The sequence below is a fragment of the Antechinus flavipes genome, chromosome 5 (genome assembly GCF_016432865.1).
Source record: "Antechinus flavipes isolate AdamAnt ecotype Samford, QLD, Australia chromosome 5, AdamAnt_v2, whole genome shotgun sequence".
Lineage (NCBI taxonomy): Eukaryota > Metazoa > Chordata > Mammalia > Dasyuromorphia > Dasyuridae > Antechinus > Antechinus flavipes.
Genome location: NC_067402.1, coordinates 205,670,939 through 205,815,117, shown reverse-complemented (window position 1 = coordinate 205,815,117; position 144,179 = coordinate 205,670,939). Strand labels below are relative to the sequence as shown.

Here is a 144,179-nt window from a genome sequence, read left to right as displayed (position 1 = left end):
CATTTATTTTCTATATATCTTTTATAATTTTTTTCCTGTATGACATTGAATCTCAAATTCCTTGGGAACAGAAATTATTGTTTTTAATTTTTATATCCCTAAGACCTAGCACAGTGCTTACCATGTGATGTTATTACTGTTTAGTTATTTTTTCAGTTGTGTCATGATCCCATTTTGGATTTTCTTGACAGAGATATTAGAGTAGTTTGCCATTTCCTTTTCCAGCTCATTTTATAATTGAGGAAACTGAGGCAAACAGGGTTAAGTAACTTGCCCAAGGTTCATAACTAGAAAGATTATGAAGATCAGAGTTGAATTCAGGAACATGAGTCTTCCTGACTCCAAGCCCCGCACTCAGTGCTATCTCCCTGCCTCTATAATGAATATGAAGAATTCAGACAAGCATAGAAAAACTTTTATGAAATGATTCAGAGAAAAATAAGCAGAACTAGGAAACAACATACAGAGTGACTACAACATGTAAATGGAAACAAACAAAAGAAATGCTATGTAATTATAATTTAAAAAAAACTTGACCTGCCCCCTTTTCTCAAAAAAAAAAAAATTAAAATGTATTTTACTTCTCTATTTGCAAAAGTAGAAGGTTATGTGTGTGCAATATTGCAAATACTGCCAGATTTCACTAGTATATTGGTTGGTTTGGGTGAGCAGTTTAGTTTTTCTCTTCCTTTGTTCTTTGTTGCAAAGAATGGTTCACTGGATAGGGAAAAGGGGAGGGAAATGAAGGTGAGATTAAAAACTAAATATATCAATAAAAATCAAAAACAATGTTACCATTACTTTAGTTTTTCACCATTAACTTCAATTTCCCTTTCATTCATAGTTCTGATGAGGCTATCGATTCTTCTCATTTGTAGATTATGGAAGCAAGATCCAACATTAGGCTACTGATGTTAATACTTCAAAAGACATTAGCCAAGTATGGCCCTAAAGGTCCTCTTCTCAACAAGACTCTGAATTTTATTAGGTCAGCTATCAAACGAATAGACCCTTTAGGGGCATAATAATGTCTATGTAAATAATCCTTTACAGCTAAAGAATGCTCCCTGGACATCATCTCTTTTGATTCTCACAGTAACTCGGGGAAATAAATGATGGTCCAGACTCGTGTCTTTTTGCGTTAGGAAGCAACCAATATAGATGAGCAATTATTAATGTTATAGTGAAGTAATACAAGTATTCTCTCATTTTATAGGTGAGAAAAGTGACAAAGAAAGAAAAGAACTTGCTGGAGTTCACCTAGAGAGGCAACATCAGAGCTGTAACTCCAGACTAAGCCTCCAAGCCCAGTACTGTTTCCACTACATCACCAAACCTAGCCAACTGGTACCATTTAATTCATTAAATTATCTTACTTAGCCCAGCTTCTCCCTAAATTTCCTTCCTGCAAAGATAAAACAAAAAGAAACTTAACATATGTAAAACACTTTCCTTTCCTGTTTCCTCACTTGAGTTGATAATGTGCAGTAAGGTTCCCTTGGTGGTTTTGTTCACTAGTTCTGTCATTTTCATCTGGGGGCCACTAGAAGCCCTCAGCTGCTATGAGTCTACAAGAGAGTATTTTGAAGGAAGAATAAAATGGTCTTTACTTCTTCTGGCAGAGAAGTGGATTTCAAATTCATCCTTCCTATAAACTTATGTATTTCTGTAGAGAGCAGTGTCGGAGAAAGCATCACCCAGCCCAGTCTATAACTTTCCTCCTATCCAGGACATATTCCTACCTGTTTGCTATCATACAGCAATTGGAAAAAAGGTAAAATACAATGGCCTCTTCCCTTTTGCTGACATGGACCTAGTCAAATTGTCTTTATCTCATTATGAAAACTATCAATAAAAGCTGATTCCATCTTGAATCTCAAACTGATCTTCAGTGATCAGCCATCAATGTGATTAATAAATTCTTTTAATTCTTTTTTTCCAGAGTTCTGTCTTGTTAATTAGGGTAAAACCTGACTAAAGAATTTTCCTTTTAACACTATGATATGAGGTAATTTCTTAGCTAATTGAGGTTCAAAGAGGGAAGCATCTGGCATCTGGAAAGTCTGACACAAGGGACCAAAATGCATTCATGAGGACATTAGAATGTAGAGGGAAAAAATCCAGCCCTAGCAATGGTAATCAAGTAGAGAGTTGGTTATACAATAAGGTAGGAACCCACTTAATACTAATAATAATAGACTGCATTTTTATAGCACTTACCATATACTAAGCACTGTGCTTAATGTTTTTAAATTATCTCATTTGGTTCTAAAAATAACCCCTAGAAGATAGATATTATTATCCTAATTTTTCAGATGATTTTACTTGCTTTAAAACTGAGTTATCAGATCCCTATGTTGATAGCTACCAGCCTAAACCTCCCTATGTTTCCCTTGTTCTGAAGAAGGATTGTTGCCATCTAGAACAGGGTAAAATGTTTAACAGTAACAGGGAAGATTCCATAACCCTTGCTACTAAGGTTAGATCACAGATTCTATTGTTGTTGTTATTATGATGATTTTCTTTTTAATAGCTTTCTATTTTTCCAAATACATGCAAAGATAGTTTTCAACATTCACCTTTGCAAAATTTTGTGTTCCAAATTTTTCTTTCTCCCTCTCTAGTCTCCACCAATCCCTAAACAGCAAGCAATACAATATAGGTTAAACATGTGCAGTACTTCTAAACATAGTTCTGTCATGCTATGCAAGAAAAATCAGATCAAAAGGGGGAAAAACACAAAGAAAAAACCAAGCAAATAAACAACAATAGCAAAAAAAGGTGAAAATCCACATTCAGTCTCCATAGATCTCTTTCTGGATGGGGATGGCTCTTTCCACTCCAAGTCTATTAGAATTGCCTCGAATCATCTCATTGTTTAAAAGAGCCAACCATACAAATTGACAATCACATAATCTTGTTGTTGCCATGTACAATGTCTTCTTGGTTCTGCTCACTTCACTCAGCACAAGTTCATATAAGTCTTTCTAGGTTTGTATGAAATCATTCTGTTCATAATTTCTTATAGAACAATAATATTTATATGTTATAGAATAAGTTATATCCCTAACTTATTCAGCCATTCTTCAACTGATGAGCATCCACTGAGTCTCCAATTTCTTGCCACTACAAAAAGGGCTGCACAAACATTTTTGCATATGAATCCTTTTTCCTTTTTTTATGATCTCTTTGGAATACAGGCCCAGTAGAAACACTGCTGCATCAAAGGGTAAGCACCATTTGATAGCCCTTTGGGTATTCCAAATTGTTCTCCAAAATATTGAGATTGCATATTGTTAACTTTTCTGTGCTATGGACCCTTTTGACTATTTGTTGAAACTTTTCAGGATAATAATATGATAAATATATTATATATATAATAATGTGGCACTACAAAAGAAACTAATTACATCATCAAATCATTAAGAATTTTTTCCTTTGTCAAGACAATAAAGGTTAAGTGATTTTCCCAGGATCACATAGCTAGTAAGTATCTGAGACTGAATTTGAATTCAAGTCCTCCTGACTCCAGGAAGTGCTGTATCCACTGCACCACCTAGCTGCCCCTTTTTAATTTTTTTAATCTAAATGTATTATTTATTATATTATATATGTATATATATATGCTTTATATATATATGTTATATGTTATTTATTTATTATAAATAAAATTATTCTAAATATAAATTGACAGACTCCAGGTCAAAAATTTTTAGATCAAAAAGGAGGCAGAATCAAGTAGGCAAGCGATGGTGGTTGAGCCTTCCAACTGGACAGTGTCCCCAGTTGGTCAATAAGCATTTAAATTTATCAAATGTTTACTACATGGCAGGAACTTTGCTAACTACTATGGTTAAAAGACAAGCCAGAAGAAAACCAGTCCCCAGTCTCATGGAGCTTATAGTCCCACTGAAGAAGACAACACATGAAAGTTGCGGGGGGGTGGGAGGGAAGAATAGGGCAATATGGTGTCAAAGTCAGAAACAGATCCAGGAGAAGAATGAAAGATGACTGGCCTAGGTCTCTCTCCTTAAAGGAATTCACCAACAGGAGAAGGAAGCCAGAGGGGTGGAAGGACATTCTGAGGTATAGTCTCCATAGGTATTAAAATTTTTAAAGAAAAACTCAGACTAGTTTATACTTCCCATTCAACAAATATTTGATGTTTAAGAAACAAAACTTTATTAAGCGTTAATTGTATAAAGACACTGTAATAGATCCTAGCAATACAAAATCTAAAATGGCATGGTCCCTGCTCTGACACATACTAGCTGTGTGTTCATGGGTAAATCACTTATATTCTCAGCATCCTTGACAATCTAAGCCTATAAAGTGCTCAGTTGCCCATCTGCATTGGTTGATGAGATTCTCCATATATATATGAAATTGCTAGTCTAGACCAAATAAATAAACACAGACACATATATGTACACTTCATTCAGATCAATGTTTACTCTATAACCCCTCAGCATACGTCTTTAATTTATGGAAAATTCCTTTGTACCTATTGATAATCTGTCTTATAGCAATAAATTCTTTGAGAGCAGAGATTATTTCTTTGTATTCACAGACTCTAGCTAGCACAGTGACTCCTAGAATATAGAAGTAGCTTAATAAATACTCAATTAATGATCATAACTCTTCTTGAGTTGGTTTATTATGTATAATTTCTCTCTCAGTAATAAGGAAAACTATATCTTTTTTAAATGACCCTGAGGTGCTTGGTAAATTGAGATGTGCATAATGGTGGTTAAATATATACTTTATCCTTAACTGCAATGAATCCATTCAGATTCTCTCATTAAGTATGGATTCTCTTGAAAAATTCAAGGAAAGAAGTTTTTTTGGGGGGGAGGGAATTTCTTCTTTTGATTTGATATGCAGGCTAGTTCTGTCTTTCTCAAATTATTTTCTCTGAAATGCCAGAAAAATGAAGACTTTTTTTTTATTACCTCCAATGTGCCAAAGACCAGTGTTTGAACTCTAGGCAAGAGTGCTCTGAAATTGGTTTCAGGACAGTTAGATGGTGCATTGGATAGAATATTTGGCCCTAAAGTCAGAAGGACCTGAGTCCAAATGTATCCTTAAATACTTAATAATTACAAGTTGTGTGATCCTAGAAAGGCATTGAACCCCAATTGCTTTGCAAGAAAATAAAATAAAAATAATGAGTGCTCTTAATTTTTTTTTTGTATTATGGATCTCTGTGACAGTCTAAGAAAGCCTATAGATCCCTTCTCAGAATAATTGTTTCAAATGCAATAAATAAAATGGACAGGATTAGAAAGAAAACCAATTGTACTGAAATTTTTGTTGTTCAATCTTTTCAGTCATGTCCTGACTTCATGTCCTGATCATTTGGAGTTTTCTTGACAAGGATACTAGAATGGTTTGCCATTTCCTTCTTTAACTCATTTTACAGATGAGCAAACAGTGTGAAGTGACTTGCCCAGGGTTATAGAGCTAGTGTTGTCTAAGGCTACATATGAAGTCAGGAAAAAAAGTCTTCCTGATTACAGACTCGGCAGGTACTCTATCCACTGAGCCACCTATTGCTGCATTGAAATGCAATTATCACCAAAAAAAAATATTTCACACACCCCAGATTCTGGACCCCTATCTTGGTTCACTTAATAGCCTGCAGTCAACATCAGATCAAATTCTAATTCATCTATTTTAATTTTAATGTCCATTCCCTCTAAGCACCAAATCTCTGCAGATAATATCCATTTTAAAGTCTCCTTCTCCCTTTATAGAGCATCTCACTTCTCCCATAGGAGTATTCATCAGTGTCATATCCATTCATGAAGAAATTTCAACTACTCAAGAGCATCAAAAAATGCATTGCTTTGGCCATGCAATTTCTAGTGTCATGCATCAAAATCTTTTCCTAACACACATTATGAGCACCATAGGTAAAAAATAAAAATTAAGTGGCAACAAATTAAAATATTTCTTTGAATATTTCCTCCCTTGTTCATATCTAATATAGATCTTTTCATCAGTGCCCTGTGAAGCCTCTTTGTTTTAATAGATGCCATTTTTAATCCCCTTGCCTCTTCTAGGTTTTATTGAACGATAATTACTATATTTTGCATACTCTATAGGAAAGAGATCATTTCAATCATCAGTATCCCAGTCTTGCTTCTTTTTTTTTTTTTTTTCCTGAGAGCAGACTGTCACCTTAGGTATCGTGAAAGACCTGTGCTCAATTACAATTACTTCTCAATTGGAGCTGTACAAATAATTAAAGCAATTATGCATTTGAGCTGTTTCAAAGAAACTCTGTTCATTATACATGTTGTCATTAATTTGTACCAGACTGTCATTCCATCAAAACTTTGCTTCCTATAATTGCCTGGTACAGAAGTCACAAGGATGAATTCTTCCTAACATATCAGTGTCGGATAACAAGGCCCCAAAATACCACTAAATGATTAAAATAGCAAGTAAGTTATGAGGCAGGAGGGAAAGAAGAAAGGATTAAAAGCATCCTTTCAAAAAAATCGTCCAATTTAATCCAACATGCAATACTCTCCCAATTTTGTAGTGCTTAATGTCTCATAAGTTAGGACAAAATGCTTTTCTTGTAATACAGGGTTTATATGAAGATTCTTCATAGAAATCATGCTAATCAATTCTGCTGGAAGGGATATAGTTTCCCCTATGTTCTGAAAGCCTCTTTATTTTCATTAATTCTATCCTCTCTCTCTTTCCATTTCTGTGCATTTACTTTAGGTTTAGGTCCATTTCTTCCATGTTCTTATTTACACATTGATTGCCAGAACTCTCCTCTCGTTGACTTATTTAACCTACTTACTTATGTTATATTTTCTCTGCTTTTATTTTTCCCTTCCTGCCTTTCCTGTTTTTCACATATTATCAGTATTGGTGCACCCTGAACTTAGCCCCCGGAAACTCTTGGATATATTTTCTTTTCAATGTCCCTGCTTTCCATCATCCACCCCACAGATGCCAGAGAACACCTCCATCCTTATCCTGATACATGGTGGAAGCGCCACCCCATCCCTGTCCCCCATACTACTCATTCATATAACAAGCAGAGTGCTGAATATAGCTTGGTACAAAAGAAAGAGTTTCTGTGACTGAGAGGGTAACAAAACCACACACACATGTATCTATGAATATGTTATTAGATCTTTTCCACAAGAATTTGTGAGTCCAACAGTGAAGATTCTTTTTCTGTCTACAAATATTATAAGTTAATTGTCAAAGAATTGGTAGGGTTGATAAATTCAAAATGCTATATAGCATAAGTGATTATGGACCTCTCTAAATTGAGTTAGTTCGGTTCTCATGTAACAATCATGCATTGAATAATATTATTTAACATGTATGTAGGGCCAACTTTGTACCAAGTTCTTAACAATTGTCATTTTATTATCAATTCAATTCATTAGATATTTATTAAATACCTATTATATTCCAGGTGCTGTGCTACACTCTAGAGATTGTATGTATGCATCTATGTGTATATATATGATTATATAAAATGCACTGTATATAATCCTACATCCATATATGTGTATGTATATAGATATAGATAAATTGACAGATGGACAGCTAGATAGATACTTTAAACCATTTTGTCTGCCTGATTCTTTCTTTGAATTATGTCGAACCCTGCTTGTGCCCACCATGTGTCTTCCCATTGCCTTCCATTTCAATTCTTCAGGGACTAAAACATTCTAAAACTCACAAATCATAAAGTACCACTGGAAGAATACTGGTATTAACAAAACAGTCCTTTGTTTCAGAAAGTTTGCAGTACTTAACAAGTATTATCTCATTTGATCCTCACAACAACCCTGGAAGACGGTGCTTTTATTGAATCCATTTTACAGGTGAGGAAACTGAGACAAACAATGATCCTCACAACAACCTTGGAAGATGGTGCTTTTATTGTCTCCTTTTTACAGATGAGGAAACTGAGACAAACAATGGTTAAGTGACTTTCCCAGAGTCATACAAATAGTGTATGAGGTCTTCCTAATTCTGCATCCAGCACTCTGTCCATTGTACCACCCAGCAGTATGTGTGTTAGTATTGAGTTAGTTTGATTCTCAGGTAACAACCATGCGTTAACAATACTAACATGTATGTAGAGTCTGCTTTGTGCCAAGTACTGTGATAAGCCCTTGATAATTTTCTTATTATCAATTCAATTCATTAAATATTTATTAGGTGCTCACTATGTTTGAGGCACTGTGCTAAGTATATACATATATGTATACACATATGGCTTATATAATATATTGTATACATATGTACTATATATCATTTGTGTACATACATGGTCTTGTACATGCATGCATGTATGAATGTACATATATTATACCTATATACATATTTCTGTACATATATATAATTATATGCATGTGTATGTGTATATATTTGTGGGAAGTTTTAGCTGAGTGGAAGGATGATTCATAAGGATTCCTTAGGGGGAAAAAGGAATCTTATCATCTACTTCTTTAGAAAGGAAGAAACATTTTTTTCATGTTATATTTAATCATCACAAATTATACTACCAATGATACATATCTTGGCAGAAGCCCCTCATGAAGATATATGCCATGATGGTCATTGTGCAAGATGAGGTCATGGTAAAGAAATTCAGAAGAAATAGGGAAAAGCCTCCAAATCCAATCAGTCTCCATGCTGATATTTAATAACTTCAAGGCAAAAGTAAGAAAAGGTGAGAATGGAGATAAATTATAGGAAAGTATGGTTCAGGAAGAAGGGAGGAAAGGCCATGGATGTATAAAGCATACAGAAGTCTTTCTCCTCTGACTTATTTGTAAAAAGAATTGTCGTGTTGGACACATTTTTTGTTTTTATTCTTGAGTTCAGTTATTTTTCAGTTGTGTCTGACTCTTCATGACCGGTTTTCTTGGCAAAGATACTAGAACAGTTTGGAGCACTAAATAACATCATATAGAATAAAATGTATTTTACAGGGTATTCCAAAAGGATTAGTGCTGTTTAAGATGATCCTATTAATCCCTTCCTTATAACAAAAAATGAAACAAAATTGACCAACCCAACAACCAAATCTGATAGCATACACAGTATTTTGTATCCAGAGTACCTCATTCTTTCACCTAGAAAACCATGTTTCATACCCTGTGTTGTCCAGAAATAAGATTTTTCATTAAAACATGCTTTTCAACCATTTTCCCACACTCCCATTCTCAATCAGAAATGTAGAATTTTTACCGGTTGTGTAACATGTATTGGTATGTCTACCAAAATATGTAAACAAAATAATGCTCAAGAAAGAAATTGCTATTTATGGTCTTAGTGGGAAAAGAAGTTAGCAGACTACTTCCCAGAACTCTAATGAATAAAATCCCATTTGATGCCATCAGACTTAACCTTATAGGGAATATTTGAGATATGTGTAGAATTTAAGAATACAATAATGTTGAAAGAGTAAACTCGCACATATACACATATGTATGTATATGTGTGTGTAGATACGTATATATTACACATATAAACATACATATACATATATAGATATAGATATAGAACTCCAGGTTTTTCTAAGACTGAACCAGAAGAGCACAGATGATATTCCTTGTTCTCAGGAGGATATCTTTTATTTTTAATTTAATATTCACACATTCAATAGCAATTTAGTCATAGATAACAAAAATGAAATGTTGAATTGTTTGGGGAACACACTTCTTGTCTAAACAGTTTGGATTTTTGTTTTATTTTGTTTGGATGTTTATATTGTTAAGAGGGAAATAACCTGAGTAGAAAACAAATCTTGAAACTTAGTACTTAATGTTTAATAGTGTGCCTGGAATGTTAGCCAAACACCTATGTCAAGGAATTCAGGCATATGCTGTTTTATTGTTTCATTTAATAATGCTTCACAGATACTGCATTTTTTTTTTTTTTTTTTTTTTACAAATTGAAGATTTGTGGTAACTCCACGATGAGCAAGTCGGGTGGTTCCATTTTTCTAATAACATTTGCTTTCATGGTGACTCTGTTACATTTGGGTAATTCTCACAATATTTCAAACTTTTTAGTTAGTATTGCATCTGTTATGGTGATCTGTGATCATTTGTGATCATCAATCACAGATCACTGATGATCTTTGATGTTACTATTGTAATTGTTTGAGGGTACCATGAACTAACTCTGCCCATATAAGACAGTGAACTTAGTGAATAAGTATTCTGTGTCTTTTGACTGCTCTACTACATGATATTCCCTAATTCTCTTCTGTCCTCTGGTCTCCCTATTCTCTGAGACACAACAATATTGAAATTAGATCAGTTAATAAATTGACCTCTAAGTTTTCAAGTAAAAGGAAAATTTGATCCATATGGCAAATTTCATTATTGCCTTATTTTAAGAAATTGTCATAGCCATCTTAATTTTAGCAACCTGATGATGAATCAGTAGCCCTCAACATTGAGGTAAGACCTCCACCAAAAAGATTATTACTATGAAGACTCAGATGATGGCTAGCATCTTTTGACAAAAAAAAAGTATTTTTAAGTAAGGCATGTATATATATATATTTTTTAAACATAATACTATTGCATAGTTAATGGACTACAGTATAATATAAACATGATTTTTACATTCACTGGGAAACCAAAAATTTTATGTGATATGCTTTATTGTGTTGGTCCAGAACCAAACCCTAAATATCTTAGAAGTAGCCTCCTAACTACAAATTTAGGAAGGCATCTCAATAGGTACCACCCTGAAATATCAAAGCAATTAGGTGAAAAGTTTTAAAAAAATTAGTCTTACAAAATCTAGTACATTGATATTCACTTAGAAGTAGTTTCATTAAATTGGCCTTAAAATGAAACTGAAATAGATTCCTTATAATTTGTTGTGATTAAGTTCTTTGTTCCCTTGTTCTTACCTAATCTTTCCTTAAGGGATATTTAAAAATCTATTATTACATTGCTATTACTTTTGTTTATAATCTTGGAAATAGCTATTAGTCCATGTCTGTCAGTGATGTGGTTATAGGGGAAGGAGGGGAGTTTCTTTACATAAACAAATACTCACTGAACTTTTTAATACTGGAAACTCAACCTATATGTTTCAAAATGTTTTGTTGATATCTTTTGCTTTTATATCAATCCTTTCCAAATATACTATCCCACAAAAAGAGCCTTCCCTTCTAATAAGAATAGTTAAACAAAGCTAGTAGACTGAGTAACCAAATCTAACAGTGTATGCGAAATTCCACATGTCTAATTCCCACCCCTCTTTCAAGTGAAAGTTATTTGTTCTTTTTTATTCCAGGGCTACGATTAATTTATTTTAGGATTATTTTCATTTACTTTGTAGTCATTGTATTATATTGTTCTATTGTCATTGTTCTCCTGTGAACTATTTTCTAAAGTTCTTCTCTAGACTGTACTTTAGCCTAAGGGTGAATCCTTATCCCTACCCTCACTACCTCCCTGATCCCATTACAGCTTCCTTTTTACATGTTGCCTTCCTTCAAAGATGAAGATGGTCTTTCTTTCTGCTTATATTTTTATTTTCAATCCTTGCCACAGTGTCTTGCACAAAGTAAATGCTACTTGATTGACTACAGTTCAAAATATTCTATTAACCAAACACGAAACAAAATTTTGTTTTGTTGAGTCTTAAATTCAGTTAGAGACTGGAGGATCTCCTGTATGTTCTGCTCTCAAAGGAGGGGAATGACTTAAAACCAACAATAAAACCAATAATACTATTACTATAGCACTTGGAGGTTTACTTAAATGCTATACTTAAAAAAAAAATTGTGAGATGGGTACTATTATTATTCCCATTTTTCAGGTGGAAAAATTGAGGCTGAGAGAGTAAGCCAGAATCACAGAGTTTGTAATCATCTGAGGCAAAATTAAATTCAGGTTTTCCCAACTCCAAACTACTGTACCTCCTATCTGTGTGGAAACAACTACTATTTTCTCTGATAATGAAATTGGCTCAGTAATTAAGAAGCCCGACAACGAATGGCATTCCTCTAATTCCCTCCTGATGTCAGGGAGACATCTTTGAAGATGAAGTTTGAATAACAAATAATCCTCTAGCACCTACTAAGGTTCATCTGGCTTTTCTTTCTCTTCCTCCTTCTCTTCTCTAGCATTATCAAGGATTTTATCATGTACTCTGAAGATGGCTTCATATTTAGAACTTTTAATGATAGTTAAATCATTTAAATGAAAATTATTTCATTTGATGTGACCGATTACTCCTTCCAATAATGACCACAAGTATCCATACTTTCTCATCTTATTTGATTCTTGCCATAAATTCTCCACAGGGATCCTTCCAATGCATCTCCCTTTAGACCACCATAATTATCATTATGATGCTAATAATGATGGTGATGATAATAACAACATATATTTCAATCGGTCCACAAGCATTTATTAAGCACCTATTATGTGAGTAATACTCAATTAAGACACTGTATTAAATATTGAGGCTACAAAGAAATGTCCTTGCTCTCCAGGAGCTTGCATTCCTATGGAAATATTTATATATTTCTGTAGCACTTTAAGGGGGTATTTTCTTTACAACAACCCTGTGGGATAAATAATGCAAAGTATTATCCCAATTTTATGGAGAAAAAAAAAAAACAGATTCTAAAAAGCTAAGGATTGTGCTATCACGCTGAGGTAAAGCTCTCCCCGTTCTCTCTTAAATCAGAGGTTGTTTAGCTAAATACTCATGTTCTGTGCAATGGTAATTGGCTAGTTTTAAATCATGAGCAGCTTCTGGGACCCTGATTAATTATATTTTAATCCCTGGGATAGAATGTCTGTAGGTGTCCTAAACAGGTGGCAGTACCCATATGCAATTTCTTCCTACTTTTATGAGGTATCCAAGCGCACTTAGCTCCTATTTTTGCTGCTGGCAGATTTAACTTGGGGATTCTCATACTGTCATTGTGAATTTTCCTTTCCTTACAAAACGCTAGTGGTGCTGTATGGATGAATACTTCCGGGTACATAGTAGGTACTTAATAAATGTTTATACTGGTGTAGATGGCTGTAAGTCTATAGTCCCTGAAGAATTAAATGGTTCATCATCCAAAAGCATCTGGAGAAGACTTGAGAAGGCAAGAGGGAGCTTGTGTCAGGCTCTTTACCACCTCTTGGACCAGTATCTACTCTCAGACCTTGATGGAAGCAGTCCCTGAACCCAAGAGCCTTAGGAGCAGCAGTTCCCCGTAAGCCAACTGAATCTGACCCTATAGCCATTTTTGAGGAAACTAGTCATTGTGGGGAAGGAGCCTATCTTCCTCATCAGCACCAGCAACAACTGCTGACCAGCCACTACCAGATAAGCACTAGGACTGCTAGCATCCTTGAACCCAAACCCCCTGTTCTGCTTTCAACCCAGCCCTGACAGACATAAACTGGGCAAACAACTCTTGGCGAGAAGGGCCTGGCCATCTCTATCACCTGCCAACTAACTATTATTTGTAGGGCAGACAGGCCAGCCTACTTTCAGCAACAGGGCACCCGAGGAGAGACCCAAAACAAGGTGAACCAGACAGGTCAAACCAGCACCAAGACCATGCTGACCCACATCCTTACAAAACTCAGACTCAGATAGTGACAGCCCAGGTATCTGAACCCAAGAGCCTCTGGTGTCCAATGTTTCCAAGTAGCCCCAATCATCATCTCTGGAAGCATATATATGTGGGGACATAGCTTGGCAATTATTCCCCATCCCTCTTCTAAAAGGAAGAAAGTATTTGCTCTTTTTCACTCCAGAACCAAGATTAATTTGTTTTAGTATTATTTTCATTTACATTATTATTGTCTTTGTATATATTGTTCTTCCATGAATTGTCTTATTTTCTAAAGTTCCTGGTAAATCATAGCTAATGAACACCCAAAAAAGACAATTCTAACTATCAAAGTCCTTACACTATCAAGTGGCCCAACATCAAAAATCCATGACTTTAACAGCAGAAAGAACATTAAAGAGGCATAAACATCTGCTTTGTCATTGCGTCCTAAGGATGCTGAGATTTTTCCTTGATTTGCAGCTGAAAACTCCCACATGTGTTGCTCCCCCATTAGAATATGATATCCTTGAAATTTATCTTTTTCTCCACTGTTTGGCACAGTGATTTATACTTAGTAGATGGTTAATAAATGCTTTATTCATTCTTTTTTATAACATATAACCAACTAAAAATTCTGCAGAAGTGGCCAGAAAGGATGCCATCAGAAAGCTCTGTGAACAGAGTAAGAGATGGGACAGTCACTTTGCAAAAGTGAAATATAACCTATGATCAGCCCACATGAGGTTATCCACTGCATCTGGGGCCATCACCTCTTTACCCTGTCTTGTCACTGGACCTCAATGACTCTGAAAGGGAGGAAAGCTGCCTCTTCCTATAAATCCCAATTCACAAGAAAGTGGAAACATTAATCTCTTCAAGAATGAACAACAACAATTGTTAAACACTCAATGTCAAGAAATCTAAAGGGAGCCTCATTGGATGGATCCTTGTGGAGAATTTATGGCAAGAGTCAAATAGGATGAGAAGGCATGGATAATTATGGTCATTACTGGACGGAGTAATCAGTCACATCAAATGAAATCACAAAACCATTAAAATATCTAAATATGAAGCCATCATGTTCAGAGTACATGATAAAATCCGTGATAATGCTAGGGAAGAGAAGGAGCAGGAAGAAGAGAAGAAGCCAGATGAACTTTAGTAGGTGCTAAAGGATTATTTATTGTTCGACCTTCATTCTCAAAAATGTCTCCCGACATCAGGAGGGAATTAAATTAAGTAAGGTAGAACCCTGCAAAGTCATCATCAGACTCCCCTTCTCCTAAGTCATTCGGAGTCTAGAGCAGGTCAGGATCACTCTTGCTGCAGTGGGAGACCTTAACCTTTAAAACTAAAGTCTTTCCCAAGTCTCAGTTTGACAGAGGAAATACTCCATTCAATGATTAAAAGTTAGGTGAGAACTGAAGATGGCCTACTTTGCTCTCAAAAGAATCAATCTAAAAGGAAAAAATCCTCAGGGTTTCTGGCCAGAACAGAAAAATATAAAGGAGGCATTAAGTAACTCCTAAGACTCATTAGTATTAAGTCCCCATTCTCCTGCAGGACACACCTCCCAAAGATAAAGGAGTGAGCTCAGCTAACAGAAATAGATATAATAGTTCATATTTTTATAATGCCTCCTATGTGCAAGGCACTGTGCTAAGTGATTTACAAATATCTCATTTAACTCTCACTGGGAAAAAAATATATTTTTTATTTATTTTATTTATAGGAAAATATAAATTGCTACCATTATTCCCATTTTACATTTGAAAAAACTGAGGCTGACTGAAGTTAAGTGACTCGCTCAAAATCACTCAGCCACTAAGTGTGTAAAGTCAAATTTGTTCTCAAGTTTTCCTGACTCCAAACCCAGTATTCTATCCATTGCACCAGCTAGAGCTATGCCGTTCTAGACTGGATCTGGGACACAGTTGCTTAACCCCCTGAGTGGTGTAATCTGTGCCCAGACTTTGGAAAAGCAAAACAAGGCAATCACCAACCCACACAATCATCCTAAGGGACACAGATACCACTCCCAGTCCCAGCCACCTCCCCAGAGCCTCAATGGCTGGTGGATCACACCCAAGTGAAAACAAAGTGGAATTGCCACGAAGCCCTGCTCCATCTTAACCATAGGCCCTCTCCCATGCTCCTGACACAGCTGCTGCCTCAGAACTCCCTCTGCACAATTCTGCTCATAAGCAAACACAGCAGCGTTTATAACCATTTATGAAACATTTTATAAAACTATTATTTCATGCCAGACACAGTGCTAAGCATTTTACAATTATTATCTAATTTGCTCCTTAACAAAACCCTGGAAGGTAAGTATCATTATATCCCTATTGTACAAATGAGTAAACTGAGGAAAACAGAGGTTAATTGATTTGTCCAGGGTCACCCAACTAGTAAGTGTCTGAATCCAAATTTGAATTCGAGTTTGCCTGATTCCAGGTCTGGGGCTCTGTCTATTGCTCCACCTTGCAGGGTCCCAGAATGAATAGAAACATCAGAAATCATGAAGAAGGCACAGTTTTCTCACTTCCACATCCCCATACCTTCCCTTCTTCATTACAGTTTCTATCTGTGGAACCTCATTACCTCTTAACATCTGGACATAAGAAGAAAATAACAAGTACATATTGCAATGAATAGATTTGACAAGTGCTACATGGCTATTTTAACGTTCCTAAGCTGGAAAAGGAAAAGGCAAATCGCTCCAGTATTTTTGTCAAGAAAACCTTAAATGGGGTCATGAAAAGTTGGACCCAACTGAAATAACTTAACAAAAAATATATCTTACCTTTCTAAGTCCCTATTTCACATGATACCTTTTTCTGATAAATCATCACATTCTAGATTATGTGCTATCAAACAATCAATCACTGTATACCACATACTGTGCTTGGTGCTGGTATTTCCTGAAAACAATTTCTGCCTTCAAGGAATTCATAATTAAGTCAGGGATAAACTATAAATATATAGATATACACAGAATAACTACAAGATAATTTTAGAAGGAAGGTTTTAATAGCAGAAGGTGGGGAGTAAGGTGACAGTTTCAGAAAAGATTTCATATAGAAGATGGCATTTAAGCTGAGTCTTAAAGGAAACAAGGAAATCTAAAAGATGGTGATAAACAGAATGTGTATTCCAGGCCAGGGAGATAGGCAATGCAAAAATACAGGGAAAGAAGATGGCGTACCTCAGATAAGGAATAATAAGAAGGCCAGTTTGACTAAACCATAGAAGAAGAGTAGTGTCTAATAAAGCTGGAAAGGTTAGGAGCTTTAAGAGCTGAGGTTTTGGGGGGTTTTGTTTTTAAAGCAAACTCTTTTACTTTCAAAAGGATTATTGCACTGTGCTTTGACCTGTGATTCCATTTCATGGATTTTTCTATTTTCCTTTTGGCCTTTACAATGGAATCAAAAGGTTTTCTTTTTTCTTTCCTTCCATTCTAGGATTGCCAAACATAAGGTGACATCACAGATTCCTCAGCTGCTTTGGGGAAAACCTTTGCTTTCTCATCTGGGATCAAAGAGAAGTGCTTCTCTGGGGGAAAGGCATCTGTCAAAAAGCCACAGAAATATCCTAAATACAGCATAGCTGCAGCAATCAGAGACTTATTTTATTTTATTCATAGGAAAATATATAAAAATTTTATTTTATTTTTTATTTATTTTATTTATAGGAAAATATATAAAAATCCCCCATCAATTGGCATCTAAATATAAATAAAAGAAAAAGTTGATTATCATTTTCATGGAGCTTTTAGGTTTCACATCATTGCATATCCCTTAGCTCAGTTTCCAATGGATATGTAAAGTATTTTATGCAATTGTAAGAGGTATAATTTCACATAATTTGGGGGTGTAATTATTATTCAAGCATATCTGCATGATAACAAAAAACAAACACCCTTAGAATTGATTCATTTGGTAGTACATTTCCATGATGAAATGCTTAGTTTGCCCTTTCTTAACCCCCTACTTGGTGATTTCTTTTAAGTCATTTTAATCATGTTTCATCATCCTAGTGGGTATACATGAAGATAGTCACTTCTTCCCTTCTCCCTGCATGAGCTGCTAGCTAAAATGATTTCTACAATCAGAACTACCCAGCAGTTTGTCCTGGAGGGATAGTGAAAGATGACACCACTTTAAAAACATTTCTATTTAGCAAATACCCTACATGGTGTAAGGCATTATTAAATTGATAATTCAGGTGACTCTTTTAAAGAATTTCATCTTTCAATTGCCTTATCTCAAGGAAAGGAAAGTGAAAAGAATGTACTGTTATTAACGAAACATCAGAAGAATAAATCTTTTTCGACAAAGCAATTCTCAACATAAATGGCCTAATTCACACACCCAAAAATTTCCTTATGAACTCAGAACTCCACCAATCAAATAATGAGGATCCATCTTAGCTGATATATTTTCCAAATAAAGAGTAATATTTACATGTAAGGTATATTTTTTAAAAGATCCACATTAAATAAAGTTTTGGGGGAATTGAGGGATTTGGGTTTTTTGGTTTGGTTTGGTTTGGTTTTTAGCAGAACTATATATACAAAGAAATTAAATGATTTGGACAGATTCTAGGTTTTATTTATAAGCAGGACATGCTATTTCAGATAAGGTGCTTTCAGGAAGATACTAATGCCTATAATAATGATAATAACAATAGTATTTTTATGGTGCCTTCTATATGCCAGGTTTTATATTAAGCACTTTAAAAATAGTTCCTCATTTGATCTTCCAAGCAACTTTGGAGGGGGGTGCTATTATATTTACATTTTGCATTCAAAGAAACTGAGGTAGACAGAGGTAAATTGATTTCCCCAGGGTTACATAGCTAGTCTGAAGCATTTGAAATGAGGTCTTTTTGACACCAGACCCAGTGCCTTATCCTCTGTGCTGCCTACTTGGCTAGGGTGAATAGCTCTCCAGTGTGGTAGAAGCTTGAAGAATTCAATGCTGAGCAATGGGACCTTTCTAGAATTTGTTTCACACCTTTGTGCCCTAATCTAATCTTTCTTCTCTTCTCCACAAAATTCTTATTTCTTTCAAACGCTAACAAAAACATCACTTCCTCTGTGAAGACTTTCCATTCCATTCCCAGACTCAGGACAAAGTCCAGAGATAAGAGAGAAAACAATCCTTTCATGCTTTCAAATCAGAAAAAAATTCTAGAGTAAGCATAAGAGAAATGCAGTAGTTTTCATTCACATTTCTTTCTATCAGGAATTGAAATCAAAGTATATGTAGCCCTCCCCTACATATACAAATTTCTTCCCCTTTCTAACTCCCTATTGTACCATCTGCCAGTCTAGAAAGTCTTCAGCATCCTCACTATCCCTTCCAGTGGTCCTCAAACATTTTAAACAGGGGGCCAGTTCACTGTCCCTCAGACTATTGGAGGGCCGGACTATAGTAAAAACAAAAACTTTGTTTTGTGGGCCTTTAAATAAAGAGACTTCATAGCCCTGGGTGAGGGGGATAAATATCCTCAGCTGCCGCATCTGGCCCGTAGGCCATAGTTTGAGGACTCCTGCCAGACACAGGATATTCATTCTCATCTCTTATCTCATGTTGTTCTCTATGTTTTGTACGATTTCTCTCCTCTCTATCCACACAAGAATCTCAAAGAAAATGCATTAACTATGGTAGTCTGGTTTAAAAAAAAAAAAAAAAAAAGCAGTAGGTATGAGACACTCTCCCTATAAAGCTGAGGGTCCCTCTCCCACAAACACACAGAGAAAGGAGGAGCACGGATTGAAACATATCAAGTACTCAGTACTTGAGAGTTTTGAGGATTATTCTAATGGAGTTTTCTTACAGATGAGATTTCCAGCCTGTAGTTATCAGAGCCAGCTCTCCCTTGAAAACATGACCAGACACATATAATGGATATTATCTCAGGGACAAGGAGAGGAAAGAGAGAGAGGATTTGGAATTAATTATTTTGTTTTTCCAAATATATGTAAAAAGAGTTTTCAACATTCATTTTTGTAAGACTCTGTATTATAAATTTTTTTCTCTCTCCCTATTTTACCTCCCCCTCCCTCAAACAGCAACTATCTAATATAGGTTAAACATGTGCAATCCTTTTAAAATAGTTTCATATTTGTTATGTTATGCAAGAAAAATAAGAACAAAAAAGGAAAAATCACAAGAAAGTAAAAGCAAAGAAACAAAAAGAGTGAAAATACTATGCTTCAATCCGTATTCAATCTCCATAGTTCTCTCTCTCTGGCATTTTCCATCCCATTTCTATTGGAATTGTCTTGGATCACCGCATTCACATTCTGAGAAAAGCTAAGTCTATCATAGTTGATCATCACACAATCTTCCTATTACTATATACAATATTCTCCTAGTTCCACTTACTTCACTCAGTAATGTAAAATGTGATAGACTAACCTTTAGTTATTTGACTGACCTAACTCTAACTCTATAAAATAATTTCATAATTGTTTTTCATTTTTATTATATTGGCATAGTTTAGCTACAAACATTGAATATTAATATTCCTCAAGCTATTTAAGTTGTCATTATTTAAGGAGTAAATTTTTCACAGTAATGTGAAAAATCATTTTTATATGGAAGTAAGAAAAAATAAAATATTATTAAAACATGGCTAGCTCTTGTCTCTACAGACAGACATCACATTCTTTGAAGCTGTTTTGGCTTCTGTTGACTGATTTTTGTGTGTGTGTTTCCATGTTTGTCTGGATACTATGCATCTCTACTCCTTCACAATTTGAACTTTTCTCAAACTACCTCTCAAACTAATGGGTGGAGTGTCTCTCCAATAATTCCACTGTTCATAAGAGGAAAAAATCTTTCCACACTACACTGATATAAACTCTTTCCTGAAAGAAACTGTTTTCCCTTTTCCCCCATTCATAATGTAGAGGTCCATTCAAATGAGAGCTCTATGAAGACAAGGAGTGTTTTTACCTTTCTTCACATGCCCCAGTGTTTAGTATGACACATAAGGGTCATATATCAAGTCATCAAAAGAAAATTTAATATCTGAATAGATATAATTATAAGATACTCCTTAAATAAAGAACAACTTAAATAGCTTGAGGAATATTCAGGGTTCGTGGCTGAACTATGGCAATATAATAAAAATGAAAACAATTATGAAATTATTTTATAGATTCAGAACTAGGTCAGTCAAATCACCAAAGGGTAATCTACCACACAAGATAATAATAAAAGTCATTTGGTGGCAAAAGATCTAAATTATCAAGGAAAATTATGTAAAAAAGATAGGAATAAAAAGCATATAACATTTCAAGGCCTCAAAATTTTATATTCCTAGTTTTTATTCCTATTTTATAAAGCAATAATCATTTTTAAAGCATTTGGTATTAGTTAAAAAATAGAAAAGTAAATCAATAGACCCTACAAAATAAAGAAGGGACAGAAATAATTGAACTCAATAACTCTAAAGTTCAATAAATCTGAAAGCAAATTATTAAGGAAAGAACTCTCCTTTTGACAAGAATTGCTAGAAAACCTGAAACATACTCTGACAAAAATCAGACTTAAACTAACATTTAATGCTATATTCCATAATAAATTCAAAATTAACATAACTAGAGGTGGTTGTTATTGTTTGGCCTTCATTCTCTAAGAGGACCATGACATCAGGGAGGTGATGCCATGACATAAAAGTGAATTGGATTTAAGTGAGGGAGGCTGTGCAGGGTCACCTGTCTCACTTTCCCCTCCAGAGCCTTCTAGGTTTAAGGGTTAGGTGTAGATCAAGACAAGTTGAGATGGCTTTGGATGCAATGGGAGACTTTGGCCTTTATAAGCTAGCTTTTCAACTGGTCTTATAACCTGAATATAAAAGGTCATAACAATAAAAAAAATTAGAAAAGAAACAAATCATATAATTTTCATAGTTATGCAGAAGGGAGGGAAGAAAGAAGGTAAATTTCTAACCAGACTAGAGATAGAATTGATTTCAAGAAATAAAATAGTTATTTCCACTTACATAAAATTGTAAAGTTTTTACATTAACAAAATTAATGTAAATAAGATAAGAAAGGGACACTGCTAACTGTATATTGAAATATATACAACTACAAGATATTTCTTGATAGACAAATCATCAAAGGATATAAACAGTTCTCTAGAAAATAAAATTAAATTGCAAACTATTAAGAACCATATAAAAGAATTCTCTATATCACTAAAAATAAAAAAAATGCAAATCTAAATAACCCTGAGGCTTCATCTCATACTCAGAAAATTGGTGAAAATATGACAAATGATGGAAATAGTCAAAGTTGAAGGGGTGGTGGAAATATAACTTCCTGAGGGCTTACAACTAGGAAGTGGGTTTTATTCTGAAATTAAGAAATTGTGCCTCTAGCCATCAATATATATGGGGATAGATAGGTATAATTTTAATTCTATACCTCTCTCAGCAACTAAAGAACACAACAGTCAACTTCCTGCTTCTTTTGTTCCCCTCAAGACAGTAAATCACAATTCTTTTAAAGAAGGATAGGCAAGAGTCCAAATGCCTCTCACAAGCTGCATTCAGACTACCTTGGGAACATATATAACCTTTGAGAACACACATACCTTACAGAAATAACAACCCTTGTCTTTGAGGAGTTTATTTTCCTACTAAGGGGATATAACATGTAAACACTTAGAGATATTCTCTATGATTTAAGGAAGGGAGAGAGCATTATCTGGGGGAATTAGGAAAGGTTTCCCATAGGAATGAACACATGAGCTGAATTATGAATAAAGAAAGAGATTCTAAATGGCTAAAATAAAGAGTCGGGCATGAAGACTGTCTGTGCAAAGGAAAAAAGGAAAGCTAGAATACTAATGGAATTGTTACTGATAAACGATTTTTTAAAAATTCCATTCACATCCTACCCCAAACCCACACTTTTTCCTCTAGGTTCTGCCTTATAGAAAGTATATAGGTTTCTCCTCATCTCTCATTCTTTATATTAACAGACTGCCTGCTCAATAGTAGTTGAAAGCATGGGAAAATGGACATTTTGATTTACAAACTGCCCAGAATCTGCTAAGTCCATAAATAAATACACAGCTGACCACTAGATTACATGACCAGATTTGGCCCTTGTGCTTGCCATCTTCTTAGAAGAATACTTGACCCTTCTTAATAGTATAGGTAGGGAATCTAGCAGTTTCCCCAACATCATGAAGTTCTATTTGTTTTTCACCAGTCATTGACTGATTCAGGAGATTCGGGAGAATACTCATCTCTCTACCCAAATACCTTGTAATCAAGAAGATACTGAATTACAATCTCTCTTGAACTGGGAAGTCTGTGAAAAAGGAGAGCAGAGATGGACATTGTGCTCCTGATTTCAACCTCCTCCCCACACCCAAACCAGTAAGCTTGAAGGATAATACAAGCATTGATAGTGTGAAAGGCTGCTTTTTCAATAAAGAAAGCCTTTAAATAACAAAACTTTGGGCATACAAATTAAACTACCACAATTATCAGAACATGAGAAATGAAACATTATGGATGACTTACCTGTGTTTTAATTTATTGACTTCTGTGCATGTTTCTCATTTTTTCAATCTGTCTCATGAGACATCCTTATCTGTTTTCCTATTCCCCTATTTCTAGATTCTTTACTTCCTGTAGCCAGACATATTTTTGCTATCTTCCCCATAGGACCAAACTGTTTGGGCCATTACCTCAACTTTCTCCAGTTCCTCTCTGGACAGACAACCTATTATGAATGGGCCCCATCTAAATCATCTGGCAATGAAGCAATCAGCTCAACCTACACTGATTTTTCATAAAGAAAGATTACAGCAAAAGGAATTAGATGGAACTACAAATAATCTCAGCTTCAATAGGTATAAGCAAATAAATATTTATTAAGTACCTATTATATGCTAAGAGCTTTATAAATACTATCTCATTTGATCCTCAACAACTTAATGATCCAACAAACTAATGAGGTAGTTACTAATATGATTCCCATTTTACAATTGAAGTAAATAGGTTAAATGATTTTCTGAGGCTGGATCTCTTAGACAGATCTCCTGACTTCAGGCCCAGCACTCTATGCATGGTGTCTCCTAGTTTCCTAGATGAGGAACCATTCCAATGACCTAGAAAGATTGTGCCATGCTTGTGTTTCCACCACTAATGATCAACAATCATATACATATATATATATATATATATATATATATATATATATATATAAAAGTCCTATATCCCTACTAGAGGATTATGTTGAAAGCCCTACTTTTGTACTCATCAGTTGCTGTTTTGTTTTTTCTTTCAGGAAAGATGACATGTTCCCCCATAAGGTGAGGGTAAACAGTGGGAAAAGAAAACAAAGATTAAGAAATTGGAAGGTAAATGTAAAAAGTTTGTATAAAGAAAAGTGTAAATAATATATTTTTAATCTTTAAAACTTAAAAAAGAAATTAGAGAAAATGGCACAGAGGAGGAATTTTCTGGGTATTTTGGGATTTTCATTCAAAGGAATGAATAATCACTCAGAGTCCTGAGAGCAATTTGAACCTTTGAGATCTTTGAACTGATAAAAGTATTTGAGTCATATACTAGAGACGTACTATAAGAGAAGATAAAGAAGGCAGTGGGGAGACAGCATCCCTGCACTTACCACCAGGACTTAATGAGAAGAACAGAAAAATAGTATCTTATAGGCAACAGTTGTCAGAAGAAAACAAAAATAGAAACCATATGGAGACAATGAAAGAAAGGTGCAGTTGGAACAGAGAAGGAAGAGATGAAGGTGGTTTATGGGGCCTTCGAACATCTCAGAATAGTGGACTTGGGCCAAGATCTCACCTCCAGCTAAATGTTGGGAATTTTTTTGAACTATTGTTATGTAATACTAATTTTTCATCTGATGTGAATTTCATAAAATAGCAAAAGAAGGGACCAGATGAATTCAAGTCATCATAATGTCCTTAATTATTGTAATAGGGTATGGCTTTTTAAATCACCAAAAGAAAAGAGGCTAAGCAAGAGAGATTAGTGGCAAAAATGAAAACCATACCTAAATATGTGACTTCTCTTTCCCCCCAGGAAGAATATAAATAAGATTTAGAAAAGATTCACTTCCAATCTTATACATCAAGGAAGAGAGAGCAAAAAGGATTGAGTACCGGCCAGCTAAGTCTACATTAGGGATGTGTATGTTACAATAACAATATTGCCAAAGAGGCATGGACATTTAGGAATTGTTCTTCTGCTAGCAAAGAATCGGAAACAAAGTAGATGCCTATCAATAGATAAATGGCTTAACAAATTATTGTACATGAAAGTAACAGAATATTTCTGTGCTACAAGAAATAATAAATATGATGACTAGAGAAAAGCATGGAAATGTTTATGCCAACTGATGGAAAATGAAGCAAAATCAGGAAAACAATATATACCATAAATATAACAACACACGTAGAAAGAAAAAAAGGACAAAACAATCCAAAATGAATACTTTTGATATTTTAATGACCAAGCTTGTTCTCCAAAATAGGATGTGACAAAACTGGCATTATACCTTTCAAATTATCTTAAGTATTTTGTGTTTATTTGAATTTATCATTTTGTTTTCTTTACACTTTATCATGTGTACTTATTGTCTTGTCTGTTAAAATATAAATTCCTGATAAACAAAAGAATTGTTTCATGCTTGGCACATATACCTGTTAATTGACTGACTGATTCATATCCCCACTTCTTTGAAAAAGCTGGAATCATAGTTGTGAAACATTGAATATAACATCAGATTTTTTTTTTTGATGTATGGATTTGTTTTGTGGAACTTTTTTCCCTTCCTCTTTAGAAAAATTATTTAATACAAAGGATAATTCTTTGTGAGGATTTGGAAAGGATATATTTGAAAATGTAGGTGATGTAAGGGAAAAGATATCAACTAAAAAAAAAAACTTAAAAGTAAACTGAAGAACAGAGGGACATAAGGATTATTTCCATCACTGCTATTGATTGAGGACTTTTAGGAAAGAATATAGGAGATCCAAGAACCTGAAGGATGCACCATAATAGAAAGTACTTGAATGAAGAGCAAAGGTGAAACAGATTATATCATGGTGGGAAAATACTATACACTACCAGGTCCTTCAAGATTATGAGAACTCAATGCTGACCCACATAGATGGCACAGAGGCAGAATATAGTTGTGTAGAGATTCCAGGAACATGGGTATCTCAAAGCTGAAGAGTCATTTGTTTTCAGATAGTGAAGCAATCCCCTTATTGAACACTATACTGATAGCATCGCAGTTATTTGCATGTGGCAACAGTTAAAGTAAGCATGTGGTTAGGAGAGCCAATCCTGGGCTTTGAAGACCCTCACTTCTTTTCTTCCTTTGTTTCATTCCATGATCACAGGTAATCAACAACCCTGAGATTCACATATCCAATTTTGAAGTCAACTTTAGGCTATAAGAAGTCCACAGGTCTAGCGTCTCTCATTTTAAGCTGACAGGTAACAAGAGGAAGTTTCTGCTTTGGAAAAGATGACCACAAACAGGGAGAGTAGTTCAATTCCACCTACATAATTAGAAGACATAAACATAGAGGCAATTGTTCAGACTGTATGAGCAGATTGGATCAATTCTTAGTGTTGTAAATATTAACATTCCAGAAGTATATGACAATATTTATATTACTAAATCCTGTTTAAGTCTTGATAATGCATTTGTGTGTGTGTGTGTGTGTGTGTGTGTGTGTGTGTGTGTGTGTAAAACTTAGCTTTCCCATACCTGATTCACATTGTACTTCTCAGTTCCATACTTTGGGGAGACCCTAGACTTGAGCCAAATTTAAACTTAAATTTTTAGTTTTAAGTTTTAGTTTTTAGTTTTTAATTTTAAATTAAACTTTAAATTAAATTTTTTTTTTTGCCCTGGGGCTCTAGGATAGGCATATATAGAAACAAAAATAGCCTCCTTAGAGGCTAGTCTTATCTAGAACTTAAACCAATCATTGTACTGGGGTCTATAACTAAAAGGAGTGGAGACAGAAAGAATACAATACCCCAACCCTTGGAACCAGCAGCAGTTCTGCGTGTTAGAAATGAACTAATGATATATAATTGTGTAATAGGGACAGCTAAGTAGCATGGTAGATAGAACACTGAGCATGGAATAAGGAGGACTCATTTTCATGAGTTCAAATCCAGGCTAAGACACTTACTAGCTGTGTGATTCTGGGAAACTCACTTACCCTGTTTACTTCAATTTACTCATCTGTAAAATGAGTTAGAAATTACAAACCTCTCCAATATATTTGTCACAAAAATCTCAAAATGGAATTCCAAAGAATCACTCATGATTGAAATAACTCAATAATAGCAACAAAAACTGTGCAATAAGAAATGATAAATATAATATATTCAGAGAAACATGGAGATATTTGTATGAACTGATACAAAGTGAATTAGGTAGAGCTAGAAATAAAATATGCACAATGACTCTAGTAATGTAAATGAATACAAAACTAAAAAAAAAAAAACTTCTTTTATAGTGAATGTAAACTTCTTAAAAAAAAAGAATTATTTCATTTTTTTTTAATATTCCCAGGACCTAGCATAGTATCTGGAATAAGTAGATGCTTAATAAATGTTTCATTGAATTAAACCTGAACTTTGAGTAATTGTAATAATCATACTTTGTCCCAAAGGAAAAATAATGAAAAATATCATTTTACTTGTCCAAGAATAGGAGACAAAAGGAGGCAGAAGTTTGCATCCACTGTCAGTTGTTTCGATTTAATCAATTTTTTTCTTTCACAATGCAAGGTTCAGTTTAGAGGAAGAAAAGAGGAAATAAATAAAAAGGGACTGGACTATATAATTTCTTAGGTCCCTTCCTCCTCTGACTCTATAATTTCATGCTCTTAGTGGAATTCCATGAGGCCCTTGTTGGAGGTGCAGTTTTAACACTAGTACCCTATGATTCCAGGTTTGATGGTAGCACTGAAGTTGCCATTCACATGAGGTACTACTTATAAGTTACTGAGCATTTAAGAAAAGAGGTTTACTTTGCCCTAACACAGCAAGAACTACAATAAGGAAAATTAATTAATTATGTTTATTAAAAAATAACTATAATAAGAATTCAGTAGGATATAATTTCTTTGGATGAGAATTCCTTCATCTCTCCCTCTGGAAATGAGTATCTAGTCAATCAATCATCAGGGTATGATGACTAGTGATCTTAGGTACTAACCAAGTTTAATAGGCACAGGCTAAAAAGATGGCTGGGACTTTTTATGATCCTCAAAGAGTAGGAAACTGGATCAGGAAAATTGAGGCCATCAGGCCCCCCAACAACAACTTTTTTGCTCAAGAATGGGAGGAAAGCATTTCCTCAGGGAAATGTTTGTCTTATCATAGCTCTGTTCAGTTCACCATTTCCACTGAGGACATAAAGGCACAGATGACATATTTGCCAATTTTATACAAGACATGAAATTGGAAAGACTAGCTAATATATTGGATGCCTGGCTTAAAATTCAAAAGTAATAGGCTAGAATGGGATGTTAAAACTAAAAAGATGAAATTTAATAGGTATAAATGTAAAATCCTGTAGTTCAATTCAACAAAATAACTGTACAAATATAGAATGGAAAGATAGAGGTAGAAAAGAGCTCATGTGAAAAAGACCTAGGGGTTTTATTGGACTGAAAGATCAATAAAAGTCAACAAAATGATGTGGCAACCAAAGGAAACTAATGAGATCTTAGACAGCGGTGAGAGAAATACAGTGTTCACATCAAGAGACGTGACAGCACTACTGTATGTACTTTGCCCAAGCTAGAAAACACTGGAATAATGTTCCTACTTGTAGGAGCAGTGTCTTAGAGGAGAAATAAATAAAACTGAAATTTGTATAGAAAAGAACAAAAAAGTGAAGAAATGGCAAATGTCCTCTATGAAGATCATTTGAAGGAACTAGAAAACCCTCAGAAAAGGGAAAGAGTTGGAAGAGACCTAAGATCTCTCTCTAAGTATTTGAAGAATCATCATATGGAAGAGAGATTACGTGCAGAGTTCTGCTTGGGCTTACAAAGTAGGCCCACTGATTGGAAATAAAAACAAAGAAAATTTTGGCTCAATATAAAGTAAAGCTTCCTAAAAATTAAAAAAAAAATTCTCCCAAAATGAAACAGGTTACTTCTGGAGAAAGTGAAATTCCTGTGGCCAGAGGTCTTTGAAGTAAGGCTGGGTTAAAAATGTGTATAAATGAGATTAATAGTTTGGGTTGAGAATGTAATAGATGTCTTCTAAAATCCCTTCCAACTATACTAGTCTATTAAAGAATTCAGTTATGATGTTTAACCTATATCAGATAGTTTGCTGTCTTGGGGAGGGAGGAAGGAAGGAAAGAGGGAGAAAAACTTGGAACATAACGTTTTTCAAGGATGAAGTTGAAAAGTATCCTTGTATGTGTTTGGGAAAAATAAAATACTGTTTTAAAAAAAGAATTAAATTATGTCATAAAATACTACTAAGGAATACTAAATTGAGGGCAAGAAAAGAATTCAATATGTCAGTTATATTTAATCCAGTATTTTCATTATAGAGGCAGTTCATCTAATGTTGTTGTTGTTATTGTTGCTATTGCTATTGTTATTGTTCCTCCTTCATTTTCAGAGGTATCAATGACATGTAATTGCCTTGACTTGCATACTAGATTTAAGTGAGACAGAGTTTCATAGCCTTATTCTCTTTTCCTGAGTCCCTAAAGTTCACTGACAGAATGCAAGTCTCTAAGTGTTTCAGCCACCTTCATAGCCATTAAAAGAAATTGTTCTTATCTGCCCATTCTACCAGGAGAAGTATTCACATGCTTGGGGTGGACATCCCCCTAATCCAAGGACAAGTTTGAGACCTTTTGGTTACCCTCACCCTGGTTTAGCCCAACTCCTAACATAGTTTTACTGGGATGTGGCTGCTGAACATGCTATATAGCCTCTTGGAGTCACAGAAAATGAACATCCAAAACTCATTAAGCCATCACGCCAGATTCCCCTAAACACCCCATTCACCCCTTCTAAGAAGGAGTATCAACATGAAAAAATGAATTGAAAAGCTTATATGTGCTTATTCAGACGCCAAAAAAATTATCTTATCACTTTAATTATTAGATTATTTCAGGTGAGAGAGGTTTGGTTGGTTATTTGGGGTTTTTTTGTTTTGTTTTTTGACCTATTATTTAGACATTTGCTTAAGTTTTCTACTTTGCAGGTATAGCCCTCATAAATTCGAGGAACCCTTATCCCAACCTCCATTCCCACTAACAAACCAGGTCCCCCAGAACAAAGCTAGTTATATCACTCCCTCAGAGCTCTTGGGAACCCTTCTGGGTTTGAGTTACTTTTAAATGCTTTAAACTCAAACCCTCAATATCAATTATCAATACTAGTTAATATCCCCTTTATATTATTGATCTAATTAAATTCCCTTGTATAAATGAACAAATTGGCATCATTCAGCTTTTATAAAGAGTTATATACTGAAAAGATATAACAGGAATAGAAGTTATGAAGCATTTGTACTCCCACCCCCAACATTTGGGGGCACATTCTTCCATATATCTGCTTAGTCTAAAGAGAATGAGTTTAAACTCCACACAATACTGGCCCCTCCAAATTCACTCCTAGATATGGCACAGCTGCTGGACAAATTGCTTCTCTTATCTGCCACTGATCCACTGCTAAGCTGGTGTCTCCTATAATACACTGTTCCACACTGGGTTTGACTACCATGAGACTCCAATATGGATTAGTCTTTGGTATTCATCTGATGTTTTAAAGTTCAGAGTCACAGTTGATCTATTTCATTTCCTATGTTCCACCTTAAAAGCAAGAAAGGACAAATGCAAAAAAAAAAAAAAGAACAAAGGATTTATATATTCAGTTATTTGTGGGTCTGGTGGGGATGGTGGGTCTATAACCTGGTACTTCCTCTCCTTCTTCTTGGAGATTCACAGAGGATTTTGCCACTATCAACATCAGGAAAAAGTGAAAATATGATTTGGTCAGTTAATCCCTTTTGTATTTCATTCAGTTCTGGCTGAGTAGCTAGAAATAGAAATAAAATACCATGCAATGCTCTGAAGTCAATGTAGGGGACTCTAAAAGGCAGAAAACATTGCTCATATTCATAAGGATTGGGTTCTCATTGGTCAGTTCTCCATTACATGTGTAAACCCCGATGATTTCTCCTTCCCTTTGTCTATTAGTGACCCCTCCTTGGCAACTTCTGTAATAAAATTTTAAAACCCAGCGCTGTAGAACAGAAATCACTTTAATTATGATCACTATATCCTGGAAATTATCCCATATTCTAAAACCACCAAGCAAGGATGACTAATTATTGTTCTCTATTTCATGAGCAAATTTCGTTTGGTGTCTCTGTGTGTGTGTGTGTGTAAAATTTATTCTATGGACTGACTGCTGGATTGAAAGGAGTTTTTTATCGAATTCAGAACCTAAATAAATTAAGATTTTCAAACTGATGTCATTAAGCAAATATAATAGGTACTGCAGCAGAAAATATTAGATTTCATTCAATCAATTCTGTACAAATAAATCCAAATATTTAGTTAATATAAATTACAATATTGGCATGTGATTTTTTTTTTAAGGAAAAAAAGAAGATAGATATACCATGGCAACAGAGAATAATAAATAAATAAAACTAATAGAAGTCTCTAGGCACCCAGCCTACCTCTCTACTGTTTTCATTTTCTAAACATATATATTATATTTTACTTAAATAATAGTCAAAACCCCTGACTACATCCTAACAATTAAAATATATTGACTACCCTATGGACATGTTCATGTATCACCAATGCTTGTAACTTTTACATTTTTCATTTTTTGCTTAAACTGTTTCTCTCCCCACCCCCACTCCTACAGATCTACAATAAGTGAGGTGAAAAATATGGGCTAGCAACTTCCTTGGGTAACCTTGTCTTCCTGGACTAAATTAAACAGTTGTATAAATTCCTTGTTCCTACCTATTTCTATCATAGGAGGTATATCAAGAACTAACATGGCTACGAATGTCTATATCCCTCTCCAAATTCATTTAGCACATCTCACTTCATTATTAAAGGCAGAGTTGATATAACATGTTATATTGGATAGATCATTGGACTTGGAGCCAGAAAGACTTGATTTCAAATCCCATCTCAAACATTTACTGCTATGTGATCATGGACAAGTCCTTAATTTTTCTGTGCCTTATTTTTTTCATCTGTAAAATGGGATGTTTGGCTTCAATGACATCACATTCCAGCCTAAATCCTATATTTTGTCATTCAGTCATTTTCAGTTATGAACCCATTTGGGGCTTTCTTGGTAGAAATACTGGAGTGGTTTGCCATTTCCTTCTCCAGTTTATTACAGATGAGGAAACTGAGGCAAACAGGGCTAAATGAGTTGCCCAGGGTCATACAGCTTAGTAAGTGGCTGAGACCAGATATGAATTCAGGAAAATGAATCTTTTTTGACTCTATGCCCATCATATTATTCATTGCCTCACCTAGCTTCCCCAGTATGTGTGTGTATGTGTTGTTATTGTTATTGATGATGATGTTGTTGCTGTTCTTATTGTTCAATCCTTCAGTCATATTGACTCTTCATGACTTTATGAACCATAGTATAACAATATTGTCCTTGGGATTTTCTTGGCAAATAATACTAGAGTAGCTTCCCATTTTCATTTTCCAATGGATTAAGGTAAACAGAGATTAAATAACTTGCACAGGGTCATACAGCTAGTAAGTATTTGAAGCTGGATTTGAACTCAAGATGCTCCTGTGACCTTGGACCAAATTAGGAAATAGGCAGTATTTGTATTTGACAGTTTCTCTCTTCTAGGACTAGAATAGCTTTCGGCTTTCCATAAGGCTCACTCCCTTCTCTTGTTATCTCCTATCTACCCCAAATGCAGCATTTCTTTTGAGATTGCTTTAATTTTTTCTGAAATTTTCCTCATCTTCCCCTGCCTATAGCAGAGTGCATCTGTCCTCTCCCTTTCCCACTGCCAGCTAATCTGACTGATACTACTGCAGTATTTCAACAATTTAAGAGATCTGTGATTTCACTTAATCATTGTGAATATTCCAAGTAAGCAATCCTCACTTAGGATATGAGAGCATTTAGGAATTTAGAGCTCAATTTCTCTAAGCCTTTGTGAGTTTCTGTGGCCAAAACTTTAATCACCTGATAAGAAACCTTTCAAGTGATGAGCATACCTGAGCTTACCTGGTCCTTGAATAGCAAGGAAGCCAGAGATTGCATGCCATATATGGAAATAGCAAATGGGTCGATTTAGCTGGAGCACAGAGATATAGAGGTAATGTGAGGAGAAGTAGTGTGAATTCAGCCTGGAATGAATCCAAATGAGAAATTTGTATTTCACCTGAAAGAATGGAGAGACATTGAAACTTCTTGCAGAGGACCAATTGGGGAAGGGCTAACCAAGCTGTGGTATATGATCGAAATGGAATACTATGGTGCTATAAGAAATGACAAGAGAATGATTTCAGAAATGCCTGGAAGGATTTGCATGAACTGATGTGATGTAAAATGAGCAGAAACAGAAGAACATTGTACACAGCAACAGCAGTATTAGATGACGAAAAACCGTGAATGACTTAGCCATTCTCAGCAATGCAATGATCCAAGACAATTCCAAAGGACTTATGATGAAAAATGTCATCTGCCTCCAGAGAAAGAACTGATGGCTTCTGAATGCAGATGAAAGCATACTATTTTTCATTTTCTTTTTTCTGTGGGTTTGTTTTTGGAAGGGTCTGTTTTTTCTTATACAATATGACTAATATGGAGCATGTTAAAATTTTTTTACATGTAATTGGGAAGAAGTAATAAAATATTATCAAAATCTTAAAAAAATTTAAAGGAGGAATCCCTTTAGAAATATGAATTTGGCAACTGCAAGAACAAGTTAGAGAGATCTGAGTGGATAGAACAAGTTAAATTAGAACACTATTGTAATAGTGTATATAAGCATTGATGAGGGACTGAAATCAGGTGGTTGTGGAATGAGTGAAAAGAAAAGGGGGGATCTAATAGATATTAAAGAGGTAGAATTAAAAAGCCTTGGCAATGTCTGGGATATAAAAAGTGAGTGAACGACTAGTGAACCAGTGAACTACAACATATGAGGAAACTGAGATCAAAAGGGGCTAAATGACTTGCCTAGGGTCATTTAGCTGGAAAAATATCAAATCAGAGAAAGGCTTCTTTTTGTTAATCGCATCTGTTTTGGGGATTAAAAAAAAGAAATACCTTCACTTTCTGATCTGAGCTTTAGCTTCATAATGTCAAGTTTCCTTTTCATTGCTCACAAGCCTCCAGCCCCCTTTCCATCTTGTTTAGCTGTATTACTTAGGTGGCATAATAAGAAGCATTTGACATTTATCTAGGTTCTGTTTGTTAAGTTCTGAGATCTAACCCATGCTCAGTCCTTTGTAGGATTCCTTTGAAGGTCCTGGGAGAAAAGAATGTGGTATTTACATTTGATCAGTTAAAGTTTTATAGCTCAGAGGTTTAGATTTTTAAATGTTTAAATGTTTAAGCAACATTTTATTTGGAATTAAAATTCAGGTTCTTGCAAATACCACCTCACTCCATTCTCTCCTTCTTTCCTCCCCAGACTCCTTCTTCAGATCTACTGCTGGCATTATATTAGCCCAGAGACCTACCTCCTCCCCTTTAACAAAGCTTTCCCCCCACTATCTGTAGAATATCTTCTGGTCTCTGCCTGTTCTATTCCAGCTCCTTCCCCTGTATTTCCTGTTTCATTATCTTACAGGAGGCTCTAAATTTTTCCTAAGCCAGTCAGTGATCACTTCCTTCAACAAAGAAGTTAATCAAATCCTAGACTCTAAAATTCTTTTCATCTGTTATCTAGGGCACTGCCAGGGTAGGGCATAGTTAGAATAGAAGATTAGGAATCTATAAGACCATGCATAATCATTAGATTTCTTTACCCTGCTTTCTCTATCAGTCTGTCCACATAAGTTATTTTCTGTGTCTTTGAGGAGGGTGTTGCTAAGACAGACAAATGTTTGCATGGTGCTTTGATAGCTTTGGATGGAAAATGCTGTATAAGGGAAAAGAGTTACTATATTTTGTAATTCTGATCTGAACATAATCCTGGACTCAGGCCAGCCATTCTAAATCATTGCAATACTATGGGTTTTGGTCCCAAATGAGGTACCTGGATGATAGCCCAAATATAAAACATTAAGATCAATTATGATGTTGGTATGATGCCTAACTTCTGGTAATCTTTATTTTCTTTTCATACTTTCCAATTTCAGGTGCAGCTTTATGGTTTTGGAAACCATAAATCCTTGAGAAGCAAAATAAAAAAAGATGTGAATGCAAATGATTCTTTCCAAACAGGCACATTAGGAAGTATCCTCTTTCTGCTTGCTAAAAGACATGTTTTCATACCCGCATAAAAATCATACTAGACGTTTCAGTTTTTGCATCCCTTCAATGTTTCTTCCATCACTGGTCAAATGTCATATTCTTAACTAAAAGGGATCAAAAGTCTTTTTGTTCATTTTGTTTCTTTATGTATATTTTAACTATAAATATAGTGTAGGTTCTACCCCAGATACCCTCCCCCAGTCTGGTTCAAAAAAGCCAACTCTATCCTACTAAAAAAATGATATAATCTACTCCTTATCACTTTACTCTAAATCACTTAATTATTTCAACATAAATTTTGAAGCTAGAAGAGGACTTTAGACATACAACCTTAGATTTCCCCCTCCTGATATACAATTCAAGGAAATTGAGTAAGGTCTGGTGTTTTTCCCAGTACACCGTAGCATCTCTCTTCAAACACTAGACAAAGAGAAAATGGAAAAATAGGCACAGAATATGGGCATAGACAAAAAACAGAATGAGAATGTTATGCACCTGTGAGAAGAACATATTAATGAGAGTGAAAAGAGACTGATAGGTATAGTGGGAAGGCATACAAACAAATGTTACCTCCTTCACAGTGTTTTGGAAAGCCCATGAGCATTATTTTAGATGCTTGATGATTGGGGTAAGAAAGGAGAATCTTCCCTGACCTCCAACTTGGGAACAGTGCTTCTAAATAGAGTTCTTTCACTGAAATATAACTTTATACTTGCTTTGCAAAAAGGACTATTATTTCTCAGCACACTACACTGAAAGATATTGGTTTATTAGTAAAATTCTTAAAGAAACAAAAAAGGTTTAATGATATGAATTTGGAGAGGTGGAATGGAAGATGTCTAAAATCATGATGTTCAGTATAGGGCAAGTTAAAAACTCCCTCCACAGATATATGTAGGTGACTCAACACTAATAAATCCACAATTTTAAGAGCATTGCCCAGGGCTATAAGAGTTCAAATGGTTTATATCTTAATACATATTATTATCAATTAGAGAATTCTGAATAAAGTTCTGGAAGGGACCTCAGAAGCCACTCAAATCAATCCCTGTCATTTGACAGTTGAGAAAATTGAATGGCAGTAACATTGAAGATAGGACTTGAACCCCAGTCTTCTGTCTCCAGAGATCTTTGCACTTCACCATATAGCCTCCTGTATACCACAATCTCCAGAGTGTATGGGGTATCCAGGGAGGACTAACACCTCTGCTGTGAGGGTCGCTAACCCCTTTTCAGGGTTGCTCATTCACTTCTGGTGTCTATCTGTCACTCAATTCTCACCTGTGGCTCCAAAAATGCTGTCACAGCAGTACCCACATCCTGCTAACGCCATCTAGACAGTTGAGCTAAATAAGGTTGTGGGTAACCAGCAGGCCTCAAATCCACCAGTGAATGGGGGTATGTCTACCCCAACCATATGAAGATTTTCCCTGTGGAGGGAGTGGATGAGAACAATTTGTTCCAAGGGCCATGAGACAGCTGAAGCAGGCACTGTGGAACACCTACAGCTTAATCAGACATCACAGATGCCAAGTTCATCCACTGCTTCCCAAGGGCATCTCCAGTAGTCCTGACTTTTGTCCTGCCACTGAAGCTCAATGATTCAGGAAGAGAGAGTGAGGTTGGCTACTTTGGGCAACCCTGCCTCCTTTAAATCGAATTCATGCATAAACGATTCTGGGATGTTACAGGTCCTCTTTGAAAATGAAGGACTACCAACAACATAATTAGCTTTTGTTATTATTATTCTAGTTGCCTAACTTGTGACTGCCTCAGTTTCTTTATCTGTCAAATTAGGATAATAATAGACTCTACCTTCCATGTTCAGTAGATAGAGTGCATGGCAAATTAGTACAACAAGGGAATCTACCATCAAACCCATGAAAAAGAAAGAAATTTACAGCCAAAGAAGAACTTGAGAACATTATGAAATGCAAAAATGAATAATTTTGATTATGTTAAATTAAAAAGGTTTTGCACAAACAAAGCCAATGCAGCCAAGATTAGAAGGGAAGCAAAAAGCTGGGGGGAAATTTTTATAACCAGAGTTTCTGATAAAGGCCTCATTTCTGAAATTTATGAAAGATTTGTAAATTTGTAAGATTCAAACTTAAATTTACAAGCCATTCTTCAATTGATAAGTGCTCAAAGGATAAGAACAATTTTCAGATGAAATTAAAACTATTTCTAGTCATATTTTTTAAATGCTCTATATCACTACTGATTAGAGAAATGCAAATTAAGACAACTCTGAGGTACCATCTCATATCTCTCATATTGGCTAAGATGATAGGAAAAGATAACCATTTTGGAGAACAATTTGCAACTATATTCAAGGTCGATAAAACAGCAAACACTTTTGGGATCTGTATCCCAAAGATATCATTTTAAAAAGTTTGTATCGACAAGGAACTGTTGGGGAATGGCTGAATAATTTATGGCATATAAAGCTAAAGAAATATTATTTTTAGATAAGAAATGGTAAGCAGACTGATTTCAGAAAAGCTTGGAAAGACTTATGTGAATTGATGCTGAATAAAGTGAGCAGAACCAGGAGAAAATTGTACACAGTAATGAAATTATGTGATCAGCTATGTGATGGACTTGGTTCTTTTCAACAATGAGTAATTCAAGGCAATTCTAATAGACTTGCAATGGGAAGAGCCATCCACATTGAGAGAACTATGGAAACTCAGTGTGAATCAAAGCATAGTACTTTTGCCCTTTTTTTTTTTTTTTTTTTCTTTTGGCCTGATTTTTTTTGCACAATAGGACTAATATGGGAATATGTTTAAAATTATTGCACATATTTGACCTATATCAGATTGCTTGCTGTCTTGGGAGGGGCGAGGGAGAAAAATTTAGAACACAAAGTTTTACAAAGGGGAATGTTGAAACTATCTTTACCTCTATTTGGAAAAATAAAATACTATTGAAGGGGGAAAAAAAGATAGAGTGCTTGGCCTGGAATCAGAAAGGTCTAAGTTCAATTCTAGTCTTAGACATGTGCTATATATGAGACCTTGAGTAGGTCTCTTAACTTTGGTTTGCCTCAGTTTGCTCATCTATAAAATGAAGATAATAGCATCTGCCTCTGAGGTTTATTGTGAGAACCAAATGGGATAATAATTGTAAAGTGCTTAGCACAGTTCTCAGCACAAAGTAAACACTATATAAATATTAGCTGTTATTATTATTACCATTATTATATAACATTCATAAAGTGCTTTGCAAACCTCAAAATGCTTTATAAATGGTAGCAATTGTTAGAAGCTCAAAGTATCTAAAGTCCTAGTCATAACAACAGTTTATGGTTCTGAAAATGCTTTCCTCATAACTATCCTGTGAAGTGGCCAAAGCAAATATCATTAAGCCCACTTTTTTGGGAAAGGAAAATGAAGTCAAAGTAAAGTGACTAATCCAAGATCATTTAGAACATGTCAAAACCTGGACTGAAACTCAGTTATTTGCTCCAGTTCAACTTCAATAGCATAAAAGGTTTCATTTGATAACATAAATGTTTATCTTTGTTAATTATACTACTATCAAAACACAAAAATATCATGTTTTAAAATAAATAACCTATGAAATAGATTTCCAAAATAAAAGTCTGCATGCTTTTACTGCTCTAAATAATTCTGTCTTTTTGCCAGCTGATATAGATTAGAAGTACAGAATTATATGTTAGTTTGCTCATCTTTTTTACATGATAAATCAATAACTTCTTGTTCTAACCAGGAACACATCCTGTTTCTTTTTCTTTCTCTGTTTACAATTCACATATTCTTTTTTTTCCTTCTACTTTTTCAGCTTAGCTAAAAATGCTGAGCAACGAGATTGAATGTGTTCATGTCTTAGAGACTCATTAGGACTCTGCACCAGGTGCAGGAATAGCAAATGCTGCTGTTAGTCTCATTTTATGGCATTGATTAAGGTGAGTAACCTGAGCAAAGGAGTTAGCTAAATAACCAAAAATGTCATTGCAAGATACGAGAGAGACATTAACTTGTCTTCCTGTAATTGGAAAACAGGATGTGCACTCTTTCGGGCTGGCTGGCCAAGTGAGCCGAATTGCTATTATAGCAACAGAAAGAAATGTGATACAGTCCTTTACTAAACTCCTCTTTCTATTTCTTTCACAAATGTGAATTTCTCTTTATGTGTTCTTATTTGCACTTCTTATTTGCATTAGCTCCATCCCTCCTGCAAAAACACATGTTCTTTGTCAGTGTATTGCTTCTCCATTAAAAATATATACAGTGATAGCAGCAGATCTTTTAGAAAGAAACATATAATCAGAGGGGTGATCAAGGGATGAAATTAAGATGATATTAACACCACAGCTACAGGGTTCTCATGAAGGCCAAATGACACAAGAATAACACAATTTACAAAAATGAAAGTCTTTTACATATTTTAGTTACTGCAGTTGTGGAGTTGGTGATAATAGAGATGATGATGATCATAGTGGTGATGGTGGTTTTGGTTGCAGTGCATGGTGATGTGTGATACAATGGCATTTGGTATTAAAGGACCTAGATTCAAATTAAAGGTACTATGAACTACCAGTAGTACTAGAATTACCAGTTTTGAGTATAACCTTTAATTGAAACTCCCATTTCTATATCATGATTGAGGACTTACAAGTAAGTAACTCACCACAATCCTGTGTAAGGTATATAATATTTTATAAAGGAGGAAATTGAAATTCAGAGAGAAATTAAGTAGCTTGTCTATAGTCTCTTAATTTCTCTGGGCCCTACCCCTTCCCCTGAGAATTGTGAGGCTATAACCAAGTGATTTCTAAGGCTCTACGCTAGAGGCTCTGGTCATTTTTGATAATAATTAAAAGTAAATCTCAGCAGGGAAAAAACAAGTGTATTAAGGTACTGTTTATGAACTATGAACTAGTAGAGACATTCTGGAAAGTAATTTGGAAATATGCCCAAAAGTTACTAAATTGTATCTATCCTTTGGTCCACAACTAGGTCTATACTCCAAAGATATCAAAGACAGAGGAAAAGAATCTATATGTACAAAAATATTTTTTGCAGCTCATTTTGCAAAGTCAAAGAACTGGGCATTAAGAAGATTCTCATTAACTGAGAAATAACTAAACTAATTGTGAGGACAGCTAGATGGCATTGTGGATAGAGTGCCAGGTTTCGAATCAGGAAGACTCAACTTCATGAGTTCAAATCCAGTTTCAAACACTTAGTTGCTGTGTGACCCTGGGCAGGTAACTTAACCCTGTTTGCCTCAGTTTTCTCATTTTCAAATGAGTTGAAAAAGAAAATGACAAATTATTCTAATATCTCTGCCAATAAAACTCCAAACGAGGTCATAAAGAATTGGACACAATTGAAATGATTCCACAACAACAACAACAACAACGATATATCAATGCAATAGAATACTATTATATCATAACGAATAATGAGGGGATAAGGAGACAAATATTTATTAAATACCTACTATGTGCCAGGTATTTTGCTAAGTACTTTATAAATATTAAACTGGTAAGACTTACAAATGTGCAGAGCCAAGTGAGTAGGAAAAAAGTAAACAACATAAGCAATAACAATAATTGTAAAAACAATTTTAAAAGTCTTAAGAATGCTGATCAATATCGTAACCAAATGTGTTGTTCTTCTTTTTTATAATATATGATCATTGTCTGTGGGCAGATTTCTCGGGGAGCTTTTCTGGAGGCAGCCTTAGTTTCAGTTCAATGTAATAATCATCCCAAATGCAGGCAGTTGTTAAAATCCAAATGTTTATTTTCTCCTTCCAAGGAGTCTCTTTCCTTGGTCCTGGTTAGCTTTCTTAGGGGCCTAGTTCCCTCCTTGGTTCCAAGAGCTCTTGCAGCTTGTCTTTTAGCTCTTCCAGCTTCTGCCTCTAGCTCAACTCTGACTCATGTCTTCTCAATCTCCAACTGATGCTCCCCTCTCAATCTTTTCAACTGAACTCTCCTGAGCTCAGCTGTTTTTAATGCTCTTTTAGAGGTGTAAACTCAAAGGTTGACTCTTCCTCTGGGAGTGGGATTATGGGAGGTGTGAATTTGGATATCTCAAACTGAATCCTGAAATCTCCCAAACCTGTGAACCTGTGTGAGCTAATGTGTGAACTCTCAAAGCTTAAGCATTGTTTCTATCCATACTAGTGACTTAACACCTTGTAAGGATTTGCTCTAATGTGTGAACCAATAAGCATTGTGTCAATTCCATTGAGGTAACACTAGTATTGTAACAACCAAACATGGTTCCAAAAACCCCCATGATGAAGCATGTTATTCACCTCCTAACAGGTCCTGGACTAAGGCTGTATTAAATAAAGAAAAGTAAATAATTTTCCTCTATGAAGAGAATGCTGGGATAGAAAGGTATATTTCTATAATCTGTTAAAGCAAATTTCTTATTTGATAAGTCAGATTATGTATTAAGTGTTAAAACAGATAATCTTTATAAACCATTGTTACTTCTAACTACCAGTTTAGAAGATCAAGTTAAAAAGTGAAAATGGTTAATTTTTACAATTTAAGAAAAATTTTAATTTTAAGTTGTCATATGAAAAATGCTGTAAATCATTATTGATTAAAAAATGCAAATTAAGAAAATGAAGTACTACTTTACACATCTCAGATTGGCTAAGATGACAGGAAAAGATAATAATAGGTAATGGAGGGGATGTGGGAAAACTGGAACACTAATGCATTGTTGGTGGAGTTATGAATTGATCCAACCTTTCTGGAGAACAATTTAGAACTATGCCGAAAGGGCTATAAAACAGTGCATGGTTATTTATCCAGCAATCTCACTATTGGGTCTGTATCCCAAAGAGATAATTAAAATGGAAACATGTGCAAAAATGTTTGTAGCAGCTTTTTTTTGTAGTGACAAGGATCTGGAAATTGAGTGGATACCCATCAATTGGGGAATGGCTGAATAAGTTAAGATACATGAATGTAATGGAATATATTGTTCTATAAGAAATGATGAGCAAGATGATACTTGCCTGGAGAGACTACATGAACTGATGCTAAATGAAATCAGTAGAACCAAGAAAACATTGTACACACTAACAACAAGATTATGTGATCAATTGTGATGGATGTAGTTCTTTTCAACAATGAGGTAATTCAAGGCAATTCCAATAGTCTTGCAATAAAAAGAGCCATGCATATCCAGAGAGAGAACTATGGAGATTTAATGTGGATCAAAGGATAGTACTTTCATCTTTTATTGTTGTTGTTGCTGTTTTGGGTTTCTTCTTTTCCCATGTTTTGATGTGCTTTTTCCTGCACAGTATGAAGAATATGGAAATATGTTTAGAAGACTCGTACATGTTTAACCTATATTGCTTACCATAGAGAGGGGGATGGGAGGGAAGAAGGGAGAAAAATCTGGAACATGAGGTTTTGCAAGAGTGAATATTGAAAACTACCTTTGATATGAACAGACAATTCTCAGATGAAGAAATTGAAACTATTTATAGACATATGAAAATATGCTCCAAATCATTATTAATCAGAGAAATGCAAATTAAAACAACTCTGAGATACCACTATACACGTGTCAGATTGGCTACAATGACAGGGAAAGATAATGTGGAATGTTGGAGAGGATGTGGGAAAACAGGGACATTGATACATTGTTGGTGGAATTATGAACACATCCAGCCATTCTGGAGAGCAATTTGGAACTATGCTCAAAAAGTTATCAAACTGTGCATACCCTTTGATCCAGCAGTGCTACTACTGGGCTTATACCCCAAAGAGATACTAAAGGAGGGAAAAGGACCTGCATGTGCCAAAATGTTTGTGGCAGCTCTGTTTGTAGTGGCCAGAAACTGGAAAATGAATGGATGCCCATCAATTGGAGAATGGCTGGGTAAATTGTGGTACCTGAATGTTATGGAATATTATTGTTCCATAAGGAATGACCAGCAGGATGAATACAGAGAGGACTGGCGAGACTTACATGAACTGATGCTAAGTGAAATGAGCAAAACCAGGAGATCATTATATACCTCAACAACGATACTGTTTGAGGATGTATTCTGATGGAAGTGGATCTCTTCGATAAAGAGATCTAACTCAGTTTCAATTGATCAAGGATGGACAGAAGCAGCTACACCCAAAGAAAGAATACTGGGAAATGAATATAAAATGCTTGCATTTTTGTTTTTCCTTCCCGGATTATTTATACCTTCTGAATCCAATTGTCCCTGTGCAACAAGAGAACTATTCGGTTCTGCAAACATATATTGTATCTAGGATATACTGCAACATATTTAACATGTATAGGACTGCTTGCCATCTGGGGGAGGGGGTAGAGGAAGGGAGGGGAAAAATCGAACAGAAGTGAGTGCAAAGGATAATGCTGTAAAAAATTACCTTGGCATGGGTTCTGTCAATAAAAAGCTATTTTAAAAAATTAAAAAAAAAAAAGAAAGAAAAGAAAACTATCTTTGCATGTGTAAGGAGAGAAGCTATTTTAAAAAGAAAGAAAAAATAAAATGAAATTTTAGATTGTAAACTCTTTGAGAGCAAAGATTGTCTTGTCTTTGTATTACTAGAGCTTAGCACAATAACTGGAAAACTGAAATACAGTTGGTACTTAATAAATGCTAGTGACTAACAGAATGAGATGGATTTTAGGACATGGCTAATGTGGCCACTGGTTTTGCTTCACTATATATTCCTAACAAGGGTTTGGTTTGATTTGTTTTCTTTACATTAATGATAGGCAGAGATGGATGGGATGGAAAAATCTATTTTCTTTATTTAAAAAAAAAAAAAAAAAAGAAATTGGATCCCAGATCCTCCAGAGGCCTATAAGCTTTGGAATTCTGACACAGTTCAGTGCAAAAGGTTCACAATGTGCTTAATTTTTTTTAATTATTTAGGTTTTAAAGTTTATATATGTAACAGTTCATTATCTGAAATGGTTACACTGATTTCCAATAGTTAAATCTATAATGTACAATATTGTATACAGGAAAATCTATTTATTAAAATGGAATGTAGTATAGTAATTAGATTGTAATTCTGGACAAATCACTTAAATTCTCAGGGGTCTGAGCCAGGGCTTCTTCATATTTTTCCAATTCGCAATCCCTTTTTGTCAGGGAAATTTTTATAACACCCCAGGTATATAGGAAGCTCCAGGAGAAACTCATGGGGTTGGGGCTGAGATGGGATGTCACACCTTGTAGAAAGATATTCCAAGGTGAATTCCTGAAATTCCTGGAGAGCAATCCTGAAGAATTAGGAGATAGTGTATCTTGTGAAGAACACCAAGGAAGCCAGGGTCACTGATTTGCAGAATACCTGAAGGGGGAATGAGAAGCAAGAAATTTAGAGATATATAGGAAGGGGGCCAAGGTAATAATAGCCAGAGGAATTTATAATTGGTCCTGGAGGGAAAAGGGAGCTAATAGAGTTTAGAGGGAGGTGAGAAGCTCAAACATGTGATTTCAGGCTGAAGTCCAGCAATAGTTGTATCTTACTGGCTAAAGAGAGTTTTAAATTGAGCAATGATTTTTTGTTTGAGACATTATTAAAAATGAGGAACTTCAGAACTCTGGAAGAAGTTTGCATTGAAAATTAAAATAATGGGGCAATTAAATGGCATGGTGGATACAGCACCAGCCCTGAAGTCAGGAGGACCCGAGTTCAAATCTGATCTCAGACACTTATGTGACCCTGAGCAAGTCACTTAACCCCAATTCCTTAACCAAAAAAAAAAAAAGTATGGCCTTTGATTCACATTCCCTATAATTATTACTTTTTGCTGTTTTTAAGAATTTACAGGGAATATATAAGATTGTGACATACTCATAACTTTACTCATTAGAACTTGATTCATGAAACAGGAAGAAATCATGGAATTCTAACTTAGTTCCCCTTACCAAAGTCTACAGTTGTACAATGACAAAGAAATATTAGGAGGAATATAACCATAACCCAATTTCAATTACAATTATGACAAGTTTGATCCAACCAGTTGCCAAGTCCATTCAATTTTTTCTCCACATTTCTTTTTTCTGTAACTTTCTTCTCCTATGGTCTCCACACTGGTTCATGATTTCTCCCTTCTCATAGATACTATTGCAGTAGAATCCTAATTGGGTTCTCTGGTTTCTAGTCTATGACCTCCATAATCCATCTGCCTCCTACAAATATTAAAACAATCTCTCTAACATACAAATATGATCTTTCTACTTTCTTGCTCAAGAAGCTTCATTGTTCAATTATTTCAGGCATATCCAACATTTCATAATCTCACGTGGGTTTTCTTGGCAAAGATACTATTTTGCCATTTCCTTCTCCAGTAGATCCATTTTGTCAGGCAATCAGAGGTGAAGTTACTTAGAAGTCATATAGCTTGGAAGTGTTTAAAGTTGGATTGAAGCCTGGTCTTCCTAACTTCCAGTTAGCCACCAGCTACCTTCATAAAAAGTTTCAATGGTTCCCAGTTACCTTGGGATAAGATGCAAACTCCTCAAGATATTTAGAACTCTTGACAAATTTGATCCTATTTACCTTTAAAGACATTATGAAGAGGCTCTTTGAACTTGTGTGATAGATAGTTTCTACTCATCTTAAGTGATATATGATCTCTAAAACATTATTTTATCAGAAATTGCTAAAATGAGCCCATCTTGTTCCTATTATCAAGCATGATGGGAATTCATTTTCTCAAACTGTCTTTAAGATTGTCTCAACATATCAGGACACATCCTTGTCACTTCTTAGATCTTGCCTTTATTTCTTCTTCCTTCCCCTCTATATGAGCTATAAAAAGTCATGTCCCCCCAAAATTAAGTTGCATAATCACCTAACTCTGCCATGCTTAGTTGTGGTTGATTAAGTCTATGAAGCTATTTCATGTAATAAATGGAAAAATTTTGTAACATAGATTGGATGTCTATGTCTAACCACTATGGTCTCCCAAATCTATTTCATGTTACCACTTCACATAATGACTTTATTTCACTTCATAAAGAGTCATGATTTTTGGTTTATAATGTACTGCTCTCCCTTCACATACTATGTGAACTAAACTGGCCTACTTGCTGTTCCCCAAATTATGCCATCTTTTGCTTCTTCTTTTTTATTTTTCCTATTCTGGAATTCACTTCTTTCTTAGTATCTCCAACTCCCTTCAAGATAGTACATTTGCCATCCCCTGTGGGAAGTCTTTCCAAATCCCTTTAGTTGTTTATGCTGCCTCTCCTCCTCTTCCAATTATTATTTCTTGTTTGCATGTTATATCCCTGCAGTAGGATGTAAATTGTTTGAGAGCAGGATCTGTTCTTGTCATTGGGCCTTTAACATAATAGGTATTTATTTACTTTATTGGATTGGATGCTTGGAAGATGTGTGGGGTTGAGGTTGTGTGAGAAATCTCAAGGAGTATGTACTGAGTTGCTTTGGCCCTTCCTGGGAAAACACAAGCTCACCTCTGAAGGACTGGTCACTTTGGAATGACACATCAAACACTGGGTAATCTTTTGTTCCCTTATTCCATATCAGATAAATCTGACTTTTAGATTAATTGCCATTTTGATTCTTCCAAGATTTTTGTGTTCCAATATTGAAAGTCTTATAACATCACCAGGAAGATACTGGCCTTAAACAGATGGACTATTTCAGTAGCAAGTAGTTTAGAATCATTGAAAACATTGCACAATTTCCTAAATGTCAACCAGACCGATCTCCTCTTAACTACTACTTAATTTAAGGCCCAGCTTAGCATCTAGCCAAGCTATCATATGCACACATAAACATATAAATATACATGTACTATATATTTGTGTAGACATATGCATTGTGCATAGAGATACATACAGAGGGTATTGGACTAACATAATTCAACAATCTGCCTTTCTAACTTGATGGCATCATTAGGACAATCTGTTACATTCATGTACTTTGTTTTTCCAGAGTAGATAGTGGGACCAATTTCACAATTTCATTATTATTGATTTCTCTGAAGAGATTTTAAAGTATTCTGGGATTTAGTATCAGTAGAAGGTCAGAAGGATGACACTTTTCAAATGTGATGTGTACCATGTAATAAGTGTAGTGAAAATGAGTCTTTGCTATGTGATAATATTTGAATAATCATTCAAAAGTTCATCTATAAATCTTTATTAAGTACCTGCTATGTCAAGCAGTAGGAGAGATACAAAGTTTAGATGAGAGATGGTCTGATTTTCATGAAATTCATAGTCTAGTAAGGGGATAAGACATGTATACACAAATAATAATAATCTATAATATAGGCATTATAGGCACACAAAACCTAGTGTGCTATGAGTTCCAAAGGCAAAAGTAATACAAACATGGGGGATACAGAAGAAATTATACCTGAGATAGGCTTTAAAGGATAGATAGGATTTTAATCCTTGAAAATAGGAAGGACATTGCAGGCACAGGAGTAGAAAAACACAAATTCAAAAGAGAGAAGAGTCTGCTAAGTTGAAGCAGTTGTCAGGAGTAAATAAAAGAAGTGATATTCTATACAGTCTGAAAAGTACAATGGTACTAAATTATAGAAGGTCTTGAATGTCAGGTAAAGGAGTTGAACTTTTCTTCCACAAGCAATAGGGAACCAATATAGTTTTGTTTTGTTTGTAATAGAGAAATAACACAATTACCTCTGTGTAAAATGAAGACTATTATCAGAATACAGTGACCACTGACCATCACAGCCCCTTAAGATCATATAACCTCTGATACAGACATGTTCAAGGACTGAAATGGGTTCAAAAGATCTTAACAAAGATATAACTATTAAGTAACCAGCATCATAGAACCATCATTACTCATACTTTTGGAATAGGTCTGCATATGAAATATCAAAAAGAATGTTCCTAGGTATATAAATGACAAAGGATAGACACACACATGTACACACACACACACACACACACACACACATGTGCGCGCACAACACACACACACACACACAAACACACACACACACACAAACACACACACAAAACTAGGTAAATGGGTCCTAAAGTGCTGCACTGATTACTGCCCCACCTGGAGGGGTCACCTGCTGATTCTCTCCTTCCAGTACATTCATCCCCATCGTAGTGGTATAAGGATCAGTTTAGAAACACCAGCCCAAAGCTCCAGGCTTTCCCTATTCATGTATATATGTATACAAACTAAAAGGCTACCTCAAAGTGGGATACCACTGGCAGAAGCTGCTACCTTCCTTCCCATCACCTGCACTTATTGAGCTGACAGTTCATCAATGAAAAATAACAAGACAAAGGAAAGGAGAGAGGTAGGAAGACCTTTCAAACATATGCAGCTAAAGAATAGCTAGGTGGTGCAATGGATAGAATCTCAATCATGGAGTCAGCAAGACCTGACTTCAAATCTAGCTTCAAATACTTACTGGTTGTGTGACTGGTCACTTAACCCAGGTTACTTACACATATTGACACAATGTAGCCAAGTATTTAGGCTTCTTTACTTTTACTTCTTTAGGAGTTATTTTCTATCTGTTAATTATCCACAGTTTATCCTGTATGTATCTTATTTGTACAAAGTTCTTTGCATCTTGTCTTCTTCCTCCATTAGACTAATGAGCTCCTGAGAAGAAGAGACTGTCTTTTATATTTCTTTGTATCTTCAGGGCTTGACACACAGGGCCTGCTTAATAAATGCTTATCTGTTTAACTTGTGAAGAAGTTCCTTAATAAACTTAATACAATTACAGTGTGATTAGTCATAGGCTGACTGAGGGATCAGCCACAGTCTTGATGACCTTAAAAAAAAAAAAAAAAAAGAAAAAGCAAGCTCTGAAGAATTAATCGTATATGCTCATAAAAATGATAGAAAAACCTCCGGTTAAAATTAGGATGTGAAAGCTCTGTTACATATACTTCAACAATGACTTTCAAAAGCTCCCAAATCAAACAATGATCAAGAAATCCAAAGAGAAACACCAATAAGCACCCTCATTTGGCCCAGGATTGCACACAAAAACCAGCCAGATGCCACAGGCTCTGGAAAGAGAGCATGGACCCCTCCCAAGGGAGGTCAATACAAACCAGTGAAAATGTCTGGAAACCTAAAAATGATCACTGACTGTGAAAGCAGAAAAAAAAAAACTATTGATAACTAGCAATATAAAAATTTCAAATAAAATTTAGCAAAAGCTACCATAACACTGAAAATAGTTCACTATATTAACAACAACAAAATCACATGATTATTTCAATAGATGATAGAAAAGGATATGACAAAAATATAACATCCATTCCTATTAACACATTTAAATGCATACAAAATAAATGAACTTTTTCTTTAAATGGTAAAGGACACTGATCTAAAAAGAAAAGCAAGAATAGCAGAAAAATACTAATGCCTTTTTTCCAGTAAAATTCTGGGTAAAGCAAGAATGTCCATGGTCATCACGATTATTTGATATAGTTCTAGAAATGCTAGCTGTAAAAATTACAAGTAAAAGATACTGAGGGAATCAAATTTATCACTCTTTGTATATGATAGAATGTCTTCCTTAGAGAACCTTTAGAAAACTATAATTTAATCAAAACATTTCATAATCTTAGCAAAGTAGCAAAATACAAAATAAATCCATACAAATCATAAGCTTTTCTGTGTAGTAGCAATAAAACCCAGCAGGAAGATACAGAAAGCGAATTCTGTTACAATTAACATACAGAATGTATAAAATATTTGGAAGTCTACCTCCTGAGATTACATGGGAGTTATATAAATACAACTATAAAATTATCTTTGCAGAAACAAAAACACAGCTAATTGGTATATATGACAATATTAACTACATTAATTTACTTTTTCATTACCATATCAATCAAGTTACTAAATGATACTTTATAGAACTAAAAAATAATAATAATAAAATTCAACTGGAGGAATTCAAGAATTCTAAAGGAAATAATGCCTAAGTTGAGAATAGGCTTATCCATTGTTGTTTAGTCATTTTTCAGTCATGTTCAATTCTTCATTATGCCTTTTGAGGTTTTCTGACAAGGATAACGGAGTACTTTGCCTTCCTCCCCAGATCATTTCACCAAAGAGTCACATAACTAGTAAATGTCTGAGATCAAATTTGAACTCAGGTAGAGAGATTTTCCTGACTCCAGGCCCAGCACTCTATGCAATGAAATGCCTAGCTTCAGTTTATCCATAACAGACTTCTAATTAAATACTAAAAACAAGTCATTATAAAAGCTATTTACTGCTTATTAAAAAGTAGAAAAGTTAATCAACAGGAAAGCTTAAAAATTCAAGATCCAGGAACAAGCAAGCACAATAGTAGCAAAATATGTGATCAATCCAAAGATCACAACTCCTGGGAAAGAAGTCACTATTTGACAAAAACTGCTGAAAAAAATGGAAAAGTAGTCTGTAAGAAATTAGGCACATCTCACATTTAGATATAAAATGTCACAAGATAAATAGTAGGGTCTAGGAATAAATACTTTTTCATAACCATGAATGGAAGAAGATTAATTGACCATACAAGGGGAAAGAAAGAAACAGGAGATAAAATGAAATGTTTTGATTATATAAATTTGAAAAGTTGTTTGCTTTTTCTTTTGTTGTACAAAATCAAGTCACCTAAAATTTGAAAGTAAATGGTTAACTGGGAAAAATCTCTGCAGCAAGTTTCTCTGATAAAAATTTTATATCTAAGATATTTGGGGAATTAATTCAAATCTTTGAGAACAGCCATTTCCCAATATATAAATAATCAAAGGCTATGAATTGACAGTTCTCAGAAGAAAAAGAAGCTATCAACAACCATTTGAAAAAATGTTCCAAATCACTAATAACAAGAGAAATGCAAATTAAATTGATTCTGGGCTTCCCTCTCATACTCATTTTCTGATTGTCAAAGATGATTAAAAAAAAATAAAAATGACAATTGTCAACTAAGTACAGCCATTCTGAAAAGCAATTTAAAATTATACTCCAAGAGTCACACAACTGTCCCCACCCTTTCACTAGGTAAGTGGCTTAAAGATTCTTATCCTCAGATTTTGCCTATGATGGTCTACAAGTATCTCATTTTGTCCTAGTTTTTAACTTAAACAATCAGAATAGCCTTAGTTAGGTCTTACCTAGAACAAATAATAAGTTCCTAAAAGATCTGGAAAAAAATATGTTCTGATTAATTGAATACTTTATATTGGTTGTTTTAAGGCTAGGGTTTGATTCAGTGAAACACATCAGAAAGGTATAGAAGCAAACTATTATGATTTTTTTTAAAGGCTTAGAGGAAACTTTTTTTAAAAATAAAAATAAATGTCACACATTAGTTATTTTATTTTTCATTTCTTTCATATAAAGGAAAAATGCAGAATGTGCCAAAAAGAAAGTCCTGCTTTTGAGCTTTTTTTGCTATTTGTTTTCTTAAATTAAAAAAAACAAGTTTACTATGTTAACATTTTTAATTTAAGAAATTTCCTAAAATGAAAATTAATGAGATTCATTAAAATACATACCATTCTTTCTTATTTTAATGTATATATAAAGAAAGAAAATAAAGTAGAATTGAGAATTTGAATTTATTTTCTAATTACAGAATTCTTCTTATACACTAATATCAGATAGCCTGCTTAAAATAAAGAGACTTTAAATAGGATGCCCTTGAGTATTCAATGTAAAAATCACCAACTATTCTTCAAACAAGAGAGATTTACTAGACATCAAAAATAGGAGTCTTTCTTCATTACTGATTTATTTTCCTATCATAAAAAAACTGCTATTACTGCTTCTTAATTTGACACCAAATAATCAAAGATCAACTAAAAAACACTAAAAAACAATGTGAATCAAAATCAGAACATTTTTAGGAAAAATGTTGATGGAATTGTCATTTAATTCTCTTTTTTTTCCTATTGATTGAATTTGCAAAATTATATAAACTCCACTCAAAAAAAGTCGTTACCCTACATTAAAGAAATAGTCATATATAATAAAAATTTATATTTATTAGTATTTTATAAAATTTCCCCTAGCTGCACTCAACCCAGTTTCTAGGGAGTCCCTATGGGACAGAGAACCTGGATAGTCCTCCCAAAGGGTTGAGATTCAGATCACTTGGATGTCTTATTATAAAGCTACCATCTGTGTCAGGTAAAGAATAAATCATTATTTATATGAACTGCAGGACTTCACTGAATGGTCTGTGGCTTTGAAATTCAATTGCTAAACTATGGAGGAACGCTCTTAGTGGGGACTGGACTAGTAGCAGAATCTGATTGTGTCAGCCAAACAATTGAATATTCCTTCATTTGGGTATTCACTAATGGCTGGTTTCTCCTTCAGCATAAAGGAATACTACTTTGGAAAGTTTAATGGTTTACTTTATCAGTGTATTACATTGCCATGGTTATTTGGCATGTCATAGCTACTTCTACTATGGTTGCACTGATTATGTACTCCTTTATGGTATACCTTGAATCCATTTTCCTCTGATTCTCTTCCAGTACTATGCAATGGCCAAACCCTGTAACATCTGCTGGTTCTTGCAATTGTTCAGTTGCCTTTAGCCACTAAGACCTCATTGAGTACCAGCATAGACTTCTTAAAGACCAGCTTTGCTTGTTGACTTCAGCCTTCACCAAATGGTCATTTCCGAGCAGAGGTGGTATTTGTCCTCAATTATTACCAGTATACAAAACAGAGAGATTCTGTGACACCTATAGCTTATTATATTCTGAGAAAGAAAGCATGATTTGCTTGAATATGGACTTCGTAGAAGAGAATTGTCATAGCCAAAGCACCAGAAAACAAAGAACAAATAGCATAAGAGAAGGGGAGATATTATCTTAGGTCAAGGAACAAATTACAGTGATGAAAAATATCAATCATGAGCCTCTAAAAGGGGCTGTGGATATGGAAATGAGTTCAAATCTGCCTCAGACACTTCTTAGTTATGTGATTCTAGGTAACTCACTTAACTCTGGTTTGCCTCAGTTTCATCATCTGTAAAATGAGCTGGAGAAGGAAATGGCAGACCATTGCAGTATCTTTGCCAAGAAAACCTCAAAAGATGTCACAAAGAGTTAGAAATGCCTGAAAACAACTAGACAACATTAAAAATGCTTAACTTCTGTTTTCAGACATAGTTTTTGCAGCTGTCTTGGATTAGAAACATGTTTATCATCTCTTTTAAAGTGGCAAAGACCTCTTCCAAATCAATAATCACATACAAAAAAGAATGTGGGCAACCACTATAGAAAGTAAGCAATATCAATACCCAACATTTCTGGCTAGTAGGCCTAAGGAACAGATCCTTGTCTTCTTCTACCTCTTCTTCCCTCTATTCACCACAATTGAGCAAGAAGAAATGTGGGCTGGTAATGAGTACTCCAGTTTTTAGTTACAAATTAGGGGACTTTGAGATAACTGCCTTCAGTGAATGGTAAAAACATAATCCTGGAAATTAAACCATACCAATACCCAATAGGTACCAATAGTCTCTGAATATCCCATCTGCTCTGATTTCCACCAACCTACAACAGCAATATCCTAAAAGAAAGGAATCACGGGATGGGATATTAAAGGATTAGCCACACAGTCATGCTTTCTCTTAGGTGTAGCTTTGGCTTCTTTCCAGAAGGCTCAATGCCAATTTTAAAAATTTAATTACCAAAACAGTGAATTATGGGATAGGGTTTGTTTGGCCATTCCACGAGTCTATTTTTATGGTAGAGTTGTCCAATAACTGAAAGATTACATAGATAGTATATGTTTGTAGAGGACTCAGTTGTATGGAACTTATTTAGTTCCATTCAATAGCATATAAGTAGAAACAGAAGAAATCAGATGGTGAAAATAAAGTAGGGTTGACAATTGGCAGATCAGAACATCAATAGGAAATAGAACCAAGAAGGATTCTATCAGTGTGCCAGGTCTCCAAACCTGATGGTTCCCAATTCTTATTTAAGCATTGCCATTTATTAAAAATAAAATGACTGTTTCCCTTTTCCTAGGCCAAATCAGCCTAGAGTTGAACTGATTCACTGAAGCTTAAAGATTCAGAAAGAAGGAATTCAGTCAGAACAGGTAGGAGTCATGGTGATGATAAAAAAAAAATAATAATAATAAGGACTATATCACCCAGGGCATGTCATTTAAACTTTCCATGGCCTAAGCAACTCTTTAAAGTTGCAAAAAACAGAACAGTTTCATAACTACATTGTTATTTGTTTCCTTACTTATAGTCCTGATCAATAACAATGAAAACACAGGATTAAACAAAAAAACCTCTGAAATAGATATCTATTTCTATGTATTTATATCTATACTTATAGATGTAATACATAGCCATAAAGTGACTTAGCTGAGACGTAATCAAAAGTCTTCCTAACTCTAAGTCCAAACAAAAATGCAGATTAAATGCCCATCTCAAAGTCCATCAATAAATTCCTCAAGAGTTATAAAATCTGTTCACCACCTGGAAGCCACAGCTAAAAGTGGATTAAAAACAACTTCAGAGTTTGTATGTGCCCCAACACTGACTATAAAATAAAAGAAAGTCACTCTTCTAAAATAAAAGCACATTTTTAATATGTTTCCAGGATATGAAATAATCAGATGAAACCCCAAGGCTGATTCAGTAACTATGAAGACCAGAAGAGCAAGATAATTTGTTCCAAGAAAATGAGAACATGTAGAGAATTTATTTTTAATAAATGGTGTTGCTTAAGTAAGATTTGAGGTGGGAACCAGCAGGTTAGGAGACCTGGAAAACCAGCCAAGCAATAAAACATTAGCATACAGCACCATTTGGGACATAGAACTAGACATCTTTCCTCCGGGTCTGGGTTTTCTGCTTTGCTATTTAATTTACTATGTGATTTAGAGGATAGTTCTTTAGCCTCTCTTGGTGAACTCAAAACAAGAATACAATGGTTGTAAAGCTCTTCTGAAATACCAAGCTTAAAGAGGTGATTTGAACAGGTAAAATATCCATAGCATCATTATTTTTGTTTTTATTTGACCCATTTGTCCTCAATGATTATTCAAAGCTTTAAAAATTCAAACATCCAATTCAGTTCTTTGATCCCTATGTGGAGGTGTATAAATAGGACACTATAAAAAGAGTCCTATCTTTAGGGTATCATCTATTATCTAGAAAACACTGTCAATCTAACCCAGATACTGTAAAATTATGGAAATATGGCTTCCATTTCACAAGATAAAGATCCAGGAAAAATCAATAGCCCCTTAAATCTCCTAAAAAATTTTAAGGAGTAATACAGCCCCAGTCCTAATTTTTGCTTTCCCACCTTGAGTTGGACATTGAAAACGAAAGTGTTACGGTGGGATTCAACAGATGGGAGGGCATGATGGAAACAGACAGATCACAATTTTATTTTAATTTAAAATCAGTGTGTTAATTGGGTTAGAATCCTGCAGCTGAGAGAAGGAGGAGGAGGAGGAGGATAAAAGAAATGGAGTGTATTTTTAGCTCTATCTTTAGAAATTACACTACTTCTTGCTTCAGCTCTGAGTCAAAAGAGTGGTGGGTGAGTTTGAAAGGATCAGAAGGTTAAAGTTTCCTTCACATGGGAAGCTTTGTTCTGGGGGACAGAGGATATGCCTAAATACATGAAGAGTGTGTGTTTGTCCTACAACCCTGCTCTGCGATGCTGGATAAATTTTTTGTTCTTTTATGAGGTAAAGCACCAAAGACTGCCTCACCCACAGAGGCTATTTGTCTTTTCTTGTGTTACAGAATTATGATTGAGCATGTACATCTGGAATATGGCTTCCTATTTGTGAATACTGTACAATCTATGAATACTGTAGGTTCAAAATGCATTATATGGTGATTCACAAATTCATTTTCTAATTTTTGCCTTTTCTACTGGTCTTAAACTGAGAATAAAATCAAAGAATCAGCATGTTTTATTTCTCAACCAGCACAAATTGTTACTTGTTTTTACTGAAACAGACCAAGCAGTGCTGGAACTAGGTAGGGTTATCAGAGCTTTTTCCCAGGATGTCAGAATAAAAGGGTTTGACAGCATTTGCAATCTTCCAGTAGAACAACAGGGCTTAACACCTAATTAGCAAAAATAATTAATTAAAATAGGAAACTACAGATGGTGGCCCAGGTCCCTCTATGCTCCCTCAAAATAAGGTGTACTTTGTCTCTTTGCCCTGGGCCTGTTTCTAATAGTTATCAAAATATACAAAAATGCTCTACAACCAAGGTAAATTGGATTTTTTTGGTGAAACATCTATTCAAATTTAACTAACCATAAAATAGCTTTTAATTTCTGAAAATCATATTAAATACGTAAGCAATAAAATTTGTAATTTAGGGCAGTACAAGAGAGTAGAAAGAGGAGAGATTTTATTTCTCTCCTCAGTACTTTGCATAGGGCCTGGCACTTAAATAAATGTTTACTGACTGACTGAATTCCACTTCTAATACTAGTTATGTGACCATAGGTCTCAATTTCTTTATCTATAGAATGGGCATGATAATGAAACCTATAACAATAGTTATTGCAAGGATCAAATGAGACAGTATATTTATGTAAAAGCACTCTGTAAACTTTATAATGCTCCATAAATGGGGCTTTCATAATTAGAGGATCTTTTGTAATTAGTAATATAAACCACAGCAAAGTCAGTCCCTTGATTATAGACTAGATTATCAGGAGTAATAACACCTCTTTCATGTATTGCTTTATACTTTTCAAAGCAGTCTCACACCCATTATTGTGTTGATCCTCACAATAAATCTGTAAGTGGATGGAACAGGTGCTTTTATTCCTGTTTTATATAGGTGGAAATTCAAGAACAGTGAGATGACTTTGTTTAAGGTCACAATGCCAATTAGCAAAAAAAAAAAAAAAAAAAAAAAAGGCTAATACATAGTTCACAGTTCATTTAGGTCAAAATAGATCTACTATTGTTGAGTAGTTTCAGTCATATTTGACTCTTCCCCTATTTGGGAAGATACTTGGCAGAGATATTGGTGTGGTTTGCCATTTCCTTCTCTAGTTCATTTTACAGATGAAGAAACTGAGGTAAACAGGGTGACTAGCTTAGGATCACACTGCTACTGTCTGAGACCAGATTTGAACTCATGTTTTCCTAAATCCAGGGCACGCTTTCTATCCATTGCCCCTCAAGGCAAAAAAGAGAACACGAAAGTCTTTCATATTCTGTGTGAATGAGATGAGGTGAGATCTTTCAAGATAGTTGTGAAAATCGAGTAAGGCTTCATCTACCTCAGAGTTGGAGTAGGCCTGAAGGACTTTGAAGATTAAATCAAGGGCATACTTAAGTCCCCTTCCTTTTCTCCTCCCATGGCATCATTTTCTCCCTATTTTAGTCAAATATGGGCAACTATGTACTTATTGGTCAAGTTCAATTTCTTGGGTAGTTCCTGTGTTTAGAATCTGAGACCCTCAGCCAATGAGAATGAGGGTCAGTGGTGGGAGGGGGTATTTGCATTAGGGATAAAGTGTTATCCTGCCTCAGAAGGTGCTTCCTCCCTTCAATTGTCTGCTCTATGGGTGGGACCCCCTTCTCACGAGAATGTATAATAAACTTTGCTTTGCTTCTAGAGATCTCTCCAGCTTTTTTTTTATTAAAAATGGTGACCTCTAAACCACACATGTAGAAGCAACAATATTAGAGTGACTCGGGTCATAAGCCATTAAGTTCCTAGAAAACATGAGAGTGCTATAGGTACTTGGGAGTGCTATAGGTTAAATATAAACTTAACCAGCTCCTGCTAAATGGTAAATTCTACAGAGTCCCCGAGAGGTATCTTTTCTAAACTTTCTATATCTTCTCCTATCCTTTGAAACAGTGCCCTGACTTGTGATTTTCTAACAAACTTCTCCACCAAAGGAGATCCAACCCACTTGGTCGAGAAGTCCTGAGACACATAGAGCTTAGATGACTTGGCCAAGTAATCAATGGCAGTAAGTATAGACCTAAATTTCAACCCAACTCTTCCAGAGTGCAGAATTAAACCCTTTGTCCACTACATCACTTTGCCATTCCTGTGCTGTTTACAGAAACAGGAGGTTCTAAAAAAAGGTTTGTTGAACTGAAATGTTTATTTTTTTTTCCCAATGCAAATAAGAGGCACAGAGACTTTGAGCCTGTTTGTTTCCATTGTCTCAAAATATATTATCAGCAGCTACTCTAAATTAGGTGTGTTAGGTAGGACTAGGCTGTCCTAAGTAGTATTTGAATGATATATATATATTTTTAAACAAAGCCAGCTTTTACAGGAAGCTGTGCAAATGACTCAATATCACTCCTCATTCCTAACCAAAAAGCTCTGGGTTGGGCTCGGAAAAAGACATTGCTTAAGGCAAGGCTCGGCCTAGGCAAAACAGGAGGAGGCTATGTAGCTTTGACCTTCTCCCTTCATCCTACCCTTGGCAGGAGTTATGTCAGTATCTTCCCTAATAAATGTGCTTCTCCTCCAAACTTCTTAAAGGCAACACATCTTCCAGTAACTTTGGTATCTTCTAAAAGTCTCTTACTTCTTTCTCAGGCCCTATCATTTACTGGATATCTATAAATCTATATCTTTCTCTATCCATCCCCTCTTCCCAACTCAGTCTGTAGTGTAAGCCCTTATCACTTCTCACCTGGATGACAAATAACCTCTTAATAGGTGTTCCTGACTCTAAACTTTCCCCCTGTTCTAACCTTCTACTACACAGCTGTCACAATAATTATCCTAAGATACAGATCTGCCCAAGCCGATTTTGCTCAAAAACCATTAGTGTCTTCTGCACTGTTTATAGTATAAAATATCAACCCATCTGCCATTTAAAGCCCTCCACCTTCCTTTGCAGCTTTATTGCATATTACTGTCCTTAATGAGTTCCACAATCCAGCCAAACTACTACTGGGATTTGTACATACAGGTAATGACCCATGCCTGGAATGTACTCCCTCTTTATTTCTGCTTCTCATAATCCTTCTCTTTGTGGAATCTCCTCTAAGATACTCACCCTGTTCCTACTCTAACTCCAGAGAGTTACTAGTGATTCTTCCCCAACTCTCTTCTTCTTACATATATACATACACACACACACACACACACACACACACACACACAGATAGTATCTATCCACCAATAAAATATCAGCTCCTTAAGGGAACTTGCTAGGTTAATTAATTAACATTAATAAACATTTGCTGAATTGAATAGAAATGCTATATGAAGAATAGAATGTATTGATAAGGTTTTTGTCCTGTTAAGCCATGTCATTTTTAAAAAACTGGTTTTTAATGGTAAGTGGATGGATCAACATTCTGACCCAGCAATAAACTGAGTAATTATTACATACTTTATTATAATTTCAAATGAAAAAGCAACTGTAAAATTTCTCTGTCTAAAAAAAAAAGTCTAGACAGGAAAAGAAAATAAAATTTTACTTCAACATTCCTTCTTTTCTGAATTTTACCTAGCCTCGTCAAACTTCTGTTAGCCATTTGTAATGATAGGATAGTAAAATCATAGATTTAGAGCTAGAAGTATCCTTAACGGTTATCTAGTCCAGCCCCCTAGTTCTTGATATGATGATGCACATAGAGGTAAATGGCCACTTTAGAAGAAACTTGGAAAACAGGAGTAGGTGTTATGATGTTCTAGATAAAAAAGTGTAGACTTTAAGAACTCAGGTAGTATTTTCATCTCTGCAGATGACTGAAGTTAATAATTTCAGCAGAGAAAGATTAAAAAATGATCATCACAGAATTCATATATACATATATATTTAAATTTAAATAATTTTTTAAAAAAGGTAGTGAGTGGGAAATGGTGAGCTATTAGCCAGGGATGTATGCATCTAATTAGAAAATAATAAGAAAATAATAATAAAAAAATTTGCCTAGAGATTTGATAATCTGAACAAGGGCGTTTTAAGCTGAAAAAAAGAGAGAGCAAGGATAGCCAAGAACAAGGCAACTGATGCAGGTATGGAGATCACTTGAAAGTCAGGCAGGAAACGAAGCATGGATAATGGTCCTAGAGAGGCAGTTACCAATCAAGAGAGCAGGGCTCCAGAGTCAAAGGTTTTCTAGCACAAGAAAGTGGATAGCAAGAGTATAAAGGAGATGTCTCTGAGTCTGTCTCTCATGTCTCTGCCTCTCTCTGACAAAAACAAAGCAGCTAATATATCTCCTTTCCTTAATGGTAATGTCAAAAGGCAGAAGAATCTACAATCTGTATCGCATTCTTCCCAACAAGAAGGAGCAAGTTACCAATAGAGAAATGCGTCAAAAATTAAAAAATAAAAACTTGAGTAGGGAAGGGACCATTCCATCCTAGAGTTTGGAATAGAAAAAAGGGATACTAAGAAGAGCATAGTAAAGGATTTCAAGAAAGGATAAGCATAGTAAAAGTGATTAATATAATCACAGAATTCTAGACCTATTCTCTCACCAGTACATAGGCTCCAGTGAAAGTAGGCTTATATTTTGAAAACATATATGGCAATGGCTAACTCAGATCCTTCAGTCCTTTTGTAGGAATTCCCAAGATACTCTTTTTTTTACTGTTACTTTCTTCGGTCTTGAATCTGCTATTCTTATTGAATCTAGTCTGTCCTTAGCTCTCAAGGGAGATATTGCCATCAGCAGGATATTACAAGGACTCTGAGTTCAAATATTCCATCCCTTCAAAATTTATGAGACTCCTCTGACAATGAGGAAAGAGAGACTGAAAGTAAGGCTGAGACTAGAGTCCACCATGGACCAGACCTCTGCTCCTTCCTGCTGATAAATTCCTTTTAATTTAGGAGTTTAGATTTCCATTGTGAGATATCCTATGCTCTAGTTTCAACTGTCTAATGGTTTTACACAGATTGTAAGGACATAACCAAGTCCCTCAGTCAATCAGAATAGACTTCCCAGCTTCTCAAGAAGGTATTGAGATCAACTTCACATGTAGTGAACAATCAAGACACATCTTTATTGGATAAATGGATCAGAATGCAGCACATAGTCACTTCAAATAGTGTGGAGTGATTTGATAGATTGATACTATCAATACCAATGACTGCAAGAGCACAAAACTAGAATCTAAAGGGGTATCCCTCAATTGGGGAATGGCTTAACAAATAACATATGAGTGTAACAAAATATGCACTTTAAGAAGAAAGAGATGATTTCAGATTTAAGGATATAACAGCAGAGCAATTTATAAAATAACAGCAACATTCTAAAAAGATAACTGTTTTGAAAAATTTAAGACTTTGATCAATGCAATGACCAATATTGTCTTCAAATTACCCACCTCCTGACAGAGAAGGTGTAGGAAAAAGACATACTTTTTTGGGATATAATCACTCGAACTGTTTTTGTTTCATTATGGCTATCTATTACAAGGGGTTTTCTTTCCTTTTTAAATTTGAATGGGGAGGGGGAGAAATTAGCAATAATAAGAGAGGGGAAGCCACTTAAATATTTATTAAAACTCACAGAAGAGAACAGAAGGAAATTCAGAAGGAAATAGACAAGCAATTTTTTGAAAATAACACGACATTTTTATATGCTTTTTTTTTAAAGCAAGTGTATGAAAACATAAACTCATTGTTAATATGAAGATCCTCTTTTTGTATTCTGTTGCATATTTGGAAATAATAACTTTTTATGTTTAAGTTCAGAACCAAAAAATCCCTTGATAAAGAAAAAAAAATAGTTGCAGAAAAAGACTGATGTAGATGAAAACAATCAACTTAGATAATTTTTTTTTAAGTTGGAAATAGGCAACAAATAGGAGATGAATATAAAAGTATGTCACAGTCTTGTGAGAATAGGGTCAGGAGTGCTAAAGTTCATGATAAGCCAAAACTGAGAATGATTAAAAAGAGGGTTTTTTTAAAGATAATATTGCAATAAGGAGAAAAATGAAAAAAGGAACGGGACTCTGGCTCAGGAAATATGGGATAATGATAACAAGTGATGAAGACAACAAAGAACTATTCAATTTCTATTTTACTTCTTATTTCTGTGTAACAGAGAATGATTTTCAAACTGGAAAGCCCAGAACTAACATGGCTAATGGGGAGTTGATTCCTAAGATAAGTAAGGAGCTAATGAGAGAGCACCTACCTGTCCTTGATGAATTCAGGTCACCAGACTCAAATTAGTTGAATCTTCAGGGACTGAAAAAAAAGCTGACATATGTAATTACTCGGCCACCATCAGTGATCTCTAAAAGATTGCAGAGATTGGAAGAGATACCAGAAGATTGGAAAAGGTCAAATATCCTAATTTTCAAAAAGGAGAGAAGGAAAAACAAATTAAATACCACTGAGTTTAACTTCAATTCTACTCAAACTAGAATATATGATTAAATAGATAGTAAGGGAAGATCCAGAAAAGAAAAGTGATGTTCTCAAAGAGCCACTATGATTTGTCAAGGACAGGTGATGACAGATTAACCTCATTTTCTAACCATGTTTATTAGGCTGCAAAATCCAGAGAATGATCTGTATATAGCTTATCTAGATTTTAGCATGCCATTTTACAAAAGTCTTAGGAACTAATAATTCTAGTTTAAAAGACTCTCCCAAAATTAGATGAATTTGTTAAATTTGGAACTGCTTATATGTGCTGAACCTAAAGAGTAATCATAAATGAACTGAAGAATGTCTCCATTAGTGCCCCAGGAATCTGTGCTTACCTTATGCCATTTAATATTTTTATGAATGAGTTGATAGTTCCATGAGCTCTGCCCTGGTCAGACCATACCTGGAGCATTTGCATTGAGTTCTGAGAATATCTTCTTAGGATATCCTTGTCTTTTAGTCATTTCAATTGTGTCCAATTCTTCATGACCTCATTTGGGGTTTTTTTGGGCAAAGTTACTAGGATGGTTTGCCATTTCCTTCACTAGTTCATGAGCTAGTAAGTGTCTGAGGCTGAATTTGAATTCACAAATATGTGTCTTTCTTATTCTAAGTCCAGTACTTTACCCATTGTGCTATCTAGGTACCCAGAAGATATCTGAGGTCATATCAAATAAGAGAGAGTAGAAGGAAAAGCATTTGTTTCTTCTGAGTGAAAAACAATCACCACAACAGCAAAATTTAAGGAAGACATTGTTCCTCTCTTTAAATATCTGAAGGACTAGCAGATGGAAGAGGGACTAGAATCTCTATGCTTCAGCCCAGAGTGCGGTAGAAGGAACAGTAGATAGAAATTCAGAGATATATTTAGGCTCAGCTTAGGGAAAAACATCCTAACTATTAGATCTATCCAAAAGTAGAATTGACTGCCTTGGAAAGTAATGGACTCTCTCTCACTGGAAAGATGCAAGCAAACATTGAATGACCCCTCGTCAGATACGATTTTTGTTCAGGTATTCATTGGCTTAGGATGATCTCTGAAATTCCTTCCAACTCTAATATTTTATAATTCAGAAGATACAGAAGATACAAACAACTCCTGGAGGGGTTGTTGTCCTTCGATCTTAAAAAGGACCAAAATGACAACACTATGCAGTGTCTGACTGTAGCTGATCAAATCAATACAAGTATGTAATGCTCTACTACATGTTGGGCACAAACAATCCATATGAATATTTGGAGTGGAGATGTTTCTAAATTTGTGCATCTTAGGTTTCTTTTGAGCTACTGGAATTCTGCATTGCTCATAGAGCATACCACTCTGGATAGCCCTGTGTCAGTGTCTCCCATATCTCACAATTGATTACAAAGTTCTTTAAAGAGACTTTGAGACTATCCTTATATCACTTCTTCCCACCTCCATATGACCACTTGCCTTGTATGAGTTCTTCATAAAATACAGCGTTGTCACTGTAGCTCCCAGTATAGCTGCATCTGCTACTTCATCATCTGCCTATCAGCACAGGGCTTTGAGGTAGATAAAAATGGTAAAACTTGTGGATGATGTCTTTTACAATTGATCAAACAGGTTTGAGACCCTTCAGTTATCCTCAATCTGGTTTAGCCAGCCTGCCCAAATGGTTTGCTGGGATGTGATTAATGCATAAGTTATACAGCCTCTTGAAGCCACAGGTGGAAGTTGGGTGGTTCAGGTGGATGCCAAAGGTGGAAAAAAAGCTGTCCTGAAAAGGGGTTAATAGCCTTTACACCAGAGAAACTAGTCTTTCCTTAATGTCCTACACCCCACTGGAGGAATATCTGCATTGGTAAAATCACAGGCCCACTGAAGTAAAAATATCCCATTATGCTCATATAACATGTATTGTTAAAATATTCCCCAATTATTGGCTATATGGAATGTTTCTAAATATTTGTTATTATGAAAAAAAAGCTTCTATGATTGTAGGATTTTTTTTCTCATTTAATAACATCTTTAAAGCATACTACTAGTAATGGGGTCTGTATTTATATCTTGCCATATTACTTTCCAAAAAATTGCATCATTTCATAGCTATACAAACAGTGTAATGGTGTGCCTGCTTTTCCATAGCTTCACCACCATTAAATTTTATTGTCATGGGTCACCTTCAAGAGAGCAATGCCAGAGGAATAGTGGGATTGGGAGTTAGACTGAAAGAGTTTGAGGAGGTAGTGGTCACTGAGGAAGTAAACATGATATAAACAATTTGATAATATGTTTAGCAAGAAAAGAAATGAGATAGCACCAAAAGGTTGCAGAGATAAAGGAAGCTGCTTTTTTAAATGACAGGAAGACATTTGCATTTGAACATTTTTCTAGGCAGAGGGGATAGAGCTATTGCAAAGGGAAAGATTAAAAAATGGAAAAGGAATTGGAGAGTAGTGTTATTTATGAGGCAAAATCCCAGAGGATTCCCATACCCTTCTTGTGAAACTTATTGTGTATTTGATACCTCTTAGTATTTCTTTGTCTTTGATAGAAACAACTAGTAAATGAATGCCCACAGGAATCTTTTTTATTCCATTCCATTCTATTTTTATACAATGGATAAAACCATTTCACTTGGAAAAATAACAGAACAAAAGAATGGAGACCATTACAACAGTAGGCACATACTTTACCATCAGGAGACAAGCAAAGAGATAGAACTGCTTTCTGTTATAACTGTAGAAAAGAGGGCCATAAGCAGGTTGCATGCACACATGAGGAAAATAGCAGACTCTTTTATATCCAAAGGAAAACAATATTTTGAAAGTTTATAAGTATCTTTGCAGGCAGGACAAGCAACTTATTTTCCTCCCAACGTTAGCCTTCTGGAGTTGGGGAAACAACTTGCTCCTCCTAAAACTATATAAAACAAGTTATCTCTCTTCATTATTAACATTGCTAAGCAAGCTAGGAGGAGGGTATCAAGCATAGTGACTTGTTCAATATACATTGATGTGGAAGCTAGTTCTACAGTGGACTTGCTCATGTCAAAGGAAAGGCAAACAAAACTCTCTTTTTGCCTCCCTTGGATTTTGGCCCTTAGAAGAACCATCTCTCCAACTATGTTTACCCTTGTTTTCTTCCCAAATCAGATCCTATCTCCTATTCTCCAAGTCTGAGGCAGTCCAGGCAAGGTCTTAAATTCTGGGCTACAGAGTTTAGAAGGAGGAACTAAAGGAAGGCTGGGTCAGAAACATGGCAAAACCAGACAAAAACTTCAGGAACATTGAATGAAATGTCACTACAATAAGGTAAAGCACTTGAGAACTTCCTTTAAAGCTTTATTTTGGTATAGTGTTTTAGTTTTCTTTCCAACAATATGTTTTCCAGTCATCTAAGAGAAAAAAATGGGAGGGAAGGAGGGAAAGAGGGAAGGAGGGAAGGAGGGAAGGCGGAAAGGAGGGAAGGAGGAAAGGAGGGAAGGAGGGAGGGAGAACTCAATATAGTTATCCCTTCCTCATTGTCGGGGTTAGGGGCAAGGTATCCTCTGCAATCTGGAAAATCTGTATAAAAAATTTTGGCCCTCCCTTTTTACTAGAGAAGTTTGATTTTTTTTCTTTTTTTTTTTTTATGGGGTATTTACAGTACCTTATTGTAAAATTTGAGTTAAATATTTGGTCTTGGGTTTTGTGTTATTTGCTGGCCTTCTTGTGTTGTCTGTGGTTCCCACAAAACTCCCCCCAATTTCCCATTTTATTTCTTAGGTCTTTCCAATTCAAATAAAGTATTCCATTCATTTTTTCCTCAGCTTCAAAAATCATTTTGAAGTAATTTATTTCAGAATTTCAAAATAATCTCTTGATTTTTTAATTTTTTATACTAGTTACTGGCAAACATTTTTAGAGGAAAAAAGCATTGGGAATATGTATATACATACATATACATAAGGCATATGTGTATGGGTACAAACACATATATGTTTATATATATATATATCACAAACTCTACCTCTTCCTTCAGCCTTTACAAAGAATTTTGTGAATGAGATACTAACAAGAATGATGACCAGAAACCATCAATAGATGCAGAAGTAAAAGTATATGACTTCTTGTCATTTTATTAAATGTTAATTCCAAAAATTTTATATTAGAATGGGCTTTATTTGAGGGGGGAAATACTGTGCTTGTGTTGGTTAAAATATTTCAAATTTAAGTGAGGCAAAATTTTAAAGAAATATCAATAGAAATGAGAAGCTTTATGCCAACCTCCCTATGCACTCTCTTAGTGATTTCATCAGCTTCCATAGATCCAATTCATCATTTCTAGGTACATGGCTCCCCAAACTGGATATCTATCTATGTCCTCTCTCTCTCTCTCTTGAGCTCTGATAGTATTTCATGCTTGAAATCTCCACATGGATGTGGAGGCTACCATAAAGATTTAATTAACTGTAATTTTTAGAATCTTCTCAAATAATCAACATTCTACAGGTGATGTTCTATAGCCAAAAAGCTTGGGCAAGAGGGCAGCTAGATGGCACAGTGAATAGAGCACGGACCCTGAAGTTAGGAGGACCAGAGTTTGAATGTATCCTAGCTGTGGGAATCCAATTACTTCATCAATAAAATAAAAAAAATAAAAAGCTTGGGCAATGACTTTGTCCAATGAATCACAATTGCAGATGACCCAGAGGGCAATGGCAGGATGTAATGGATATAAGATATGCAAAAATAATTTTTAACATTCACTTGTGCAAAACCTTGTATTCCAAATTTTTCTCCCTCCCTCCTCATCTTCCCTCCTCTTCTAGACAGCAAGTGTCCCAATATAGGTTAAATAAGTGCAATTTTTCTAAATATATTTCTATTTGTCATGTTGCACAAAAAAAACAAACAGATCAAGAGAGGAGAAAATGAGAAGGAAAGAAGCAAGTAAGCAAACAACAATAAAAAAGTGAAAATACTATGTTTTGATCCACATTTAATCCCTATAGTCCTCTCTCTCTTTATATAGATGGCTCTCTCCATCATTAATTTGTTGGAATTGATCTTAATCACCACATTGTTGAAAAGAATCAAATCCATTACAGTTGATCATCACATAATTTTCTTGTTGTTGTATACAATGTTCTCTTGGTTCTAGTCACTTCACTTAGCATCAGTTCATGTAAGTCTCTCCATCCCTTTCTGAAATCAGTCTGATGATCATTTCTTACAATAATATTCCATTACATTCATATGCTATAACTTATTCAGCTATTCCCCACCTGGGACTATAAGAGATAAGATAAGATCCAACCTTTTCATTTTACAGATGAGGAAACTAAAACCAGAGTAGTAAAGTGATTTACCCCAAAGTAAGTAGTATAGCTGGTATTTGCACCTCATCCCTCTGTTTTCCAATCTAATATTCTATACTACGCTGTGTCTCTTATGGATTAGTTGTAATCTGTACTCACAAAGGGAAGACTCACATGAATGTAAGTATCCACTGTAAATCACACACAATATGTGACAGATCTGTAAGTTTGTCAAATAGGGAAATCCCAATATGGAGTTCCTAGCAATGCCGATGAAAATCATTAGTCAGCCAACTGGCATTTATTAAGCTCTTATTATATACCAAAAAACTGGAATATAAAGATAAGTAGAAAGATAATAATAATAGCTAAAATTTATGTAGTACTTACTATGTGCCAGGCACTTTTTCAAGTGCTTTGCAATTATTATCTCATTTGATCCTCACAATAACACTGGGAGATAGATGCTATTATTTCCATTTTACAGTTGGGGAAACTGAGGCAAACAGAGATTAAATGACTTGCCCAGATTCACATAGCTAGTAACTATCTGAGGCTACATTTGAACTCAGATCTTCCTTATATCAAGCCTAGGGCTCTCGTCACTTGTATCACTTTACTGCTTCTAAGACACTTCCTGATCTCAAGGAATGTATATTCTAATAGGTGAAGACAACACATAAAAGAAGCTGGTAAGTGGGAAGGAGAATGATACCCCACTGCGAGTGTGGTAGAAGAAGTCCTAAATGCATCCTGGAGAGGAATGAGACCAGTCTGCCCTGGTGTTTGCCTTCACTCAAAGTTTTGGGAGGAGCTATCCAGTCAGCAGGAATTGGCAGTGCAGAGGAGAAGCCAGTAACTCTTATATGATTATATTATATGCTAAAAATGCTAAATACTAAAAATGCTACTTGAGGCAAAATGAGATTAAATATGTAGTTTAACCAGCACCATACAGTAAATATCAGAGACAGAATCAGAACCCAGTTCTTGCCTCCAAATTCAATATCCCATCTAGCATAGCAGACTGCCTTATAGTATAATTATAGTTCTATGCAATTATATATGCAACTACACAAATAGAAGGAAGAACTAGGAAAAAACTATTTTACCTAAAGACAATGACCATAATAATGTAAATAGAAGGAACATTAAAATGATACTAAATGGTTAATAGAGAAAATAGCTAAATAGAAATAACTAACATTTTTATGGCATATATACCAGAGCTAAGCCTTTTACAGTTATCTCAGTTGATATTCAATATTTTAAATATATAAATATGCAATATACATAACTATGTAAATATACAATTCTGTAATTTACTGGAGTTAAATAGTTTCTAAATAATCAAGGAACTTTAGAATTAGAATCTTGATGATCTACATTTATTGGGAGAAGAAAACCAACTTGAAATTGCATTCTTTTGTTTACTCTTCAAAAGTCTAAATATTCTAGACCAAAAACCAGAGGTATCAAACATGGATCAACACTCCTGGTCCAACCAGAACCAGATTAAAATGTAATTAGGAAATATTTAACAAAATAATAAAAATATATTAAAACATAGATAATACTATATATTAAACGCAAGTCAACAGGAGGCCTGCAAGGATCATTTCACATAGAATAGAGACCTTAATTCCATTTGAATGTGACTTTGCTGTCCTATACCTATCAATCCTGTAAATGTGTACAAAACAGAACTCATTATCTTCCCTCTAAACCCACTATTCCTCCAAATTTCCATGTTTGATTTGTGGGCAATACCATTCTTCCAGTCACCCAACTTTATAACTTTAGTGGTTCTTCTTAGATGTTTCCATCATCCTTATGCTCTCATCATCTAATCAATCACCTGCCAAGTCCTCATTCTTCTCCCTTAATAACATCTCTGACATATATTCCCTTTCTCTACTAACACAAATCCAAATTAGTTTCAAGTCTCAATACCTCCCTCCTTGGCTACCTATATTAGCTTCCTAATTGGTCTTCTTGTTAGACTCTCCCTCCAATCCACTCAACACTATTAAAATAATTTTCCTAAGGCACATGTTTGAGAATGACAATCCCCTGATCAAATATCTTCATTTACTCCCTATTACCAAAATAGGGGGAAAAAAGAGACAAATTCTTATCAGAGATAAAAAGTACTTATATATAATTAAGAACACAAATAGATAACATAGTAGATAGGAGTTGCCAGGCCTGGGATCATAAGAATTCATTTTAATAAATGAATTCAAACCCAGTCTCAGTCATTAGCCATGTGACCCTGGAGAAGTCACTTAACCCTATTTGCTTCAGTTTCTTCATCTGTAAAATGAGCTGGAGAAGGAAATGGAAAACTATTCTAGAATCTCTGGTATATCTTCCAGAAAAAAAAAAAAAAAGGCTCAGATAGGGTCACTAAAAGTCAGACACAACTCAACAATAACAAAATATTCATAACAATATCTTTCTGTGATAACAAAGAACTGGCAACAAAGATCTATTTGCATTTTCAACAACTGGGAAACACAAACTGTGGTTCATGAATGGAATCAAATATGTCTGCTCTGTAAAGTATGACAAGGATTAAGAAAATCATGGGAAAACAAATATGAACTTAAGCATGGAGAAGTAAGTAGCACTAGGAAACTAATATATATAAAGATGATTACTATAATAATGTAAATAGAAGATATAGTAAAATGAAATAGAATACTTTGTAAAGAAAATTGCTAAATTGCTAAATAACATTTACATAGCACTTATTATATGCCAGTTCCTGCACTAAGCTCATTATTATCTCATTTGATTTTCATAACAATCCTGGGATATAAATGTTAATATTATCCCCATTCTATAGTTGAGGAAAATGAAGTTAGTGACTTGGGAAAGGCCACATTGCTAGCATCCAAGGCCAGCTTTAAACTCAAGTCTTCCTGCTCCATTATAATTACAATGACAAAATATAGCCCATAAGAAATAAGAAAATGTAACTGTTTTCATTAAAGAACTTGGAGATGTGAGCATGTAACTGTTGAATACATTATCAGAAATGTCTTTTGCTTTTATTCATTGTAATTTTATAGATATTATTTCACACTTCCCTCCATCCCCAATTTTTAGGGGAAAAAAAAAATCTGGCAAGTTCTAATCTTTAGCTGTGAGATTAATGGATAAATATTTGAGGAAAGATTTGGATTTCTATAAAGGAAGAAATATCAAGTTCTAATCTTTAGCTGTGAGATTAATGGATAGATATTTAAGGAAAGATTTGGATTTCTGTAAAGGAAGAAATATCAAATTCCCAGAAACTAAAAGAGAAAAATAAGAATCCTAGTACTAGTAGAAAATACCAAACCCAAAAAGAATTCAAACACCAATGTTCCATGTGGGCATCTGCCCCTTATAACCTTATACCCATAAGGAAATCTTTACTCCCAGATAGTATTTAGAAGCATAAAGTATTTATATATAGATGATCAAATATCAACAAACAAAATGTTCTGGATCTAATTAAACAGTCATTTGGATCTAGCTGGCATCTAGAAATATACAATTGTGAAGGAACTCAAGAATGACAACTTGGATCTGCTGAGTAAATGTGTCATTTCTCCATATTAATAGATACCTTCCAGAGGATTGGCTGATTGCCACTGGGATTGTCACACATAAGAATCACAATGGAAAAATTCCTATAAGTCTATGGACCAGGAGGTCATCAACCAGAATCTAGATGAACTTGTCAGGGCAGTTGTAGTGGTGAATCCTTATTCATGTCTATGTAGAATTGTAGTGTAATAGTTGATAGCATACACATCTTTGGGAAAGAGAAAGAAGGAAGGAGGGAGGGTAGGAAGTAAGGAGGGAGGGAGGGAAAGAGGGAAGGAAGGGAAGAAGGAATAAAGAGAGGGAGGGAAGGAAGAAGGAAGAAGGGAAGAAAGGGAGGGAGGAAGGAAAAAGGGAAGGGAAGGAAGGAGGGAGAAAGGAAGAAAGGAAAGAAGAAAGCGAAAGAAGAGGGAAGGAAGGGAAGAAAGGGAGGGAAGGAAGGAAAGAAAGGAGTGAAGAAAGAAGGAAAGGAATGAAGAAAGGAAGGAAGGAGGAAGAAAAGAAAGAAATAGGAAAGAAGGAAAAGAAGGAAGAAACAAGTATTCATTAAACACTTACTATATGTCAGCACTACACTAAACCTTTTCAAATGTTATCTTATTTGATCCTCATAATAAACTTGGGGAAAAGGTGCTATTATTACCATTTTACACATGAGGAGACTGAGCTAGAGGTTAAGTGATTTGGCCAGAATCACACAAATGTCTGAGCTGGATTTGAACTGAGATTTTCCTTAATCCAGGCTCCGTATTCTATATAATTGCTATCTTTTATGCAGTGCTTACTATGTACCTGGCACTGTTCTAGGCACTTTACAAATATTATCTCATCTGATCCTCACAACAAGTCTAGGCTAATTGGCACCAGCTCAGGACTTAAGAGTACCTGAGTTCAGATTTAGCTCCGGATACTTACTAGCTGTGTGATCCTGGTCAAGCCACCCAGTGCTTTTTGCTTCAATTCCTTATCTGTAAAATGAGCTGAAGAAGGAAATGGCAAACCATTCCTGTATCTTTGCCAAAAAAAAAATCAAAAGGGGATCACAGAAAGTAGGGCAACACAACAATACTGTGTTTATTACAGGCTAGGCACTGTGCCAAACACTTTATAAATATTATCTCACTTGATCCCCACCACAATCCTGGGAGGCAAGTGCTAGTATTATCCCCATCTTACAAATGAGGAAGACAGGTTAAGTGACTTGGCCATAGTCACACAGTTACTTAAGTGTCTAAAGCCTGGATTTAAACTCAGGTCTTCTCTTGACTACAAGCCCAGTGCTCTATCCCCGGTATCACCAAGCTGCCTGAGAACACCCAGGTTTACATGCTAGCTCTGACACTTGAATAAACTGGATTTCTTCCTCTGGTGATGGTATACGACAACCTTCCTCATCTGATTGCTGTGAGGCTCAAATTCATCGATGTAAAAAAGATGCATTATATATCTTAAAATGTATTTTATGGTTTCTTTATGATAAATTCCAACTTATTCTGTAAGAAGACAGAATTTCATGAAATGAGATGAGAAAGCAGTCTGTGAGTAGCTTATCTGCTCAATCTCTCTGTAATCTTCCTTGTCATCTTCCTTTGAGTTCAAGAAATAAATGGATATAGCACCAGCCCTGAAATCAGGAGGACTTGAATTCAAATCTGGTCTCAGACACTTAACACTTCCTAGCTGTGTGACCCTGGGCAAGTCACATAACCCTCCAGTACCCTAGACATCAAGTATAAGTTATAAAGAACGAACCAATTTGCATTGGCAGAGTTTTCTCACTGGCAAGTCTCTTTTCCCTTATAATGGAAAGTCAAACAAGAAAACCAAATCAATGCAACTTCTTATTTCTCTTTGGCTAGCAATAAAGCTGATGATTTTTATTCATCACAAACTTCCAGGAAGATATATCTAGAAAACAGGCTACATCTGGAAGTGCAATTGACTAGGTGGAGAAACGATACTAGGATGAATATTAAGACGAAAAGGATGTTATCTACTCAAACCTCCATTTTATGAATTCTCTAGCCACCCAAGTATTTCTTACTAGATTCTTTTCTAGGATTTTTCCTATCTCGCTATCCCAATTATAATGTAAATTCCTTCTGGGCCACCGCACAACTTTTTTTTTCTTTTTGTATCCCCAGGCCTTCCCATCCACACTGACTTTAATAAGTGATTACTGACTGAATTTGACCGAGGTATGGAGAATCTCTCCTGATTTAGGCGGGCTAGATCACGTGCCCCTCCAGCTAAAATCCCACTTTCTCCGGGATTCCTGATTCCTCTGGAATTCTGGTACCTTACTCTTGGGTATTATTTCCAATATATCCTTGAATATGACTTATTGGCATATTAGGCTCCAAGCTCTTAACGCGCCGCAATTGTCGTTTGCTTTTCTTTCTATTCAATGCATTTTTCTGTATCTAGCGCGAAGAGAAGGTGCTTAATAAATGCGGATTGATTGGTGGATTACGAGCTCCAGGGGAACAGGGATTGTCTTTTGCCTTTATTTCCTCAGAAGTTAGCAACTGGCACTTAAATGTTTACTAATTTAAGCACTTCCTCTGTTGATCATTTCCAATATATTCTCCATATATCTTGTTTGTACAGTTATCCCCCGCATTAGACTGTAACTTCTTTGAAAGAAGGGATAGACTTTTGCCTTTCTATTCTCCCCCACCCTGTTATCACCGCACTTAGCACAGAGGGCGACCGGTACCTAGTAGGCGCTATTACTGAAGGCTTCCTGCCAGAGGGCCGGACTAACGCTCCACGTGGACCCGACCCAGCCTCGCGCAGCTCCCGGAGGCGTGGGAGGGAGGAGGAAGGAGGGCGGGGGAGTTGGCCAGGAGGAAGGAGGGAGGAAGGGAGGAGGAGGGAGAGGGGGAGGGAGAGAAAAGGTCAGCCTTCTGGGTGCCCCGCCCAACCCAGCCCTCCTGCCTCGTTTCCCTTCTCCCTCCCCCTCGCGGGCCCCGCCCCCTCCCGTGCTCCACACCCGCCCTCTCCGCCAGCGGAAGGAACCGAAAGCGAGGCTGAACGCCTGACGTCAAGGCGACCCAGCCAAACCTCGCCCAGAGTCAGGCGTGGAACGAGCCGGAGCGGCGGCAGAGGAGGAAGAGGAGGAAGAGGAGGGAGGTGACGGCGGCAGCAGCGGTAGCGATAGAGGCGGCAGCAACGACAACGACAGCGACAGTAGCCCGGCGACCCACCCGCCTTGGCGGTTGGAGAGCGGAGACGGAGACGCCGAGAGAGAGCCCGGCTCTGCGGAGGGGGTCCTCCGGGGGACTCGGTGGCAGCGCCCTGAGTGAGTGGGGGGCCGGCGACGGGGCAGGGAGGAGGCCCGGGCGAGGCGCAGACGGAAGAAGGATGGGGCAGCAGGGTTGAGCGAGCCCGGGGCCGGAGCGGGAAGTGCAGGTGACGGAGCCGGCCGGGCCGGGGCGCTCCCTCCAGAGCTGGGGAGGGATGAGGCGGCCGCCGCCCGGGAGCCGCGCGCTCCTTTTTTGCGGAAGGGGTCAAATGTCTGAAACATGGCGGAGGAAGTGCGAGCTTGAGGACCCCCCCCTTGCACACTCACTCACACGCACACCCGCACGCTCTCACACTCCTGCCTGTCTGTGGCAGGCGCGGGGCGGGCGGGCGTGAACGGTGCCGGGGCGAGGCGTGTGTGTCCACCTCCCCACACCCCCCGCCGCGGCCGTCCCCTCCCCCCTCGCGCCGCCGGGGGTCCTCCGGGCCCCACTCGGGCTGTGGGTGGAAGTTAGAGAGCGGAAACAAGAAAAGTTGTCCTTGGACCGGACGGGCCCGTTCCCGAATCCGGGAGTGGGGGCGGGAGGGGGCCGGGAAGGTTCAGGGGGAAACCACTCCCCGGCCCCCTCCCTTGGGGCTGCGAGGCTGACAGGGAAGGGCCGAGTGGTGGGGGGAAGTTTGTTCGTGACCGGGCTGGTGGACTCACATTTGTTTCGGGAAGTGGTAGGAGGAAGGCGGCTGGGCGAGCCCCACCTAGTCCGGTGCTGCACCCAGAGCACACAGAGAGAGACGATTGATTAAAGGGCCTTCCCTCCCTGCAGCCGGGCAGGAAGTGTCCTCCTTGGGGGAGACTACCCGCCTCTGCCCGAGTCCCGGGACGCTGCTCTGCCCCTTTAGCCTTTCTGGGGTCATGACGGGTCAGACTGGCGCTCAGGAAGGCCAAAGATGCCCCTGCCCTCAGGGAACTCGTAGTCCAAGGGGCAGGCACTGTGCAGCAAATCAGGATTCCTCCTTGTCTTGAAGTAGGTTATTTGAAACTGCTCCAGTAGAGTTGCAGGCCACCCAACACCATCCTCGCCGTTTTTTCCCCTGGATATCCTTTGAGGAAAGTATTAAACTCTTAAGTTAACATTTTCTTAAGTACCTATTTTGTGCCCGATGCTGGGGATGCTCAAAAAACCAATTCCTGCTGTCCTGCAGTTCATAATCTAATGAGGATACTATAAACTATGATAACTCCTAGACTTAAAGTAGGTTATTTAAAACTGTTCTGGCAGAGTTGGCCCACTTTTTTTTTTTTTCCTAGATATCATTTGGGAAAAGTACTATACACTCAAGTCAAGGAGGACTTCGTATTAAGATCTACTATGTATCAGGCCTTGTACTAGGCGCTGGGGATACTAAGTAAAGCAATTCCTGTCCTCAAGGAGAACACAATCTAAAAGGGGATACACTAAACTATGACATTTAAAGGTATAAAAGGAGGTATTGGTTTGCCTCCCTCCCTCCCCTCATAAATGGATGTTCTTTTGGAAAAGTACTGCACTGTCAAGTCAGCAAGTATTAAGCACCTAGTGTGTACCATTCCTCTATACTCATAATCTAATGCATGCAATAAACTGATTTTAAAAGGCTCAAAAATGGTTTGTAGGGTTTTTTTTTTTTTTAAACTTATCACGTCCCCTTCTTATAAATGGATACCCTTTGGGAAGAGTACTGCACTCTCAAGTCAAGTCAACTAGCATTTATTAAGTTCCTATGTACCAAGCCATCTGCTAGATACTAAAGATAGGTAATCCAATTCCTATTCTCAGGGACTTCGAAATATAATGGCAATGCAATATACTATTCTTCAAAACCTCAAAAATAGTTTGTTTTTTTTTTAAAACCTATTATTTTCCTCTTCCCCTTACCCCCGTTACCACTCTTCTAAATGGATGTTGTTTGAAGGAAGCATTGCTCTTGATACTAGAACAATTTTCTTTGGGGACCTGCCACCAAGCTTTCATAAAGGAAAGTTTCTTGCAAATAAGGGATTTTGTTTGCTTTTATAGCCACAGTACAGTTGTTTATTGATAAATTTAGCTTAGTCCTTTTTTTCTTCCTTGTTAGCTGAACATCAGTCAAAAATTGATGTCCCAAGCAGAAATAAATGACTTTAGGTGTTTAGATTGCCTTTAAATTAAGGCACATTAATTTCATTTTTGTATCAAATGAGAATTTTGAGGAATAATACCATCCTGTATTTGAGGGGTTTATAGATATAAGTATGATCTTGTAGGGGCTATACTTCACTACATACAGGTGGGTCTCCTTCACCCCATTTGGTACCTATTTGTTTACAACTACTATGTTTAGTACCTATGAAGTATTTGTAATTTTATGTAAGTTATCCTGGCAAGATAATGATGTGCAAAAGAAAAAGAACGCCTTTTATCCCCAATTTAATATCTCTAAACTGACCCAGGGGTTTCCTTTTGACTATCAGAATGTTTAGGGCTGGCAGGGACCTTGGAGATTTATCTAGTACAAATCCCTCATTTTCCAGATAAGGAAAAGATATCTAATAATGCCTGATAAATAGTACTGGCTTTTTATTTTTCTCCTTTACCAAAAAGGACAGAATGACATTCTGTTTGACAAAAATGAGCTTTGAGCAGGCTTAGGGGATAGGAAATTAAAAGGTTAGCTATATATAAATTAGAGAGATCTTGTCAAGCCTGGAGAAGGGAGGGCCTTGGACCCAGAAATCCAGGGTTCAGTCTTCTTATACCAAATTGAATGGCCCTGCAGAAAATAAAGGTGAATGACAAATGAAATTGCACATTGGGACCAGATCCGAATTTGATTTTATAATTTCATGGATATGGAGAATTTCTAGATAAGGAAATGGCCTTTATGCAAGTCACACTTTTTCTTCTGCATAAGTCTTAGGGAGTTGCCTAGAATACAGAATGGTTTAGGGACTTGCATCTAGCCAGATGTGACTCCAGAGTCATTCCTCTACTTGGCTGCCTCTTCAGATGGGGAATGAAAGTAGCTTCAGCATTTGGGATTCTGGGATAACTACTAGTAACTTGTTAAGTGGGGAGGCAGATGAAGGTTATGAAATCTCTTGCCTTTGTTTAAAGTGCTTTAAATTTTCAAGATGCTTTATATCTACATTTTATTTTATCCTCAAAGTAACATTGCAGAATTATTGCCGGGTGACCTACTCCTACTCCTGTGGAGTTTGTGGAATCAGAATAGAAAAAACTGAGCCCATATACTTAAGGATCTCAACAACTACAGCCAATGTAAAGATTCATAATTTAGCAACTAGTGTCATTAATTAAATGATTATTCTTAGTCTCTAGTAACACCTTACAATTGGTGAAATTGAGTAGGAAACTTATCAACTCTCTTTGGTTTGAATTACATTCTTAACGAATTTGACTAATAAAAAATTAGAAACGAATTTTTAGCATAGGTGAAGATGCTTATGGATTTGTTTCTGCCTTGTCTTTTTTTAATGACTCTTAGTTATAGACTGTAGTTTCTATTCATGTTAATACCAGAGGTGGTTCTCTAGTATTTACCATCCTTCTCTCCCTTTCAACCTTCAAGTTACTTTACTACAGATTTTGTATCACTGGAAATTACTTTAATATATGTGCTTTGATTATATCAAGGTAAAACCCATCTTGACTTATTTGTGATTCTGCTTTGGAACGTTGCTATAAAATATACTGGTGATTGGGAGGGAAGACTGACCTGCTTGCATGTTTTACTTAGTGAAGAAGCAAAAGAACTAAGTTGTGACATGATTTATAACTTTTTGTTTTTCCTATATGAGGGACTGGGTGGCCATGGGGATTGGGGGCTGAGAGTTTTTACCTCCTAGCCAAACTTGTTGAAAGTTTGTCAGGCTAACTGTTTACTAGTTGCACTAAAACTACAAATGTGGGAATTGATTTTCTTGACTCTTTCAGAGGTCAACAGATAAAATTGAGTGTAACCATCTGTAAATATATATATTTGTTGTTTTATCAAGTTTTCTGAACTATTATCTTATTAATAGTAATTTTACCATTTCAAAACTTAAGTTTTGTTAAAAAAAAATCTTCTGGCTTAATTAGATTTGTAGGATACCAAACTGAATACGAAAGCCAAGGTCTAATTGCTTCAAAGATTAGAGATTATTATGGCATTGAGAGTTAGAAGATAACATGACATCATCTAATTCAACCCCCTCATTTTACAGAAGAAGAAACTTAGGCTAGGAAACTGGGATATTGGGCAAGTAGCTAGTATTCCATCACTAGTCCCCTGACAAACCAGTCACTATTCTTTTCATAGTCATGCTGCCTCTTTTTTTTTTATTTTTTTATTTTTATTTAATAATATGCCTCTTTCTTTTGAAGTATATTGAACTGCTTATTATACAAGAGTCAGACTCTTTGGTTTGAGATTTTTAGGGGTGTTATGAAGTTCTTTTGTGGAGAAAAATTTTCTATGGAAATAATATAACAATCCAAATAAAATCACTTTATATCCTTCATAGATGATTACTACTGAGTAATCTTAATGGACTCTTTCTATTCATGTCACTTTGCTGTTTAAAAATCTTCAGTAGCGAGTCCCTAGTACCCTTCTGAATGTAGTATAAATTGTGTATTCTGATAATCAAGGCCTCTCATCTTGTTTGTACCTACCTATTCAGTTTGTCTTCTAGGCAGATTGTACTGTTCTCTCTAGCCTCCTTTTTAATCTATTATCTCTGTCTGAAATGCTTTTTGGGGGGGGATTTTCTCTTTCCTTGAACTAAATTCTCTTCGTTCCTTCAAGACTCAATTATTCCATACACATCTCTTGAAAATTTCCCTAAGAAACTCTTTTCCAACATATTTTTTATAGCACTTTGCTTGGGCTTATTTGCTTATTTGGACTTTATTTGCTTATTTCACACTTTCTCAAAGCAAAACCATTTGTACTTCCTTTCTGTGTTAGATTATAAACTCCTTAGTCAAAGTAGCATCTTGCCTTATCTTATATTCTCAGCATTTAGCATGATATTTTGTATATATTGGGCACTTAATATATCTCTTTGAATTGAATTTCCCTTTATTCTCAAACTTCCAGCCACTATAATATAACTCTTGGTATCTAGTTATCTTGAAGGTCAAACATGTACTGTTTCTATTATTAATCTCCACATCAGCTTGCAAAAAATTTTCAGGTACTAAGCATTACTGGAGTTTGTTTAAAAAAAATAAAAATCTGTCTCTTTCTAGGGAACACTAATAACAATTAGCTTAGATATAGGGGGAATGTAGATATTGGGACATTAAGTGAAATATTTTTATAAAAATGTGTAAATTTAAATTTGGTACAGAAAGTTCCCCTGGGTTTTATTCTATAGAAAGGTGCACTGCTCTAAAGTAGAACTACATTTGACTTGTTTCTAATTCTCTTTGATCATGTGCATACTATATATTTTTGCTGTTAGAAATATGTTTATCTCAAAATTAAGAATTATTTCCTGTTAAGCGTTGAGTGATGGTTTAATAACAGTATTATTCTCAATTAAATTTAAAATTCTTACACTTGTAGTTCTATCTTATGCCTCAAAATTGTCAGATTTCCTAAAGTAATCAGGTTAATAATTTACTAAAATTAATTTCTGGTAAACTTCAACCCTGTACTTTGTTGAACAATTGTATTTTTAGGGGAAGAAATTGGCAAAAAGACTGCAGTTTTAACTATTGAGATAAGGGAATTTATTTGAATCTCCAGACTTAGGCCAAAAAATGTTTTAATTCTAATGAGAGATATAGTAACACGTTTTAAAGTAGTAAAAGCTAAATTCTAGTTTGATGGAATGTAAGAGTTGCTTTTTAATTTATCTTCTAATCTCACTAATGTTATACTTAGCACAGAATCATAATTTTTGTTAAATTAAACCACATTTAAAGCCTTACCAAGAATGTTATTAACTTTTTGGAGACCAAATTGAATTCCTTTCGAGTTTGCAGAGCCCTCATTCACTCTTCATGGTTTTTGATTCATTGAAATTCATCAGCAGAGACTTCCTTGATAGAACCTTTTTTACCTGCAAAATAAAGGACAAAAATCAATGGTATAACTTTTTTCCCCATTAAATAAATGGCAGTAGGCTAATATCTCTTATTTTAGGGACTGGATGATGATGCGCTTTTGGGAACAAAGTAAGCTTTGGCTTTACAAAGTATATAGGCCTCTCATTATCCTGAGGTTAAGTGATTTGCCCAGAGTCATATTGTTGACATCCAGATCTCCTGGATTCCTATGTTCTCTATTCTTTCTCACTGAGTACCACTCCAAAAACGGAATTTTGTGATTGTTTTTATTAGCCCTTCCTAAAACTTTGATTAGGTGACAGCGTGGAGTAGATCATTGGTCTTAAACTAAGGAAGTTCCACTTGATTTTAGCTGTGTGACAATGTACTCTTAACCTCAGTTTCCTCATCTTTAAATGGGATTCACAATAACTGTAGTATTTATCTCAAAATGTTTTTGTGAGATGGAAATGGGATAATATATGTAGAACATTTTGAAAACACTTTTATCAAAGTCAGTTATTCTGATTTGCAACTCTTGGAAGTGGGCATTATTTCTGAATATCCCTTGAGAATCTTGAGAAAGATGTGTATTGGCAATACAAAAATAAACTTCCTGCTCTTGGAATTTATGTTCTTTGCGAGGAGACAGGTACGTGTGTAAACAAATACAATAATTTCCAGAGTGTTGGGCATGGAGGAATGGAAGTTTGTTTAATCAGGAAAGGTCTCCCTCATAAGAAGAGAAGGAGATGACACCTGAGCTGAAATTTGAGGGAAGGTAGAAACTAAGGGACAAAAGTAAGAGCAAGTACATCCCAAACATGGAAGCAGTAAAGAAAAGCATGGAACAGGAGATGAGATGTCATGAATGAAGAACTACAAGAAGGCTCACTTTTATGGTTTCCATGAGTTCATGAAGTAGAGTAATATATAATGATCCTGAGAAGGTATATTAAAACCATTTTGTGAAGGACTTTGTCATAAAATAGAGTTTGTATTTAACTTTGAGGCAGAAGGAAGGTCCTGTAACTTCCTGAACATGGTCAGATAGATCCATCTTTATTTTAGGACAATCACTTTTGGTAACCTTGTAGGATTTGGATTGAAGAGGGGAGAGATTTGTAACAGAGAAATCAGAAGAATATGCAATAATTTTGGCAAGTGGTGATAAGGGCCTCTGTACTGGAATGGCTGGAATGAATGGAGAAGAGAAGATTGGATTATAATCAATAAGAATTGGAAACAATATGAAGGATAAGGAGGAGTCAAGTTGTGATCCTGATGGTGACTTCTACAGATACAGGAACGTTTGAAAGAGGGATGAATTTGGGAAGAAAGAATAAGTTGTATTTTGGACATGTTGGTTTTGAGGTGCTTTGGGGACATCTAAATTGTCCTTGGGCAGTATAGGTCTAGAGAGTGTTTGGATAGATTTATTGGAGCATGATTAGCAATTTTCTGGTCTAGACTTGTGATTTCACGTAAGTGGGACACTCCCTTGACTAACATTAAGTCCATGTAGTTGGCAGTTCACACTCTTGAATCTCTGAGTTAGTAAAGTAACAAATTAGTTTCCAGGGTCAGAGGCAAAATTTGAACCCCAGTCTTCTGTGTATGTCTCTGTCTGGAGGGAAGGAATAAGGAGAATTGGAATGAAATAGATGAAAACTGAGTTAAATTAGAACAGCTAAACTGACTTAGATTAAATATTTTAACTCAAGTAATCATCAAACTCTAGTACTCTTTTTAGCACTCTTTCCAGTTTTTAAGGTTATAACCAAAATTGCTTATTCAAAATTTGTTTATCCCAACCTGCTTTTCTGAATTTCTCCCTTACCAAGTGCCTCACTTTCCTTCATGTTTTGTTTGTTCTTGCTGCCCAAGGTCATCTCAGTTTCTCTCCCTTCTCTGCCGCAAACATATCAACTATTGACTTTGTAGTGTAGTGTATTCAGGCTTCAGAATAAAATTCTGTGTTTTTTGTCTTTATGTTTTTAGCTTTGTGTTTCTTCTCTCCCCCAAACACATTGGTATTTTTAGCATTTATTCCCCCTCCTCATTGCCTCTTTATTAGAGAAAGTAAATTCTCATAACAAATATGCATAGCTCAGTAAAATAAATTTCCACATCGGCCATGTCCAAAAAAAATATATTTCATTCTGCATTTTAAGTCTTTTCTGCTAGTAGCATTTGGGCTTTGTAATTTGTCATCTCTGGCATCATAGTTTATCATTGCAAAGTTAAGGCTTTTTTTCCCTTTCATAATCTTTATTGTATGAATTGGGCTACTGTTAGGATTCTGTTCATTCACTTTGTATTAGTTCATAGAGATTTTCTCATTTTCCTCTAAAAGTGTTCATATAGTAGTTGTTATGACATAATCTATTCTATTCTTACACCATAACCAGTTTGGCTATTCATCCAGTAGATGGGCATTGACTTGGTTATATTTTTGGCTATTATGAAAAGAGTTGCTATGATTATTTTTGTACATATATATCACACAAGCATTGAAAAATTTTTTATGACAAAGAAAAATAGTTAGGAAAACCAAAACAATGATCTGTACATTTACTTTAATTGAATTCAATACCTCTGTGAAAAGGGAGGAGGAGGTAGGTTTCATAATCTATTGCAAAGAACCAACATTGGGCATTATGATTGCTTAGAGAGGCTCAGGCTTTGTTTTTAATGTTCTTTTTGTTTATATTGTTGTAGTCAATGTGTATTCTCCTGGTTCTGCTTCAGTCTACATCAGTTGAAATAAGTCTTCATATCTTTCTCACGATTTCTCATTTATTATTTTTTTACTAGAAAACAATGCACATAATACAGTTTTATCTATCCTTTAGTTTGTGGCTAATTAGGGACAGGAAGCAATCTTTTGCCTCTTTTGTATCCCCATCATTTAGCACAGTGTTTGCCAAATAGTCTTATTGTAGGTACTTAATAAATGTTTATTGACTACTGCTACAACAAAAATTGGTGCTTTGAATCTTTCATTTTTAAACATCTATCTTTGGCCTCTTTAAACTCCTGCCCTGATGCTATATTATGGTTTGGAGACAAACCTGCATTCTTCAAGGTTTTGCCATTATAGTGCAAACTCAAACAGGCACTACCAAGCCTTTGAGTGCCAGCAAAGTGATGGGGAATACATTTTTGTCATCTAAAGACCAACAACATAGCTGAGTATACAGATATTTGACACTAAATTGCCTAGTAGATGATGCACTTTTCAGCAACAAGGACTCTCAAAGATTATTAAATTGTATAGGGATTGTGATCTCTATCAGCAGAGGGACAAAATAGCATCCTTGAAACATGTAGGGAAGACTTCTAGTAGTTATGCCTTGTTATCGTCATGTATCTACCATCAGTTCACATCTCTCTACTTCTAGCCATTAAGGTATTACCTTAATCCAAGATTTTATGCCTTTCCTCTATATGATTGCAACAGCATTCTAAATTAACTTCCCTGCATCCAGCCTCTTCTCTCTTTACAATCTATCTTCTACCCAACAGACAGATTGATGATCCTAAAAAGAAGAATCTATTGTTCCTATACTTAAGTTTTATCAGTGTTTGCCACTTTAGAACATTACAGCATTTTACATTGATTGTTTTATTTGATAACATGGTGACAAGAAAGCCAGGCTCAGAGTCAAAAAATTCTGCATTCAAATCCCATCTTGGATGTATACTGATCATCTGTCTGGCTCCAGCATGTTTTTCTAGATTGACTACCTGGGACTTCCACCCTTTAGGTCCAACCAAACCAGCCTACTTACTGTTTCCCATACGTAACATTCCATCACTTGACTCTGTCACATAGCCCAAGAGAAAGTATCCTCCTTTCTTTTCATCCTCTACCTTTTGGAAACTAATTATTCTTCTGTTCAAGATTGCCCAACTTGTTGGTGCTTCTCCCCTCACTTTTTCGGGGTGGGGGGGTAAGGGGGTGTACACTTGTACTTGCTCGTGTTGTCTTCTCTCCTTTCCTTCAGTACAGTGTCTAACCGTTGAAGACAGGATTAGTTTCTTTTTCTTCATATCCCGACATCTCATTTTGGTACTTAGGTCAATTTTTATTGAATTGAAAAATGACTGTTTTTAAAAGATCTCTTCAATGGAAGTATCCAAATAGAAGCTGAAGTTATTTTATTACCCATACAAGATAACCTCTAACAATCCTACAATCACCATACCACACCACAGACGTCTGTAATGCTTATGTTATCTTTAATAGGGTACTTCATTTTTCATATGATGGCTCATTTTGATCCTTATACTAACCACTTGAGAATGGTAGGGCTGATAGGGATTGGAAGACTTAAGGCCCAAGAACTTGAATTCATTTTCCCCAGAGCACACCCCTAATAAGTTTTAAAGCTAGAAAAAGAACTATTATATTTTAATCTTAACAAGCAACAAGGTAATCTCTACTCTCAAGGATTTTACATTGTAACAGGGAAGATAGCAGGTACATTATATAATTGGATATATCCAGCTTTAATATAAAGAAGGTGAAATTTAAAACTCTGTACTTTAAATGATACCTATATTTGTAATGGAAGAGAGGTTCAAAGTTCCCTCTGCTACTTGGAATTTTGCCCAGCCCAATTTCCACTTCTGTTTTATAGTAATTCTGAAATAAAGGGCAAAATTTCACAGCAAATTAAAACAAAGCAATAGTAAAGTCAGATGAGGTGTACCCTTGTAGAAATACCTTCCTAAAACTAATCACTCCCTCTTTTAACTGCTCTCTATAATCTTTTGCATCTTATTTTGTTCATTTAGAAACATTATTTTAAAGAATGATACATAAGTCCAGGTTAAGCACATCTGTTCTAGTTCAGTATAAATATGGAGTTTTTTGCATTTTACTTTTAATTCATCAGATGCAGTGAGAAGGAAAATGAAGAAAACATTCCAAATGCTATAAAAGTATACTCAGTGGTTTGAATTATGTGGCAGGTTATATTGATGGTACTGCAAAAAAAATACTGTGAGAGGAGGCAAAAAGCCAAGAGTTCAAACATACTTTATTCTCCAGCCCTTCAATTCTAGAAAGTAACTAGGTGACCATGAAGATGAGTGAAACCGAAATGAAAATGGTCCGGTTAAAGCATAGTTGGAATTTAAAAGTAACGTTATTTTGGTGGACTGCAAATTAGTTAGCCATAGGTGTTAGAAAATGAATATTCTGTCTATATACTGATTTTTCCCCCCTCAATCTAAATACAACTCATCCTTTAATTACTATTTATTCAGCCCAACGCATGGTCTTATGTGGCAACATATCCTTCTTTCATTTTTGCTCACCACAGCTACATGACTGCAAATGCCAGTAAGTTCATTGATTCTCTATGAATTCTTGTCATTATTCCATAAGCACTTATGCATTGACTGAGCTCTCTTGTGTACTTGAACTTCTATAGATTATGCTAGTGGTTAAGTGACAGTTGGATAAGTTTCCATTCTGGTTAGGTTTAATGTCTTTTAGATCTCCTTTATCCCCCACCTAAAATATTCTGACCTAAATATGTATATTCATGGTTTGAATGTAATGTTCCAATTCATCAAGTATAAATACTTTTTTTCTCTCAGGTTTTCAGGAGTGATCCTTGTTAGCTTCATCTTTTGAATTTTTACTTGGTGATTTTCATGGTTTTTTGCACATTAAGAATCAGATTACCAACTTCAAATAAAGAGGTTGAAACTGTTGGTATTGGCCACATAGTTGCTCACCAGGTAGATTTGAAATTATTGAAATACTCAAAAATTTAGTTATAGTTATTTTATTACTCTTCCTTAATAAATAAAGAATCTATATTGGGGCTCTCATAGTAAGTATTTAAAGAGAGTACACATCCTCTAACTTAGCAAAAGTCAGGATGTATTAAAAACTTTTGCAGCCAGCTAGGACCTGCCAAAGGGCTTCCAGAATCCAGTCACCTTTATACCATAATGAGGCATTACACTAGAAGTAATAACATTCTTATATGTTTCCTTATATAAGAGGACAGAAAGAGTATAGAGTCTAAAAAGTTCTATCCTGAGTTTGACAGGAAGAAAAAAGGGGTGTGAAGTAATTGTGAGACCCAGTGTGAAAATATTAACTTGACTGTAGAGCTTCAGTGATTTTAAGTATTTTAGAACCCACCCTTAAATGAGATAATCCACTAGGGAGGGAAAGGGAAGAGGGGAAGTGACTTTGGTCCTTCTCATATTAACTGTTTTGACAGAGCTCTTGTTATATCACATACTAAGATCATATTTTAATCCAGAACATAACATTAATTACTAGGTTGCCATTGGCTAGGATTTCTATTCTTCTGGTTGCCAACTGAAAAAGCAAAGGATAAAATTAATTATGCAACAACAAGCTAACTTGTGGGAAAGAAGAAAATACATGCTAAGTTGATTTTCCCATTAAGATTGTGTCCATGTTTAATGTCTTAAATATATCAGTTTAGTGACTTTCCTTTTCTATTTGAGTTTGTCACCACTACTCTAAAGTTTATGAAAACTAATTAAGATTTCTATCATGATATTATATATAGTTTCTTTTTTTTTATCCATAAATATTCCTGTCTGTATAGGCACAATTCTTCCTTGAGCTAATCAATGTACTGAGTAAAACTGACTATCTTGGTTGTCTAAAGGTAGAATCTTCCGATCTGGAAGAGTGAATATAAAAGACTCCACAAATCTAGGTTCAGTGTACTTTTCCAGCCTCACATCTTAACTAATAATTTATTATTCCTTGTTGTTTGGCCACTTAAGCCCTGTGTTGTCCATCCTCATCACTTTTACTTCAGTTCTTTTCATTTGCCCGAACTGTCCACCAGTCTTCAGTTTAGCCAAATGTTACCCTTCTTTCAAAACTTAATTAAATTCCCATTCTGTTCATAAGTCTTTGTTTCTACAGGGTGTCCCAAAAGTTCTTGATGAGATTTATGCAGAAAATGGCATAACAAAGCTTTAATAACTTTAAAACTAAGACTTTTGGGACACTCTATTTCCAACCCTGTTTCTGCATGCCTCTACACGGACACTTAAATATGTGCTGATTTGGTAAGGGGGACTGACTCTGTGATTAATGGTACAATGAGAATACACATGGAAATTTTGTGGGGGAGGGGAGCAATTTAAGATCTGCCAAGACCACTGAGAAGTTAAGAGACTTAATATTGCAAAGGATCATACTACCTATTATGCCTCAGTAGTAGCACTTGAATCCAGGTCTTCTTTATCCACTAGACCAGTGGTTCTCAAACTTTTGTTCTCAGTATCTTCATGTTGTTTTAAAAAAAAAAAAAAAAAAACTATGGAGGATCTGTTCAGAGTTTTTGTTCACATGGATTATATTTATAGCTATTTACTATATTAGAAATAAAAAATGATTTTGAATTTGTAGACCCTCTGAAAGGGTTTCAGAGACCCCAACAATTCTTTGGACTACACTTTGAGGACCACTGCACTAGACCAAGCTGCTTCTTTAAGCAGATCTGACAAAGGAATAAATGAACAGGTCTTCCTTTGAGACAGCAATGGGGACAGTAGGTGATGCAGTGGATAGAGCACCAGCCCTTAAATCAGGAGGATTTGAGTTTAAATTGAGACTTGGACACATAACACTTACTAGCAGTGGGGTCATTTAACCCCAATCACCTGGACAACGATAACAACAACAAAAGAGATAGACAGCAAAGTGTGAATTTAGCTGATTGTTGCTTTGTTGCCATGAAATTGCCTAATTAGGCAACCTTTAAAGTAAAAAATGGCCACCTGAAAACCACATATTCTTGTTGGTGTAGAAAAGATGAACTCATATCTAAGAAGATGCTAAATAAGCCTAAGATATACATGAATGGTATATTAGAACAAAATAAATAAAGATATAATAAAACACATTAATAAATTGTTTTCTAGCTTTATTTTGTTTTATATTTCCCAATTGCATATTTATCTGGTTTAGGAAGCATGCAGCCAATATGCTGCATGTTTGACACTTTTTTGAGTAGAAATCCAGTAAACTGGTGAGATTTAGAGTATTCATCATTTCAAGAATTGTCAATTCAAAGATGCAGTTGATGACTTAATTTAAGAAGGATATAGAACAAGAGGGTGAATCAGCTCATTTGAAGGATTTGGTGGGGTTTTTTAAGTATTTAAAGGAATTAGATTTTGTAGTAATGGTAGATCTTAGTGGACTAGAAGAATAATTTAAGTTTGTGGTTTAATCAGTGATTAGTGGTTTAACCATCTAGTACAAAGACCATAATCTTCTGCATCTAACTATTCAGCCTTCATGAAGTTGCTGTATCAATTCTATATCTATGTCTGATGCAGATCTATCATTCAGTGGATAACAGGATAAGTTCTGTCTTTAAAATATTTGAGCTTTTAATTTAGGAAAAAAATTTTTGGAGCTTACCTCTGCTGTAAATGCTTGTGTTTTCTAAGTGAAGAAGGTGACTTGAGTTCCTTCTGAGTGACAAAATGATCACACATCCATTCCCTATCTTTTGCTTCAAATTGTCAAACCATTCTGGACAATTCATGAAACCTTTATCCTTCATTTATTCTGATTGCTCAGAAATTAATTTGTCTGAAGAAAGAAAAAGCTTGAACCAGAGATGTTTTCTCTTTTCTCTCTCTTTTCTCTGCTTCTCTTCTCTCTCTCTCTCTCTCTTTTTTTTTTTTTTCTTTTTCTTTTTTCCATTTTGCTGAGGCAGTTAAAGTTAAGTGACTAGCCCAGGATCACTTAACTGGAAATTGTTAAGTGACTGAGGCCAACTAACTGCTCCTCCAGAGACGTTTTTATGAGTTGATTGGCACATTTTAAAAGTGTAACATGTTGGTAAAATTCCTTATAGCAGCAAGGGCATATTGACATTAATTGTTAATGAGTGAATGATTCTCTATCAATTATGAATTAACTACTAACCAGTTATTAAGTTTATGAAAATGCCTTTGAATGAAGTTGTCAGTCTCTTGACTTAATATTCTTCACATCAGTTCTTTAATCTTTTGATATCAAAATATATCTCGGACTATAGAACTTGGAGTTGGAGGGTACCTTTAGAGCTCATCTAATCCAATTTTCTCATTTTATATAAATGAGGAAGTGAAATCCTGGAGAGATTAAGTGATTTGCCCTGAAGTTAAAAGATTGATTTGAGTTGTCCTAGGTAAAACTGCTAGCATATGTACAATGCAAAACTTGAACCCAAATCTTCCTGACTTTGAAACTAACATCCAGTAAGCTGTGCAGCCTCTCTGTCACAACTTTATGTAATAATTTCAGTTGACCCTTGTCTTGAGAATTAAAAACTGGCCACATTGCTTGTCTCAGATGTCTGTCTGCATGTTTGGCAGACATAAACTTCTGCTGTTGCTGTGTTTATAATAACATCCTCAAATTGAAGGAGATTCAAATGCCTTTCAAGTTTTTCCTCCTTGTTTTTTCACTCCTCCAACATCCAATTTGGCCAACCTAAATAAAAGAATGTGACTATAGAATCTTATGCTTTGTCTTTAAAACTTGTTTGATAGTGTTCAACTGCAATAATAAGCGTCTCTCTTAACCTTAGTTATGTAGTTAATAGGTATCCTTTATCTTAGATGCTAATACCCTTCCCCATTACCTTTTATATATACTTAGATTTTTTTTCCCCCCACATAGAATGTGATCTCTTTGAGGGCAAGTGCTGCATAATTTTTAGCTCCCAGCACAGTATCTGACACCTAGTTATTTGATTGATGAAACATTTAGGAATGGCTTTTTTTCTCTTTTCTTTCCTTTACCCCTTAAGCTGCTGTATTGGTTTTTTTTCATTGTTTTGTTTTTCCCTGAGTTTCAGAGTAATAATTAATTTCTCAATATGAGAATTGCATACATCTTAGGATTTTTTGTTGAGCATTTAAAAGCGTGTAAATTCAATTTGGAATGGAATGAAGCTAAGGAGAGAGAGAGAGTGTGTGTGTGTGTGTGTGTGTGTGTGTGTGTGTGTGTGTGTGTGTGTATGTGTAACTTCTTATTTCAGAGAAGATACTGCTGTGTTCCTTCTAATTCTGCCATATGTTGGAATTTCTACTGTGTTTTATTATGATTTCTGAGAATGTTTTACCATACTATATAGATGCTTGAATAAAGAAACTTTTGTGATCTTTGCTTTCACAAATAAGGACTTAATAGCTAAGGAGAATGAAAAAAAAATTTTTTTATTCTGGATTCTTGTGCATATCCTCAATAACATTTCTTTAGAATATAACTAATTTCATCAAAATTGTTATTTCTCGTACTCATGACAGACCAAATCATAAACTACTTATTATTTGGGCTGGATTTTTATAAGTTTCTTTTTTCTTAATGGGTTCTATTTGCAGAATATAGTTACTTCTGTCTCATTCTGTAATATTTCTTCAGGAAACATCAATGACAGTACAAGGTTTGATCAGCATGCCTTTTTATTTATGTACATTAGGAATATATAACATATTGAGTTTTAGATTATCATATTCAAAAGAAATTTATATCACAAAACCTGAAGTAGAATTTCTCTTTATCAGTAATACTTAACAAATATGTATATGTCTGACATTTCTTGTCTGCAATAGCCCTTTGATAGCAAAACTTTATTTAAGTTGACTTGTGTTCTTGTATATTTTCCCAATAGTATATTGTTTTTTCAGTTGGATTTTTTTAGGAAACGTAATTCAGCAAGAATTGAGTCTTACACTCTGATAGGACTGAGGAGACAAAATCAAGTAACAAGATCTTTGCACCCAATTGGTGGAGACTATATGTTTCTGAGTATATACAAAATAAATACATAATTTAGGAGAGGGCAATGACTCCTGGAACTAGAGTTTAGGGGCCTTCATTCTGAGAGTGGCATTTTGAAGGAAACCAGGAAGAACCAGGATATTGGTGTATTCTAGATAACAAAGTTTAGATGGAAGATTGTTTTTATCATGAGATTGTTTCCTTGGGGGAGAGGAGTAATGCTAAAACAAGTACAATTCACTAAACTGAATTTTAAAGAACTAGTAAGTACTGTTTATGGATAAACGTGTCTAAACAGTTGTGGTACTTGAGTAGCTGTGCAAAGCAGCTTAGTATAAATACCCCTTGTGTAAGAGGTTTGGGATAGAGAAGTGGATACATTCCATAGAAAACAAATAAAGGCTGTCCAGGAAATCAGGTATATTGTGCTTCCTAATTAAGCCACCTGTACCAATATACAGTTCATCACAAAGTTCAGTAAATAGTAAGTAATGAATAAGTAAGCTGTGGGAAAGTCTTGAACCTGAATCTGCTATTAAATTATTATCTAATATTTTGCCACATAATTTATACTTGGGTACATATCAATGGATATGCATGTATGGTATAATGGAACCAATTGTCCTACATATATATTTTTAGAAGAAAGTTGTTATCCCTGAAAGCAGCAGGTTAGCAGAATCTCAAACAGCCTCAGAATTTCTATCAAATGTGATGTAGATCTTTGTTGGAATCTATGAAGAGAGGTGGAGAGAGTTGGTAAATGGTACATCTGAGCTAGCCTTTATCATAATCACTGAGCTAATAGATTTAAAGCTGTCAGGAATCTTCATGTTTAATGTATCACTTATTCTTAATGTGCTCCCAAACTGAGAGATATCATCCATTACAACTTAAGAATCCAGTGGTTGAAAAATTTCCTTTTACTAGTATGTAACTGAAGTAAAACTGAAAGCCACTAAAATCCTTACCAAAAAAGTCCATCTAATGAAATTATATTATTACATGCCGATTTAAGTAATTCACTCAAAACTCTAGTTTTCCTTCTTCGTGTAATAATTGTGATGTTGTCTTGCTTCATGGAAACTCTGTAGGATAGGTTTGAGGATACTGAATAAGACATTCCCCAATATGATAATATGTAAAGCAGTTTATAGCAACTGAAACTGTTCTTTCCATGAACTTTTTGTTGCTATTGACTATCTGTCCTTAACTAGGTTTTTATAACACTATTCTGTCCTGTTTATTTTCCTGTTTGAGCCAGCTTTGTTAAGTTTTCTTTGAAGAATTGTCATTCATGTCCTATCCCCTTTGGTGTATCATCTCTGTTCTGAGTGCTCTGCATCCTCTCTTGATGATCTTGACTCCTCCCATGGAGGAGTCTTGACCATAGATATTTCTGTCCTCTATACCTCTATATTCATTTCTAATAGCTGGACTCATCCAAATCTTCAGATGCTGCTGGACTTGACCTAGATGTCCTCGAAGCATCTCAAATTAAATGTACAAAAGAAGAATTAAGTATCTTTTCCCCAAAACTTGGCCCTCTTCCTAACTTAAACTCTTTTTGACGTGGCTATTTCCAGTGTACCAACCAGTCTAGCTATAGCTACTTCACCTTTTACATTCTGCACAAGATTCATGCTAGTTTACTAATCCCCACACATTCTTTTGTCTCGTCTTCACCCCTTATTGTTCTCATGTGTGTAAACTGCTCTCCTTAAGGAATTTCTAACTTGTTTCTCTTAACAAAAAGGAATGCAATCGTTTTAAGAGCTCTTTCTTGATTAAACCAAGTGGTATTTTTCTCTTCTATCTTGAACTCAAATCACTTGTCTAAACTTTTATCCTCAAATAAAACAATGTAAAATAATAGATATTGGTATCACAAAATAATAAATAAAATAACGCATCACAATAAATGCTTACAGTACTATATACAAATCAGCTATTCCATTCTACTCAGTAACATTCTGCTGCTTCACAATGGTATGTCAGTGATTCTGGGTTCTCAGGTTTTGCTAAGGGAGCATAACTTCTAGCAAGTTCAAGCTGGAAAGAGTTTAAGTTATAGGTCCATTGATCCTCTGATAACAAAGGTCAGAAGCCATATTGCCCATGGTATGTGGGATTTTTTTGTCCAACAATTTTCCAAGATAACCTTTAAATTTTGTGTTACATTGTAATCTACAGTTTTGTATAGGAAGTATTCAGACCAGTGAAAGTACAAATCCTTGATTATCTTGTTCACTTGCTTTATGTAGTTGTTTTTTGTTGTTGTTGTTGTTTTTTCCAGAAGTCATTCTTAACTGAAACTGTAATGGACATTGGCATTAGTGTCCAATTTTTTCCCCATAGAGATTAGAAACAAGGATTTTAAAGACTTTTTTTCCCCCAGAAGTTTCAACAGAGCGAGTCCCAAGAATTTTTAAAATTTTAAATTTAATTAAATAAATTTTAATTTTAAAAAAGTGTAAAACCTATCTCAATTTTTGTCCTTTAAATATTTATGCAATTTATAATAAGCAAATAAAGTGACTAAAATGTTGGTCCTGGAGATTTACCTGCTAGAATTTACTCTTAGTAGGTGATTGACAAAAAAGAAAGGCTCCATATATATCAAAATGTTTATAGCAGCACTTTTTTTGTGATGGTGAAAAACTAGAAACAAAATAGATAACTATTAATTGGCTAAAAAATGATCAATTAATACATTAGAATATTATTGTTACAACTGGAGAGCATAACATACAGAAAAGCATGAAAAGATTTATATGTACTGATACAAAATGACATAAACATAGCCAAGAAAATAATGTACAGTGACTACAAATGATCACAAAGTAATCAAAATAGTGTTTTGAAAAACAAGTTTAGTCTCCAAAGAGGAGCTATGAAAAGATGTTCTAACTCCCCAATTCCTTTGCAGATGTCATAATTCACAGATGTGAAATATGATATTTAATATCTCTTTGAATGTACGGATCAATTTTAGTATTTTACCTTTTGTTTTTATAAAAATTCTTTGTTATGAAAAAATGGCTCTTTGATGAGAAATACAGAAAAAAATGTAGGCAATGTGAAAGAAAAGACAACACTTCAAAAAAAAATCTTACTCGTATCCTTTGACCACTTATATAAATTTGATTCCATTTTCTACAACAATGGAAAGAAGCAGTGCAAAGCACTTACCTGTGAAAGTTAAGTTTTAAATTTGTCCTATAACTTAGTCTTTAGATACTAAAATTGAGAATTTGGGGGACGTTAGGAATCGTCCAATACAACTTTCTTAATTTTATGGAACTTGATAACAGCTGGAAGTAGACTGCAAAATAATTACTAAATTCATGAAGAAGTAGCATGATGTAAAAACTGGAATCAGACTCAAATTGGCATTATTTGTGTTGTCATATGTATTTTTTTATTTTGTTAAACATTTCCCAGTTATGTTGTAATCTGATTTAGCATACTTGAGTTTGATACCTCTTGTTTTAATAGTCAGATCCGAGTTCAGAACTTTTTTTTTTTTTAATGACTTTTTATTGATAGAACACATGCCAGGGTAATTTTTTACAGCATTATCCCTTGCATTCACTTCTGTTCCGATTTTTCCCCCCTCTCCCTCCACCCCTTCCCCCAGATGGCAAGAGTCCTTTACATGTTGAATGGGTTGCAGTATATCCTGGGTACAATATATGTGTGCAGAACCGAACAGTTTTCTTGTTGTACAGGGAGAATTGAATTCAGAAGGTATAAATAACCCGGGAAGAACAACAAAAATGCAAGCAGTTTATATTCATTTCCCAGTGTTCTTTCTCTGGGTGTAGCTGCTTCTGTCCATCTTTGATCAATTAAGGCTCTCTTTATCGAAGAGATCCACTTCCATCAGAATACAGCCTCAAACAGTATCGTTGTTGAGGTATATAATGATCTCCTGGTTCTGCTCATTTCACTTAGCATCAGTTCATGTAAGTCTCTCCAAGCCTCTCTGTATTCATCCTGCTGGAAGGATGTATCCTTCCTTACAGAAGAATAATATTCCATAACATTCATATACCACAATTTACTCAACCATTCTCTAATTGATGGACATCCTTTCATTTTCCAGCTTCTAGCCACTACAAACAGGGCTGCCACAAACATTTTGGCACATACAGGTCCCTTTCCTTTCTTTAGTATCTTTTTGGGGTATAAGTCCAGTAGAAACACTGCTGGGTCAAAGGGTATGCACAGTTTGATAACTTTTTGAGCATAGTTCCAAATTGCTCTCCAGAATGGCTGGATGTGCAGAACCCTTTTCTATCTGACAATACTTTGTATCCCTATTGCTCTCCATTGTGACACTGGTTCCAGATCTCTTCGTCTGCTACTATTGAAAGAATAAAATAAATAAGAATTGTTTCCCTTTTGTAGTCTTGTTTTTGTGCCATTTCAATGCCAGAATTCATGAATCTGGCATTTTCTTGCCGGAACTAATAAAATAAATCATGGTGGGGTAGTAGTAAAATTTCTAAGTTGTTCTAACATAAAGGGCAAAAAGTCAGTTTTTCTGGTCTTAAAAATTAAAAAAAAAAAATTTCTGGTCTGGGAAAACTGGAAAACATTCTTGCAAAAATTAGATTTAGATCACTATATCACAGTTAACTCCAGATAGATCATGAACATTTTAAATTAGAGAATGGAAGATTTCTTTGACTGTGGACAAGGGGAAGAATTCTTAATTGAATAAGTGAGAGTTTATAAAAGATAAAACTTGTAATTTCAATCAATTCCTAATTAAAAAGCTTTTCTATAAGCCAAATCAATGGTGCCAGAATAAAAAGAGAAAGTTAATTGAGTCATTGCAATAAAAATCCTGCTTTCCAGGATTATGTATAGAACTGATAGAAATGCATAAAAGAATAGGTACACTTCTTAATTGGTAAGTAGTAAAAGGATATGAACTAACAGTTTTGAAAAAGAAAGAAATATATATTATCAATCAAATGAAAGATTTGCTCCAAATCACTAATAATTTAAAAAATGCAAATTAAATCAGCTCTTAAACTTCACCTCCTAACAGCAAGGATATGTGTGATCAACTCTTCTCAGCAATACAGTGATCCAAGACAGTTCTTATAAATTTGGGATAGAAAATGCGGCCAAATCCAGAGAAAGAATTCTGGAGACTTATTGTGGATTGAAGTGTGTTTTTTTTTTTGTTTTGTTTTTTTTTTTTTTTGATTTTTAAGAGGAACTTGATGTTTATTAAGTGAAAGGAAATCTGATTACATCTCCATTCTGGAGATAATTTAAAATTAGAAAAAAAAATTACAAATATTTCCCTACCCTCCAACAAGGGTGGTCTCTCTGTGTGTCTTGTAATTATTGTACTGCATAGAGATTGTTGAAGTACTAACCAAACAACCCCAGGAAACAACTCAGAAGATGAAACTATAATTCTACTGTCTTTTAAAAAAAAAAAAAAAGACGACACCAACATTTTTACATAAAAAGTAAATTTAAGCTAAGATCTGGCATTGTCTCAATTCACTTGCTTTTACTCTGTGTGTTTCAAAACATTGCTCGACCATGTTTACAAATGAATAAAAATAGGTCTACATGGATCACTCATTGTTCATATTATAAACCAATATTACGACTTTTTTTTTTCCCCCCAAGTAACAAAGCAAACATGCTGTAACATTCTTAGGAATGACCATCACATAACTAAGTGAGCTTTGCAGATAAAGTACCCAAATCAACTGTTTAGTAACCTGGAGGAGGAAGAAGATGAAAAAGATATGATGACATGATGATATGATGGTTCTCATCAAGTATTTGGAGGGTTTTATTGAGGACAGATTAGACAAGTTCTTTGGACTCAGAAAGCAAAAACCGAAACTGATTGAATATCCCAAGGGACCTAGAATAAGTTTGATATCTTGAAAAATGTCCTGATAATTAGGGCTCCCCAGGATGGGTTTTCCTAGTGCATCCTCTTTTCCTTGTGGGGAATGTGGGGGAAGTCTTCAGAAGCAGGACAACCTGGGGTTGTATTGTTGGAATTTTTTTTTGTGATTGGGTTGGACTAATTTGCTACTCAGATTCCTTCCAGCTTTAAAATTTAATTCTTAAAACATCCAACTGAAATTTTAGGATTTTTGCCAAGTTAATTGACTGAATTTGGTTAAGATCATACCTCCAAAATCCACAAAACTCTGATTTGGTCAAAAGAATGCAAAGTTGCACAATTTACATATGGAGTTGTAAGATAAAAATGAAAATTTTACATTTGGGGCTTAATACTTGTTAGGAAAATGTTTTGTTTTAAGTAGTACAACATACTGATAACACTCTATGGTCTGTCTCACATTGAAAGAATGTTAAAAGTTAATGGGGCTTTGCAGACCCAGAAATTTCCTTTGCCTTCAAAGGAAGCAATCATCATTTGAAGTAATCTTTGTTACTGTCACTTCAGGTAAAATTGTGTTGCTTAATCTAGAGAATCAATTCAGAGATTTAAGACACTGGTTTTTCTACATGTCACAGTGCAGATAACCTAAATAGTTACAGAAATGATGTGGAGCACTAATTTAATAGATTACAATAATAAAATTGGAAAATGGAGTTTTGAATAGCAAGGACACACTTTATATGAATGAATTTGCCCATATAGAGTTAGTAATTGATTAAAAGGAACAAAACAATTTGTGAAATAATTTAAATAAAATGACAAAAGAGTAGTTCCTAGAATGACCTTTTTTTATATGTTCTCAATAAAATAAGAGCAAAATTCTCCAGTTTCCTAAGAAATTCAAGCATAGTTAATACTTTTTTAAAAGTCGCTTTTATGTACTTTTTCCCCTTTGATTAAACTTTCTAAATCATTCTAAAAGTGTTTGATCAAAATATTATGGAATAAAAGCTTATACAGATTTCATGATTGTTCAGGGTTCCACTTATCTAGATAGGATGCCTGAGATTTAGTAACTTTATTCATTTCAATAGTAGTAGAATAATACTGATTATAAAAGATTTCCTAAAATATAGTTTATCAATAGCTGTGAAATGTGTTGAAGTTTGGAAATGGTATTTACTGATCAGAAAGGCAGACAACTCGAAAAAGAGATATGGATAATGAGTTGTTTGACTGCAGTTTGATGAATTTTATGATTCTTATTTTGACTAAGGGTGGGAGGTTTTTTCTTTTGTTTTAATTTTGAGCTACTACTTATAGTGGATGGAGAAACTGCTTCAGCCAGATTCAGGTGCTAGCATTTTGACCCAATATTTGCCTTTATTGTGTAGCTCTTTCCCCCACTCCATCCCCCCCAAAAAAGTCATTTAATTGTGGTATTTAGCCAGCTCTCTTAACATTCTAAGTTACAGAACAAATGCCAACCTGATTTGGTAAATAGTTCCCTCCCCAGGAATTTCTTATATCAGTGAAATTATAGTTTGTCTTTTTGCTTGTTACTTTTTTTTGTTCTTTCCCTTTTACCTTCTCCCCCAAAATCCCATCTTCATATTTATTGAACCTTCCGACTAAAAGATTAGTACCAGATATTTCTGGAATTTAACTAAAATTTAACTAGTGTATAATGAAGAGAATTGTCAGCCAACATTTGCAACCAGCAGTTAAGTGTTCCAGATTAGCATTTTCATAACCCTTTGTCTTAAAATTATGAGTTATGCAGAAATCTGACGTTTTGGAGGTGTGCAAAATTGCTTGTGTTACCAAAGCATTAGTGCTCTTTGATCTTTTTTTCAACCAAATCTTGAAGAGGCAAAAATAATAGGCATTTAAATATAATTTTTTTTTGGCCATTTAAATTTAACATATAGTGTTTTAAAAACAAAACAATTTAGCTATTTTTTTTAATAAATATTTTGATTTGAGCTGAATTGTTAAGAGATTATTCTGCTTAAATCACAGAATTTAGAGGTGAAAGAGATGTTTTACAAATCATGCTTTTAGAAAATGGGGACAGAGCAATTAAAGGACTTTCCTGAGAGCATAAAGGACGCAGAGAGCAAGACTGAGATTTAAACTTGTGGCTTCTTGATTCCAGATTAAATGTTCGTTCCTTTAGGCATTAAATATCTTTAGTATAGATTCTTGATAATTTTGTAATAGCAAATATAGAAGATGGAGGGGGTGGGGATATGGCTACCCTGGCTGGGAATACCCCAGGGCTTAGTATAATGCCTGTTTTATGCATTTTTTAAATCGGATAAGGAAGGTTAGATGGAGACACACTGACTGCATTTTCCCCTTCCTTCCTCCCTTCCCCTTTCCCCTCTCTCTTCCCCCCCACCCCGAAAAAAAAAAAAATCAAATCCTTGGGCAATTGTTGGAGCCAGATCCTAAAAGTAGATGTGATGTTAAATCGAGAATACACGTGAATATATTATATTAGTTTAAACAATGGGGGGGGGGGATGAGAATAAAGGATAGGGGATCAGGAGGTCAGATTCCAATAGAAACTGGGGCTACTTGTTTGCAGAGGCTGCACATGGATTCAAACTATTTGTTTACCTTATCTGTTCTGTTTATATTCATTTTGTGAAGTATTTCCCAATTTGAAAAATTTGCCAATTATATTTTAATCTGGTTCTGTGGCACCGTGTTGTGGCTCCATGTGCTTAATCCTCTAGAAGAATTGTTGGAGGAGAGTGTTACAAAAGCAAAAATAGCCAAGTGACCCCTCTTCCCATTAAAGAAGAAGGATTTTAGGTTACCCACCAATCCATGAAGAAGATAAAAGTTACCAAACTGGACTACAGAGTAAAGATTTAAAAATGCCGCAACAGATTAGGATAGGCTTGTTTTTTATAATAACTTCTTAGTTTCAAAATACATGCAAAGATAGTTTTCAGCATTCAGTTTTGCAAAACTTTGTGTTCCATGTTTTTCTCTTTCCTCCCCTGGACAGCAAGTAATCCAATATAAGTTAAACATGTGCAATTCTAAACATATTTCCACATTTATGCTACACAAGAAAAATCAGATCCAAAAGGGACAAATTTGAGCAAAACCATCACAACAAAAAAAGGTGAAAATAACTGTTATGATCCGCATTCAGCCCCTATAGTCCTCTCTCTGAACAAAATGTTCTCCACATCACAAGTCTGTTAGAATTGTCCTGAATCATGTCATTGTTGAAAAGAGCCAAGTTTTATCACAGTTGATCATCACTTAACCTTGTTGCTATGTACAGTGGTTTTTGGGTTCTACTAATTTCATTTAGCATCAGTTCATGTAAGTGTCTCCAGGCCTTTCTGAAAATATCCTCAGGCTTATCTTTATAAGGTATAAATATGTAATAACCCTACTTGAATTTTTAAAAATCAGTGCTTTAGTTGCAAAAGAATTGTTATTAGACAGTACTGGAAAAGATTACTAAAAAGTCAACTACAGTTCTTAATCATTTTTTAAGCACTTTTTTTTTTATTGAAGTTTTGTATTTTCAAAACAGCAAGGAAAATTTTTCAACAATAACTCTCGCAAAACCTTGTGTTCTAATTCCCCACTCCCTTTCCCTCTACTCCCTCCCCTAGATGCCAAGTAATCCAATATATGTTAAACATGGTAAAAATATATGTAAATCCAATATAAGCATACGTATTTATACAGTTATCTTGCTACATAAGAAAAAGACAGATCAAAAAGAAAAAAAAAATAAGAGAAAATAAAATTCAAGCAAACAATAACAAAAGACGTGAAAATACTATGAATTCTTCATAAAATTATTGAATGCTTTGGAGTATTTCTTGCCTCTTATTCCTTTAGCTTGTCTGACATATTAATATAATAGAAGGATTGAGTTTTTCCTTCATTCTTTCTCACCACTAGAAACAATCTAATTGTCCTCATCATTTGTCGTTCCATTCCCAATTGCTTATTTGTAAATTTAATTCTTCTGAGAACCTTGGACTATGTTTCACAGTCAAATGGCAACACTAAGAAGGCTATTATGAGAGGTGTGCTTTTGCAGTGGTCTTGGTATTGTTGAAAATACTAGAGCTGTTAAAATATAATGCAGCTTTTTTTTTTTTTTTAAGCCTTACCTCACTAGCTAATTCTAAACATTATTTATGTATGTTTTTGCCACTTTATTTTTGGCTTTTATGTGTCCCTCTTTTTCTAGGTGGGAAGCAGCAAGGGGGCTGATACATGCCCTTGAAAAGACCAAGCTCATTCTGTAGCTATTTAGATTTCTTTAAAAACCTTTCCTTTTTATTCCTCATGGCTATTAGCAGAAAGCTGGGTTAAATTATATATAGTAGTTCCCTTCATCATACCTCTTATCTTTTGAGAAAGAGAACAGTACCTTCCATCATCTTAGTCTGTCAGTTGTATATGTAAGATAGATCTTAAGTGACTTGCCCAGAGCCAAATGAAGAAAGTATTTTGAGATCAGATTAAAACCCAAGGCTTCCTAATTCTTAGTGCAATACTTAATGCTCCTGAGAATTCACAAGTATTTTTTTTTATTCTTCTTTCCATATTATAGCTAATGTCCTTCATGGAATTCAGTCTTTCCTAGAAATTGAACTCTATTCCCAAGTATCTTAAAAATGAGACCTTTCTCAAAGAAACTTGCTGCAAAAATTCTTTTCTCCCCTTTCCCATTTTTCTTTTTCTACTTTTAGCTTTTTTGGTTTTATTTATGCAAAAAAAAAAAAAAGATTGGAATCTTACATAATCAAAATTGTCTGTTTCACCTCCAGTAAATCTATATCTTGTCACAATCATTTTTAGATATGGCAGGTAATTTGTTCCATTTTCCTCTTATTTATGATATTATCGTTTGTGTCTTTTAAATAGAAAAGTTTCCTCTGTGGCCATCAATATTCTAGTATTCTTACAATACTTTGGTCTATTTTATGTATAATGATTATTATCATTTATGAACAAGTGCTATGATTTGAGAGGTCATAGGTTTACTGGTTTTTTGTTGTTGTTGGCAGTTGGGGTTAAGTGACTTGCCCAGGGTCACACAGCCAGGAAGTATTAAGTGCCTGAGGCCAGATTTTAACTCGGTTCTCCTGACTTCAGGGATGGTGCTCTATTCATTATACCAACTAGCTGCTGTTTCTTTACTACTTTAAGAACTCTAACAGCCCAATTTTTGACCTGTTATATCACACTGCCTCAACTTTTGAAGAAGTAATGCATCCTAATAATTTTTACAAGATAAAATGTCTTCTACCAGGCAATTTTGAAAATTCATTGTTCTAAATAAAGTAAATAGATGTAGAACATTACTGAACACCTTTTCTTTTACTGTTTATTAAGTGTTTGGGGGCAGGGGGGCGTTAAGAATTTATCAGAATAAGAAAACATGCTCTTTTCTGAAGGTCTCCTAATTGAAGGAGATAAACCAAGTATGTATTATTTTGAACAAACCAAAGTAGTAAGTATAAAATAATATAGTACACATTGAATATATAAGTTGTGAAGAAAAGGAACCTCATAGGACACAAAAAAGATTGACCTGAAGGGACTTTTCTGGAAGTTATTCTTTAACATAGGCAATAGGACTATGGATTGCCCAAATTGAAAGTATAATGACTGACCTCTAGACCAAGAAGCGTTATCTTTAAAGTAAATGCTATTCTAAGCTATCAATTTGTTACTTTTGTGGCGCGTGCGTGCGTGCGTGCGTGCGTGTGTGTGTTTAACCCTTAAATGTGGAAGGTATCTTCAGGTATTCTAAGGGCAGTCACTTGGAAGAATTAAATTAAGGAACATAGCTTTAGAACTTGAGATTATTTTGAACAACTCCCTCATTTTTTTAGTTGATGAAATTGAAGTCCAAGGAGGTAGCTTGCCTGGAATCATTGGAAACGGTAAAATTACAAGTTGCAAATAGGTAAATTAATGACATAATGAAAATTACTGGTGTAATGAAGAAGTCCTAACAATTAGAACTAGCTCCAGTGGAAGTCTTTAGGCAAAGACTGATGACCACTGTATTGAGGGAATGGATTTCAAATAGTATTGAACTAGATGGGGCTACTAAGGTTATTCTGTCAAAACTTTGTGACTGCTTCCCAAAATGAGTTAAGGTCTAAAGCTAAGAAACTTCAAAAAACTAAATGACCATAGTGGTTTTGACAATATATCATTGGGCCAGATAACTCTCTGCTTATTATCTTCTTTCCTTTTTCTCTAACCACTTTTTTTTTTTTAACATAACATCTCTTCATAATAAATTCATTCTATGTTAATGTTTTTAGGAGAAGAGATATGATCCAGAAGTTTGCCTTTAAATAACATAGGAGCCTTACAGTATTAGCCCTATAAGAAGCCCTAAGGCTTTTTAATGACCAATCTATAGTTACACAGAAGATTTGTGGCAAAACCAAGACTGGCCCACTTCACTTAAGCCAAATGTCGTTAAATGTCCTAATAAATATTTTTAGGTACAACTTCCATATAAAGTTATTCATCTTTTTTTTTTTTAATGAAACAAACATCATTAATATGATAGATTTGTTTCAAATTGGTCATGCTGTATGCTCTGATTATAAAATCATTGCTTGGAAGTTAAAATGAATGTTTAATAATATGTAATATTTCTCAACATTAATTTTGGCAAGTACAAAAGAATAAACTGATTTCTCCTCTACCTTCCCCCCCCAAAAAAAAAAAAACCCTTCAACTTTTTTTAATGGAAATAACTCAAAACAAGTTATAATCACTTTAAACTGCAAACACAAAGCTCTTAAGTTTAGCAGCAGAGAGCACGAAATCTAATCTGTTGAAATGGCATTGGCAAGATCATTTTTCTAGGTATTAAAAATAAGCAAAACCCAAACTTTTTTTAAACCATGTGATACTAAATGATTTGCCTCCCTCCATCATGTAAAATGTTGCTTTGAAAAATTATTTTAAAAAAACATTCAGAATAAAAAAGTATAATTAAATAGGAGAAACATTGGTGTTAACCTGTAATTGTTAGCATAATAGAAATAATATTTGGAGGAAAATATGCAAAACATTTGTAAATGGTTCTGCACATCTGAAGACTTTTGTGATGAATTAATGGAAGAAGCAAAATCTTTGGCTTCGGTTCTCGATGGATGGATGGGTAGATGGATGCTTACTTGACTACAGGTGTAGTAATGCATATTCCATAGGTAGTTTTTTCCATCTTTGTCAAAGTCAGCATATCATTGTTAGGTGTTAGTATAGCAAAAAGTTCAGATCTTTAAAAAGTAGTTAGAGTAAAATTTGATCATAATGTGTCTCATTGTTATTTTGAGTCTAGGTCAAATGCTATCCCATTTCACCAGTGTATAGTGGTATTCTATATACCCTATATACCTTATTCGATATACCTATATGTCATGGGTCATCGACTTAAGATTCCCGTGAAATGATTTTCAGGGATAATTTCATTTTCTTATTTCAGCTGTTGATTGGGGGAGAGGGGAGAAGAGGGGGAGGGAGAAGTACAGTGATAATTTTGTATGTGAAACTTTGATTGTTTTTCTCAGATAACCCAACCTCAGAGTGATCTCAGTCAAGGCCTTGCTAAGATTGTTGTGCATTTGAAAGGTTTTTGTTTTATTTAAAACCTGGTAGATATATGATGAGACTAAAAATAGGATCAATCATTAGTTATTTTTTGTAATATTGACCTTCCACAAGGGCTCAAAGTTCATAATTTGTATTACCACATTTTAAAAAAGTGGTTTAAAAATTTTTGAGGTCATTAGTGTAGTTAAAGTTTTGTCTCTTAAGTAAAGAAAAATTAAATTTAAAAATTGTTTAAAAGTATTATAAAAAACACATGAATAGTAAGTTATTGTTTGTATATGCTTTTAAAACAAATGGATTTTTTTGGATTTTAGATACTGAAGTGTGTTGACTACAACCTTCCACCATGCGTGAATACAAGCTAGTTGTTCTTGGTTCGGGAGGTGTTGGGAAGTCTGCTTTGGTGAGTGTGGTCCTATTTGTGTTAGAATAAATTGATTTTGAAACACTGTCTTTTAAAGTTTAGGTATATATTTCTTAGACGAATATTGTCTTTTTATATTAGCTTTTACTTTTAACATTACATTTTAAAGCTTCTAGTTGTTGTCAGATCAAATTTGAGCTCATAACAAAAGATGAATTGCAATTGCATTTCTCCAAATTCTTTTTCTGTTATAAGCAAATTCGGATTAATATATGAATATATGATCGTATATCATTTGAAACCTTCGGTTTCTCCATAATTGAGCTTCAAGTTCCTGGTAGTAAGGGTAAGATAGTTGGGAGTTAAAGTATCCTTATCATTTATGATTAGTTTTTAAAATATTTGCATACATTTCACATGCTTTTGATAAACTCAAAAGCAAGCCTAGGCATTTGATTTTATCATTAGTCAAGAGAGTGGGAAGATAGTTTCTGGTAGTAATTTACAAACTTATCCTTAATTGATTAAAGGTTTAATTAAACAAGAAGGAAAAGAATAGGATACGTGGACCAGGTAATTATATACATGAACATTCACCCTCAGAACCATACACATTGTTCTAATGTCCCCAATACTAATAGAAAAAAAATTAAGTTGTTAGTGTGTACATTATATGGCTATTTGTTCTGCAACTTTTGAAAGTCTACAAATGAATTCATCTTTAATATAATATTTTTACTTAAGTGAAGCAGGAAGATCCTAACAAATGACATAGGGTCATAGGTTTAGAAACGCTTCATCATATAGATAACAGAAACTGGGATTCATAAAGATTGTAACTTTCCCACGGTCACTTAGTAGATTTAAATGAGCAGAGCATTCAGACAAGGTCCTCAGAGACTGAATCCAGTGTCTCATGTTGGATCACACTGACTCATCCAAATCTGTTTCCTGACTTTGCAGTTAAGTATCACATATTATCTCTATGCCCATTAAAGGCTGAAGTATTGACTGAGAAAAAGAGGTTTGGTTTTTTTTTTTTAAAGATGATTTCATTCCTAGAAATAGTTTTTCTCTATCTCTTAATGTTTTCCCACCCCCATGTCCCCTGAAAAAACAATACATATTAGTATTAAATTAAAAAAAAAAAAAAAGACCTACTTTGGAAAGCTGTTTTCCAGGCTCAGTGAAAGGTGTTGGTTTTTAGGGTTAAGAGAAACTTAGTTTGAATCCCATCTCCGCCACTTAATATCTTTGTGTTAAGTTTCTATCCAAATGCATTTTTTCATTATTTCATAGATGCTAAGGCAACAAATACTCTTATCTCTAGCTACATGACAAAGATCATCCTCCTTTTTTTAATCATTTAGATCACAGATTACAATTTTTGTTAGTCTCCTCTCCCATTCCATGTAGTAGAATGCTATTTTAGGACAGGAACCATCCATTTTTGTCTCTGTTTCTTGTCTTTTTCACTTACTAAGCACTCAAGTAACTAATTGGTTGGATTGTTTTTTTTTAATTTTTTACAGACTGTACAGTTTGTTCAAGGAATATTTGTTGAAAAATATGATCCTACGATAGAAGATTCATATAGAAAGGTAAGAAAAAGTTACTGTTTTACATGATTTTACATGATTAGATAAACAAAGAACATTCTTTAATACTTTTCTTGCTGAATAAGAGGGGGAAAATTTTTTCACTGGAATAAAATGCTTCTGTGGGAAGAGTTATATTGAGTAAAGTACAGGAAATGTGTCAATTTCTTGTTTGGATTCACTATTCCTTCATATCCATTAAAAAAAAAGAACAACAACAACCTGGTAAAGATACATGCCCACACTTAAAAGAGAAAATGGAGTTTTTACCTAGAAAAATATGAATACCTAGAAGAAATTATTAAAGATGATTTTTTAAAATGAGATTAAAGCTCTCAAAGAAAAAAAGTAGGAGAATAAGTATATTAGAAGAGAAAGTAACTTTACCCAAGAATTGTATTCTCTGAAAGCAAGGAACATTAGAAAAACAGTGTCTTAAGAGTAGTGGGGAGAAATCCACAATATGTGAATACAAAAACTGACAGCCCTATCCCCACCTCACCACTCAAAAATGACCTGGAAATGCTCTTTTCCTCAATGAGGTATGCGTAAAAAAGAATATATAAATTTGGAGAGGGGAAGTGGTTATCAAAAGACCCTCAATCTTATTTGAAATGAGTGAAGGAAAGTTGAGAAACCACACATATACCCCAATCCCAGCAGGAAAACAAACAGGAGTATGCTTGGTTAACACTGGGGGAGGGAGTAATCAAATAAAACAAATTTCTTAATTATGAAGGGGGAAAGAAAGTTTAAAGAAAAAAGCCAAGAATTGATTCTCAATGTGCCTTAGATTATTTCTTATACTATTCAGGAATGGTCAAATATGTGTCATGTGACTATAATAGGATATAATTTTTAAAACAGGCAATTTCAGAGCATTCTAAGATGAAAGAAGTGAAGCAGGCAGGAACCAGGAGGAGAAAAAAAAACATATACAAAGAATAACACTAATCCAAATAGCTGTGAACAATTAGTTCAGTGACTAGCCACATCTCCTGAGGATCTGTGATGAAGGTACCTCCCTCCTGGTTGAGGTGACACAGTAAGGTGCGGAAATGGCGTGCCCTTTTTTTTTCCCCCCAGCTTGGCACTGATTGTTTGGTTTCCCCCTTCCCTCCCTCTTTTGGGTGGATGGAGTAGCAAAAAAAAAAAAAAAAAAAAAGGAAGGAAGCATAGACACATAAGACAGTTAGAAAAGAAACATGTAAGGTTTATTATATATTTGTTTTTTAAGAAAGTGGTATAAAATAGAAATTCATGATTCTATTTAGAAGGTTAGTGTTCTCTGTGTGCATGAAAATAACGTGTGGGAGAGGGGGTTGGTTCCCCACACACACACTTAATGATACTTTATTTCTCAAATTATATGTAAAGATAGTTTTCAACATTCAGTTATGTAAAGTTTTCAGTTGCAAATTTTTTTCTCCTTTCCCTCTCCTCTCCCCAGGACAGCAAGCAATCTGATATAGTTTACACATGTATAATCATTTCAAACATACTTCCATACTGGTATGTTGTGAAAGAAAAATCAGAACAAAGAGGAGAAAAAACCACAAGAAAGAAAAACTAAAACAAAGTGATGAAAATATGCTTCAATCTGCTTTCAGTCTCCATAGTACTCTCTATGCGGATGGCATTTTCATAGGAATTGTCTTGGATCACTGTATTGCCAAGAAGAACTAAGTCTATGATAGTTGATTATCACAGTCTTGCTGTGTACAATAGGCTTCCTGGTTCTGTTTACTTCACTTAGCACCAGTTCATGTTAGTTTTTGCAGGCTTTTCCATAATCAGTCTAGTCTGCTTATCATTTCTTATACAGCAATAATATTGCATTACATTCATGTACTACTACGACTTATTCAACCATTTCCCAATTGCTGAACATCCATTCAATTTCCAATTCCTTACTACCACAAAAAGAGCTGCTACAAATATTTTTGCAGTGTGAATCCTTTCCCCTCATTTTATAATTTCTTTGGGATAAAGACCCAGTAATGAGACTGCTGGCTCAAAGGGTATACACAGTTTTATAGCCCTTGGGCGTAATTTCAAATTGCTCTTCAGAAAGATTAAATCAATTCACAACTCCACTAACAATGTATTGCTGTCCACTTTTCCCACAGTGCCTCCAACTTTTATTATCTTTTCCTGCCATATTAACTGTTCAATCAATAGTGATTTGAAGCATTTTTTCATATGACTATACATGGCTTTTGTTTAGATTTTTTTTTTTTTAATGAAGTTTTTGGTTTTGTTTTTAAATGGAGGTTAGGTATTCCCATTTTGCTGACTCCACAAACACCAAGATATGACAGACCAGGAAGAATGTTAGATGTTTTTAACCAGTGGTGATGAGAAATAGGTCATTTCTCACTATACTTGGCTTTTAGGTAATATAGCCAGCAAGGTGAAATTTATTCATCAGTGTTTCCAGGCCCCTCTCACCTCTATCTTATTATCTTCTAGTTTTTCCTTCACTACTCAGCTTAAGTACAACCTTTATATATTTGCTACCCTGCTCTCCTTCAATAGATATGTTCTCTTATCTTCTTGCCCTCCCATCCCCCAATTATTTTGCATTTCCTAAAATGCTTGTCCCTTTCACATTTATACTTGTGTCTATACTCCATAGAATATAAATTCTTTGAGGTCAGGAATGATTTCATTTTGCCTAGGACAATTGCTAGATGATCAAAATCCCAGATCTTCATCAATTGTAAACTGGCCAGGTTTGTCTGTACTACTTGAAGATAAGCAGGAATTACCCATTTAACAATTTTTAAAAGCACCTAATAAAAGGGGAAATCTCCCTATATATATCAAAAGAAAAAAAGTAAATTCATTTTAAGAGGTCATTCAATCACTAATGCAGTGTCACCATTCCACATCTAATTCTGTTCATGTTGCTACCCCCACATATTCTTTTATTTTTGAATGTGACTTTAAAATCATGAATAAATGCTGTACAAGAGAATCTGAGGAATACCATGTGCATGATGAATTTTGCTGAAAAAATAAGTAAGTCAAAGAAATACTTAAAAGTTCCTCTTTGTTCCACAAATGCTACAGGACTAAGGATACTTAAGGAAAAAGGGAAAGGGAGTGGTAGCTGTAAGGTATATTGGATAACTGCTGCCCTGGCTGTCCCTTTTCTACCAAAGATCTGTCTTTGGAATAAGAAGGAAAATTCTTAAATATCTTGCAAAGAAAGGAAATTTTGTGAACAATCCATTAAAAATAAGAAATTATGAAATTTATGAAATAGCTTGTAGATTTAGAGCTGGGGGGGGGGGGAGAAACTTGAAGGTCATCTAGGCCTGTAAAGGAGAAGGAAACCAAAGCCCAGGAAGTTCTGTGGTATTCCTCAGATTCTCTTGTACAGCATTTATTCATGATTTTAAAGTCACATTCAAAAATAAAAGAATATGTGGGGGTAGCAACATGAACAGAATTAGATGTGGAATGGTGACACTGCATTAGTGATTGAATGACCTCTTAAAATGAATTTACTTTTTTTCTTTTGATATATATAGGGAGATTTCCCCTTCAAATATCACTACTACTTCAGAAACTCTAATAATAGTTAACCTGACTTGAATATTAAATCTTTAAATTTATAGTTCTCATAAATTAAACTGGCAAAGATAAAGCTATATAAAATAGCTAAAACAGGGTATAATTTCTGAAAAAAATGGATTGTTCTGTTTATGGACTTCATGCTATATTAACAACTCATTGTTCATAATTAGTGAAGAGCTGGAATTTTGATCGCCAGCAACTGTTTTCCTATAGCTTCCTCTCCCCCTTGTTTTTAACACTTTTTAATTATAAATTTATAAACCGAGTTTTCACATGCTCGCCCTAGAAAAAGAGTGAAGGAAAAAGACATAATATGAAAAGGGAGGAAATACTGTATTTAATTATATATTTTCCTTCCTCCCCTTCCCAGCTCCTTAAAAAAAAATGCTGTAAATATGGTTCTTAACTATTCTAAATATAATGAGTAAAAAAGACTTTTAGCAATCTTTTAAAATTTAGCTAGAGTATTTCTATTAACTTCTGATTATCCCATCACCTTTAATCTATTTTGTAGATGCTTATATATATGTGTGTATGGTGTTTTATCCTAGTAGAATACAGGTTCTTTGAGGTTGGAGGACTGTTAGATTTGTTGTATTTTGCACAGTAAATATTCAATAAATGTTTGAGTGATTTTTTTGTTTTATATAAAATAGTTTTTTGTGTTTTTTTTTTCCCCTTTAACAGCAAGTTGAAGTAGATGCTCAACAATGCATGCTTGAAATCTTGGACACTGCAGGAACGGTATGGGGTTGTTTTCAAACAAATTCATTTTGTCATTATTTGGGTGATTTTGTGCAGACATGAGATTTCATATTGGGAACTCCTTATGGAGTCTTTATGGAAAAATTACTTATAAACCAGTGTTTATATTGACATTTTATAGTAGCCATTAAAATAGTCAGATTTCTTAAATCAATCTTGGCATCGATATTTTAAAAAAGTTTTATTATTCCTGAATTTTTTCTCATGCATCTCTTTCAGAAGCATAATATAGTAATAGAGCATATATATAAGTAGGAAATAATCACAGGTGCATTTTTTTGCATGTTACATATTTTTTCATAGTATTTTGTAGTAATGATAGGACACGATGTTTTTAAACGAATTTTAAAAATTATATTTTTAATTGATAAGAGTGCATTTTACAGCTCATTGAACCAAGACCTGGGGTTTGTATCACAATTCTGCTACTTTCTATCAGTTTCTTACTGTACAAGAACTCCCAAGTCTCTGCATGTCCTAAAACTATGAACCTGTTGGGAAGAGAAGTCTTGAGTGATTGATATATCTTTATTGTTAAAAATGATTAATGTAGTGGAGAATTAGAAATTTGCTAGTGTAGTTGGAGATATTAGGGAAGAGTGGGTAAAAAGTACTGGATTTGGTATCAGTGGTCCTGTTTATCTCTCAAGTAGAGAGATAATACCGAGACCATCTATATCACTTGTGCCTTTGACAATTATAAGTACATATCTAAATAAACAATGTTTCGTTAAAATTTTTATTTCTTTTGCATAAACTTGTACTTCTCTCTAAGTGAAATGGTAAGTTGGGAGGTGGGTTGGTGTCTAACAGCCCTTAGGTATAGTTTTTCCTGTACTTGACACATAGTAGGTGTCAGATGTTTGAGAAAAATTATCAGGTAACTTTAATCTTAATATTGTTATAGTTATATTTTTAAAAATACTTTTGGAGATATAGATATGTGGCTCTTCTCCCCACCCCATTCTAATATTTTCCTAATACATGCTGTATTGTAAAGAAATACTGCACAATATTACAATGTTAGTGAGTAGTGAAGTTTTGTTGATAATTGGAGTTGTCAGATCAGTTGTCAAGACAATATTATCTTTTATTGCTTTTCCCTTCCACTATAGGAACAATTTACAGCAATGAGAGATTTATACATGAAAAATGGACAAGGCTTTGCATTGGTCTACTCCATCACAGCACAGTCCACATTTAATGATTTACAAGATCTTCGAGAACAGATACTTCGAGTTAAAGATACTGATGATGTAAGATGACTTCCAAATGTATTATTTTATTTTAAAATCAAGTGTAAATTATTTTTAAAACGTGGAAGTGTTAAAAAGTATAATTGCTTTAAATTCTTATTTGCAAAGGATGTTAGCATTAGTATTTCTCAATGCTATTTCTTAAGAATATCATATTGCCTGAAATGTATTCTTGCCAGAAAAAAAAAAAGGATTTTTAGCAGATTTTTAGCAAAACCCAGCAAATATGTATCTTATTTGCTCTTAATTTAAGTGCACATTTCAATGAATTTTTGTAGCACTCAAGTCCTTTTTATAATCCTGAAGCTGTAATTCAGTGTTTTAAAATAAAATTTAACTTCCTAACCTTTTTGATAATAACTGTACAAGAAATCATAAAAATCTTTCACTTTGAGGTTTAAATTTCAAGTTAACAGTTTTTTCTTATAAAATTGATATGATATAAACTTGTGCATTATAGGTAGAGAGAGGAGTAAATCTTGATGTCTCCCCTTTCTTCATCACATTTAAAAATACTAAAGGGTCCAGCTGTCACTGTGATGTCTCCTTTCCCATGATAAAGATTTAGTTCAGTTTAACAAGTTAGAGGTCATCAGGTATGATTAGTATAGCTCTAGACGTGAAGTCAAAAAGATTTGACTTCAAATCTTGCCTCCTCTTCTTAGTAGTGTGATCCTGGGCAAGTCACCTAATTTCTCTGGGTTTTATTTTCTCATCTATAAATAGCACCTCTGCCTTATAGTTAGTCGAATCAGATAAAGGTAATATGTATACATGGCATTTTTTAGACATTAAAATACTATATAATTGCTTAATATTTCCATTTTTGTTATCTATAAAATGGGACATTTGATTCAGTGGCTTTTTAAGATTCATTCCAGACCTAAATATATGATCTATGAACCAATTTTTGGATTTATTCAAAGTTTACATTTGTTTCCAAAGTTGACCTATATTTCATTATCTGAAAATCACCTGAAATTAAGTTTTCTATATGATAGTTTGTGTTTTTGTGTTTTTTAATACAAATTTTAATTTCCTCATCTGAGCACTTTTGCTTTTTTCTTAGCTTTGGTATCTTTTGAAAAAAAAATATTTTTAGGAGTATTAAATGGCTTTAAAAATAGTATGACCCAAAATTTAGGAGTTTAAAATGATTGGTTCCGTTAAGTGCTATAGACTTTACAGTGAATGTTTTATTTAGTTTATCAAGACAGAAAGATATTGAATTAACTCAAAAGTATAGGAAATCAGCCTTAGATTAACTTTTAGAATCTATTTGTTTAAAATCTTATTTCCATTTACATCGAATAATTTTCTGTTTTGTCTGATGATGTTGCATGAAGAATGTTAGACTTGCAGAAGACCTGTTTTTGGTTAATTCATTTTTCTACATAAATCAATTATTGGATACTAAAGTTACATATAGCAACAGTTCTTGTTTCCCCGGAAATTTGATTTGTTTTCAGATTATCACACCATTATTTTTTGGTTTTTTCACATTTCTGTATATCAAATTAATTAATGACCTCTAGGACAAAAACAAATTTAACATTTGAAGAACTTTGTTCTTATTGAAAATTTACCTGAGAGGCAGCTAGGTGGCCCAGAAGATAGAGCATCAGCCCTGAAGTCAGGAAAACCCGAGTTCAACTTTGGCCTCACACACTTAATGTACTCCTAGCTGTGTGACCCTAAGCAAGTCACTTAACCCCAGTTAACCCACTTAACCTCAGCTTAAAAAAAGATAGTAGAAAATTTATCTGGTACTACCCAGCAGTCTTTTGCAATAATTCGGATATCAGGTGATATGTGAGATTTGGACCCTAGTGCTTCCATTGTCTGAGGAGTATATAAATATATAAGAAATGTTAGGGGGTGAGAATGCAGAAACAACAGAACTTGGTAAATGATTAAATATGGAAGGTGAAAGCGAGGTGACTAGAATGACACTTGGGCTGCAAGTATAAGTAACTTGGAGATTTATGTCGCCTTGGATACAAAAGGGAAAGGGTTTGGATAAGGAAGATGCTACCTTCACTTTGAGATATATTGAGTTCAACATGCCTATGAAATAACAGGTTAAGACTTTCCATTAGGCAAATTGATTTGATAGTCATCTTTATGGATAGATAATTTCATCCATGGAAGTCTGTGAGATACCTGAAGTTAGTGATCTTTGTGCTGTTTTGTGAGACAGCTATTGGCTAAAAATGCTGTGTTGTATGTTGAACTTAAAGAGAAGTGAGCATTTGTTAGGTTGGAGTATTTGGTCACCAACACATAAATATTGAATCCTTAAATATGACATGAGTATTTGGAGGTGGTGAGGGAGTTCTGACCAATTTTAGTCATCTAGGCAGTAGTAGCATTGGAAGACGATTGTCATAAGGATAGTTGGAAGACTGAAAAAAAGGAAAGGTTGTGGAGAATTCACAGTAGAGAAGTGTTACTAGAGAATCTATAGAGTACAAAATTATATTTGCTTCTGGTCGAGAAAGCAAAGTTTCTACTGTTGAGAAGGTGATTAAGGGAGGTGTGACATCTTTAGAGAAAAGTTAAACCAAGGAGGCAGGAATGTTTTTTGAAACATTCGACCTATATATAAAGGAGTCTAAAGATACAGAAGGATTTCTAAAGGTACACAAAAAGGAATTGGGAGAGAGAAGTACTGAATTAGAGTTGGGGGCTGAGAAGTAGATCTGATTAGGAAGACAAACTAGTAAAATAAGTAACTTTGTATCTAATATAGTGAGACCAATCTCTACTTGGAGGAAGCTTGTAGTACTAAGTGGGAGTATTAGAACCGTTCATTCAGCAAACTTAAACAGGAACTTGGAGGATTAATTAACTTTGAACCATAAATAGAATATGAAATGTTGATTTTTCACTACCAGCTCTCCTAAACATACTGGTTTAGTATATTTTCATTTTTAATGGGAGACTATTCAACAAGCCCACCCCTTTTATTTCTAAGTCATACTTAATTTTTATTTGATTTGTCCAGCTTGTTGGAAATAATCTTTGAATTTTATCCTAAAAGACTGCTAGACTTAAGATTTTTGAATTATGGTTTCATGCAGCCTAATCCTTTCCATCTCAAAACTACTTTTGAGACTTGAGTGTTTTTTTTTTCCCCTACTATTGTTTTGAATTTGAATCTTTAAATGACTATTCCAAAATGATTTGCTCTTAATATCTTGGGTTCTTTCTTCCAGAATAATTTCTAAATTTTATTGCAACTAGTTGTTTATAAGAACAGATTGCTGGGGATAGGGAGGTGGAGAAGATACATAATTGTGAATTTACAAGGATTTTTTGTTGCAAAAGAAAATTTCAAGTCATTTGCTGAGGATTCTGAATGTGTTTCTTTTTTCAAAGAAAGGATGTAAATTATAGTTAAGTTTCTAAGACAGCACACAAGTCTGTTTAATCCATGAAGCAATTGAACTTAAAGGCCCTATAGTTTAGGAGGAAGTTGTGTCCTCCCTTCTTTGGGCACAGAACAGGATTAAGAGGAAGAGGGATTTCCTTTTCTGGGCACAGGGCCAGTCGAAGAAAAAAAATTTTAAGTATTTTTTGAAAAAAATCTGCTTCCAAAACTTGCAACCTTTGAGGAGACCAACTTTTGTGGGGAAAGGGTATGTCATATATACCTATACCAATGCTGACCAGCTGCTTTGATGTGCATATAAGCCAAAGAATCCTGGAAACAACACCTCTTTGCCCTCTCACCATCAAAAGGAAGTCCCACATCTCCACCAAAACCATGTGGCACCCTCAGGCAGCAGCTAGCCTAGCTGAAATACTAAGGTACATCCTAAGGGGGAAACAGGAAGGAGGTAGTATTTACCAGGAGGGTTAAACAACTACCTGCCCTGAGAGCTTGGATGAAAATAGTCTTTTTGTTCCGGAGCCCCAGAAGTATCTGCACTGACTGTACAATCAGCCTTGTTTCTGGCTCAGCTCTTGGATCTCTCGTTGAGGGGGGAGTCATAGTTACTAAAGACCTGACAGAGAAAGTTCTTATCACCAAAGCCCTTGGCACTATCGTAGTTTGTCATCAGAAACCAATATAGTTAATTAATATAGTTAATTGCTTTTTATAGATTGCTCTGTACCTCTATATCCTTAGGACATTGGGGTTCGTCTGTCTGACTTGCAGTTAGAAACTATTTTGTCTCCCTGTATTAGAAAGTAAACTCCTTGAAAGTATGCCAGCTAATCTAAATTAGTATTTTTAAAAGCAATGTGAGAGCACACACTCTTCTATTTATATTTGATGAATTTGCAAGAAGAGGATTCAATAAGCAGAAGAGTAATCAAATGTAGGCATCTTGACCCCAGAAATAATTTTAAGATCTTACTGTTTAGCGTTTCCTCCTTTCTTCCATTCCTAAACCAAAGTTATCTAGAAGCTATATCTTCACATATGAAGTGGTTCCCGTTCATAGCAAAAGTAACAAAAAGTGCCAGCAATGGGAAAGGGCAAATTAGATGTTTTTAAATGGTGTGCTTACATTGTATTAGAGATATAGTTTAATAACTATTAACAATAGCTGACAGGCACTTTTGGAAGGGGAGTTGAAATGAATGGGTTTTTTTCCTATCATTTTACTAAGCATAATCCTCATAAATTTTTTTTACTAGATTATAAATATATATTTAAGTGCACATGAGTTTAATAGCACACAATAATCCTAAATCTTCCTTCAGGCACAAGGATGAATTGCGTCTTCTTAAAGTATAGTCCTGATGCAGATAACGTCTTTTGCTGTAGCCAAATTTGTTCTTGTCTGGGAGGGAAAAGGCTAATTGCCATAATCTTGTTGAGATTGGCCATTTTCCTTTTAACTGTCCTAAGAAACCATGCAGCAGCATAGCAGGAAAATTGACAAAAAATACTAGTGGTTTTAAGTCAGTTTATCATGTTGTATGATGTCAGATTTTTAATTTACATATGGATTTAAATTAAACCAGCTTCTAAAATATGCTAAATGATACGGTGTGGTGGAAATAACTCTGAATTTGGTCATGACGCTTGAGTTTGATTTCCAGCTCTATTGTGTGCTGTCAAGGAAGTCCTTTCATCTTTGCTACTAGTTTCCTCATCTATAAAGTGAAAGAGGTTGGACAAAATTAATCTCTAGGTGCTTCCTAAGTCCAAATGCTACAATCTTATATCAGTAATGAAAATGTTAACAGTAGTAGTTGATTTAGAGACTTAGTTTTTCTAAACTTATGTTTAAAAGCTTAGACATGGTTTGAAATCTTCATTCCTTTGATATTTGTTGGGGTCCATTTGACAAATCTCTCAAAAATGGCTTTTTAGGTGCCAATGATTCTTGTTGGTAATAAGTGTGACTTGGAAGATGAAAGAGTTGTAGGTAAAGAGCAAGGACAGAACCTAGCAAGACAATGGAACAACTGTGCATTCTTAGAATCTTCCGCTAAATCAAAGATAAACGTTAATGAGGTAAGATTAATGTCTATATTTTTGAAAATCTTAACATAAGGGGGGAAATATACCATAAAATACCAGGAAAGGTTTAGAGAGATTTTTTTGGATTTTTCCTCATACTTCAGTAACTTCAATGATCAGTGATATGTTGGTATGAATACTTCCTCTGCCAATTCTTCATATTGCAAATTAAGATTAAAAAACAGTTTCTGTGACCAGGTTGGGGGGGGAGGGGAATGGACCACATCTTTATGGGATCTTCTCTTTACGTAGCTAGATTTATCTTCTAGCAACCTACAGGCTTTCCTGATCTAATAGAGATCGAGTTTTCGTGGCATAGCCTGTGAGAACAGATGTCTCAAGGGAAGAAAATTTCTTCTCTTAGGTATCTCTAAAAAGAGACCATAAATATTCCCCTGGAATGGCAGATCTATGTGCTAGGCAGCATCTTAGTTGAATTGGATGTCTTAGAACAATCAGATAAATTTGACTGCTATAATACATTAATGTTAAATAAATGTATGTTTGCTTTCTTGGTAAACAGCCATGCATTGTTTTCATTTTTTTTTATTAACTGAATCACATTTATATTTGCAGATCTTTTATGACCTAGTACGGCAAATTAACAGAAAAACTCCAGTGCCTGGGAAGGCACGTAAAAAGTCGTCATGTCAATTGCTTTAATATACAGATGCATTGTAGCTCTGAGCCAGGTATGTCTAGTAGATAGTTCTTTTATCTTTCACCTTTAGTCTCATAAATTACTGTTACATGGAGAACCTAAGTAAAAGATTTTTTTTTAACCTCAAAAAGAATGATCATTAGATTAGTATGGTATTTCACTAACAGAGCAGAACAAGAAGTCGTATCTAGCAAGAGGCAAGAATGCATAAGTTGATCTTCCAGATAGCTGAAGTTTATGCATTCAGACACCAAAACTTTTACTAGAAATATTTCTAAAAGTTATTATTCTATACTTGCTTGATTTTTTTAAATAGAAAATTGCTTGCGTAATATATTTGTGATTCTGGGTTATCATCATCATTGCCAGTTATATTATTGATATTCAATTGGAGTTTGTAAAGCTGCTATTAATGAGCTAGTTAGCATGCATTTGGATAATAATCATGGTTTTGGTGAGTTTAACATTCCGTGGCTAATTGTACTTTTTAGGGAAAATAGCCTTTATTTAAATATTGTCATGTTCTTTGATAATTTTTTAAATTGTATTTTGCTGTGTCCTTACAATTAGACATAAACTGATTTTTAAGATTATGTTTAACATAAACTCCAGCCTTAAAGTATGAAATATTGGACACTCTTCCTGTGATATCAGAATAGAGTTGAAATGGAGAACCTCATCTTACAGATGAGAAAGCTACGCCTGTCTCAGTAGTGACTTAGCCAGGTCTTCTCAGAACATCAATGCTTACGGTTTCAAATAACAGGGTGGATTAGATAATAAAGCAATGGAAAAACTGCTCCCAGGTGTGTGTGTTCAATACACAAATAGATATCCTAAGTACAAAGAAAAAATTTTAAAGGGTAGGATTCTTATACTCGGGGTGCAGAAATCTTGTTAGTTACTCCCTTAATGTGATTCTTAATGTTTTAAATTTTTCTCAAGGTGTTTTCAGATCATGTCTTAATTCTTTCAGGTCTGAAGAACTGTTGCCCAATTCAACAGTGCCAGCAGCATTCCAACTTTAATTAAACCTACCAACATCTTAAACGGACTTTCCTGTGGTGGTACCCTTTAAGAAGTGGATGAAAGCTACTATTATCAGTTTGCACATTCTAATCACTTTGCAGTGTCACAAGAGATTTTTACTTATAGTAGTCTGAGTATGCAACTGGTAAAACCAGAGGCTACATCCAGTATTATTGCTAAGAGACATTGTTCATCCACCAATGTTGTACATTATGAAAATGTTGTACTGTATACTTTAACATGCCCCATGCTTTTTATTGGAGAGTACAATAATGTAAATTCTAAAAGCACCACTATTTTAGCATAATAAAAGAAAGTCCAAAGAGCTCCTATATAGACTACTCCAGATAACTTTGCTTCTTTGATATTTGTAGCTTATTGTAATTTTTTTTTTAAAGAAATACAAGGTCATCATCATTGTACAAAAGCGCTTTGATTAACACAGCTATATAGTTTTTTTAATTTTTTGAAAAACCTGTGGAGACAGTGATCTTGTCTTTAAAAATAAGATAGTCCTCTCAGTATAATGTCTTAGATAAAAGACGTTGCCTTTAATATCTGTTGGGAAGGAAATGTCCAGACTTTTCAATCTTTTATTGTATGTTTCCTTTTTGTTTACATAGGGAACAATGTTTATAGTTGTGTGTACAGTGGGGGTCTACAACAAGAAGTGTATATTTTCAGATAATTTTTTAATGATTTAACAATTTTGTAAATCATTTCCAGGCTTCTGCAGCTGTAGATTCTCACTGTGAATCCCTTGCTTGCTCATGCATAAGTGTATTTGCAATACCAAATATGCAGGTTTAGTACTTTTGCCTGTTAGTGATTGTTTCACATGTGTAACGTTTTGGTTGAGATGTTAAATGGTGGAAGAGTACTGTGGATGTGAATGTGGGAAGTAATTTTAATCATGTGTAATTGGTCACAGGGCCTAAGTTGCAGTAACTAACTTTTTGCTGATTTATTTAACAATGCCTTGTTGCTTTGTATGCATTTAACGTTTGGGTGTAAAGATCGTGTGTATATCCAACAGGGAGCCACAGTATTTAAATTGACCAACCTAATGTTACAACTACTTTGAGGTGGCCAAATGTAAACTAAAAGCCTTAATTAAAGTGGTGCAATTTTGTATAACTTAGCATCAGTAGTTCAATAAATTTGGATTGCCATGCAAGGGCTTGCATTATAATTATCTGCCACTTGAATGTTTTGTGTAATGTTTTAACAGTGCTAGTAAATAAATATGGGTTTAACTTTTTTAAATGTAATGGGTGCATTCTGCACAGTGTGGTTTCATAATTTACCATTTGGGCAAGCCAAGTTCTCAGTAATGGCAGGAATGAAAGATGTCATATTTTGCTTAGTATTATTTTAATATCCACATAGCCACCTTTAAATCTTTTCCTGGAAAAGCATTTTGTAACTTGAGCAATATCACTTATGAACATTTTTTGGTAATGTTTAGCAGTTATTTTGGAGAGTATGGGTAGGCGATTACAAATAATTTGACTCATGTTATTTTGTTGTTTTTATATAGGATGAAATTATACTTAGCATATCATGGTTATAAATGTTTTTGAATGAAGTGAAATTATGTACTACTTCTTTTAAGATGGAAACAAGATTTGTTTTTGTCTTGAAGATACACTGTAATTTGTTTCCCATTTGTGAAAAGCTCTGCAAATTGAGTTTTCATAGCAATCAACTGTATAAGAATATCAACTCTTAATAGGAGAAATGCTCTGATTTAGGCATAGCTTCCAGATCTGTACTATTGGAATAGAACTTTTTAAGATGTTTTCATAGCTTAACTTTGAGGATATCATTGATCATAGTGTTTTTTAGCAATCATCCCATCCAACCCTCTCATTTTTATAGGTGGAGCAACTGGAGTCCAGAGAAGTTCCTCTCACCTGTCCACTATCACCCAAGTGATAGTAATGAGAGGAAAGGTGAAATTTGATCTCAGGATTTCTGTCTACTGTATTGTTTCCTTATGGTCCAAGAATGAGCACCATGTAAACATCCTACAACCAAAGGTTTTCATTTAGTTTAAGAAATAAATGATCTGCTCAAATAAAAGCAGGATCATATCAGTCACTTGGGACAAGTTGAGAAGATGAAATTTAAAAGTGCTGAGTAGGAGAATAATAGTTCTGTATTTCATAATAAATGTATTCCAAATGAGCCCAAGTAATACAGCCTCTCAGGTTTCCTTATCTGTTTAAAATAGGGTTGTTTAGAGCATGTGATATCTCAGGTCCCTTTTTTCTAACCTAAGCCTACTATCAAGACAAGTGAATAATACTGTAATTAATTTATTTGGGGGAAGGGGTGCCTTAACCACACAAGAAAAAATGTCCAATACTGGAAAGTTTTAAAAGCACAGGCTTTTTTTTTTTTTTTCCCCCCCATTATTGAACTGATTTTATGTGTTAATTCCTCTGCAATTTTGTTAGAGGCACTATCGTGAGATTTTAGTGGGGGTTTTGTTGGTTTTGTTTTTATAGAAGCTAAGTCTTAAAAGAATTTGTCTCATGGAAAAGGTTTAGTTAACATTATTGAAGATGGAGTTATATTTTAGTTGTTAAATAAAATCATCTGTGAATATTTTTACAGGCCTAAATTTTAGAATTACTCAAATATAACTATCACTGTTAGAGAAAAGCATTTCATCAAATTGCTTAAGGAAGTAGAAAAAAATCTGTTGCATACTCCAGAAACTTTTTTTAAAGTGCTAATAGTAATGCTTATGTGGTTTCACAAAAAGCACTGTTCTTTTCTGTTCAAAAGCACAGTAACTGAAGCTTAAGAATACAAATATTTTGAGATGGCACCTCCTAGTAATGGTTAAAATATTTATCTATTAACTAGGAAAAAAAAGTATCAATTCCTGTTCAGCTCCCTAAGGACATTTGGAGTAACTTCAATTTTTAGGAGAAAATATTTTACTCGAAAGTGTTTTTTTAATTGCATATAATAGTAAAATTTGTTAGTTTTGCTTTTTGTTATTAGGACAAAGTAACTATTTTAACTGATAAGAGCTTTCAAAAGAGTCTTGATTTTTAAAATTCTTTGCTTAGAGGAATTCCAATCTTTAGATGTGACAAAGGTGTTAGTCTTTTTAATGCTCAGATTTTATTTTAATTGTTTTAAATTGAATTTTCTGATTTTTTTTCTTGCCTCACCTTTTTTTAAATATTGAAAATATAAAAGATTTTAACTTTTTCTGTTGAGCAAGTTTTCAACTGTTTTATGTTTGTTTAATAACAAAAACAAGTCATGTTTTCATCAAACCAGATTACAGTATCTGAGAGTTAATTCTAAAATCTTCATCCAGTTATAAAAGTTGTTTTTGTAGGTTTTTTTTTTTCTTAAACTTATATTAGTCTCCAAATTGCATTGGTCTCATTTCTATTAGCCACCACTGCGACAAGATTCTCCTAACCCCGCTAGTTCCCTTGATATCCTTTCCAGAACAGATCACACTGCCTTAATATTGCCCAACTTTGTGGTCATGGTGGGAGAGATGTTTTACTTTTTGATTTGATTTGAAGTGATTGATACACTTACAGCTCAAATTTATCACTAATTCCAGATCTTATTTGCAATTATCCTTGGGATATTATTTTTCCTCAATAAGTTCATTGCATGGTCCATTCGTCCATATTTTTAATTTAGGTTACGCCTGTATGGCTTTTTAAACAACATTTCCATATGAAGTGTTGGGAGAGAAAAATCAGAACAAAAAGGAAAAAAGAACTCCCCGCCCCCAATGTGAAAATAGCATGTATGCATTGGTCCATATTCAGTCTCCATAGTTCTCTCTTTGAATGCAGATGTTTTCTATCCATAGTTTATTGGAGTTTCCTTAGGTCACCGAGTTGCTGAGAAGAACCAAGTATATCATAGTTGATCATAGTCTTGCTGCTGTGTATTCTTGGTTCTGCTTGCTTCACTCAGCATCAGTTTATATAACAGTTTCCAGGCTTTTCTAAAACCAGCCTGTTCATTTCTTATTAAATAATAATAATACATTACTTTCATAAAATATAAATTATTTAGCCATTCCCCAATTGATGGTCATCCATTTAATTTCTCGTTATTTCAGCCACAAAAAGAACTGCTAGAAATGTTCTTGCTTATATGATTTTTTTCAGCATACATATGATAGCCCCTTGAATACTCCTTTATTTTACAGTTCCTCTATCTACCTGATCCCTATTATCTGTTTCATCGTTATTACCTTAGATTACCTACAGAAATGATCATACCAGCACACACAAGTATTCTACTGCCATATTTATAAATTCTAAAATACCCTTTTCCAATCACATTTTTTTGTTATATCTGCCTTACGGTTTCTTCATCCTCAATGGGACTGCTATTCCTCCTACCCTTCATTTCCTTCCCTAGATGTCATAGTTGCAGCCTGTTCTCTATTTCCTAGGTTGGTATTTTTTGTTGTCTGATTGTTTGTCATGGCTGACTCACTCCATTTGTGGTTTTCTTGACAAAGATACTGCAATGTTTGTGATTTCCTTTTCTAGCTCATTTTACCAATGAGGAAGCTAAAGCAAACAGGTTTAAGTAATTTGACGAAGGTCACACAACCAGTAAATGTCTGAGGTTTTATTTGAAGTCAGAATGATGTCTTCCTGACTCCCATCTTAGTACTCTTAACCACCTAGCTGGCCCAAATCTTTGTATTTACCATTTGTGAATCAACTCATTCATTCCTACATTATAATTCACTCCTATTCCTTTAACCTTTGACTTGTCACATTTCCAGTGTCCAGTTCTCCCACATGAAGAAAAGGAACATAACTCGCTCTCCTATATGTGCACTTGATCTCATCACCCCTCAATTTCTCCATCAAATTGCCCCATCATACTTGTCATCTTAAGTTTCTGGCTATTGGCTCCTTGCCTGATGCCTTGCTAGCTACATCTTTTAAAAACCCTTGATGGGGAGAGAGAAATTTGGGTGAGTTGTCTTGCCTAAGGTCACATAGGTAGTAGTAAGTATCCAGAGCCACATTTGAACTCTGTTCCTCCTGACTCCAGGATAGTTTCACCATCTACTGTATCACCTAACTACACATACACACAACCCTGCCTTTAAAAATCGACAACATACACTTGATCCATTTACAAATCACTTTTGTCCTGTGTCTCTTCCCCTGATCTTAAGAAAGACACCTGTAGTTCATCCCTCTTCTTCCTTAACTGGCCTTTATCAATGCTCTTCATTTTCTCTGGAGCTTTCAATATCAACTGAAACTGCTGTCTCAGAAGTTGTCACTTTTAAGTTTGGTTCTAATGGTCCTTTCTCCATTCTAATCCTTCATTCGCATGTCACATGTCACCTACTTCCATTTGATAAACCTCTCAGATTTTTTTTTTTTTTTTGGCTAATTCTTCACACATAGACTCTGGATATCTCTTCAGGCTCTGTCAAGATTCCCTTTTCTTTTCATTGTGTACTAAGTTGGTGATCTTGTGTTCCCGTGGGTTCAATTTTTATCTCTATTCTTCTCCCTGCTGCCTTTTTTTCCCTACTCAAATCATTCTCCATATAGCTTCTAAAATAATTTTTGTAAGATAGATTTGACCATGTTGCTGCCCTCAAATATCCACAGTGACTTCCAGTTGCATTTAGGTTTTAAGTGCAAATTTAACAAGGTTGGCATTTGAAGTCTTCCACAGTCTGGCTCTAACCTGTCCCTTCAAGCTTTGCACATGTATGTTTTTTTCCCTCTTCAAACCACCTGTTTCGTTATGTATATTTACCTCCTGGGATGTATACTCAGACAGTAACTTGCCCCTTGTAGGTCCTTAATAAAAATTTATTGAATTTAAATGTTCTTAGGTTTCCTTAAACAATGCCAATATTCTTTAAAATTGTCTGTCACCAGTAATAGCTAAGTTCAACTACAGGTTTTTCTTGTTCCTAGATGTTAATAGAACTTAATCCATATGTGGAAGTGTGTTGGGAAATAATTTCTGGAGACTGCTACAAGCAAAAATAAGAGAATGTTATTAAAGACCTTTTCATTATACAAACAATGGGCTTTTGACTGACTTCGGTATTCTCCATGGAACCTTTATAAAACAACAAATGAGGAAAATATAACAGCTATATGTCATTCTTACTTTAAAGTTTCTGGCTCCAGTTGACAATGCCCACTTTCCTACAGTCTTATCTTTTTAGAGATAGTAAGCTAAGTAAATATGTCATTTCTATGATGACTAATAACATAGGTTTTGGAGAGAATGAATAGAGGTGGAAGACTCCTGAAAGTAATGGGAGTAATTTATATGGGAAATGACCTTTCATCATGGGTTGCTAACAGTCTTAGGAAATGTGTTCCTTGGCTAATGAGTTACATTTTCATGTATAAAAATTGTTATTCCTTCATGCAAGGCTGCTTTAAATAGTGGTGCGTTAGATGGGAGATGAGCTGTTTTGGCTTACATGCTTCATTACAAACTTCTTTTGGACCCTACTATTGGTGTAGGAAGAATCTTGGAACTGCGTGATTAAAAATGAGAAATACTAATGTGCAAATACCAAATCTGGTGACCTAGGGCCTACAGGTTTTATTGGCCCCCAAAGAAGGAAGTAACAAACCCAGGATCATGAAAATTAAGTGTGGCTCCATGGCCAGGAATAGGATTGTAAAGTGGTCCAGAAAAATTAAGTGTCACTAGGGCTTGGGAGAGAGTGGGAGTATATTTGTAATCCTGTGCAATCTTTTCAACCTAGTGGAATAATTAGGAATATTGGGTATCTTCAAACTGTTAATGGTCTCTTCTTCATTGTATACAAGGCGTCCTAAAAGTCTTATTGTAGTTTTAAGCTTTTGTTTTGGAACACCTTATATGTTTTTCTATTTGTATGTCCCCCACACACATAATCCCGGTTAGATCTAAGCTCCTTGGAACTATATGTTCTCCATCGCTTAGCTCAGGGTGCTTGTTGGTTAATTCTGTGAATAATACATTTACTAATTTGACTTATAATTCTTCTCTAGAGAGATCATAAAAGAGCTTTTTAGGAAGCTAGAGATGACAAAAGTTTAAATGGCAGCAATCCTATAATGCATTTTTGCAAATATATCATTTTGTGCAACTTTTTCAACTATGTTTAATGGCCCAAGGCTTCCCCCCCTCCCCCTTTTTGGAGAAAATAGAATTATTTTCTTAGGGGTAAAGATCTCTAAATGAAAAAAAAAATGTAAGGAGTTCTAAATGCCCAAATCTTTGGGGATCTATAGTTGCTATGCTGCTGTGTCACTAAAGATTGCCATCAGTGGTTTTTATCCTGCAATAAATTTTACTGACTCGGCCACAGCAAGATGTTATCCGTCTAGGAACCACACTGTCAGTAGTGGCTTACAATGGAGCAGATGGAATTGGATAAACCAAAGGGTCTTACCACACTCTTGTTTACCCTTCATGTGATGGTGACTATGTCCTAAGCCACAAGGAACCCAGATGCTGTTGCTTACTTACCCTGGAAACCTAGGCAACAAGTTAAACAACTCTGGTTCTAAGGAACTTATCTCAGGTATGATCTTGGGCAAGGCCAGCCAAGCAGGATGATTTCAAACCACTTCCCCCTCTATGAACCTTCCCACTCCCAGTTCTGAATCTGACTGCTGATGTGTGAGCTTGTCCCCTTCTAGATTATCGGCTAACTCTGGCCCTTGCACAAGCTCAGAGAAATTGGCCTCTGTCCTCCCTAAAAGTTATCCCCTCACTTTGTAGTTTAACAATACAAAAATGAAGCCGCCTCTGTGGAAGAATTTTTCAGAGTCTTTCAAAAAAACAGGTTGTGATAATGCAGAATTTTTGAAATGGGTCCAAAGAGGGAAAACTAAATTAGTATTAATCTACTGAATAATTTTGCCTAATGGCAAATTTTGGCACTGTAAGCCAAACAATCATCTTTACAAAAATTATCCATAAGTAATCCTATACCTGTGTGACATTGAAGTTTCCTCAGTCCTCCTCAACTTTTGATAAAATGATTATCATATATTCTGAGCAGGAAGGAATCTTACAGAACATTTAATCCAGAGGTGTCAAACTCAAAATCAAAACAAGTTACTAAACTAAGTACAGATCTCTGCAAACAAAAAACCACAAACTAATATCTCTTATTTATTTTGCTAAGTAGTTTCCAATTACATTGTGATCTAGTTCAGACTGCACTTAGCAATGTTGGGTCTGGTCCTCCAGGGTCACGATTTTGACATCTCTAATCGAGTCCATCCCCTTCATGAGATTCTTGGAGTTTTTGTTTTTTAAAACTAGGTTTCCCATTCTGTCCCAGGATAGAAGTATTCACAAGCTCGATTCACTCTAGTCAGCATGGCAGCCTTTGTTTGGTCTATTAAGCTGCTTCACTTCTCCGTAGGCAATTTAATGCTTCCCATCCCACTGGAATAAAAAAAAAAAAAAGATTCCCGCTGGACCAGCATGGACCACAAAATGGCTTATTCCATCAGATGAGCTCTCTGGTTTGTCCAGTCTTGGTGGGGATTTCAGGCAAGCCCTATCATACCAAGCAGAATGGGCCGTTGTCCAGTTAAACTGAGACCCTTTATAGATCTTAGCCAACACTTTAGCACCTATTCATCTTCCTGAGTTCAAATTTAGCTTCAAACGTTATGTGACTCTGGAGAAGTCACTTGGATCTGTCTACCTCGATTTCCTCATCTGTAAAATAACTGGAGGAGAAGGCAAACCACTTCAGCGTTTTTGCCAAGAAAACTCCAGATGAGGAGGACAGACTCAACAACTTGTGGGTTATAATTTTTTTTGAAGAGGAGAAATTCCTGCCCTTAGGTTTTCAGTCTAGCTGGAGGAAATCATCTGTACATAAAGGAGAGGACAGATTGTTTTCAAAGAAGTTAAAGATCACACATTAAATGTTGAAATTTGAAGCCAGTTCCTCAAGCTCAAGATTCCAGCACCCTTTACCTACCACATTACCTCTGTGGTCCTAAATAGAAGGTAATAGGAAGGAGTGGGAAATGGGAAAGGGAGAACAGGGAGGAATGAGCATCAAGATCGAAAAGGGTTTATCTAGAAAGTGGCACAGAATTTTAGTTCTGGTTTTGACCTCTGAATCTAGACCAAAAACCAATTTCAACATCCCATGTTACAACCTTCAATTATTTGAAGACAGTGATCATACTTTTTCCTCTCTAGACCTTTTCCCTAAATTTACCTTTAAATATCCCCATCGCATAATCTGATGGATTTGTACACAGAATTTGAATATTGACTCCATCCAATTCCTACACTCTATGGACTAAGCCATGTTGTTTTTGATCTGTTTCATTAGGAAACATTAATTAAGCACTTCCTGTATATCAGATTTGGTGCAATGTGCTGAGAATGTGAATATGAAAGTTGAGTCCACTTAACACTTCCTAGCTGTGTGACCCTGGGCAAATCACTTAACCCCAGTTGCCTCAGCAAAAAAAAAAAAAAAAAAAAAACTTGAATCTACACTGTGATTTTATTCTGGGGTAACCTAAAATAAAACTAGACTTTGAGGTGCTCTAGGAATTCTGGCCTATTCTGAACTAATACTCCTAATATCAGCTTGTATCCAAGCCCATCTCAAACCATAGAAAGCTCTTGCCTCACTGAACAATTTTCCATTGGGCCCACACTTCCTATGCTTAATTACTTTTCTCTGCTTCGTGTTTTCTAAGGTCTCCAGAGTTGTTGGTTTGGGTTTTTGGTGGTTATTCCATTATACTCGACTCCTTTAGCTTGCTATTTTTTTTAATTGAAGTGACATCTCATTGGACTACCTTTCTTGCTGAACTGGATGTTTTATTCATTGTTATTGGCCCAAAGGGGAGGGAGTGGGAGAGGATGGACTAGAGCAGCTAATATTGACAGCAAATAGTTGACTGTTTGGAATTAGGGAGTTAAGGGAAAAAGTAGAACCCTAACCTTTTAAAATGCAAATGTCTTCTCTTGGGTGTATCCAGCCTTTTGTATAATGATTTGTTTTATTTTGTTTTCTAATCTTTTCTCATAAACAAAGTTGGATTCTCTCCAGAAATGTCTTGCAACTAATGAGTGGAATTAATGGTGTAGGAGACTCACACCATCTGTGTGGTTCACATGTTTAAAATATGAATATAGTGCTGAGTACTCCAGTATCTTTTTAGATAGGATTTTGGAAAGCATTTATATTTCATTCATTTATTTAGTTGTTCCCTCTGTTTTGATAACTTAGCAATACAGCTTTGATTATGCAAAATTTTTCAATTAGAGATTTGTTCAGTTTTGTATGTAAGGTGATTTATATGATCCCATTTGCTCAAAAAGCAAAAAAATTCTTGAAAACACATCATGGGGCTCTTTCCAGGCCTGGGATAATTTAGTTCAATTCAAGCTAATATTGACTTGTTCTTAGTCAGAAATGGAGGAAGCAATGGTTATTCATCCACTAAAATTCCTCTTAATAATGACAGAGATTCTGTGCCCTGGAAGACCCCTTTGTTAATTATTTCCTCCCTAATAGTTCTGCTGACATCATGGAAATTTACCCAGCTTGAGAAGTATTGGTAAATCTGTATATGTTCATTTTACCCATATTCCTCAAATATAATTCAATGTGGTTGAGAGAGAAGAGTCAAGGGTTAGGAATAAAGGGGTCAAGTGTAAGATGGGGGTTGGCCATGCTTCAGACAAATAAGACTACAGTGTCAGGCACAACCAAGAGTGCTCCTGCTGAGAATAATGTCAAGCATCCCAGACCAGGGAAGTAACTAGGAATGTGTTTTCCAAGCAGCACACTCCACTCAAGAGGATGTGGGAAAGCAGGCACTTAACAGTCTTTCTCTTAATGGGGAGTAGAATTTGTTACTTTTGGTTTCTTAATGAACCTATTTTCTAGCAGCAGTGAACTGGACAGTAAGAAAGGAAACCAGCAGCTTTGATTCAACTCAGTTCAAGAACTATGAAAGTATTAAGTGTCTACTGTGGATAGAGTGCTGGGCCCAAGGTCTGGAATACTGGGATTCAGATCCAGCCTCAGAGACTTACTAGCTAGGTAATTTGGGGCAAGTCATTTAACCCTGTTTGCCTCAGTTTCCTCATTTGCAAGATGATCTGGAGAAGGAAATAGCAAACCACTCCAGGATCTTCACCTAGGAAACCCTATAAACAGTATCTGCGTGCTGTTCCTCAAGGTCACAGAGTTGGACAGGACTGAACAACTAAACCACAAAAAAGGGAGGGGGAGTCAGAAGACATGAGGAACAAGAAATGGTTTTTTCCCTCAGCCTCAGCCTATTCTTAATCATAGCTTCACTCTCTTAGTGATGAGCAGTAGTCAAGGAGTAATCAAGGTCTTGTATAGCCATTTATAGGTATAATTCCCCATAGTATCAGCCTATGAACCAGCCACACCAAAGAGTAAGCAATCGGGCATTAAACAAGCACTTACTGAGGACTCACTTATCAAGCATTGTGCCGAGCACTGAAAATAGAGGGGAAAAAATGAAAATCTGCCCCCAGAAAGCTCACAGTCTATCGAGGCACACATTTATCTTGTTTGATAGGGAGAACACTAATTGTTGGGGGAGATCCTGAAAAGCTTCATTCAGAATGTGGCACTTTAGCTGAGTTTTGAATGAAACACGGCTGACTGAAGTGAGGAGGTGGTACAAGGGGGAACAACTGGTGACATGGCATGGGGCAGGGAACTAGCATTTGTTAAGCACCTATTATGTGCCTGGTTCTTTGCTAAGTATTTTAGGAAAATCCTCTCATGGTCACAATATCTCTGTGAAGTAGGTGCTACTATTATTCCCCATTTTACAGTCAAAGAAACTGAGGCAGACTTGCCCACTATTGATGCTCAGGATTATACAGTTAGGAAGCTTCTGAGGCCAAATTTGAATTCTTTCTGTCTTCAGGTACAGTACTCTGTCCACAATACCATCTTCATGTGGGTATGAGATAAAGTATGATGTAAGAAATAGCAGATAGATGGGTAGGTGGGTAAGTGGATGGAATCATGAAAAGGGAAATGGTATTAAATGAGGTTGAAAAGATAGTTTGGGATAGGTGGTGAAGGGATTTAAAAGTCCAACAGAAATGAATATTTGATCATTAAAGGCCACTGGACTTTATTGAATAAGTAAGTGATATGACAGACTTTTGGGAAAACCATTTTAGGAGCTTTGTGGATTGAAGTGGAAAGACATTTGAGGCAGGGAGATCAGGTATAAGTCTATTGCACTAGTTGCAATATTGCAAAAAGGGAAAATAACGAGAGCCTGAGTAGGTTGGAGGTTATATGAGTAAAGAGAAGGAGACTTATATGAGAGATGTTGTAGAGGTATATAAGTGACCAGATGGGATATGTGAGATGAAGTTAAGGATAATTCTGAAGTAAACCTGAATACATTCCAGGAATAGGCAATAATCCTATACAAAGTCACTGAGATAGAAGATGGAATGACAGCCCTAAACAGCCTCCTCCAAAATCCAATTCATCATTTCTCCTTCCATTGAAAAGCTTCCAGTGTTCTGAATTAAAGTTGAATTTAGTAAGTGCTGAACATCTGTGATGAACTCTCTACTATTTTTGGTGCTGGGGATGATCTTTCTCCTCATCTCTACTTACTGACCCCAACCCTGGCTTCTAAGTCCCAACTAAGATCCCATTCCAAGGCTTTCCCAAATCCTCTTAATTCTACTGCCTTCTTTCTGTTAATTATTTCCTACTTATCCTGCAAATAGCTTTGTTGTTGTTCTCTGAGCCAACATCCACTAAGGTAGGCATAGGCTTTCCTACGTATTTAACTAGCACTTTCCCCCCCCAATTCTGCTTCTCTACATCTCCACAGTGAAGCATTAAATCTCAAAACTGTCCCCGCCTTCAGTCCCAGAAGCAGTTACTCAGACCTCCACCACCCTGAGCTTTAGGGGCTGCTTTATCTAAGAAGCTGACCTGGCTCTTGGGAAGACTGAGGCATTTCTAGGTGAAGAACAAAAGCCCTCAGAAAGCTGGGAAATGAGTGTTCTTTTCATTGTTTTATACCCATGATGATAAACTTTTACAACCATAAGGAATCTAAAAGACCATTAAAGTAGTATACATTTCTAATCCCTGCTACCGAGGAACCTGGTGGTATTGGAAAGCTTGAGCCCAGGTGGTCAATCTGCAATAGAATTTAAATCTGTATCAAGGAGAGCTAGTGGTATAGTGGCTAGGGCACTGGTGCTGGAGTAAGGAGAACCTGAGTTTAAATCTGACCTTAGAAACTCTCTAACATAATCCTGGGCGAGTCACATAACTCCAATTGTCCTTTACATTCTTACTCCCCCCAAAAAAACCCTAACCAGTGTCAGAATTAAATTTAGCACCAATGTGGTAGAGAGGAAGGTTCTCTGCTTTAGGAGGGACGAACAGAAATGGAGCCCTGAAAACTTCCAAAGAATGGACAGTGGAATTGGGTTTTTGAATGGCCACTCCATTTTGAGGGTAGATAAAATAGTGAGACACAACACCCCCTTCCCCCCAAAAAATTGATCTTCTCCAACTGTATCATTTGATAGGGAAGGAACTAAGACCCAGAAATAATTTTTTCTTATCTTCTTAATTTCTCACTAGATTAGGCCTTGAGGATCGATTGCTAGTTGTACGCTTCAAATCATAAGATTACAGGTATTATGTGAAGCTGGTGTTAGTTATGGAGAATGGGGGAACATTTGTGTTTGAATGCCATTCTCAGGTCCAGCAGGCTCTGAAATTGTGATAGGAGGATTCACAATATGTTTCATAATGATTGTAATACCAAGTAAAACAACTCCAGTCCTTATACTAAGTAGTACTTTTGCAGGAGCACTAATTTTTTTTTTTTTTTTGAACAATCTCAATAGCATTTTATTTTTCCAAATACATGTAATGATAATTTTCAACATTTTTGTAAAACTTTTTATTACAGATTTTTCTCCCTCAGCTCCCCCCTGCCCAAGACAGCAAATAATCTGATATAGGTTAATATGTGCTATCCTTTTTAAACATATTTCCATATTTGTCATAAACAAGAAAAATCAGACTGGGGAAAAAAAGGAGAAATAAATTAATGGTAAAAATACTATGCTTTGATCCACATTCAATCTCGATTGTTTTCTCTCTGAGTAATTGGTATTTTCCATCTCAAGTCTATTGGAATTGCCTTGAATCGCCTCATTGTTAAGAAAAAGCCAAGTCTTTCACAGCTAATCGTCACATAAGCTTCTTGTTACTGTGTACAATGTTCTCCTGATTCTGCTCACTACACTCAGCATCAGTTCATAAATCTCTCCAAGCTTTTCTGATAGAATCCTGCTCCTCACTTCTTATAAAACAATAATATCATATTACCTTCCTTTACCATAACTTTTGCAGCCATTCCCCAACTGATAGGCATCCACTCAATTTCCAATTCCTTGCCATTACAAAAAGAGCTTTCGTAGGTACATTGAAACCTAAATATAAAAACTCGGGAGATAAATTATAACCATTCTATCAAAAGTTGGTCACTGTTCGCTAATTAGAGTGTAAAGTCATCTCTTCGCTTCCCTGACTCTAGCATCCAGAACATTGAGATTCTTTCTCAAATTAATAAAATCTATTTCAAGAGAAATCTTGAAGTGATTAAATGTTCTAAAGGAAACAAAAGAAGATTGGATTTTGGTGCATTTAATCTTGTTTTTTCATTTTCTAAATTAAAATCCAGTTTAGCAAGTACTGAACATTTGTGATGAAAGTTCTTACCACTTTCATGTCAGGAATGTTTTCTCTTCTCTTCTTCCTTATTGGTTCCTTTTGTTTGTCCTTCCTTCTCGAAGAGGACCATGACATCTGGGAGGTGATTCAACTCATGCAAGTGAGTTGAATTTAAGTAAGGGAACACTGTGCTAACTCACCAGCCTCAATTTATCCTCCTGAGCCATCTGAAACCAGGGGCTTAATAGCTTCTGTTAAGTGCCAACTAAAAGCCCATCTTCTACAGGAAAACTTTTCCAAACCCTCTTAATTCTAGTGTTTTCTTCTGTTAATTATTTCCTATGTGTCTTGTAAATAGCTTTGTTGTTTCTCATTTCTTTCACTCTACATGACTTCATTTGGAGAAACAATGAAATAAATTACCATTTCCTTCTCCAGCTTATTTTACAGGTGAGAAAACTGAGGGAAACAGGGTTAAGTGACTCATTCAGAGTCACACAGCTAGTTCTCTTCCATTAGACTGTGAGCCCTTTCAGGTCAGGAATTGCATTTTGCCTGTTTTTGTATTTCCTATGCTTAGTATAGTGCCTGGCACATAATAGAAGCTTAATATAAGTTTATTGATTGATGCTTCCTAATTAAATGAAAACCATAGACCCTTAGGTGGCAACCGTAAGTAGTATTCATTTACTGCTGCTTGCACATTGAGATAATATTTGTTATACTCATACCTTTATGCCATCAAGATTTTTTTTTAATTATATAAGAAAAGCTCAAATTTCCATACTGAGAATATTTATGAGACCAGTATGTATAAGTACCTAGAGTAACATGAGAAGGGAATAAATAAAGCAGGCTTTCAAAAGTTCCATGGTAGAACATACCTTTATATTCATATAACTGACTGAAAGATGTTGAGAATAATATATCTCTATGCTAATTTTTCTTCATTTAGAAAAAGTACATGAATGGATTCAGGATAGCATCCATCCCCTGACTCCCACCTAAGAAAAAAAATAATGAGAAGAGAAGGATAAAAGGAATCCCAGATAAATAGGACAACTTTGAAATTTATATTTTTATTATATACTTGAAATGAAGAATAAAGTATATCATATAATAGAAATTTTCACTTTCATGTACAATTTTCTCTTTTCCACATTATGCATGGAAGTGCTCATCTCATTTAGTGTTAATTTTAGAATAAAAAAGAAATGTGAAAAAAAAATAGTTGACCACAACAAAGCAAAATGCTACCTTAAAAGCTCTATTTCAACAGGCCATTTCCCATACAAAATTATACATATTGTCTCAAAATTGTAAGAGACAAATTTGTTTACCAGCTTTTCAATCATATCAGAGAAAACAAAACGGGTCAGTAGATACATTTGCCAAAGGTATTTGTTTCTGTGCAGGAGATTAAAACAGAGGCACAAATAAGAATGGATTCTCAGTAGATGGAGAAGGTCTTCAAATGTTCTTTTTTGTAAATGCTGTGGTCATTGTGCTGCTCTCATCAAGGGAGTATGAATGAGCCTCATAAATGAAATTACTCAAAACAATTTGGCTTAACTATTCAACAGGAAAAACAAAATGAATGTAAACTACCTCTCATCCAGACTAGATAAGCAGCTTAAAATACAGCTTTGTCCATCAGCTTATGTATGTGTGTGTTTATATAGATAGATATATAAATATCATAAACAGATGCTGAGAGAATGGATAGTGAATTGGGCTCACAATTGAACAAGAAATGAGACTAATTGACTTTGGGGAAATTGCTAAATTCTTTCAATCCCCGCCCCAAGCATCTCCCTGAAACATAAGTCCCCCTTTAATACCAATCTTCTGGTGATATACCACAGTTGTGACTCATGGAATGAAGAAGTATGTGGTGGGCACAAATCAGTTGCAGCACATTACAAACAAGAAATTAGCAGAAGCTATAGAAATATATCACCAAAGAAATGTGTGATTTTTAAAAAGAGTTGATGACAAGACGATGAGTACGTCGTGGAGAGTTTTGTGTGTTCTGCTGGTATTCTCATGCTGTAAAGATTGTGAGGAAGGCCTTGAGTGGACCGTTGTAGTGAAATTATAGAACGGTTTACACCGGTATCCAATAGGATAGGCAGGCATGAATAAGTAGAAATTACTATTATTGGATGGAAAACTCACTCAGGTAAAATCATAGCTCCATTAGCTGTTTTCCTCAATGTAAATACAACTCATCCTTAAAGACCCTCCTCACACAAAGTATTTCCTTTGTTAAAATGTAATAGCTTGATCCCCTAATTCTCTGTTGGCTCTTCTTAGGCCAAGGACCAGAGAACTGAGAATTCCACTAAATTGTTCCTGGAATACTGCCTCTTTGGTGAGTGCAGTCTAGGACCCTCGTAGTTTGGGATCCCAGGAGTTTGGGCCAACAGAGAAATAGGTAGGCAATGGGAATTAGTAAAGGTGATACAAAAAAATGAATAAAATATAAATAACAGGAGAGCAGAACGAAGTTCCACAGAGGTTATACGTATAGGGCACTGTTGGAACTAAATATGTACTTTTTAAAAGAACTTTATATACTAGATTCCCTAGTTCATATGCCATCTTCTTTTTTCTGTTCTTTATATAGGGACAGTTCATATTTGATGTTTTCCAGTTTAAAAAAAAGAAAATTTAAAAGATGTACAGAGAAATATTCATTTTTATTAATGACTATCAAGTTCATAATAACAAAAATATAAAAACTTTAAGAAGATTAGCTACATCTTAAGCATGATCAATTGTAAAAGTTAACTACAGTAATCAATCACAATGATCCAAGAAAATTCATCATGAAAAATGCTAACCATCTCCAAAGAGCGAGCTAATGAACTCTGAGTGCAGGTTGAAATATAATTTGATTTTATAATTGAAGGTAATTTGGAACTCAAGATATTTTTTTTTAATGTTAAAAAAAATTTTTTTTTGAAAAAGATAAGCATAAAAAAAATATTGAGCTAAAAAGCTCCTATTGGTCTCAGTTCAGAGAGAAGCATTGCTGAGGCCTAAAGATTAAAAGTTAATTATTTACATTGAAAATAGGTTACTGCTGTAGATTTTACAGTATCTTCCAGAAGCAATAATACACACAAACTCGGTTTTATTAAATCCAGCCCTCTGGAAATTTTAACTTTTTCTTTGCCTCAGCAATATTGATAGACAAGTCTCAAATTGTTCTACAACTCTCTTTGCAGAGTTGTCATTTGTAAAATAGGTATTATAATAGCAACTACTTCCCTGAGTTATTGTAGGAATCAAGTGAAATAATAGATGATAAAATATTTTGCAAATCTTATTATTATCATTTATTTTATTGTGTTGATATAAAGTACATTCCTGCAACATTTTCTCTGTCTGATTTGTTCCTATATTTTTAAAGTGTCTCAAAAAGGATTTAGGATATTCTAGAATATTTTCTCCCCAAGGAACATCTGATCTAAATATGATCAGATGAATTTTAAGTTGGCAAATTTTGTTAACACTAGGGTAGATTATATCAGAGCCTATTTTCAGAATTTTTTTTCATTAAACCTTCTGCACATATTTGTCATTTATTTATAATTAAGAATTTTGTATTCATGCAAAGTACATGTTCAAAATAGAAATTATTTACTATAGTTCCCCCCATGCCAATTGTGGTTTTACTAGTATGAAGGTATTTCCAATGTGGAAGCCCCCTCCCCCAATGCAAATTGACAGTTCATCAATAAATTCCCAACTCCCAGAGTTGCCTAGGATACCAAAAGGTGAAGTCACATACTGGCTAATGGTCACGTAGCTAGTATGTCAGAAGTGGGCCTTGATCCAAGGCCAGCCCTTGTATTCACACCACAGGGACTCTCATTTTTTAGGGCTTGTTGCATTTTAAAAAGGCAATGAATTGCAGAGCATGGAGAGCAGGATCTGGAATCAGGATGGGGTTCCCTTCTCCTCTCAGATATGAACTACCGGTGACCCTGGATCTGGAGCTAAGCCAGTCACTTGACCTCTGAGCTCAAGTCATTCTACTGCACCTGGCCTAAGGCATACATTTATTGACTGGCTGGAAAGAATGTTGGATTTGGAAAAACAGAGAAAGAAAAAGAAAAAAAGGAAAGAAGGAAGGAACAAACGAATGGATGAAGAGGGCTCACAAACCCAGCCATCTCTTAATTTGTCACCAGTTGTTCTGCTTGATTTTGACTCCACCATTATTTCACCATGCCCCTAGGAACCCCCTAGCTATCCTCGGCACCTCACCCCTTTTAGACTTCCTTTTGTGTATTGGTTTCCTCCATTAGATTACAAGTTCCCTGAGTACAGACACTTTTTCTTTTAATTTGTGTCTCCAGCACTTGGCACATAGTAGATCCTTAATGAATGCTTATTGTATGGTGGTGTAATGGAGGATACAAAATGCAAACCACTTTATACAAACAAGATGTAGACAAGGTAAACTGGAGATAAGCTCAGGGAAGGCACCCAGGTGAAGAAGGACTGGGAAGGGCTTCCTGTAGAACGTGGCACTTGGAAGAAACCAGAGAAGCCAGGAGGCTGAGATGGGGGCCTGGATTTGAATCCTGTCGCTATTATTTGCTCCTAGTCTGATTTTCAGGAAGTTGAGCGTAAGTTTCTAAATCTGTAAAGAAGGAGCAGGTACAATTCTGCAGTATGCTAAGTCATGGACAATTTGCAGTCTACATTGACAGAGATCTGTGTTCCCTGCACTGACAAAACTGTGTACCCTTTATTAAATTTAAGAGCAAAATATAAACTGATAAACTGATTTAATTAAATTTTAAGGAGGGACTTTTTAGAAATAAAGAGTGTAAAGTTCTCCTGAGCGGCCTAATGGATCAGCAGTGCAGGAGTTTGAGAATTTCAGGGCCCAGCAGATATGGGTGGTCATCTAAGCGGAAAGGAAATGTTTGAGTGTCAGTGAGAGCCACAAGATGGATTAGAAAAATGTGGTGTGTCCTGTCATGTTAGCTAGAATGACAGAGAAAGATAATGCGGAATGTTGGAGGGGATGTGGGGAAACTGGGACACTGATACATTGTTGGTGGAATTGTGAACCCATCCAGTCATTCTGGAGAGCAATTTGGAACTATGCTCAAAAAGTTATCAAACTGTGCATACCCTTTGACCCAGCAGTGTTTCTATTGGGCTTATATCCCAAAGAGATACTAAAGAAGGGAAAGGGACCTGTATGTGCCAAAATGTTTGTGGCAGGTCTCTTTGCAATGGCCAGAAACTGGAAACTGAGTAGATGCCCATCAGTTGGAGAATGGCTGGGTAAATTGTGGTATATGAATGTTATGGAATATTATTGTTCTGTAAGAAACAACCAGCAGGATGATTTCAAAAAGCCTGGAGAGACTTACATGAACTGATGCTGAGTGAAATGAGTAGGACCAGGAGATCATTATACACGGCAACAACAATCCTATATGATGATCTGATGGACGTGGCCCTCTTCAATAATGAGATAAACCAAATCAGTTCCAGTAGAGCAGTAATGAACTCAGCTACACCCAGCGAAAGAACTCTGGGAGACGACTATGAACCACTACATAGAATTCTCAATCCCTCTACTTTTGTCTGCCTGCATTTTTGATTTCCTTCATAGGCTAATTGTACACTATTTCAAAGTCTGATTCTTTTTGTACAGCAAAATAACTGTTAGGACATGTATACTTATATTGTATTTAATTTATACTTTAACATATTTAACATGTTTTAGTCAACCTGCCATCTGGGGGAGAGGGTGGAGGAAGGAGGAGAAAAGTTAGAACAAAAGGTTTGGCAATTGTCAATGCTGAAAAATTACCCATGCATATATCTTGTAAATAAAAAGTTATAATAAGAAAAAGAAAAATGTGGGTGGGGGCAGCTGGATGGGGCAGCTGGATGGCGCAGCGGATAGAACACTAGCCCTGAAGTCAGGAGGACCTGAGTTCAAATCTGGTCTCAGACACTTAACACTTCCTAGCTGTGTGATCCTGGGCAAGTCACTTAACCCCAATTGCCTCAGCAAAAAAAAAAAAAAAAAAAAAAAAAAGTACGTTAATGAGCATTCACGAAAATGTAGTCTTCTTGTTACCTGTTGCTAGACAATAGCCTGATGAACTAAATTCATAACTGAATACATTTAGATCAGTTGGAAGGCAGGTATGCTGGTCAATCCTAAATCCCCTTTTGAAAAGCTGGGCTCTTCTGAGTTGGCAGTGAAAGTTCTCCAACCAAGTAGTCCAGACTCACAGCCGCGGAGACGGTCACTTCTGTAATGTTCACGATCAGTATCTTCCTTTCCTAGCCCTGTCACCACATTCTTCAGTACAGCCACATCACTGATTCCCTGAGTCTTTCCATTTTCCTTTTGTGCCCACATCAAGTTCAAATAACTCATTCTATCGTCCAATGTGTACACGATTTACTCCCTAGTCAGATGTATTCTTTCATTTCCTGAGCCATGAATCCCTTCTTCACATGTGATGATATTGTACTTTGGGTGTTTTTGTATTATCTGGACCAGACCAGGGATCTTTCCTAAAGCATTATAACCTGTACAAACATACAGCTTCAAATGACTGATTTAATGGCCTCTTAGAATCTCCCTCTCTCTGTCTTGGTCTGTCTGTCTCTCTTTCCTCTCTTTCTCTCTCTCTCTCTCTCTCTCTCTCTCTCTCTCTCTCTCTCTCTCTCACACACACACACACACACACACACACACACACACACTAAATGGTTAAGAGCAGAGCTGTAACCAGAAAAGGGCCATACAAGCTTTGTCCAACTTTTAATAATTTTCTTTCCCAACCCTTTGCTACCTGAAATTTCAAATATGATTGCATTCCCCCAGTTTTTGCCACGGGGCAGGGGGGGGGGGAGGGGAAGGGGTAACCTCTCTCAAAGACCCAGCCTCCCTTCCTTTACTCTCAAGAAAGTTGGGGTAAGACCACCCCCACCCCCCCACCCCCAGTGCAACTATACCCAAAGTTGGACTATCCTCTGTACTATTATCCTACTTTGCTCCATCCCTATTTCTTATTTGCTAAGATTTCATATCTAAGTAGCTAGGTAGATGTCTAAAGGATTTACCAGATGTTTGAATCGTAGACTTCTGGACCAATTAAGATGTGAGATGCGCCATCTAGCTGTCCCTTTGCTTCCATTCTTACCTAGCCTTTAATTACTGAATGGGAATTGCCTCAGACAAACTGAGCTGGAAAAGACCATAGCTTAAAAAGGCCATGGCCTCCCATGGCATCTCTGGCCATCACCAGTTGTCTTGACTTACATTTTGCCACTGGACTCCCGAAGTTCTGGAGGAACAGTAAGGCCGATGATCTTGCATACATCTGCCTCCCTTAAATTCAATTTCTACCAAAATCAAGTCATCTTTGTCTTGAGATCATCAATCCTTTTTGAGAATGAAGGACAAACAAATGACAAAGAACTAACTCACAGTCAGGAAATCAGTAGACATTTATTGAAGACTTACTTTGTTACTATAGACTTATTATTAAAAAGTTACTACCAACAAGAATCAGGGAAGAAAGAAAAAGAGAAAGAAAGAAAGGAAAGAAAGAAGGAAGGAAGGAATAGAAAGAAAGACTCATGTGCAAATAACCCTTTTTTTTTCCTAGCAAAATATTTTTTCGTTTTGAATTACAGGAGGATTTATGACTCTGCTTCTATACATTTCTATTAAAAATGAATTGTTTGGGGGAAGACATATGACCTGATTCAGGGTAAAGTGGAAATTGGCAAATAATACAATAACAATGTAAATGAAAAGAACAGTCAAATGAAGTCAAACTCTGTGTATAGGATCAAATTTGGCCCTGGAAAGGATATGAAAATAAGCACCTCAGTCCTTTCATTGGAGAAGCTGGATGTCAAACATTGCATATATTAACAGGCTGTTAATATGTTCTATAAGTTAATTTTTGCTTAATTGTTTTCCTTTGTTATAAGGCAATCTTTTATTCAGATGTGATTTGGAAGAAGGGAGGGATGTTGAGGAAGAAAATATGTACAAATGACTGAAATGTCAAAATGAAAATTATTTCATTAATTATTGATTGCTGAAAGTTTTTATAAAAAGAATGAATCATGCTATTCAATGTGATGTTAATCAAAACAGAAAATACAGGATGCCTATAATAATGCAAAGGAAAAGAACTCTAATTTTAATCATTAGACATGGTCTCAGAAAATAGACAATGAAATATATCTCCTAAGCAGAAAGGTGAAAGAACTACAGGGTCAGATACAGAAAACTATATTTGTAGAGATACTGTAGAGGAACTACAATATCCTCTTTTCGAATTTACCATAAAAACAAAAGTCATTCCTTAAAAATGCCTTTTAAAAAAAAGAATTATCTTGAGGTATTAATATATAGGTTCACACATATGACATTTATATTATTGCTTCAAAGTTAGAACAATAAAAAGAAACAATAGGAATTGCTCTAATTTTCCCATTTTTTATATTTATTGTTGTTAAGATTTTGTGGCCCTATTTTGCCCAGTCTGAATGTATAACCCTCAGGAGGTAAATCTTACACTTAATATGTAACAGAACTAAACTTAGTTCTTTAAAAAAGGAACTTTGGTTCATATTTTGGTTTTAAAAAGTTGGATTTCATACCCTTTGATCCATCAGTGCTACTACTGAGCTTATATCCCAAAGAGATACTAAAGAAAGGAAAGGGACCTGTATGTGTCAAAATGTTTGTGGCAGCCCTGTTTGTAGTGGCCAGAAACTGGAAAATGAATGGATGCCCATCAATTGGAGAATGGCTGGGTAAATTGTGGTATATGAATGTTATGGAATATTATTGTTCTGTAAGAAATGACCAACGGGATGAATACAGAGAGGCTTGGAGAGACTTACATGAACTGATGTTGAGTAAAATGAGCAGAACCAGGAGATCATTATACACTTCATCAATGATACTGTACAAGGATGTATTCTGATGGAAGTGGATTTCTTTGACAAAGAGAAGATCTAACTCAGTTTCAATTGATCAAGGATGGACAGAAGCAGCTATACCCAGAGAAAGAACACTGGGAAATGAATGTAAACTGTTTGCATTTTTGTTTTTCCTCCCAGGTTATTTTTACCTTCTGAATCCAAATTTTCCTGAGCAACAAGAGAACTGTTTGGTTCTGCACACATAGATTGTATCTAAGATATACTGTGCCATATTTAACATGTATAGGACTGCTTGCCATCTGGGGGAGGGAGTGGAGGAAGAGAATGGAAAAATCGGAATAGAAGTGGGTGCAAGGGATAATGTTGTAAAAAATTACCCTGGCTTGGGTTCTGTCAATAAAAAGTTATAATTATTAAAAAAAAAAAAAGTTGGATCTTCCTTCTTATCAAAGAAAGTTTCATCTGATGTGATTCATAGTTCAGTTCAAACATCTGGTCTAGAATATATCAATTAATTAATCTATATTTAGTAGATTAACTAATCTACACTGAGTTTCCTCCATGATACAAAAAAATGCTATGAAATTATTAAGAAAACATTTGTAAAGTACTTTAAGTTAATCGGGGGGGGGGGGGGGGGAAGATGGCTCTGTAAATATACAACCCTATCATAAATACTTAATGTGGTCAGACTCTAAGGCTTGTTCCTAGTTT

The 144,179-nt window shown here is 35.2% G+C and overlaps 1 protein-coding gene and 1 long non-coding RNA gene across 2 annotated transcripts; one reads left to right on the top strand and one right to left on the bottom strand.

Moving 5' to 3' along the window:
* Window positions 1–43,858: 43,858 nt before the first annotated feature.
* LOC127538165 (uncharacterized) lies at window positions 43,859–75,737 on the bottom strand. Its single transcript, XR_007947690.1, has 2 exons — window positions 75,292–75,737; window positions 43,859–44,431 (listed from the first exon to the last, which is right to left on the bottom strand). It is a non-coding gene; the product is annotated as an uncharacterized LOC127538165 (long non-coding RNA).
* On the top strand, window positions 74,366–121,008 carry RAP1B (RAP1B, member of RAS oncogene family). The gene is made up of 8 exons (XM_051961765.1): window positions 74,366–74,643; window positions 105,312–105,400; window positions 106,894–106,962; window positions 111,232–111,288; window positions 112,425–112,565; window positions 117,898–118,041; window positions 118,624–118,739; window positions 119,685–121,008. Exons 2-7 carry the CDS (start codon window positions 105,344–105,346, stop codon window positions 118,708–118,710), a joined length of 555 nt encoding a protein of 184 aa, XP_051817725.1. The 5' UTR covers window positions 74,366–74,643; window positions 105,312–105,343; the 3' UTR covers window positions 118,711–118,739; window positions 119,685–121,008.
* Window positions 121,009–144,179: the final 23,171 nt, after the last annotated feature.

What these genes read in the sequence shown, in the direction of transcription:
- RAP1B (XM_051961765.1), top strand. Translation starts at nt 105,344, where the DNA reads ATGCGTGAATACAAGCTAGTTGTTCTTGGTTCGGGAGGTGTTGGGAAG. An exon ending in TAGAAGATTCATATAGAAAG is followed by an intron (nt 106,963 to 111,231) that starts GTAAGAAAAAGT and finishes CCCCTTTAACAG; the next exon opens with CAAGTTGAAGTAGATGCTCA. An exon ending in GAGTTAAAGATACTGATGAT is followed by an intron (nt 112,566 to 117,897) that starts GTAAGATGACTT and finishes ATGGCTTTTTAG; the next exon opens with GTGCCAATGATTCTTGTTGG.